Source organism: Haliotis rubra, unplaced genomic scaffold (assembly GCF_003918875.1).
Source record: "Haliotis rubra isolate DU_JTF1 unplaced genomic scaffold, ASM391887v1 Scf703, whole genome shotgun sequence".
Taxonomy (NCBI): Eukaryota; Metazoa; Mollusca; class Gastropoda; order Lepetellida; family Haliotidae; genus Haliotis; species Haliotis rubra.
In genome coordinates, this window is record NW_025767417.1 from 916 (window position 1) to 145,094 (window position 144,179).

The 144,179-nt window shown below is 40.4% G+C and overlaps 6 protein-coding genes and 1 long non-coding RNA gene across 11 annotated transcripts in view; 3 read left to right on the forward strand and 4 right to left on the reverse strand.

Moving 5' to 3' along the window:
- Positions 1-5,345: 5,345 nt before the first annotated feature.
- LOC124258944 (perlucin-like protein) lies at positions 5,346-25,210 on the reverse strand. Its single transcript, XM_046693005.1, has 4 exons — positions 25,137-25,210; positions 19,654-19,963; positions 7,422-7,604; positions 5,346-5,605 (listed from the first exon to the last, which is right to left on the reverse strand). Exons 2-4 carry the CDS (start codon positions 19,889-19,891, stop codon positions 5,391-5,393), a joined length of 636 nt encoding a protein of 211 aa, XP_046548961.1. The 5' UTR covers positions 19,892-19,963; positions 25,137-25,210; the 3' UTR covers positions 5,346-5,390.
- A 2,357-nt stretch (positions 25,211-27,567) lies between these two features.
- On the reverse strand, positions 27,568-32,419 carry LOC124258939 (C-type lectin domain family 4 member E-like). Its single transcript, XM_046692998.1, has 4 exons — positions 32,321-32,419; positions 31,914-32,211; positions 29,121-29,303; positions 27,568-29,012 (listed from the first exon to the last, which is right to left on the reverse strand). Exons 2-4 carry the CDS (start codon positions 32,149-32,151, stop codon positions 28,813-28,815), a joined length of 621 nt encoding a protein of 206 aa, XP_046548954.1. The 5' UTR covers positions 32,152-32,211; positions 32,321-32,419; the 3' UTR covers positions 27,568-28,812.
- A 21,469-nt stretch (positions 32,420-53,888) lies between these two features.
- Positions 53,889-71,751, reverse strand: LOC124258947 (cell division cycle 7-related protein kinase-like). Its single transcript, XM_046693016.1, is given in 13 exon segments — positions 53,889-54,679; positions 54,681-54,850; positions 55,241-55,390; positions 57,168-57,250; positions 57,777-58,075; positions 58,733-58,892; positions 64,005-64,147; positions 66,459-66,552; positions 67,450-67,585; positions 68,769-68,786; positions 68,789-68,854; positions 69,868-69,974; positions 71,668-71,751. Coding segments are annotated over 12 exon segments (1,515 nt in total). The 5' UTR covers position 69,974; positions 71,668-71,751; the 3' UTR covers positions 53,889-54,589.
- An 8-nt stretch (positions 71,752-71,759) lies between these two features.
- Positions 71,760-74,979, forward strand: LOC124258951. Its single transcript, XR_006893715.1, has 2 exons — positions 71,760-71,888; positions 74,873-74,979. It is a non-coding gene; the product is annotated as an uncharacterized LOC124258951 (long non-coding RNA).
- A 7,454-nt stretch (positions 74,980-82,433) lies between these two features.
- Positions 82,434-90,488, forward strand: LOC124258949 (WD repeat-containing protein 46-like). The gene is made up of 11 exons (XM_046693017.1): positions 82,434-82,520; positions 82,911-82,972; positions 83,478-83,582; positions 84,372-84,522; positions 84,883-85,018; positions 85,675-85,774; positions 86,402-86,555; positions 86,832-86,979; positions 88,387-88,481; positions 88,965-89,060; positions 90,208-90,488. Exons 3-11 carry the CDS (start codon positions 83,509-83,511, stop codon positions 90,427-90,429), a joined length of 1,176 nt encoding a protein of 391 aa, XP_046548973.1. The 5' UTR covers positions 82,434-82,520; positions 82,911-82,972; positions 83,478-83,508; the 3' UTR covers positions 90,430-90,488.
- A 1,826-nt stretch (positions 90,489-92,314) lies between these two features.
- On the reverse strand, positions 92,315-111,054 carry LOC124258950 (40S ribosomal protein S18). 2 transcript variants are annotated; one of them, XM_046693018.1, is made up of 5 exons: positions 110,952-111,054; positions 110,489-110,590; positions 109,140-109,226; positions 107,422-107,615; positions 92,315-92,438 (listed from the first exon to the last, which is right to left on the reverse strand). In XM_046693018.1, the coding sequence occupies exons 1-5, from the start codon at positions 110,955-110,957 to the stop codon at positions 92,360-92,362; spliced, it is 468 nt and encodes a 155-aa protein (XP_046548974.1). In that variant the 5' UTR covers positions 110,958-111,054; the 3' UTR covers positions 92,315-92,359. The 2 variants fall into 2 exon arrangements, with proteins under 2 accessions (XP_046548974.1, XP_046548975.1); XM_046693019.1 differs by lacking the exon at positions 92,315-92,438 and adding an exon at positions 95,544-95,665.
- Positions 110,996-144,179, forward strand: part of LOC124258945 (vacuolar protein sorting-associated protein 52 homolog) — a 37,833-nt gene continuing 4,649 nt past the window's right edge. Inside the window, exons 1-15 of one of the 4 annotated variants that reach the window (XM_046693007.1) lie at positions 110,996-111,100; positions 112,100-112,175; positions 114,370-114,422; positions 115,894-115,969; positions 116,799-116,866; positions 117,930-118,043; positions 120,229-120,290; positions 120,490-120,640; positions 121,094-121,194; positions 124,888-125,020; positions 126,902-126,916; positions 137,006-137,063; positions 140,696-140,832; positions 142,207-142,362; positions 143,411-143,529. In XM_046693007.1, the coding sequence (XP_046548963.1) occupies positions 111,035-111,100; positions 112,100-112,175; positions 114,370-114,422; positions 115,894-115,969; positions 116,799-116,866; positions 117,930-118,043; positions 120,229-120,290; positions 120,490-120,640; positions 121,094-121,194; positions 124,888-125,020; positions 126,902-126,916; positions 137,006-137,063; positions 140,696-140,832; positions 142,207-142,362; positions 143,411-143,529 (1,385 nt within the window). In that variant the 5' untranslated portion in view covers positions 110,996-111,034. The remainder of the gene's footprint in view (positions 111,101-112,099; positions 112,176-114,369; positions 114,423-115,893; positions 115,970-116,798; positions 116,867-117,929; positions 118,044-120,228; positions 120,291-120,489; positions 120,641-121,093; positions 121,195-124,887; positions 125,021-126,901; positions 126,917-137,005; positions 137,064-140,695; positions 140,833-142,206; positions 142,363-143,410; positions 143,530-144,179) is intronic. The other 3 variants (XM_046693008.1, XM_046693009.1, XM_046693010.1) reach the window with 3 other exon arrangements.

Sequence of the window (144,179 nt, forward strand, 5' to 3'; positions counted from 1 at the left end):
TGGTTGTATGCACAGATTGATACACTGCACATATACAAATGTAAATATTTCAGTAGCTGATAATGATTATGTCTCAAATGATGTCAAATATAACAATATTTCGAGGATATCTTTTACCAACATTCAAAGCAACGCCATTTCTGTAATGTCCGCTTGTCTGAAATGATCAGCTACCAGTGTATCCTTGATCACATTGATTATCTCCGATATCAATAGGACCAATCATAAGGGCATTGTCTTGATGTGCCATCAATGCTTGTTATCAGGTACAATTATTGACAAAAGACAATTACTGGACGTTCTAATGAACTGTTTGGCACGTATAGAGATGGGGTTATTAGATTTTCGAGGATGTGTCCTAGAATTCTGCATGTGATAAGTCTACCTTCAATTTACCTGTAACATATTCACCCATGTTTGAAATATTGTATGAGATTGTATTGTATAACTTGTATGAATCCAAAATATGTAGTCGGATGGCATTGTGTAATCATATGTAGTCGGATCCTAACAAAATGTTTGGTTATTAAGATCCTTAGTAAATAGAAGTTTTTTCAACTGTGAGCACATTACATGACTGCATGTTTGATGTATTGTGTGTTTACATTGTATATTACCTCACCTTACCTTGTACACAAGCGGACCGCCTCCGTGGTGTAGTGGTTAGAGCGTCCGCCCGGAGAGCGGAAGGTCGCGGGTTCGATTCCCGACCGCGTCAAACAAAAAGACATTAAAATATGGTACTTGTTGGTCCCTGCCTGGCGCTCGGCATTAATGGGTACAACAAGGACTGGTCGGCTCGGAGTCAGTATAATGTGTCTGAGTGGGGTAATCATGCTTCACTGCGGCATGGTATCTCAGTGGGCTAGCACTATAAAACCAGATTAAGTGTGGGCTAGTACAACCAGCCGCACATACACATACACACGCATGCACGTCTTCATATGAGCGAAATATTCTCAGAAGTACGACGTAAACCCAATTTCACCTCACCTCGTACACAAGCGCGCACGCACGCACTCACTCACTTGCAAATACACACAGGCTAAATGGTTGAGGAGTATGGATCTCACACCGCACTCAGCAATATTCCAGCTATATGGCGGCTGTCTGTAAATAATCGAATCTGGACCGATAATCCAGTGATCAACAGCATGAGCATCGATCCGCGCAAGTGGGATACGATGACATGTGTCAACCAAGTCAGCGAGCCTGACCATGCGATCCCGTTAGTCGCCTTTTACGACAAGCATGGGTTACTGAAGATCAGTATTCTAACCCGGATCTTCACGGGTATTGAGTGATACGAGGTTCGATACAACAGAATCTTTTTGACTAAATTAGAAAGACGCAGGCAGCAAGCTCTCACTTCAAGGCAACAGTACGGTCGACATATCAACTTGCGACACAATGGTGTTTGACTGTAAATGCATTCACTTAAACAACACAGGCGGCTATAGGTATATGAAGCAAGGTCTCCTTCTGGTTGGTGCATAAATATTTTTACTGATGAAAATTTGTAACGATGGATCCTGTAATGTATCGACCCGTAGGTCTCCTTTCTGTTCGATGCATAAATGTGTTTCTTTATGAAAATCTGTAACGATGAAGTGTCTCGAATCTTACCTTTACCCAATATCAGGTGTTCTATTGGATCGGGGGTGGCAACCAGTTGTGTCTGATTGAAGGCTTCCATGAGGTGACAAGACTTGGTGTCCTTGTTGTAGAACATGGTGGTGCAGTATGCACTGAGGAAACACAGAGAGACGCAGTCTGCCCGGGACATGGCTGGAGACCCTGGAGGTAGGGGACGGGGGCACCTGTCCAGTAGATAGCGAGGATACGGTCATTTCAGAACAGGCCATGTTGCCGATGAGGGCTTGTTTTCCGGGCGAAAATTCTCGCACAGTTGAGAAAAGCCTGAAATACAGAGTGACATTACTTCAAACATTACTTCAACGCACACATATGGCCCGGATGTTAGTCTGTGTCGGGTGTCACATATATCTGTAACAAGGTGGTGGACCTATAGATGTAGAACTGTGCAAAAATAAAATAAAAGAGAGAGATGAAAGCTGAGAAGAACCTGAATTACAGAGGGACATTACTTCAGTTACACAATCGAGACAACGTACGAATCACCAAATACAGCCCGGATGCGAGTCTGTGTCGGATTTCACGGATGTTTCTAAACAGGCTGACCCTTGAATGTAGAAATGTACAATGAGAAAAGAGAGGTTGACGATCATACTTGATTCAAGTGTCCAAGTGCTATCCCATTTAGGCACTGTGGCCTGTTCCTGAACTTATACCTCCCGTACTTTAACATATCAAAGATTTACTAAAACTCAAGGGTGGTGGGTTAATCTGATGGTTAAAGCGCCCGCTTGTCACGCTGAAGACCCGGGTTCGATTCCCCACATGGGCACAATAAGTGAAGCCCATTTCTGGTGTCCATCGCCGTGATATTGCTGGAATATTGCTAAAAGCGGCGTAAAATCATACTCACTCACGAAAACTCAACATTCCAAATTGCAGTTACTTGTGTGAGTCTGTGTCGGGTTTCACAGATAAGGTGGACCTGTTAATGTAGAACTTGTACAATAAGAAAAGTGAGTGAGTGAGTTAAGATTTTAAGTCACATCGGCAGTATTTCAGCCATATCGTAAATATATCAAGTTATATATTAATAATAATTATAGGTAAAGTATAAAAACCTGCCAACAAAGGACAGTGAAACAACTAGAATATCACATATATAAATCTAAAACTAGTAACATAGTCTAAAACATTGTAACTATACATGACAATACAATATAAAAACAGGCTATAGATTGCCACAACCGAAGGTAGATCACCATACTAGGGACCATGGGGACTTACATTACTTTTGCTACTTACATGGACCCCAGCTCGATTTACACCATCCCTTCAGCTGTCAGACACTTTTGACAATCTAGCCATAACATTAAAATAACATATATACTGCAATTAAAAACCATTGTAAGTTTAAATTTACACCATCCTTTCAGCTGTCAGCAATTTTTGACAATCTAGCCATAACATTAAAAAACATATATACTGCAATTAAAAACCATTGTAAGTTTAAATTTACTTGAATTCTTTCGGTACTTATGTATCCGCACAGGAGGACAATGATTTTACAGTACTTTAACCCCCTTTGGGGATACAGCCACTAACAATTTTGGTTGTATGCACAGATTGATACACTGCACATATACAAATGTAAATATTTCAGTAGCTGATAATGATTATGTCTCAAATGATGTCAAATATAACAATATTTCGAGGATATCTTTTACCAACATTCAAAGCAACGCCATTTCTGTAATGTCCGCTTGTCTGAAATGATCAGCTACCAGTGTATCCTTGATCACATTGATTATCTCCGATATCAATAGGACCAATCATAAGGGCATTGTCTTGATGTGCCATCAATGCTTGTTATCAGGTACAATTATTGACAAAAGACAATTACTGGACGTTCTAATGAACTGTTTGGCACGTATAGAGATGGGGTTATTAGATTTTCGAGGATGTGTCCTAGAATTCTGCATGTGATAAGTCTACCTTCAATTTACCTGTAACATATTCACCCATGTTTGAAATATTGTATGAGATTGTATTGTATAACTTGTATGAATCCAAAATATGTAGTCGGATGGCATTGTGTAATCATATGTAGTCGGATCCTAACAAAATGTTTGGTTATTAAGATCCTTAGTAAATAGAAGTTTTTTCAACTGTGAGCACATTACGTGACTGCATGTTTGATGTATTTGTGTGTTTACATTGTATATTACCTCACCTTACCTTGTACACAAGCGGACCGCCTCCGTGGTGTAGTGGTTAGAGCGTCCGCCCGGAGAGCGGAAGGTCGCGGGTTCGATTCCCGACCGCGTCAAACAAAAAAAGACATTAAAATATGGTACTTGTTGGTCCCTGCCTGGCGCTCGGCATTAATGGGTACAACAAGGACTGGTCGGCTCGGAGTCAGTATAATGTGTCTGAGTGGGGTAATCATGCTTCACTGCGGCATGGTATCTCAGTGGGCTAGCACTATAAAACCAGATTAAGTGTGGGCTAGTACAACCAGCCGCACATACACATACACACGCATGCACGTCTTCATATGAGCGAAATATTCTCAAGTACGACGTAAAACCCAATTTCACCTCACCTCGTACACAAGCGCGCACGCACGCACTCACTCACTCACTTGCAAATACACACAGGCTAAGTGGTTGAGTGAGTATGGATTCACACTGAGTTTAGCAATATTCAAGCACTGTCACGGCGAGCGCTCATGTAATGGACTTAAAGAATTGTAGCAATGTGGAGAATCGAACCTAGGCCTTTGGTGTTACAAACGAGCACTTTAACCAATAGGCTTCGCTAGCGCCTGTGTATGTTGTCCCTTTAGTACATATGGAGAGGAAAGCCTCCAGGTTTTCATTATCCTAATTTAGTTATTTTGTGATAAAGTCCTCCTGAAAGATCTGTTTCCTTCAACTGTGTGAGACGGATCGAGGTATGATTGATCAGTTCTATTGAAATACACTTCCTTGAAGAAGTAATGGAGATGGTTCTATTTGTCTATATCGTCCACTGAACATACAAGCCTTCGGCAAGGTTTCGATTAATCTATTACAGGATAATATACCTGTTGAGAGATATTATATATTATCCTGGCATCAGTCTACATGTTAAACACTGTCTTCAAGTCCTACTGGCATTAGTCTAATATTCTCCACCCGGCATCAGTCCACATGTTAAACACTGTCTTCAAGTCCTACTGGCACTCCTGAAGTGCGAGTGGGTGAAACACTAATAGCTCTGCTCTCGCTTGGACCCGTGGTTGAATGTGTCCCTGTGTCGGTGGAGGACGGGAGTCTGGTGGTTGAGGGCACTGGTTCCAAGAATAGCGTTCCTTTGGCCAATACACAACTTCGACCTCTGTTTTACTTATACGGATGGTAGAATGGTTCTATCAATCGGCTGATAACCCCAAGCCCTGTGCAGATGTATATTCCACCGGTTATTTTATGCTCTCTCTCTCTCTCTCTCTCTCTCTCTCTCTCTCTCTCTCTCTCTCTCTCTCTCTCTCTCTCTCTCTCTCTCTCTCTCTCTCTCTCTCTCTCTCTCTCTCTCTCTCTCTCTCTCTCTCTCTCTCTCTCTCTCTCTCTCTCTCTCTCTCTCTCTCTCTCTCTTTTTGTATGTCTTTCTAACGACGACAATCCTCCAATGCTGGTGTCCCCCACTGTGATATTGTTGGAATATTGCTTAAAGCGGAATAAAACTAAACTCACTCTCACTCCAGTACCACATCACGACAGTGTCCCTTTATTTATCAAAACAAAAGTGTATATCTACATCGATATTTCACAGACGTAGGTCATGGCATGAGTGTGACATTCACCGGCGTGCCAGCTGTTGGGGAGTTCCAGCTTCCAGAAGGTCAAACATGTATAGGTTGCAAGACCATTCGGTTCATTGGGAGCCCAGAATGTGGGTTCAGAAACTGAAGAGTTGTCTCCCCATCTCCAGGATGATCCTAGTATGTTCCCGCTCGTCCAAAACGGCCCTACAAAAGAAGAAATACATTAATGAACATTTACTTATGATGCCACTGATCATTTGCAAGTTTACTCATTTCGGTTATCAGTCCAAGAAAAGGTCCAAAGCTTCCTATTATAATAACTCCGATTCATTAAGTAAAGATCTTTTAGATACTGAATTCTCAAGGATACTTCTTGGAAATGAAAAAGCTGATATATTGCCAAAAGCTGCATTAAATTTTGATGTATCAGACCAGTATGAGACAATACTACCTTCTCCTGCTGATTTAAGAAGAGTCAGTAACATCCATGCTCTAACAAAATGGCAACTGAGATGGGCCTCATCCTTAAATGGACGCCATCTGTATGGCATTGAGACCTTTCTTTCTAAATTACACGTATCTCGAAACAATCGGAGAGCAGAGGTTCTTTTAACTAGACTTCGTCTTGGGCATTGTGGTCTTGGGGCATATCTCAGTATTATTAAAATCGATATTTCTACGAATTGTTCCGTGTGTAATCAGCAAGGTAATGTGACACATTCTTTACTGCATTGCCAAAAATATGTAAGTCAACGTAAGGCGATGATGTAATCTCAACATTGACATCTCATTGGCTGGACTAATGTGATCAAGGAATATCAAGGATTATATTAATGCGTGTGGTAGCTTTAATACTTTATAAACTGAGCAAACCTTCATGATGGGCAAGGTGTAAATGGCCCGAGTAGTCCGAACGCCTATCAAACTTTTAATGCTCAATCAGTCAATCCGATTCATCAAGACAATCAACGCCTGTACGCCTGTGCGCCTGTAGATGGACAGCCACACCTCTTGTTTTCAAACATGGGTTCAGGGCGTTGTTCCGGTTCAGGTAAGTCGCCTCTTACGACAAGCATAGTTTGCTAAAGACCAATTCTAACCCGTATCTTCACGGGTCAAACTACCACAATTAGGTATGTGATACAGGTAAGGTACAAGAAATATCAACAAGCCTGCCCGTCAACATATGTATACTTGTAATGCATGGCTTACATCCCCTGCTTCCGTTCTTTTCAGAGACAAAGTCCAAATTTATAAAATTTACAATAAATAAAACTTGTGGGGAATTATATATAGCATGAGACAATAGTTTAACACTAATTATCCATGAGCGAAGTTGGGTAAAGAAGGATTTACTGTTTTAAGATCTGCCATAGGAAGGAGATATTTCTAGTCTTGGTTCAACCTGTTGACAGGCAAACAATATATTCTTCAAAACTCCCAAACTAACAAAGTACTACTGGACCTATCCTTGTGCCAAGATGGGTAAAAATACTGTACTGTTTTCAAGGTCTGCTCCGGCAACAAACAGTGCCGTCATTTCTGGCCTACGAATATGTGTTCCCATGGAAATTCGGATAACAGTTCTTCAAAACTAACAAAGCACTAGTTACCCACTAGACCTATCCATGGACTAAGTTTGGTGAAGAAAAACTATGGAGTTTTCAAGAAATTCTCCAGAAACAAAACGTGACGGATGGACACCGATTCTATATCCCACGTCACTGTTGTTTCGCCGGTGATGATAATACCACTCGTTTTCTAGCATCAAACCAAAAATGACCTCATGATTGTTTCTCATAACTTACCAATCATCAGATGTTGTATTTCCCCAGGGATATGATTCTGAACTTGCAACAGACTTTGTAATCTTTAATTGACAAGATGGCAAATATATCCAATTATCTGAATCAATTTCACCCAATCTCTGAGATGAACGCACTGGATAACAACATGTCACATGACTCTCACCAGATCGAAAGATAATGAACCATCCAAATCATATTCTTCACAAACTTACCAATATCTGCAGCAATGTCGTACATGAACTGGTTCCGTTCAGCGCTGTTGATCATGACGAGGTAGCTGCCCACTGCTGAACACGCCGTCTTGGCTTCAGGCCACACTTTGAGGTCGGAGTGCTTCTTGTAACACATGTTCAGTCTCCGGTTGTACAAATATCCTGACTGGATTGGGCAAGCAGCTGGAACAAATAACGACCAGTGGCATGTTAGATGTAGCATCAGAAGAGGAAGTGATGGCGTCATCGTCTCAAAACGAAACCTTGAACCTTCGTTCTCACAAGTCATCTGAGATATACGTGAAATCCCTCCGCAAATCTCCTTTCTTTTCAAATATTACAACCTTCCCCAAATATTTTTCTTGCAAAAGTTCCTATCTACGAAAGCCTAATGCTGTCACTATTGTGGCATAAAATACCTTTTCAGCGACATTTCTCGTTGTTTCGATTATTTTGTCGGTGCTTAGGAGTATGTTCTCGTTATTTACACGTTCCTATGAGTATTTTCTCGTTACTTCAATTATTTTTGCGTTATATAGAACAAACTTTATGGATAACAACTTCTTTGTATTCGTGAGTGCGACGTTTCGATACAAATTCTTGTACCATTGTCAAGCATAATACTTGACAATGTTTGTTCTATATTGTACTTCCCAACTTCTAAAATGCCACTCAAAGAAGTTATTTTTTCATTGCTTCGATTAATTTCTCGTTGCTTTAAATATTTTCTCATTGCTTCAAGTTTCTTTAAAAAACTTGAAATTTCGAGTATTTTCTCGTTGCTCAAGTTTTTTTCTAAAACTGAAAAGTATTTTCTCGAAGCTCCGAGTATTTTCTCGTTACTTCAAGTGTTTTTAAAAGAAACTTGAAGCAAAAAAAAATAGTTGAAGCAACGAGAATTATTCGAAGCAACGAGAACTTTTGCTGAAAAAAACCCAGACAGTTATGCTACAAAAGTTGCAGCATTAGGCTGTCATACCTATCTGGCATGGCAGTATAGCTTATTTCTTATTCTTAACAATGTATCAGTTTTAATTCCCTACCGTAGTTTCCTGTAATATTTAGAAAATTATTACTTCTGGATTCAAACTATCATCAAACACTCTTTAGTCAACATGTCCCGGAACACTTCAGTTTGTCCCCTTCCCACAAAGACATCTCTTTACACGCGGCTTTCGAGAAAGCACTAATAGTCCTGTTTTAAGACGGGCTAGAGAGTTGAATTATCGTGTCTGATCAGTCAATAGTCACCAGCACAGCAGTGTGATGAGTTTTGTATACATAGGATACTAAATAGGGCTGGGATGGGTCCAAGTTTTCTACCCGGGTACCCCGCCCACTATAACCCTACACTACCCTGATACCCGTTATGTTAATTCCTGACATAAAATTTGTAAGAAATGTCAAGGCTAAAATTTCGAATTTGTTAATATCTTAACCATGTATTCCAAACAGGTGGCTGTAAATTATGTCTAAATCTTCAAAGACAATACATCCTTCTAAACCTGAAAGAATAACATATTACATTGTTTAAACTATTAGTCACATGAACATAACGGGTCAGGGTATTGAGACGGGTACCCGGGTCCAACTCATTACCCACCCGTGCCGGGTATCCGGGTATCCCTGTCCTCGCCCTAGTACAAATTGCCAGCAATGTGCTATTTCGGAAGGAACCTGTTCAACTAAATTACCAAGACTGACTAGCTAAATAACTTATGTCAGGAAATGTTACCGTAGAGTTAGGGTGGTGGTGGTGGAATTGGGTTTAACGTCGTGCTGGAGAATATTTCGCTCATATGACGACGTGCATGCGTGTGTATGTGTATGTGTGGCTGTTTGTACTAGCCCAGACCTAAGCTGGTTTTATAGTGCTAGCCCACTGAGATACCATGCCGCAGTGAAGCATGGATACCCCACTCAGACACATGAAACTGACTCCGAGCCGACCAGTCCTTGTTGTACCCATTAATGCCGAGCGCCAGGCAGGGACCAACAAGTACCATATTTTAACGTCTTTTTGGTTTGACGCGGTCGGGAATCGAACCCGCGACCTTCCTCTCTCCGGGCGGACGCTTTAACCACTACACCACGGAGGCGGTCCCGAAATGTAGGACTATTCGGAAACAGATGTGAATAGGAATACAATCGTTCGGCTAATGTAACAAGTAAATCACCAGGTCATATTGGAGGTATATTGTACGGGCAAACAATTGTCAACGAAAGACGACATGATACGGGCAAACAATGGTGAACTTTTAAAAAATGAACGCTTGCGATGATGACCTGATCAATAATACGTCAATACCCATACTGGTAAAACGGTTTATGGTGCAAATCAATCTCCTTTTGCCGGTTTTGAAAGTCTTGTCCTCTTCTCTTACCAGCGGCTGGACCTGTTCGGCTAGCATGGCGGGTGGCCTTGGACTTCTCCAGACACGTCCATGCTGATTCAGAAAGTTCAGAAAGAATCTGGAGACAGTTCGTCGTTCCCCGTGTTTCTATGGTCTGAACACCATTGGCGTGTGGCTAGAATGTGTGGACTTGCAACTTGTGGTACAACACATGATCGCTGAGCATCCAGCATAAACCAAACTCATTGACTCGTTCAGGGAATCTACCAAACAACGATGTGGCAATGATCTCTTCAAACATTCAAAATGTATAAACATCACCCGCCATTAAGTAAACTCTATACATAATCACGCGTTGAAACCAGTAGCGGATGAGTGGATAGAGTGACATGGCTTGATAATTAATACGATTTCAGCCCTAAGGAGGCGTATCAGATGAATATGGTCGTCTCGAGGGGAAACCTGAATTGTTGCAGGCTTTAGAGATTTGCCACTTTGCTTGTAAGCTTGTTTTTTGTAATCTGGTGTCTGTGTTTTAAGTGGGTGTAAATATTCTTCAGTGGGTACTAAACCGCCCGTTTTTAGAAATGTATGTGTTTTCTATATCATTAATTTAAGAATTATTCAACAAGCTAACTTTGACCAATCATGTGTATCAACGTTACAAAAATACGAAAGAAAAACATGATGAAATTGAATTTTTTTAATAAATTTTCCTGTAAACATATCAAATATGTGCTTACTTCCTGGACTATTTCAAAAATATTGTTTACAACGTTTATGTTATGTATGTAAATTGACATTAATGTTTTCTACAACCGTTCATTAGTTTCAGTTACCCATTTGGTTCTTAATGGTAAGTCTGGGTACGCAAGTGGATGACCAACCAATGCGTTTCTGCATATGCCTTTGCGTATTTGGGACGCTAAAAAAATATTTCAGTGCGTATTTTGAAAATGTCAATGCGTATTTCACGCTAATATGCAACTTATCTAGCTCTCTGCCACTTTGCTGAACATCCTGGAAACATAATCGGCTCGAACCGGGGTTCAAACTGCGTCACCACTGCTGATTAGGCCATATTTTGTTCCCCCACCCCACCCATTCACATAACACAACACCCACACCCATTTCTATGTGTAAAGTGTTATGCGGGTATATTAGTTATAAGGTAAAAATGACGTCACATGAACCTTATAAAACAAGAACTTTAAAATGATGGTTACCGCCACGATAGCGTTAACACTGACGTTGTTTTTGGAAAAATCAAGGGCGACAGAATCGCGCGTGATCTAAACCACAAAACAAATGGAACTTACAGAGTTGACGAGTAGTTAATATTGACAAGTAATCATTAGAGACAGTGAGTGTGGGAATAGCAATATTCCAGCAATATAACGGCGGGGGACACCAGAAATGGGCTTCACATATTGTACCCATTTGTGGGGAATCAAAACCCGGCCTTCGGCGTGACGAGCAAACGCTTTAACCACTAGCCTACCCCACCGCCCCTCGATAGAGAGATGACAGGAAATCAATACATAGAGGATGAATCAGTCAGGTAAATTCCAGTATTTTTCCAATCAAAACAACCATGGGTTCATGGTCTGAACATTTAACGAATCAGACTGATGTACCAGGAGATGAGACAAACAATGGCCAGACTCAAACAACTTTAAAGAGAAACTTCTAACACTTGCAGAGTAGTGCGGGTTTTCAAAACGAAAGATGCGAAACGTTGTCACTTAGTTTCCCTTCTCTGGGACGAGCCTATCCTGTCTTGTGTTGAAGTTGTATTTCAGAGAGTGAGTGAGTTTACTTTGACGCCGCACTCAGCACTTTTCCTGCTATATGGCGGCGGTCTGTAAATAATCGAGTATGGACCAGACAATTCAGTGATCAAAAGCATGAGCATCGATCTGCGCAATTGGAAACCTAAACATGTGTCAGCGCGCCTGACCACCCGATCCCGTTAGTCGCCTCTTACAAGCATTGGTAACTGAAGATCAGTTCTAACCGGATCTTCACGGGTAGTATTTGGAAGAGGTGGGCTGTGGTGGAGTAAACTTGTGTGAGTATAGAGCCTGATGTTAAGGTAGCCTACAAGTATCCACACCTGGATCTACTCAACGAAACGTAAACTGTCTGTACTAACAGACCGACATTTGCCCACGAGAGACAACGTGTTCTGTAAACGTCAGGGTTCAGCAGGCTGGACGGTATACCATTGTCTATTGATAATGAAATATGTGAAGCATATGTTGCATTCTGTGTCTGATTCTCAGCGGACTCCCTCTGTACGCAGTGAAAGCCTTGGTCCCAAGTGTAGGATAAATCCATAGGGGATACTTGAACATTAAATATACGATGTGGTTCCCGACGCCGTCGACCCCATTTTTTTCCTTTTCAAAACGGAAACATGACGTGATATATACTACTGGGTCCCCGTCCACAAAGCGTTCGTTGCGCTCCGACATTCGTAAGCCTATGATAAATCATAGAGATACGACCTGTCGTAACTTTACGAACACTTTGAGGATCGGGACCCTGGAATAAAGTAACGGTGCATTATTTGATGTTACACCATTTGTTAATGCAAAAAGATAATAACATGATTTGTGGTGTTTTCCTTAATCGCTGTTTAACCGTAGACAGGATTATATCGAAAGCTTTTTTGACACTATGCATCGAGACACGTCCCTGTAGAGATGTGGTGTCAAAAGTCAGTTCATAAGTCAGTTCGTGTGTGTCCACATTGGCGTTGATGCAGGCTTGACAACGATGATGCATAGATGACACTAAGCGATTGAAGAAAGCTTGGAAATGTTGTTCCATGTCTGAACTAACGCTTGTTCCAATTCAGCTAAGACAGACAGACAGTTTATTTGAGGCTCACCAAATATATACTCATGCCAATAATGGTTGTCACCCCCTTCAATTTTTTTTAATTGGAGAGGGGGTGTGGGATGGGAGTGTGATGTGTGTGGGGGTTGGGGTGGGGAGGGGTGACAACCATTATTGGCGTATATATACAGTAAACGTACATGTAGAATGGGTAAAATATAACAATATAAGGAATATATGAGTCACTCTATAAGAGTTACGAGAGACTTGTATACATATGTGAGAGCTTGCACACACTCATATATACTCATGCCAATAATTGTTGTCACCCCTCCCCACCCCAACCCCACACACACACCCTCTCCAATTAAAAAAATTGAAGGGGCTGACAACCATTATTGGCATGAGTATATATACAATAAAATGCATAAAAATATCATTTGAAAATAGATACATACAGAATTCTTAAAAGGTAAAACATAGGCATGCAAAATTAAAACAGTGTGAATTTATACGATAAAAAGTATACACGTTAAAAGGAGTTTTAATAATATGGAAGATTACGACAACGCTTCAGTATATTAAAACAGGCTTTGGCACATTTAACCATTAAGTGGTTATGACCTAAAATCACTGTGAACGCTAACGTCAATTGCTGATTCTGGGCTTGACGTAACCGTCGCTCCATTTCACCCCAAGCGTACTCGATAAAGGACAGGTCCGGAGAAACAGCTGGCCAGGGGAGTATTGGAATATTTTGCTGTCTCAGGAAATCTGTCACACCATGAGTGACATGTGGACGGGCATTATCTTGCTGAAGCCTGAAGTTACGTCTGTGTCCTTCAATGAACGGCTGCACTGTGGCTGCACATGATGCCCAATGATGTCATTCCTTTAACGCAGACCTGTCAGATTGCCATTGACAATGACTAGTTGTGTCCGACCATGAGATGTGACATTTCCCCATACCATAACGCCTCCGCCACCAAACTGTCGACCTTGAACAACACATGCGTTAGCATACCGTTCACCTCGCTGTCTGTACACCCTTGTCCTGTCATCTGAGTTGTCCACATGAAATCTCAACTCGTCAGTGAGCAAAACACCATCCCAATCTTGTCTCCTGCTTTGTAGATACTGTTAGCAGCAGGCAAGACGTGCCTGTCGGTGACGTTGGAGCAGAATTGGACATATTGCAGACCGTCGATGCCGGTTGTTGTACTCGCTCAGGCGGTTACGTACAGTCCTGGAACTGATTGGATGTAAACCAAGAATAGTCCGAGCAGTCAAACGAGCTGTCTGGAATCGATTCCTTTGATGGGTCAGTAGAATGTGGTTGTCGGGTTACCCTCCATAGGAACTACATGCCATAAGAACTACACCTCAAAAGAGATACATGAGAAGTGTTATGACAACAGTGTCACCCCAATTGTGGATAATTAGTAGGACCGGTGCCGGTGATATGTATACTCACTACTTCGACAATGTTAAATACAGAAATAATTAGGTCTTGCCAACGTGATATCACGCATGGACGACCGGTCCGAGGCAAATATCTCGTGTTCCCATTGTATTGAAAACGTCTTCAATGTGTACTTCATTTTGGGCCATTCCAGTCTCCAGCATACCCACGGTGCGCAGACGCTGAGTTTCTGTAAGCCGTGGCATGACGCACACGCAGCTGAAATTAATGTGTTTTCCTCAACATTCAGAGGCTAAAGAATAATCAACCGTTCTTCAATTTTCAATATCAGGTGTGTGAACTTCAGGTGTCAAATAGCATGCAAAACGTGAGCTCGTTCATTGTGCACAAAGTGCACTTGCCACGCCCGATACGTGATATCAAATGTCATGCAAAGTGCATTGCTACATTATTTAGGGTTATTTTTGTAACTTTTCAAATACCTTTTATTTTATGCAATTTTATTTTATGGGCAGTTACTTTTTTTCCATTACTGTAGAGCAAATGCTGTGTGACAGGATGCAGCAAGAAACGTGTGACAGTATGGGGCGCTAACAGTGAGTGAGTGAGTTGGGTTTTACGCCGCTTTTAGCAATATTCCAGCCATATCACGGCTGTGGACACCATTAATGGGCGTCACACATTGTACCCATGTGGGGAATCGAACCCGGGTCTTCGATGTGACGAGCGAACACTTTAACCACTGGGCTATCCCATTACCCCCATTGCCCCGAGAACAGTTCACTTTAATGGTACAAATAGGAACTTGAGAACCTTGTTTTCATGATTTGTTCACTAATTTGAGCAATGGTAAACTTGAGTAAGTAAGCAACGCTATGACGTCATCCATTTTCCCGCTTATTTATGTAAACTGTCTTTCACAAAAACGTGTTTTTGTTTTCTGTTTTTTAGATCGTCAACCGATCCTGATGTCGGTTTAAAAATAATAAACCCCAACTTGTAGTAGATACTTGTGACTACGAAGCTAAGCAACATTTTCCCTTTGACTACAAGCCGCCATGAGACGGCTTTGTTTGTAAAACAAACAGCGAATGTAAACATCAACAACATAACAGTGGAATCTACATTGTGATTCATTTGTTTCATCAATCATGATAAACAGAGAATCAGGGAAGCTCATAAAATATTATTCTGAGCGAAGAATACGACATAGCTTTTTTGTGTCACATGGATGAACGTTATTATCATGTTTACTCACATCAACAGTTAGTAATTGCATTAAAATGTACAAACATAACAGGTCACTACAGCAACCATCAATGAGGGAAATGGAGAAAAAGATTTGGAAACAACCAGAACTGGACACAGGTCAAGAACTGGACACTGATCAAGAACTGGACACGGGTCAAGAACTGGACACAGGTCAAGAACTGGACACGGGTCAAGAACTGGACACGGGTCAAGAACTGGACACAGGTCAAGAACTGGACACTGATCAAGAACTGGACACAGGTAAAAACTGGACACAGGCCTAGAACTGGACACAGGTCAAGAACTGGACACTGATCAAGAACTGGACACGGGTCAAGAACTGGACACTGATCAAGAACTGGACACAGGTCAAGAACTGGACACTGATCAAGAACTGGACACAGGTCAAGAACTGGACACTGATCAAGAACTGGACACAGGTCAAGAACTGGACAGGTCAAGAACTGGACACTGATCAAGAACTGGACACAGGTCAAGAACTGGACACAGGTCAAGAACTGGACACTGATCAAGAACTGGACAGATCAAGAACTGGACAGGTCAAGAACTGGACACAAGTCAAGAACTGGACACAGGTCAAGAACTGGACACAAGTCAAGAACTGGACACTGATCAAGAACTGGACACTGATCAAGAACTGGACACAGGTCAAGAACTGGACACTGATCAAGAACTGGACACAGGTCAAGAACTGGACACTGATCAAGAACTGGACACAGGTCAAGAACTGGACAGGTCAAGAACTGGACACTGATCAAGAACTGGACACTGATCAAGAACTGGACACAGGTCAAGAACTGGACACTGATCAAGAACTGGACACAGGTCAAGAACTGGACAGGTCAAGAACTGGACACTGATCAAGAACTGGACACAGGTCAAGAACTGGACACAGGTCAAGAACTGTACACTGATCAAGAACTGGATAGATCAAGAACTGGACACAGGTCAAGAACTGGACACAGGTCAAGAACTGGACACAAGTCAAGAACTGGAGACTGATCAAGAACTGGACACTGATCAAGAACTGGACACTGATCAAGAACTGGACACAGGTCAAGAACTGGACACTGATCAAGAACTGGACACAGGTCAAGAACTGGACACAGGTCAAGAACTGGACACTGATCAAGAACTGGACACAGGTCAAAACTGGACACTGGTCAAGAACTGGACACAGGTCAAGAACTGGACACTGATCAAGAACTGGACACAGGTCAAGAACTGGACAGGTCAAGAACTGGACACTGATCAAGAACTGGACACAGGTCAAGAACTGGACACTGATCAAGAACTGGACAGGTCAAGAACTGGACACAAGTCAAGAACTGGACACAGGTCAAGAACTGGACACTGATCAAGAACTGGACACAGGTCAAGAACTGGAGACTGATCAAGAACTGGACACGGGTCAAGAACTGGACACAGGTCAAGAACTGGACACAGGTCAAGAACTGGACACAGGTCAAGAACTGGACACAGGTCAAGAACTGGACACAGGTCAAGAACTGGACACAGGTCAAGAACTGGACACTGATCAAAAACTGGACACAGGTCAAGAACTGGAACTGGATGCAGTATTGCAGTACCGCCGACCCCATGAGACAACTCCCACCGACACAACTTCGACAAAAGAGCTCCAAACTATACGTTTTGTTACGGATCCTACACGAGCAATCTCACAGGAAATTACAAAAGTGGAAACATAACATATGTGATATTTGGGATACACTTTCTTAGCAAAGTACAGATTATTGTCTTTTTCTTGGAAAAGCCACCGCGACTTCTATGAAAATGGAAGTCGGACAACTGGTAGTCTAGACTGTGGACTTTCTGTACCCATCTGATAAGCGTTAATTGGCACGGCACCCACGGCCGAAAGCTATCATTACACAATGTCATTTCGTGAGTGAGTGAGGTTAGTTTTACGCCGCACTCAGCAATATTCCAGCTACTACTTAGTATATCGCGGCGGTCTGTAAATAATCGCGTCTGGACCTGATGAGCATCGATCTACGCAATTGGGAACCGATGACATGAGTCATCCAAGTCAGCGAGCCTGATCACCCGATCCCGTATGTCGCCTCTTACGACAAGCATGGGTTACTGAAGATCAATATTCTAACCCGGATCTTCACGGGTCAATGCTATTTAGAAAGTGGTCAAATGTAACATATGTTATATAATACTGAGTCAAAAAAGAAACTTCACATTCTTTATTCAGGGCACTATAAAAGAACAAGAGATGGTAAGATGGTTAAATTGTTATTATTTCATCGCTGAGATCTGTGTGATGTACTCGATACACTGACAGTGCCATAATCAGTTCCATTAGGCTACACCGCCGTTCCAAAACATGGGTATACAGAATGTCAAGTCACAAGAATAAAAATGCGAAATTTCTCAGTTCAATATCGTGTATGGCCGCCCCCGCGCATTCACCACTGCCAAACACCGTCTCCTCATCGACTGCCTGATGCTTGTGAACACGTGGTTGGGGATTCTGCGCCATTGCTCTTGCAAGGCAGCTTCAAGTTCCTGCAAATTCTGAGGTTGGTTCCGAAGACCACGAAGCCTTCTTCCAAGTGCATCCCAAACGTGCTCTATTGGATTAAGGTCAGGGGACCTCGATGGCCTGTCCATGACATTGATTCCAGCGTTTTGAAGGAAATTTCGTGTCAACATCGCGGTATGCGGCCGAGCATTATCATGCTGGAACTGTAGACCTGGGCCATGAGCCGCCATGAAAGGAACGAGGGGTGAGCACCTGGTCGCTGTAAGCAGCAGTTGTGAGGTTTCAACGGATGACCAGAAGTCGGGAACGGTTGTTCCCACAGAAAGCACGCCACACCATGCAACTTCCGCCCCCGAATCTGTCGACTTCCTGTACACAACATTGGGCATACCTTTCACGACATCGTCTCCAGTCTCTATGCCTGCCGTCTGCGAATCTGAGGGTAAACCTGGATTCATCGCTAAGGACGACTCGATTCCAGTCTCTCTGGGTCCATCGGAGGTGACGTTGGGCCCACAGCAGACGTTGACGTTGATGAAACGGCGTCAATATTGGCCCACGATATAGACGTCGAGAATGGAGATTGGCAGCCCGCAACCGATTTCGAATGGTCTGTGAGGAGAGTCGACCTCTAAACATCTCAGCCCTGGTTCGTGTAGCCGTTAGAAATCTGTCACGTAGGACAATTTGACGGTCTTCTGCTCGTGACGTCACATGTGGACGACCCGACCTTGGGCGATCAGAAGTGGTGCCAGTTTGTTGTAGACGACCTCGCAAGTCATACACAGTACGACGGCTGCATCCCATTGCTCTTGCGACGTCAATAACTGATCTTCCCGCTTGCAACATGCTAACGGCACGTTCACGTTGCACATTTGACAATCGTGGCATTTCAAGTACCGTTAGAACTGTGGTTTAAAAGTGTTTTTTTTCAATTCTTGAGGCCAATGCAAACACGGGCATATGAAGAAAACTTCGATGCGAAGATCACGTGATCGACTGCACGTGCAAAGCTCATTTGGCACTAAAGTCATTTGCACGACGAATGGATGGGTTTGAGTGGGTTTTACTAACGTTTTTCTAGAGTCGAAAGATAGGGATCCCATTTCGGATACATAGATGTATCATCAGAGAAAAATTATTCATTATTTTTCAAATTACATTTTGTGAAGTTTCTTTTTTGACTCAGTATATATTTGGGATTACACTTTCTAAGTAAAGTACAAGAGTATAACTACATTCTAAATAGCATTGAGTGAAAACAGTCTATTATTCAAAACAGTACTTACATATATATCTAAGATCTAAGATATATCTAACCTAAAACGGCATCCTTATAAATGCAGTTTGGTCTCTGAGACAGTGGGATCAAAGCTGTCTCTGTCAGGACAAATAAAGTTTAGGAAAAGACACAGGTTTCGAATTTAAGCAAAGCGAGGGCAAGATCCTGATGTCGATGGAATCGAACTTTTCTCTTTTAGAATTAATTAAATCCATTATAAAATGATTTATTGGTGTTCAATTATCAAAAAGATCTATTGTTTCTTCTTTGAGAACTGTGCACTTTACAGTAAATTGTTCTGATCAAATCGGTAGTCCACTTTACATCATATTCGTGCTTTCAGCACAAAATATCATCATATCAAGTTTCTTCAGGTCAAATTGATTAATTCTCTTATAATGGGATGACGTCGTATTAAACTCCTAATAATTGTTCAATGCTTGGCGATTTCTGTAGTTATTCTCAGAAATGTTGCTGCGGCCAAATTATTCGCTGAATATACGGATGTTCTTGTCAAATCTGGCACAAAATATACACCCTACCTTTGCCGAACACCAGGTGTTCAATATTCTCAGACGTGGCAACCAGCTGTGTCTGACTGAAACCTTCCATGAGGATACAAGACTTGGTGCCCTTGTTGTAGAACATGGTGGTACAGTATGCACTGAGGAAACACAGAGAGACACAGTCTATCCGGGACATAGCAGGAGACCCTTGAAGCAGGGACGGGGGCACCTGTCCAGTAGATAGCGGGGATACGGCCATTTCAGAACAGTCCATGGCGTTTACTGATATGTTGACGATGGTTGGATTTCAGGGCGAAAGTTACGTTCTCGTAAAGTTGAGAAGAGCCTGAAACACAGAGGGACATTACTTCAGTAAAACAATTGTGACAACGTACGAATCATCAAATATGTGAGTCTGATGGATGGTTAATACCAGGGAGCACTTTATTAACTCAATATGGAGAGAGTCACTGTCAAGCATGTCTGTGCTGCATTTTTCCTCGTAAGGGATAAATATTTCAGTGTAAAAACTGTTAAGGATCTTTTTACAAATGTTAATTTTCATTTAATTATTGGTTTTGTAAAAGACATTGATTAAATTGATGAATTCTGATTAATGTGTTTTGTAAATAGATATATTTTAAAGATTGGTAGTTTAGATTAGTAGCTTGGATTGTTAATGGCTGTATCCTCATAGGGGGTTAAAGTACTGTAAAATTATTGTCCTCCTGCGAGGATACGTAAGGCCCAAAACCTTCAAAGTACAGTTCAACTTACCAGAATTTTTAAACGTAGCATTTGTGTGATTTTAAATTATGGCTTAACTTTCCTACAATCGCGAGCGGCTGAGGGGATGGTATAAATCCAGCTAGGGTCCATGCAGGTAGCAAAGGTACTGTAAGGCTGGCCACCCGGACTGTCGACTATTGAAATTTTATAAATTCGATGTTTCGGGTATTACGTAAGGAGGTAATTAGGCGTTAACACTATGGCGGTCGACGCTCCGGGCATTAAGGAAAACAAAATACGTCATACAGTACATTCTTTATTGTGGCCACTTTGTTACAACGAAAAATGTACACTGCTCATAGACCCTTGATTCACATCATATACATTCCAAGTGAGCAAGTCTGATCAGCATAGTTCATTATGGTAATCTCTTGTCTCTGAAGCTGATCCTTGAGACGCTGAAGCCTTCTGTCAAGCTCGCGGTAGCAGCGCTTCCTTGCTGGTGCACATCTGTGGCCACACACTTGAGCAAGGCGGGCCTCCACAAAGGACTGCTCTCTCTTCAACACACGAACGTGCTCATAGATGTTGGGATGACATTTCCCACTGATATTGTTCAAACGATGATGCCAACCTTCCAGATTATTGTTCGTGCGACGGCGGCCATCATCATCAGTTTATGGATACATCTCCAAACACACTGAGGGGTAGTGACAGTAACATCCACGTAGTTGTGACGTGTGTACGGCCCTCTCAAAATCCATCTGAATGATGTCTGGAGATAAGTTGAAACTACGTTGTGCTGCTTTCAGTGGGCGGAATGCTCGGGCATATGTCTCCTCTGAAGGAAGTACACGAGAGGATAAATGTGGCCTTGAACCTCAGTATGGAACGAGTACAGCTGGTAAAACACATGTTGATAAGTTCTTCATCGAAGATCGCGTTGGTGGTTGTTGTCTCTGTCTGGGAGCGGTGAAAGAGTGTAGAGTTGCTGACGGACCTGTAGCCCGTTTTTATATTGTAGAGATAGATACTAGTTTTATTTCTTGTGTCTGTGATATTCTAGTTGGTTTTACTGTCCCTCGTTGACATGCTTTTAGTGATTTACATGTATTTATGATGAAGTTAAAAACTTGTTTTAGTCATGATGTGGCTGAAATATTGCCGATGTGACTTTAAATTTTAACTCACTCACTTACATGATACACTGTATTAGCAGAAGGAGAGAGCCAATGACCTGCTGTAACAGCGGCAGTGTTGGGTCACTCGGGATAAACGTTCGTCAATGTAGGTCAACTATGCACGTGACAGGTATGAAGAGATTAATCTGAGTCGTGAATAGGAGATGAGTGGGTGCCAACTGTTAACCATCATACGGGTTTGTTTCTCTGGAGTTGTTCAACATTAACACAAAACCCATTAGTAGAGAATTATTCTGTAGGTTAAAATCTTTAAATTTTTATTTTGTTTTATGCAGTACCTAAGTGGGAAATGCATTTAAGAACTACAGAGAACATATTTACACTAAATCATTTATCGGACCACCTATGGTGAACTCAACAACTGTTAAAGCCCCGTTCCCTCGGACACAAAGCACACTCAATCATGCCACTCATTGAAGAAAAGATAGAATGAAGACCGAGTGTTATGTTTTGATGTCGTTCACACATTCAAATTAAGCAATGAATTTCCTAATAGCTTTAAGCGTATAGATGGATTAATATTATATTTTCATGATAATTTTATGTGAAATAAGGTGTTTCATGTTACACTATAAGTCGTTGGAATTAGTCAGTGCTTAAAATCGTCGATTTACAATGTGATTAGATTTGTCTGACAAAACATCCCACTTGCAGTTTGAGATCGATTGGGTCATTGGATGAAGAGATATTTACACAAAAAAACAGGTCCACATGCATTTCATGCCAAACTATAGTCGAAAACACACTGTCAGTTTTTGTAGGAGAACATCTTCGGAAGACTATAACATTTTAACAGTTTGCATTGTACGTTTGTTTGTTCGTTTGCTGTTCATGCCCGCGCTAGACTACATTACAGCTAGGTGAAGGCTGTGTTTGACGCAATCTATTGACATCATCTGTATTTCAAACTTCGTAGTATTGATACAATAACATGCATCAACCAAGTCGGCCAGTCTGACCATCCGAACCCGTCCTTTGTTCCCGAATACCAGATTCCAGCGGACCATCCCGTGTGTTTTCACGTATGCTGAACTTTCAAAAACAATGCAATTACTTATAATACATTTGTAAAGCAGACTCCCCGCCGTGATATTGCTGGGATACTGCTAAAAGCGGCGTAAACTAAACTCACACTACAATGCACTGCCGCTATCTCTCCGTAAATCAGCACCTCGTTGTAATAATGCTAACCTGTCATACTTTTCTAATGACAGTTTTCTTCCAAAAGAGATATCCATAGGGCGTAGCTCCATGTATGTCAGTCCGCTTTAATGAAACTGTTAAAAATTATGTGAAAATTGACTATAAATCGTATAACCAATGTTTCGAGTGACCACGTAAGGAGGTAATTGAACATTGTTCTTATGCCGTTCGACGCTCCGGACATTAAGGAAAACAACATACGTTATACAGCACATTCTTTATTGTGGCAATTTTGTTACAACGAAAAATGTACACTGCTCATAGACCCATGATTCACATCATATTTGTTCCAAGGAAACAAGATAGCCAGTCTGGATCAACATAGTTCATTATAGTAATCTCTTGTCTCTGAAGCTGATTCTTGAGACGCTGAAGCCTTCTGTCAAGCTCTCGGTAGCAGCGCTTCCTTGTTGGTGCACGTCTGTGGCCAATAATAATTTGAGCAAGGCGGGCCTCCACAAAGGACTGCTCTCTTGAACACACGGTGAACGTGCTCATAGATGTTGGGATGACATTTCTCGCTGATATTGTTCAAACGATGATGCCAACATTCTAGATTATTGTTCGTGCGACGGCAACCATCATCATCAGTTTCTGGATACATCTCCTAAACACACGCGAGGGTAGTGAAAGTAGCATCCACGTATTTGTGACGTGTGGACGGCTCTCTCAAAATCCATCTGAATGATGTCTGGAGATAAGTGGAAACCACGCTATGCTGCTTTTAAAGGCGGAATGCTCGGGCATATGTCTCCTCTGAAGGAAGTACACTAGAGGATAAATGTGGCCTTGAACCTCAGTATGAACGAGCATGTTTCTGTAAAGCACATGTTGATAAGTTCTTCATCGAAGATCGCGTTGATGGTTGTTGTCTCTGTCTTGGTGCGGTGAATAAATGTAGAGTTACTGGCGATCTTTAGCCCGTTTTGTGTCTGTGATATGTAGTTAGTTTTACTGTCCCCTCGTTGACATGCTTTTAGAGGATTTAAATGTATTTCTGAAGAATTTAAAAACTTGTTTTAATCTTGATATGGCTGAGATATTGCCGATGTTGCCTTTTAAGCTTTAACTCACTCACTTACATGATACACGGTATTATAGTTTGGCATGGAAATGCACGTGGACCCAGTTTTGTTAATATCTCTTCATCCAATGACCCAATCGATCTCAAACTGTGCAAATTAGTGTTATGTTGAACAACCTAATCACATTGTAAATCACCGATTTTATGCATTTGTATTAAAGAATCTTTCTATGTAACTGTCAACAAAATAAACAGCAGAACGCAGACTGCTTTGCAGAGGGAGGGAACCAATGACCTGTAACAGCGGCAGTGTTGGGTCATAAAGATCAACGTTCGTCAATGGTGGTCAGCCATGCACGTGACAGGTATGAAGAGGTGTCACAGGTCGTGAAAATAGGGTAAGTGGGTGCCAACTGTTAACCATCATACGGAGTTTGTTTCTCTGAGTTGTTCAACACAACCACAAAACCCAGTAGGGAGAATTATTCTGTAGGTTAAAAATCTTTAATTTTTTTATTTTGTTTATGCGGCATCTAGTGGAAACGCATTTAAAGAACACAGAAAGTATATTTACACTAAATCATTAATCAGACCACCTATGGTGAGAACTCCAACAAATGCCAAAGCCCCCGTTCCCCGGACACAAGCACACACAATCATGCACACCCTATTGAAGATAGAATAGAATGAAGACAAAAAAGTGTTATGTTTTGATGTCGTTCACATTCCAAATTAAGCAATGAATTTCTAATAGCTTCAAGCCGCATAGATAGTTAATATTTATATTTTCATGATAATTTTATGTGAAAATGAGTGTTTCATGTCACACTATAAGTCGTTGGAATTAGTCAGTGCTTAAAATCGTCGATTTACAATGTGATTAGGTTGTCTGACAAAAACATCCACTTGCACAGTTTGAGATCGATTGGGTCATTGGATGAAGAGAGATATTTACAAAAAAAAAAAAAACGGGTCCACATGCATTTCATGCCAAAACTATAGTCGAGAAACACACTGTCAGTTTTGTAGAAGGAACATCTTCGGAAAGACTATAACATTTTAACAGTTTGCATTGTACGTTTGTTTGTTCGTTTGCTGTTTCATGCCGCGCTAGGACTACATTACAGCTAAGTGAAGGCTGTGTTTGACATAATCTATTGACATCATCTGTGACATAAACTTCGTAGTATTGATACAATAACATGCACCAACCAAGCCGGCCAGTCTGACCATCCGAACCCGTCCTTTTGTTCCCGAATACCAATTCCAACCCGGACCATCCCGTGTGTTCTTTAAAAGTTACGAAACAATTGAATCAATATGTAGCTGATGCCACAATGTGTGTCAGACAGCATACTTACAGCCACTGCAGGAAATGCTACACGAACATCTGTGGAACACTATCCTCTGCCTGTGTGATCACATTGCGTATTACAGGAACCTTGTATTGATTTGTTGCAATGTGACGTATTTCCTTATTCCCCTGACAAACGTCCTGTAGCCAACCATGTCAAATCAGTCAATATGTCAATAATATAGTACTCACGGAAATAGAAATAGTGTGGAGTTTATTTGTATATTACTTTATCAAAATAGGCAGTTTTAACAAATATAAAAATAACTACATGTATGTTTTTCCCAACTGGAATTTGATCCTTATAATTTGATCCTCTAATCAATAATACCATTTTACAGGTGTAAAAATAACACAAATTTGCATATTATCAAACAAATTTAGAAACATGTTGTAATTTACGTCACAATCAACAATGGGTGGTGACAACTACGTGTGTTTAGACGGGAAGATGCATTTGCACGTGCGTTGTCATAGCGGTTGTGCAATTGACAATAGTAAACTTTCAACATGAGTACAGGCATAACAACTGAACTGAGGAAATCACTAAATGAATTATTTTGTATATCAATTAGGATAAAATAAATTAAGGATGAATGGTATATTACATTTTCATAAAATATATTATGTATGCGAACATATAGCGAGTATATCTCATTTGCATACTATAACATCAGAAACGTACATTTTAACTGCGATGAAACAATGGGTAAAATGGCACGATTTGCTCTCCTGTAAACTCATCTACTTCGGATGGTTTTACAAAAAGTGTTAAAAACAAAAAGTTGAGAAAAACGATAGTCATAGAATATTTAACAATCAAACTTCAGTTCAAAACTACGAAATAAACGTCACATTGATGCTTTAAAAACCTCTAATACAGGTAAACCCTCCGGTGGAATTATTTTGTTGATAAACAAATCCTCACAATCATATGTGAAATCGTGTAGAACTACAGACAATGCTATATTTATATCATTAGACAAATCAGTATTCAATCTAGATAAAGATGTTTTATTATCTGTTGGATCACCCAGTTGGATCACCATGGTAATACTGTAAATCAGTTTCATGTGGATTGTCATCACTTTTTAAATCATTAGTGTCCTTATTGAGTGAGTTCAGTGACCCCTATGTTATTATTGGACTGACTGACTGACTGAGTTTGGTTTTACGCCGCTTTTAGCAATATTCCAGCAACATCACGGCGGGGGAACACCAGAAATGGGCTTCACACATTGTACCCATGTGGGGATTCGAACCCAGGTCTTCGGTGTGACGAGCCAACGCTTTAACCACTAGGCTACCCCACCGCCCCTGTTATTATTGGAGGTGACTTTAACGCGAGAACAGGCGAAGAACTAGATAGTGTCGACAACAGCATATCTAAAGCACTGGGGGATGAAGACTACAGTGTTCTGTTTGATACAGTGTCAATAACACGTCTCTCCTGTGATAAAACTCTTAATCAAACCGGTCGTAAATTATGAATGGTCGATGTGGACTCGACGCTGGCTTGGGTGACTTCACGTTCATAAGCCATTGTGGTAGAAGTGTTATTGACTACGTTATTGCTTCTCCCGCTATCTTCAATGTCTGTCAACATTTCAACATCTTCTCTCGATCCAGACCGCCCGTGGTGTTGTCGTTAGAGCGTCCGCCCGGAGAGCGGAAGGTCGCGGGTTCGATCCCCGACCGCGTCATACCAAAAGACGTTAAAATATGGTACTTATTGGTCCCTGCCAGACGCTCTGCATTTATGGGTACAACAAAGACTGGTCGGCTCGGAGTCAGTATAATGTGTCTGAGTGGGGTATTCATGCTTCACTGCGGCATGGTATCTCAGTGGGCTAGCACTATAAAACCAGCTTCAGTCTGGGCTAGTACACGCAGCCGCACATACACACGCATGCACGTCGTCATATGAGCGAAATATTCTCAAGCACGACGTAAAACCCAATTTCACCTCACCTCACTTACACTGTGGTATCTTTAATTCAGAACAATAACCCTGATATCATCAAGTCTGTTTCTATATACTTATATCATGTCAGATATATATTAACTCAAAGAAATTGGGTAAACGATCTTGCATAAGGAAATAAATCATCAAAAAGTTACAAAGCCTTTTATGACATGTTCCCACATTGGAACATTGGCATGAAAGGGGTTAAGAAGTGAAAATAGTGCGATACTTCATATGGGAACACAAAGATCCGTATGGACAGTACCCGTCTAATCGTAACCCCAGTTGGTAATGCTTTATGTATGTATGCATTGATGTATGCATATATGCACGTATGCATGTATGTATGTAAGTGAGTCAGTGTGCGTGCGTGCGATCGTGCGTGCCTGCGATCGTGCGTGCACAGCTTAAACGTTAACCAGAAATCAGTCCGTAAGAGGACTGTATGTGGAACAAACCAACAACAAAGAAATATGCTGTCATTAACAATTGTATTCTAAAAATGACAGTTTTCACAAATCAGTACAATTCAATACAAAGGTATCACTATGGTAGTACACAACTATGACAGCACAAAATCAGAGGTAACATAATACAAGAGCACTGATTATGGCAATAAAGACAAAGACGGTAATATTCTCCTGTCAGAAATAATAACCCACCTGCAACTAGGGCTTGTGGGGATATGATCATCGCATGTAATGCTGGTCTTGTGGCGAATTGAGATGAGCCAGCTAGCCTTTTATGCACCAGAACACAATGCTGGAAATTTCTTTACCACTAAGGAAGGCGATTCTGGAATAATCTTTCCAGATCATTCTGTAATATTCTCAGGGTCACTGAAGATGCTTTTGGTTGTAGCATTCATCTAAATAACACACAAGTCTAAATATAACCACATCCATGCTACTTACTGATTCTACAGGCACAATGTGTAACGTTTCTTCATAACATTATGGATGATCAACTTCTTTCTTGTACAAAAGCGGCGTTTCGGTATAGGATGCATATACCTTTTCAAGCATGCCTATTGCAAGTTATTCCTTTTGCTCACAACTTCCAGAATGCCTCTCAAACAGTTCTTCTTCATAACAGCGTATGTGACGTACGGTGACCCTATCACTGAACAAATACACAATACACAATACCAAAAGTTAGATTATGGAAATTGTTTATTGGTTTCTATTTTATGACCATTTTGTGCGATATGCGTAAGTAGCATGCTTAGAAGCTGTGTCATCTGTGACAACAGAGTCGATTTATGGTATACAACTTATATATTCTCACAAATCGCCATAGATACCCAATACCTACATCAAGTTGATGCTCAGCAAGTGCTGACTTGGTAGTACGGCTGTCATTACATTTGTCTATCTTAGGCAACAAAATCAACAAACGATAGCTCTCTACAGAAACAGGGACTTACGATCTTTTTTCCCTATGTACTTCAAGTTGTGCTATAAACTGTTGAATATGCCAGCATCTCGTTTGCCCAGAAAGTGCTATAACTTATTATTGTTAGATGCTAGCCATGGAAAAACAAACTGGGTATCAAAACTTAAGTTATTACTTTACAATATGGGATTTGGATATATATGGGAAAGACAGTATATCAGTAGCTTAAGACGTTTTAGAAATAACGGTATCGTTGGTGGTACTGGTATATTTAATGGCCGATCACCCCATGTCTGTTAATGGTAATCTACTCATTGGCATTTCACAGACATATGCCATGGGTGACTGCATTCCCGCAGTGCCAGCTGTTGGAGAGGTTCAAGTCATAGAAGGTGAGACATCTACTGGTTGGGCGATTCTCTTCCGGTTCCCCGGGGCTCCAAAATGTGGGCTCAGCAATTGATGAGTTGTCTCCCCATGTCCAGGATGATCCCAGTAAATGTCCGCTCGTCCAAAACTGACCTGCGTTAGAAATGTGCTGATGAATATCTACTCTGTCTTCATTATTGACAAAAATAATTTAACTCATGTTTCACACAATTGCTGGTTTGATTGTTCGACGTGACTTACCGATATCTGCAGCAATGTCGTACATGAACTGGTTCCGTTCAGCGCTGTTGATGATGACAAGGTAGCTGCCAACTGCTGAGCATGAGGTCTTGGCGTCGCTCCATACTTTAGGGTCGATGTGCTTCTTGTAACACATTTTCAGTCTCCGGTTGTACAAGTAGCCTGACTTGATCGGGCAAGCAGCTGTAACAAATAACAACAGCTGACAAGACTAATGTTGAACACCAACAAGACTCGGATGTTGAACACGAACGTGTAGTAGCAAAACACTCACGTTATTTAATTCAGAGGTCAACACAGGACACTCGCGCGACGTAAATACAAAATAAAGCCGGAATACAAATGTGTCGTACATACGAGTAGGCGCAGACCGCTGACATGACGTCAATACGACATAAAGCCAGAACACTAATGTGTCGTACATTCGAGTAGGCGCAGACCGCTGACATGACGTAAATACGACATAACGCCGGAATACAAATTAGTCGTACATACGAGTAGGCGCAGACCGCTGACATGACGTAAGTACGACATAAAGCCGGAATACAAATGTGTCGTACATACGAGTAGGCGCAGACCACTGACGTGACGTAAGTACGACATAAAGCCGGAATACTTATGTGTCGTACATACCAGTAGGCGCAGACCACTGACGTGACGTAAATACGGCATAAAGGCAGACAGCTAATATGACGGAAATACGAGGTAACCACAGACCACTGACGTAACGTAAATACGGCATGAACGCAGAACACTAATATGACGAACACACGAGGTAGGCTCAGATCATTTACGTACTGTCAACGCGTGGTATATGGTCGACTGGGGAATTAGCTCATGTTTAAGTGAGTGAGTGAGTGAGTTTAGTTTTACGTCGCTTTTAGCAATATTCCAGCAATATCACGGCAGGGGACACCAGAAATGGGCTTAACACATTGTACCCATGTGGGGAATCGAACCCGGGTCTTCGGCGTGACGAGCTAACGCTTTAACCACTAGGCTACCCCATCGCCCCCTCATGTTTAAGATGAAGGTGTATTACAATACGTTCACAAGACGAAGGAATACGTTGAGCTCAAACTTCTTTAGTTACATGACAAACAAATACACAAGACATAGATGAGGTGAGCGGAGTATCTGCTCAACCCCAGGGCGTTTCCTACAAGCGGCATTATCCTGCTCTTGGTCGTCCCAACACAGACAGTCGGAATACCGGACTCCAACTCTGTTTTTTCTTCCATGGACATGTGAGCATATATATACAGTTCTTGACAACAATGGACAGGCGACGACTCAACAATGGACAGACAGAAAAACAATAGCACTTCCTTGACCAGTTGATGTGATGGCAGACACGGCCAAGGGGGATGACCAATAAAGGTTATTTTTGTCATACACATATAACAGTAATTAATTGCCTGACAAGTCCATGTACAATGCGGAAGTGATAAGGATTACATAGAATACAGATCAGCATCATATAAATAATTACACTAAAGTCTCACATGTCTTGACGACATAGTTTTTTACTTTTTAAATATTTGGACAATGGCTGTCCTGAATTAGTCCCTATAAACAGTACCGTAAGTACTAGGTAGGCACAGACCACTGACGTGACGTAAATACGAGGTCAACAAAGAACACTATATTCCTAAACTATACTGAACCTCAAAAGAAACGCCACCTTACAAAGTCAAATGCAAAATTAAGTTCTTACCAGGTGGTGTTTCTATTATGATTGTACCGTTTTGTTTTTCAATCCAAATTGACAGTGTGTTTTCTGATGAAAAAGCATATCGGCCAAACGCACCTAAAAGGTTCCGTATGACATTCGTGAAAATTATAATGCACGTGCATAATATCGTGACTCTCCTGAAATAACTCATGTTTCCACACAATCGCCATGCCACGACTTTCGAGAGTTCAGTGGAACCAAGCCTTGGGACGATTGCAAGCTGGCTAGACAATGGAGAACTGTGGGTGTTTTTTAACGAAAGCCGGTATTGTGTTTCCACACCCGATTGCAGAGTGAGAGTATGGCGAAGATGTGGGGAACGGTTGTCCAATGAGTGTATTGTTGAAAGGAACTCGTGGGGTGGTCATGCTGTAGGTTGCAATCGTTCTGAACTACAGAGTTGACCCCATGGTCTTCCAGAATCTCCGTCCAGGACGAGGAAATGACGTGACAGCTGCTCGCTATGTTGACCAAGTCATAAGACCCCACGTTGTACCACATTTTGGACGTTACAGAAATCACATCTTCCTGAAAGACAACGCTCGTGCCCACGCTGCCAGGGTAACCTCGGACTTCCTAAGACAACATGGCATCCAAAACCTACAATGACCTGCACTCAGTCCGGATTTAACATTTTCGGGACGAGATTCAAAGTAGACTAAATGACCTCCAACTAAGGCCGACAGCTGCGGCTGGACTCGATATCAGGCATTTCCCAGAGTATGGACCCAAGTCAACCGGACAATTCATTCCATCATCGATGCCCATGGAGGCCACACACAATACTGACTTTGAAGTATCCTAATGATTCCATTTTTGGTAACTTTGTTTGTGTGAACTCTAAATGTGATTCCCGAATATCTGTTAGCCATTCTCAAGTCTGAACTCAATCCTCCGTTTTGAGTGTTAATTAAAGCGAATTAAAGTATGTGCTTTAAGAAACTTCTATCGGTGTGGCGTTCCTGTTGCGGTTTAGTATATAAAAGAGTTCAAAACTTTCCCTTGTGGTTTTACTTTCACGGTGAAAACCCGTAACAATGAAACATAAGTCATCTTACCTTTGCCCAATACGAGATGCTCTACTGGTTCGGACGTGACAACCAGTTGTGTCTGATTGAAGCCTTCCATGAGGTTACAAGACTTGGTGTCCTTGTTGTAGAACATGGTGGTACAGTATGCACTGATGAAACACAGAGAGACACAGTCTGCCCGGGACATGGCAGGAGACCCTGGAGGTAGGGACGGGGGCACCTGTCCAGTAGATAACATGGATACGGCCATTTCAGAACAGTTCATGTTGTTGATGAAGGCTTGTTTTCAGGGAGAAAATTGCGTTCTTGCAAAGCTGAGAAGATCCTGGAAAACAAAGGGACATTACTTCAGTTACACAATCGAGACAACGTACAAAGATGCCAGTCATGACATATCATGTGATAGTGACGTATAACATAACATAGCAAAATACCTTTACACTTGCTATTTTATACCTGCATTTACCCAACGCCGTGCCTCTAAGATCCACCTGTATAGAATGAGCAGCTACCCGTGTAAACCTTGGATAAATTGATTATCTCAACCACACACAGAGAAATGGGTGCAACACCACTATCGAACGCATAACGAAGACTTGTTACTAGGCACATTTATTGGCACTTATAAATAATTGAAAACAGTTCACATTGCTCTTACACAACTGGGTTTTCAGAAGGAGGTCTCAGGACTTGTCCCAACCTGCCTACAGGTTGTACGCCCAAGAGAATAAAAACTAGCTGGTATCTAGGAAATCCAGCCACGGCTTTTTGGCGCTATGATCAATCACTTTAACCACTAGTTTGTACTTCTGATTATGTATGTGTAAATGACCTTGAATCTGGAGAGGAAAGCATGCTGATGAGTGGTGAAAGCGGGATTCGAACCTAGGATCATAAGCTTCTCGAGTGCACAAGGGAAGCACCTTCGACGACAGGGCCACCCATGCCCCCAAATGATATTTTCCCATGACAATATTTTGTTGTTTGGTTAAAAGGTCTTTCTGGGATATATGTTGTTAACATCAAGTGTGAGACGAATCAATGGATTGTTGATTAATTCTGTTGATGAAATATGTTTCCCTTTCATTGAACATGTTTATGCACCATGTCTATACGCATGTCTTTCCTTTCAACATGTCATCGATTGTATTGATTAATGTATTGTGATAGTTGCTTTAAAGTAATAGACGCACAGAAAGTAGATTTTTTCAGGAGATCAGATCATTCTGTAAAAACAGTCATCGATTTACACTTGAAGGATGGAATAGCTAGATAAACACGTTTCTTGATACGTTTCCTCACACGGCAGCAGTAGGGCATTTTAAGTACAGCACACATGTAATTGAATAACTATTCTATACACAGCCTCAACACAAACCGTTCCAAATGGATTCTTTCTGCCATAGTTACATCCTAATTGCAAAAAATGCACCGTGCATGTGGCAGCAGAATTGTCATTTAAACTGATTAATGCTTGATTCTGTAAAATATTCAGAAGATTATGTAGGTTTTGGAATATCAACGCTGATAGTTTTAGTGAGTGAGTGAGTTTAGTTTTACGCCGCACTCAGCAATATTCCAACTATATGGCGGCGGTCTGTAAATAATAGTTTTAACATTTTCACTACATATTTTCAGGACGTTTAACAAGCATAGTGAATACATATATTGTGAATGCTTACAACTGTCTGTGAACAGTGTCGTTTATTTCTATATTATCATGAGCTAAAGGCGCAGTTTGTACCAAGGTTTCAGATATAGTTTGTTAATGGTTGGGCTGTTAACAATAGCCAACCATCGTGTCATCAAGTCATTTCAAAAATACTTTCGCATGGCAACAAAGAAATGCAACACTATGTGATAAAATATGTTAAAAGCCTATCCGATTTTAGGTCAAAACTTACCATACGTACCATTTTAAATCTGCATTTAGTCAGGGCATAATAAAACGAAATCCACAGAGGGGGCTGCTTTAGTTAGTGGTTAATCACAGTGTGGGCGGGTCTTCTGAGTGGTTCATCACAGAGTTGTCAGGTCTTCTGAGTCGTGATCACAGAGTTGTCGGGTCTCCAGATTAGTTGATCACAGAGTGGGCGGATCTTCAGTTGCTTTACGGTCCTGGGCCCCGTTCCTCAAAGCGATCGTAGCGCTTAAGTTGATCGTAACTCCCATTCTTTTAACATAGACCTACGACTGTCGTAGCGCTACGATCGCCTTGAGGAACGGGGCCCTGAACGATGCCGGTGATTCATATACTTTGCCACATTGTTAATGTATAAATAAACGGTTTGTGAAATCATTGAAGTTGGACTGTACAATAATGTACAAGAATTCCTTTCAATATTGTTTTGCTGTATGGAATATATCATTAACGTTTCCTACCCAGTGTACAGAGGTGAAAGCAGCATGCAAGCAGAAGTGAACCGTTCAGTTCATACGGCAAACCAAATTGGGTATGTAAGAATATTTATCACTAATTAGAATGGACTACTACCTCGTTGCTACTAAATATATACTGTCTATAATCTATCCATACTGACAGGTTTTGAACCGCCTCCGTGGTGTAGTGGTTAGAGCGTCCGCCCAGAGCGGAAGGTCGCGGGTCTGATCCCCGACCGCGTCATACCAAAGACATTAAAATATGGTACTTGTTGGTCCCTGCCTGGCGCTCGGCATTAATGGGTACAACAAGGACTGGTCGGCTCGGAGTCAGTATAATGTGTCTGAGCGGGGTATTCATGCTTCACTGCGGCGTGGTATCTCAGTGGGCTAGCACTATAAAACCAGCATAAGTCTGGGCTAGTACAAGCAGCCGCACACATACATACACACGCATGCACGTCGTCATATGAGCAGGAAATATTCTCAAGCACGACGATAAACCCAATTTCACCTCACCTACTGACAGGTTTTCACTTCATTAGCTGTGTGTGTCTTCAGCATTGGTTACAGCATGGGACTATTACAGAGAAGTGGTCAGAAGTATTGCATCTATATTAATTAGGCTATATTTACCATGTTTCCTCTCTGAAACGATCTCAGACAATACTCATAGTGAGTAGACAGATTTTGCAAATCGTAATAATATCAGCATTGTAATAGTGTTGGAGATAGTAAACTGAGATAAAAAAATTGAGATGAATTGGGATGGTTTACACGAGGGGCGTTCGAAAAGCAGTCAGCCTGAACATATTTGCGATGTCCAATGTTTGAAAAGCTTCCATTTTATTTTGAAGAAATAATTAGCAAATAATGGGTTACCTCCCAAAACCCCTACATCCCATAGCAGCCCGTACAGCTTATAATGGATAAAGTCTTTGTTTAGCTTTTCGTCTTTCCCTACACAGCCTGTTTAGTATAGAATTTCTTCTTCTTTTATCTGTTATATTGTATGAGGTTTTCACTGTCTCAGTTGTGTGTATTGGGAATCTTTCAACTGGATTATCTTCTAAGACCGACCTTTCTGAGATGATCGTGGAATGGTATTTTCAAAAGGCTGGAATGAATAATCTTGCCAGTGGTTCTATTGTTCTACTGTACATGTGGAATAAAGAGTAGTGGTAATGACACGCGGTTCATGGAGAACGTTATAGGTTTACTTTGAATTTGTAAGACCTTTTGTGTGGGCACTTCTCGTCTTCGGTAGTGGAATGGAATCGACAGGATTGCCAGTCGAGCATAGAAAATGTACATAATTGAAGAAATGGATTCTTTAAAAGTACTTTGAATAATTTAAACTGTAAGACCTACTTGTCAGTCACCCAGTCACTGTCTTTCTGCCATTCAAGCTAACAGGAAACTTGAATTCTAAGATCCTAGTCAAAAGATCCAAGTCATTGCGAATTTCAAATTACGTCATTTAGTATGAGAGATTTAAGCCTGTCTATTAAAACACAAGGCTAATCTTTAATTCGGCGTCTGAGAGAAGGTAATAGGCATCCTCGCGATGTATAATCCCAATGGGTTGTTTTCTCGTGGATTAATGCCATATTACGCATTCAAATTTCTGGTGTCCTCCCACTTCGACTAAATTTAACACATTAGGTACGGAAAATCTTTTTAAGCAATGTTGGTATGTTACGCCTGGATGATAACTAAGGAGTAGGTGAAGTGGGAATGGGAGAATCCACACTTAGTGATCAGAGGGGTGTTCAAAGAATGACAAAATGCAAGTGACCTTTTTATATATTTAATACTTTATACACATCATTAACACATGTCCCACTCAATCACAATAATAGATGAGTTATGCAACACAGTTTCAGTCATTAACACATGTCATACTCATGTCATACATTCAGTAACATTCACTCCCAATCACCAAGAAGAGGGCAAATAGTTTATCTTTTGCACGTCCAAATCGGTACTTCCTCTTCCTCTTTGGCTGACGTTGATGACCTTGTTGCTGGGCAAGTCTCACTCCTGTCCTAGACTGCTCCTTCTATATCAGTTTCACAAACGCATAAATGTTGGGATGGCAGGATGTCAAGGAAGTTTAGCTTGGAGTGCCAGCCTTCAAGGTTGTTATTTGTTCTGTGGCCGTCGTTGGCAAAGTGGTTCCATTCAAGCTTATCCCACAGGCCCTCATCTAACCAGATCAAAGTTATATAGTCTATAAACTTCGTACACGTCACATCCATGGGTGCTTCGGCAATAGCGTCTGTCCAAACATTGTCTACTACTTGATCGAGGGGTGCAAGTGGGAGGGTCTTTGCTCTAAGGGCCAGTTGCCTGAAGTCGGCATCCTCCTTGTAGCGTGATGTTAGTCCAAGAGTCTGAATCTTCCTCCATAATGCTTGGGCGTAGTGGAAGTAGCAGCCACAGATTTCCACTCTATCGAAGACAGCATGGGCAGCATTTGCGACGGCTTTCTCAAAGTCAATCTGCAGAATCTGTGGCTGGAGATGCAGATGAAGTCGCTCTGTCTCAGCCCTCAACAACTGGAATGCTGTGGTGTATGTTGCCTGGGACTTGTTGGGGAGTAGCATGTATACAGGAGGATACATGAACCCTTGTACTTCGGCGTGGATGGTGTACGTCTGCAGGAACAGTTTGTTGTTCTAAGAATTAATGGAGTGCTTGGAGAAGGGACACCCCACTTGGGAACTTAGCCTGTTCCAGTGAGACTCCACGGTTCAGTGATTATAGATATTAGGAGTTCTGATATGTCTGCTCATTAGGCGATGTCGGAAAAATTTAGCAGGAAATTTAGGCGAAGCGGGTATGCACCAAATTTCTTTGTGTCTTCACAGAAAGTTTAATTCATAAGAATGAAAATTAAATAAAACAACAAACGAGAAAACTCGCAATTTAAAAATAAATAAACAAAATGAAATAACAAATCTTCTCCATGGACAACATGCACACACGATTAATGGCTTCTTCGTGAATTCTTCAATTCTTATATTTACGCCTTTGCAAATGTTTCCTCCTTAAAACGCCATCTGAATTGAAGATGTTCCATGAAGTCACACACAGTGTTGGGGTTCACGTTGTGAGTGAGTGAGTGAGCGACTGACTGAGTTTGGTTTTACGCCGCTTTTAGCAATAGTCCAGCTAGATCACGGCGGGGGGGACACCAGAAATGGGCTTCACACATTGTACCAATGTGGGATTCGAACCAGGTCTTCAGCGTGACGAGCCAACGCTTTAACCACTAGGCTACCCCAACGCCCCAGTAATGATAGACAAATAATGAGCAGAATACATGATAGATGAATAATGAGCAGATTACATGATAGATAAATATTCAGCAGATTACATGAGAGATAAATAATGAGCAGAATACATGATAGATAAATAATGAGCAGATTAAAATGATGGATAAATAATGAGCAGATTACATGATGGATAAATAATGAGCAGATTACATGATAGATGAATTTACATGATAGATAAATAATGAGCAGATTATATGATAGATGAACAATGAGCAGATTACATGATAGAAAAAGAATGAGCAGATTACATGATAGATAAATAATCAGCAGATGACATGATAGATTAATTTACATGGTAGATGACTAATCAGCAGATTACATGATAAACAAATAATGTGCAGATTACATGATAGATGAATAATGAGCAGATTATATGCTAGATAAGTAATATGCAGACTACATGATAGATGAATAATTAGCAGATTACATGATAGATAAATAATGAGTAGATTACGTGATAGATGAATTACATGCTAGATAAATAATGAGCAGATTACATGCTAGATAAATAATGAGCAGATTATATGATAGATAAATAATGAGCAGATTACATGATAGATGAATTTACATGATAGATAAATAATATGCAGACTACATGATAGATGAATAATTAGCAGATTACATGATAGATAAATAATGAGTAGATTACATGATAGATGAATTACATGCTAGATAAATAATGAGCAGATTACATGCTAGATAAATAATGAGCAGATTACATGCTAGATAAATAATGAGCAGATTACATGATAGATGAATTTCCATGATAGATGAATAATGAGCAGATTATATGATAGATAAATAATGAGCAGAGTACATGATAGATAAATAATGAGCAGAATACATGATAGATAAATAATGAGCAGATTAAATGATAGATAAGTAATGAACAAATTACATGATAGATAAATAATAAGCAGATGAGTTGATACATAGATAATGAGCAGAATACATGACATATAAATAATGAGCACATTACATGATAGATAAATAATGTGCAGATTACATGATAGATAAATAATGAGCAGATTACATGATAGATAAATAATGAGCAGATTACATGATAGATAAATAATGTGCGAGATTGCATGATAGATGAATAATGAGCAGATTACATGATAGATAAATAATTAGCTTGAATTACATGATAGATAAATAATGAGCAGATTACATGATAGATGAATTTACATGATAGATGAATAATGAGCAGATTTTACATGATAGATAAATAATGAACAAATTACATAATAGATAAATAATAAGCAGATGAGTTGATACATAGATAATGAGCAGAATACATGACACATAAATAATGAGCAGATTACATGATAGATAAATAAATGCAGATTACATGATAGATAAATAATGAGCAGATTACATGATAGATAAATAATGAGCAGATTACATGATAGATAAATAATGTGCAGATTACATGATAGATGAATAATGAGCAGAATACATGATAGATGAATAATTAGCAGATTACATGATAGATGAATAATGTGCAGATTACATGATAGATGAATAATGAGCAGATTACATGATAGATGAATAATGTGCAGATTACATGATAGATAAATAATGAGCAGATTACATGATAGATGAATAATGAGCAGATTACATGTTAGATAAATAATCAGGAGATTACATGAAAGATCAATAATAAGCAGATTACATGTTAGATAAATGTTGAAATCGAAATAGCAGAGGCAAGATCCTAAAGAATATAGATCAAAACCGTTTTAGTAATGCTGCATCTAACTGGCCACAGAAACATGAAATGTCAACGAAAGGATTACCAGTCTGGATTACCTACAGAAACGGATTAAACTTGGCTTTTGGGCGAAAAAGCTGATACATTCTTGCTGAAATGGATTATTGTAATTCGTTATGACACCAGGTGTTCAAAGTATTTGAAGTTCACTTAGGTTTCAACTGACAGTATATTCTGTGTATGGGTCATTCGTACTTCGGAGCACCTTCAGAATTCAGCACCACAACTTCTGGTGAAAACGGTCTCTGTCTTAGGGCGCGTGTCACTAAGACAGGAAACCAGTTTTGTGAGAATCCGTATGACACTTATAAGCGAAAACCTACATAACAATGAAACATAATTCATCCTACATTTGGCCCAATACGAGATGCTCTACAGGTGGGGACGTGGCAACCAGTTGTGTCTGATTGAAGCCTTCCATGAGGTTACAAGACTTGGTGCCCTTGTTGTAGAACATGGTGGTACAGTATGCACTGAGGAAACACAGAGAGACACAGTCTGCCCGGGACATGGCAGGAGACCCTGGATGCAGGGATGGGGGCACCTGTCCAGTAGATAGCGGGGATACAGTCATGTCAGAACAGGCCATGTTGTTTACTGGTTATGCTTTCTGGGGGTTGGTATCTGGGAAGGTCTCAATGACCTCAACGTGGAGAGGCAAACATGAAAGCGCATGCTCATCAAGTCAGTAATAGAATTTAGAATGCTGACCAAACCACGAAACACCAAACAGAAACCTGTTCTTTATTCAAAGTCAGTGGATGGTTTTAATATCCCAGAAGTTCTTACTATCTTCCTTATTACACCTTGTGGGTCAATGAGAACCATCCGTCGCTGAAGACCAATTCTAACCCGGATCTTCACGGCACTCCACCACTATTCCAGCTATATGGCGGCTGTCTGTAAATAATCGTGTCTGGACCAGACAATCCAGTGATCAACAACATGAACATAGATCTACGCAACTGGGATACGATGACATGTGGTCAACTAACCAATTTAGCGAGCCTGACCACCCGATCACGTTAGTCGCCTCTTACGACAAGCATGGGTTACTGAAGATCAATTCTAACCCGGATCTTCACGGGTAAGCTTACATGTATGTAGATAGCAAACCTGTAAACGTATGGATAAAACATTAACCATGAGTTATAGATTTGTTCACAGATTCTTAATAAAGAAAACACGTTCAATCAACTCTGGCAATAAGAGTTAATTTTCAGAAGAAAGCTTGTTGTCAGTCATTAACTCACGTGTAACAATTTCATAACAATTGTAAAATGCTTCCACGGCTTTGCATTTTGTCAAAAGTGGAGCACAAAGGGTTTATAATCAATAAATCAGTCTTTGCAAAACGTTCTGCATTAGTTTCAGTTAGAGTAATCAGATTCACCCATACATTGTTTCTGCTGCACGACTGTGGACAGTTTTAAGAGGTGAAGACAGCTTATTAAGACAACTGTAGGTCCAACAGACTTTAGTAGACATGCCAAAATGACTGACAACCGGACGGTTTAACTTCATCGCTTGAAACATTTGGCCTCGTGATGTGATCGAAGCCAGCTATAATGCAAAGCTCTGACAAATAGGAATGTTATTAATGCATTTACGTGTATCTTTACCTGTATCAACCGCCTCCGTGGTGTAGTGGTTAGAGCGTCCGCCCGGAGAGCGGAAGGTCGCGAGTTCGATCCCCGACCGCGTCATACCAAAAGACATTAAGATATGGTACTTGTTGGTCCCTGCCTGGTGCTCTGCATTAATGGGTACAACAAGGACTGGTCAACACAGGTCAGTATAATGTGTCTGAGTGGGTATTCATGCTTGGTATCTCAGTGGGCTAGCACTCTAAAACCAGCTTAAGTCTGGGCTAGTACAAGCAGCCGCACATACACATACACACGCATTCACGTCGTCATATGAGCGAAATATTCTCAAGTACGACGTTAAACCCGATTTCACCTCACCTCACCTCACCTGTATCAAACTAGTAAATAATGTCAATTGCCTTTTCAGTTTTCAAGGGCCATTGATCTCTAATCATGAGCACTGCCAATACCATCCACTTTAGGTGGCAACAGACGGAGTGTTATCAATTTACTGCGTAGATAATGCTTCTTCATGATCTTGTGCAGTGCTTTTAAATGTACGGTAGAATTCTAACCTCAAGACTTTTGTAATTGACATCTCTGAACAAACTATGGAATCTGTTGGCTGTGAATACAAGGCCAATGATGAAATTATGCGTATTAGTAGAGTTCTTGGGGTTTTGACATCAGGAAACACAGCTATTAAGTGAGACATACGTCTAATAGTCCTACATGCTTACTCTTAATAAACGAAGCATTTGTTTCTCTGAATTCCTGTCGTCAATGTACTGAATGCATCCAAAGACCGAAGAGTGACGTAAATATTTAGTTTCTTTTCTGAAAACGCTGCCATTAAGTACTTCAACCTTGACAGCCCGTTCGCCTGCTCGTCACAAGCACCTTTTAATTAGTTAATAGATGCATTCAAAGACAGAAGATATAACGATCCAAATATGTTCAATTTATCTTTAGTGAAAGTTCACCCAAAAGTAAGATTTATACTTTCACCTTGTGGACCCCCGCTCACAGGCTAGTGACAAAATTACTACAAGGGTAGAATTGTAATATGTGACAATAAAGTATGATAAGTACCGATGGTTGGAGGGACACGAAAACAAGGAATCATTAGTTTCATGAAATGTCATGTGGCGTTATTTACTTTCAAGGAGTGACATGTGCAATCAGTTAGTTTCATATGTGCCATGTAGCGCCACTAACTTTTATGAAGTGCCAATAGCACATGTATTTTCACAATGTAGTTTCATAAAGCGCCTTTTTTAGTTTCATAAAGCGCCTTTTAGTTTCATGAAGCGTCATTTAGTTTCATAAGTGTCATTTAGTTTCATGAAGTGGCAAAGACCGTCATTTAGTTTCATAAGCGTTACATGGTTTCAGGAAGCGTCTTGTGGCGTCTTTTAGTTTCATGAGGCGTCATGTAAATGAATATACTTTTATTAATTGTCAGAAAGCATTATTTAGTATCATAAAGTATCATTATTTCCATGAAGTGCCATATAGAGTCGTTTAGTTTCATAATGCGTCAGGCATTCAAGCAGAGAAATTTGAGATGGTGAGATGAATGAGGGTTTTCACGTTGCGTTCCAGGCTATTTCTCTATTACAAAGCGACTTTAATGCGTGTCCCTGCTTGTACTAGTTCGGCTTATATTGGTTTTAATATTGTAAGCAACCTACTGCTCACTGGCTTTATCAGTATTATATCACCATGGATGCTATCACAGAACATGCTAAAATTCATTGGTGAAACAAGTATCAGAGGCAAGAATCACGGATCGGTCTCCGTATTAGGGAACTCGAATTGGCGACATGAGTCACCCCTCCCCCATCGGTCAAGAATCCGATGGGGAGACATAACCCTGGCGAAAGACACAAACTGACCACAGGGACCTACACCAAACATGGAATGGGGGAAAAGCCGGGTACGGGCCAGGTATGTCAGCTATGTTAATTAATGGAAAGTATAAATAATTGTGAACCAGCAGTGCTGGGCAATTCGGACTGAAACTCAGAGTTCAGAGCCACCCCTTGTAACTACCAGAATAAATCGTGTGTACCCCAAGACGGACTTGTGTGCTGATTAGAGAAATACCCCCAGAGCATCAACATACTGAGGGGATGCAAGTGTTGTACTTACGGTATAATACAATAAAATGTGTTATCAATAAAACATGCATAATTTTCTTGAGAGGCATTGAGAAGTTTGTGTTCAAGTAAAATGCAAATATTATGGATGACAACTTCTTCTTTATATATTGTCACAAAGTTTCTGGGCTATTCCTAGCCCCTTCTCAGCTGAAGTGATGCATATACAGTCAAGCATGAATACATGACACGTTTTATAGATAATTTCTTTTATTCTTTATACGTTTCAGAGATAATTCTCGTTCCTTCATCAGGTGAATGCTGAGAAGGCACGTAGAAGTTGGACAAGCATGAATACATGATGGAGTAAGAATTGGATATGAAACGTCGTATAAAGAATATAAAGAAGCTGTTATCAATAAAACGTGTCTTGTCTTCATTATAGAACAAATTTTATGGATAACAACTTCTTTTTATTCGTGAGTGCGACCTTGTACCGTTGTCAAGCATAATGGAACATGAAGAAGGGGAAGTGTATATATACTGGATGTAACAATGTAACAAAGAAAACAACATCATTAACATAATTGGCTAGGCAGAAAGCTGATGAAGCCAGAGAGTACACAAAGGACAGGCGTGGAAGCCATTGATGTACAAATAATAATGAGATGTGTATACAGCAGAGTTTATACAGTAGATTGGGCTTGGTGGGTGAGGGCATCATAAGTGGATGGAATGAAGTATCCTTTGTCTCGGTTGATGGTGGGCTTTTGGCGTTTGATGTGGATGGCTTCGGTGAGCTTGCGTTTATTGAAGTCTGTTTGTTTGTTAGAGAGGATGGTGATGTCAGACCACTCTATTTGATGATTGGGGCTTGCTTTGTTCGTCTTCATGTTCATGTTCGTCCGACTTCTGAACGCCTTTCAAGAACCATATCCAAACACGTAGCCAGTTTTGAAAGAAGTAGGAGTGTTGGCTGAAATAAACATCGGGATCCTGATCAGTTAAAAGTGTTAATTTTCAGTAAAACAATTTGGAAAGAGGCGAGGTGGTGGGTCCCCGACGAAGATACCACGCCGTAGTCTAACATGAATACCACGGTCACGTTATAAAGAATTCGATCCAGCCAGTCGCTGTTTTTATTATTTTTCTTTATAGGATATTTATATAGCGCACATATCCAGGCAACTAGTGCATGCTCAAGGCGCTGGTATTTTCCCTCGATCATTGGATGTCAATCTCAACGGTACATCGCATTATCAATCTCAAATCCCTGGGGAGTATACAAGCCTTGCAGCCACTATTCACAGCTGGGTGGACTGGGACACATAGTCACAGTACTTTGTGCATGTTCACTGCACGTTGCTGTACCCGCAACTAGGGTGTTTGCACGTATTCATGTGGCCACTAGCCTGGCGCCTTAGCCAGCTCGCCCCATGAATTGTCCCCTAAATTCCGACCCTATCAGGATATGGTCCGCATGGCGACCTTCCATCTCCCGACTCCCGCTCTTCTCTCTCAAGGACATCTGTCACAGCCTAATTTCATTTTTGGTATGAGTGTCAATCATATATCATGACATACGGAAAAGGGTTAACAATTTTACCATCGATTTCAAGACGTGAATTGGAACTGTTTCCAATCGAACATTCGCTCTGCATTATTACTGTACTTCATTGGTTAGTGCAAGCGTTAATGCATTCTGAGGAAGAAGAAAAGCTTGTAGCTTTTGTTTCTCTCTGGTTAACACTTTTGCTGGGAGTGGCATTTAGAAGCTGGTGTGATGAGCCACGAGGAGGAGTTCTATAGATATACAACTTCCTTATTCTTGTGACCCGTGAAGATCCGGGTTAGAATTGATCTACAGCAACCCGTGCTTGTCGTAATAGGCGACTAACGGGATCGGGTGGTCAGGCTCGCTGACTTGGTTGACACGTCATCGGTTCCCTATTGCGTAGATCGATGCTCATGTTGTTGATCACCGGATTGTCTGGTCCAGACTCGATCATTTACTGAATGCCGCCACTCCGCTTATTTTGTGAGCCACTGTATCTACTAACACCGTTATCAAGCAAGTGATGTAGGGAAGGCGTTTCCACAGGCCCCTAACTGCGGGTCAGAAAATCGATAAACTAGGCCCCGGTTTAATATCAACACCCCTACTATATAATATAGAAAGGTTCATCACAGAAATACGGTGACATGATCGAAAACCGGACAATTACGCACATGTCAATGAATATATCGTATTTTAAAGGTCTCACAAAGTATCAAAGGCTTTTGTCCATATCTCCGATGTATGTATAGAGGCATATACATGGGCTTAACGATGGGGATGCATTTGATGTTTTATTAAATCGCCAAAGACCGAGTTGCTGTGCCGGAAGTGTACAAACTAGGGTCGTAAAGCGCAATCAAATTGGTTAATAAAATGACAACAAATGCACGTGCGAAAATGAGAGGGAAACTCAAACGTCTATCATCCAAGATGTCACTATCTGATGTTTTATCTTGGTAAGAATAATTTCAAAACAAGTACAAATATTTTTAAAGAAACACATTCATTCAGTGTAATGTGTTAGCCAATCAGATCGCCGGAGGTAGTGAAGTCGAGCTAGTTTTGTATACGTATTAGATATACCCACACTTTCCGAGGTGTACACACCGAGGAAGTGTGGGTACATCTGACTTATACCTCACTTCTGGTCGAGTTACGAGTTTATTATAACACTTTATGTTCTAATTATGACAAAAAAATTATTTCTTTTCCATCTGTTTCATTTATTTTAGCCCACTGGTTAAGACCCTCAAATGTCCCGCGTCTATAGTCTGTTTGCAGTGAAACCTACCGATCAATTTCACTTTAAACAAAAAGTACTCAAATAAGTGAAATTAAGATTGCGAATCTCATAATTTGACCTTGCCAAAATGAACATCTCAGAATTATATTCAACTTAGAATAAAATTTGTTTAACAAATGATCATAGTTTCAAATCAATATTATTGGTTTGTATTACAATTTTAGGGGGGTAAGCGCAGTAGTTGGAACAGTGAAACAAATGCCCGTGCGGTACGTAACAAGCGTTAACTTCTACCAAACCTGCATGTTCTGGGTGTTTTCATTTTAATGCGCATACCCCATTGTAATACAAACCAATAACAACAACTTTTATCCTAAGCTGAATATAATTCTGAGATTTAAATGTTCAATAGGCAAGGTAAAATTATGGGGTTTTACAATCTTAGTTTCACATTTTATTTGATTTTACTTTTTAAAGTGATATTCATCGGTACGTTTTCACTGCAAACAGACTATAAGCAGTCGATTGCACGTGCATGCACGATTTCACACGATTTTAAACACCAGTTCGGGCGCGAGAATGACTTCAAGTAGCCCCAAATATGCGCAATATTACTGATAATTGACATTTGTATGGGCAGACCAATGCGCATGCGTTCTCTGACTCGCATGTGGCATAGAAAACATTTGGAGAAGATCACGTTCGTTCGCCATGGATGCTGAAGAGTGGACAGAGGATTTTCTTTCTCAAATTGACAGTTCGTTAGCGTCACATTTCGACCTGGATGATAAGGAAGATTTTGAAACAATCGAAATCTCAATGTGAGTCCATTGAAATAAAATTATATTTCGCCGTTTGTTGTGTCTTTATTGCTTCGGTATACCCTAGTGAAAAAGTGTAGGTGTACCGGTCAATACACCTACACTTTTTAACAAAGGAAACCATGGCAACGAGACCGGAAGTGGGGTATAATTCCGGCACAGCAACTCGGTCTTTGGCGATTTAATAAAACAATATGGACAAAAGCCTTTGATACTTGAGACATTTTAAAATACGATATATTCATTGACATGTGCGTAATTGTCCGGTTTTGATCATGTCACCGTATTTCTGTGATGAACCTTTCTATATTATATAGTAAAGGGGTGTTGATACTAAACCGGGGCCTAGTTTATCGATTTTCTGACCCGCAGTGGGGGCCTGTGGGAGTTTCCTATTCTCACGGTACTTACGGATATCGGCTGAAAATATAACACAAACAATTCTTATCGTATTCATGCTTGTTGTTTTTAAATGAAGGGCCTTCTCCTCTAACATCTACAGTCAGCTCTCGTTAATCCGACACTTGTGGTTGCAGAAATATGTCGGATTAACGGAAATGTCGGATTAATGAAAATGTCGGATTAATGTATTTGTGTGAAAATATCAATGTTTACTAAATGTCATGATCGTCATACTGTTGCATGCATATCAGAGAAATGGTACATCTAGTTATCTTCATCGTACGTAAAAATATTCACAGAAATAAAAACAGTACATCTATCAGCTGCCAGATCCATCAGGTGAATTACTACTCATGAGCCCGGTGATAAACAATGCCATCCGCCATTGAAAAACGAGGTTATCTTAACCGCCGGTTAACTCTAACGGACGGTTAAATCCTTAACCAACCGTTAGGTAACCAGAACGTTAAATATGCGTTGTTCAAAACATGGTTAGTCATGCCGTTAGCTAACGTCGCCGTCAAAGTTTAATAGTGTGGTTAACGTCCAAAAATGGAATCGCGAAATGTCGCCTGCACCCCAAGGAAAAGAGAAGTCGAAATTTCTCTGCTGACGATGAGAATGTAATCCAGTCAATGCTTGAGACCAACTCTATAGTTTATCATAGGCATGCGAATGTCGTAGTGCTACGAACGCTTGGAACACAAGGTTCCAGACGTTTGTATATATATTTCAGACATATGATCCCAGCTCTGTGTGGGACTTACTTCAATTCCGACAACAGAAAAGACATTTAAATGAGAAACTATAGCACAGCTATACATAAAATATGATGAATCCATGAAAATACATGTAATATTAATAGTAGAAGCATGTTTTCAGTGGATAGAATATTTACAAATATTACACACAGGAGTTACGCTTGGGCGGCTACAGTCTTCATGAATCTTTGAATTCCCACAAGACCTATCGCTCACTTTTCACTCCTTAAATTGTCATGACTGTATGGCCAAGTCATTAAGATGATATCAATATCATTTTATTAATTATTTGCCAAGTCTGTCAAAAAATTGTTATGTAAGAACACACATTGCCAAAATATTTTAACATCAAACAGTATAGATGTTGTGACAATAATACCATTAGCTTTTATATGAAATATGCATTCAATGCCAATAGAAACTTAATATGTTACTAGCACCACGTGCAAGTAATCAAACTGTCATTGTACTATAGGCCCCAGGGCCAACACTGCTGAATAATATCGATCTATTATTCGACTATACTGTTGACAGGAATCTCATGAATAAAACTGTGCAATATCGTCATTATCTGAACACCTTCACAGACGCATATTCCGGAAAGATGTCTTGAAAAACATGAAACTGCGTCTAATTTATAGATGAACATAATTTCCTCGATACTCATTAATCAGATGAACCTTCATTTAGTTCAATTCACAAGTGACTGCAGAAAATGCATAATTCTTTTTAATGACTTCACGGTCGGAAAACATGTATTATATTTCATAAGTGTATTATAGAACGCTGTAGTAGATAAACATAATTTCCTCGATAATCATTGATCAGATGAACCTCCATTTAGTTCAATTCACAAGTGACTATAGAAAATGCATTGATAGTTCTTTCAATATCTTCAAGGACGAGGGAAAACATGTATTATATTTCATAATTGTATTATAGAACGCTGCAACGATTCGGCAGGGAAATACTATTGTGCCATTGTATTCCTTATATAAAATACATCCGTGTATAACATTAGCATTCAGATATTGTTATAAAATAAGTTTAAAATTCAAACATTATCGTGTAAAATGACAAGAGATAGTGTTGTGTTCGCTGTGAAAAATATTTCGATATTCAAATATAACAATTAATCAAAGTGACTGTGAAGTAGGCCTGCATATCACTCACAACTCACAACGTTTCGCGAAGGCCGGTATTGAGACGCCAATTACATCACATATATTTCATATTCAGCGGCGACAAATGCATCACTGAATTCTAAGGCTGGGACGGGTACTACGGTACTCGAATCCGGGTCGGGTACAGCTGGAATCGAGTCCTATTTCTAGGAATCGGGTACCCGGAAAGGGAGAGAGCTCTATAATGACGAGGGCAGACAATAGCTTGTCTTTTTCGTTTTTGACGTAACACACATTTACATCATTGAGTGAGTGAGTTTAGTTTTACGCCGCACTCAGCAATATTCCAGCGGTCTGTAAATAATCAAGGCTGGACAGAGACAACCCAGTGATCAACAACATGAGCATCGATGTGTGCAATTAGGATACGATGACATGTGTCAACCAAGTCAGCGAGTCTGACCACCCGATCCCGTTAGTCGCCTCTTACGACAAGCATGGGTTATAACTGAAGATCAATATTCTAACCCGGAAATTCACGGGTTTTACATCATTGGTATTGTCCGATTAATGAAACATAGTTTTAATGACTGTAATTTATCTGTGCATGTGCAGTGAGTAGTTAAGTTATAGTAGCAGCAGGAACAGAAACGTTCGTTGTTATAACGAGGAGTGTAAGTAATGGTGTTACTCTCTATATTGGTTAAACAGACATTACATTCAATAGCTTGAGGTCAGTTTTCATGTCTTATTACCACTTTTCAAGTTTTTCTTTAATAGTCTCTGTCAAATCGTGATTGAATATTCAGAGAGGTTGACCCGAATGTATTTCTTACATTTCCGGGATTACTCGATTCCGATTCAGGTAAGTACATGCGGGTACTCGATTCCATTTTTTCCTACTCGTCCCAGCCCTACTGAATTCCTCATACATTTTAGAATCTAATTACAACTGGTCTTTCTCACCCAATACCAAGTGTCTAGATAAACTGAAACGAAAGATATTGGGGGTGGAAACAAATGCTGTGCTCGAAAGACAACACCTGTTTGAAATGTAAACAAAGAAAATTTCAGACTTAATGCTGTGTAGCATTTTCTCAATTTTTCAGACACCCATTTGCATGGGAAGAGCATAGTAGCAAGAAATAGGAAATTAAAAATAGATACAATACAGGAATGTGATATGTTTATACGAAACTGTCCAGAGTTTCTGTGCAGGGTGAAGTGAGCCATGGCTGACGCAAAATTACGAAAAACGACAACGGTAATAATCGGCATTTCTGGCCGCTCCTTCTCTTTCTTAAAATGAAAACGATAAAAACATGTAACAATACACAGATAGTCAGAATCATTCTGATTACTTACATCTCATATTTATGTACAAACGATCCCTGAATCAAGGGGCAGGGTCATGCAAAACCCATGTCAGCCACCATTATTTAGGAAATCTCAGCGGTAGTGATGTCATACGTCAACATTGTTGTACATATTTGGGCAATTTCTCTGAGGTGAAGGTCGGTAGAATAAGAGTATACACAATCACCATATCCTGCCGATTACACTTTCAGTATCATAATGTACTAGTATTCATTCGGATATTTTTTCATGAAACTAATTTAATTATCTACATTTAGTCTTGTTCAATATCATACAATACGTGGGTATAGGGTGTACGTGTTTGATTCTTTGAAAGTGTTTGTTTGAATAATATTTACAGAAGAAATTCACATTTAGTGTAGTAAAACATATATAAACCTTTACACAAGTGTTAAAAGATGAAACGTAGGCATCATGTTCTTGTACAACATGTATGTTAGTTCCTATGAAGTGCATATATAGTTACAGTTTCGTATGTAACTCTTCGTCCAGAATAATTTCCAGTAGCGAAGTCCAGTCCACGATACACCCTATCATTTCCTTGCTGAACTGGCCTCATAGAAGAAGCAGTGTTAGCCATGGACGCCATTTGCGAGTTAGCCACACTTACAAAGTTAGCGGCGGTCCTTAGGTGTGTTAACTTTAACGTCACGTTAACAACCTGTTTAAAGTTAACAGAGTTTTGAACAACAAGATAACCCTCTGTTATTGGTTAACGGTCGGTTAAATGTACTTAACGACTGGTTAAAAGATAACCGAGTTTTTGAACAACCGGGCCCTGAGCGCTAAAGTGACCGTAACTCCCATACCTTAACATAGACTTAAGGTAGTCTTGGCGCTAAGGTTGTTTTGTACAACACCACCCGAGGGTTTCCCTTTCACGAAGCAACCTTTACTAAGGTTAACCTGAACTCCCATTCTTTAACATTGCACTAAGGTTACCTTAGTGACTTACGCTCACCTAAGTGTTTGTGAAAGGAGGCCCTAGGGCTCCTTTCCGAAGCAAACTACTACTCTCATTCATTAACATTGCACTAAGGTTACCTTAGGTGACTTCCGATCACCTTAGTGCTTTGTGAAAGGAGTTAAGGTTAACCTTAGTAAAAGCTTGTTTTGTGAAAGGAGCCCTGGTCATTTTTACCTGGAGTAATGCTGAATGCAAGAAACCAGAAACACAATGAGCTGAAACATTTTTGAGGGCATTATGCAAATGAAATGCCACTCAAAATCTTTTTGTTGTTTATTCGAAACCAACTCAGAGATGTAAAAACAAACATCTGTTGTTGTTTGTTCATTCAGATGTCACACATGTTCATGTTCAAAGGCACATTCATTATCAAACACAAATGTAACTTACACAATTATGTTCATTTTTTAATAATATTAAATAATATTCCAAAATATTAACACTTCATATTTACAACTATATGCTAATCATATTTCACTGCATCTATTTCATTTTGTTTTGAAGCTGATAGTATGCATCAACCATGTTAACACAACTTTAATGCCTAAAGCGTAAACTTTCATATAAAAATAAAATCATCACTTAAATATACAATATAACACAAGCTCTCTTTAATACCAAATATTTTTAAATGTGGGAAAAGTTCTGTTGTCTGACAAGTGATACTTCACATACTATTACATGAAAATGGTGAGTGGTGAGTTTAATTTTACACCGTTCTCAGCTATGTTCCAGCTATATGGCGTCAGTCTGTAAATAATCAGTCTGGAACAGACAATCCAGTGATCAACAGCATAAGCATTGATCTACACAATTGGGATATGATGACATGTATCAACCAAGTTGCAAGTCTGATCAATTAAGCCTCTTCACGACAAGCATGGGTTACTGAAGATCAATTCTAACCCAGATCTTCATGAGTCTCAGGAAATTGGTATTTCTTGGAACAGGTAAAGTGCTCTATTTGTTACTTGTTGTTTATACCATTTCAAAATGCAATGAATAGAAAGGGAGACATCTAGACCATCCACAGAATAATCAATTGAGAGGTTAACACAGCAAATTTCATATCACATTATCAAAATGCTGACAGGGCTATAACTCCTATATTTCAGAAAAGCTTTACGACTGGTTTATGGAACAGGGAAATGTACAAATGTTTTTATCTCAATCATTCTTGAACATTAATTTAATTTAATGATCATCTCATGTACAATTACATGAAGAGATTATCTGTTGACTTTAGTAAACACTCTGGAAAAAATAATCATTTCTACAGCAACCTTAACACAAATCTTGAGGGATTAAGACTTATCTAACATCAAGTTTATTTTACAGCTTATGAAGTGAGTGAGTGAGTGAATTGGGTTATAGCTAATCTGCCATTTATTCTGTAATTTCTTTTGAGTAGCATACAGCTGAAATTGCACATATGTCATGACAGCTTCACATTGTCAAATTTAAAATTCACTTGTTCTTCTCTTCTTTTCGAGCATTAAATGATGAAAATTGACATACATCGCATGATGGATTAATAAATTGTGTTGTTCCAACCTTTTGTAAGTAGCATATCACAGCGTCAACTAACGTCAGGGACATTTGAAATTGTCATTTAATTTGTCTGGTTTAAGTAAAATCCACACCAAACACCAGCACTTAATTAAGTCCAATTTTGGCTCAGAACCTATGAATACTGGGCCCTAGTCATTTATAAGCGGTTCTGAAACTAAATGGCAGTGTTTCAGATGATTCAGACAAGTCTTTCCTACCACAAATATTGCACAAATCAAGCAAGACAAAAATCAGTTTGTAACCTAACCTTACTGCTGTCATTGTAGGATGACAGTTTAGAATACCTATCAATTAGGGGTGAAACGGTACGCTCAAACCACGGTACGGTACTTATTGTGGTACAAGGCCTTTGGTTTTGTCCGATTCAGTTTGGTGCATGAGATATGATCTTAATGCAGAAAATTGTGAACAAGAGCCAAACCTTACATTGTTAATAACATGGAAAACAAATAACCATAATGTTTGATATTTTGAATGAACAAGAGCACTATTTGTGTCTAGATAGAAATGACAGTACAAAAAACGAAAATAACGAATTTTGGATTGCATTATGATATACCGAACAGAAGACAAAGTACAGCGGTTCTACTTATACCGTTTCAACCCTACTATTAACTTGGTTTACAATGTTCTTTATGTACTCCTAGGCCAAATGTAGCGATAACATCATTATCAGGTAATATGATACACCAGGCCTTATCACCCATACTGCATATCCCTGATCATGTTGAACATCAGTGCTTGTCACCGTCCATTAAACTATCGCGGTAAATACTCATGCAGTTGGTCTATGAACATGTGGACACTGTTTCAACAGAGGGGTAATCCTTGTTTGTTTTCAGCAACCTGATACATTCTGTGTCTAGTTTCACATTGACAAGAATCTCTCTGAGGTGGGAGTTGTCATACCAATTAGTGGATAGCGCTTTTACTGCTGCTGAGAGATCCTAAAAAGATAGGGACTTTTCTAACATTTGGCCTAGGACTGGGTATATTTGTACAAATATCACTTTAATGTACATATGACAAAGATAGTCAATTGGGAACTTTCACTCCTTTGGTAAAGTATCAAAATATGTGAAGTAGTTCGTCAATATCTAGGCTGCTTTAAGTCACTCCATTTATCTCTTGTTTAATATATGACATAAAAATAGCCCCATGGCTACAACAGAGAGATATTTATAAGCCTGCTTCTGACAACTGACAAGACTCCTTTTGACAGTTGATCAGCCTCCCTTTGACAGTTGCAAGCCTCCCTTTGACAGTTGACAAGCCTCCCTTTGACAGTTGACAAGCCTCCTTTTGACAACTGTCTCTTTTGATGGTGAATTGTTCAAGGCATTTTTGGCTACTTGAAGAAATTCTTTTTGAGAGTTCAGGGTCTTGCCCTCTCTGTCCAAAGAGACCCTTTTCAGAGGTAGACAAGTCTGCTTTAAGGAGTTGAAGGATTTCTTTTGAGAGTTGAGAACCCTCCTTTTGGCAGTTGAGGAACTTTGTTTTGACCTGAGAGGACTCATTTCCCAGTTGAGAAACCACCGGTTGAAATTGGAGATGTCTCTTGAAAATTAAAAAAAACCTTTTTATCTGAAGAGGCATCCTTTGGCCAGTTAAGGATCTTTTTCATGATCAATGCATGGTCTGCATAATTTTACTGGCCAACTTCATCCATTCTCCAAGAGAAACAAACACTGCATCAGTCTACAAAGAACGGGTGTCTGAGGGCTTCTTCAGCAGTTATCCTCGTTGCAGGATTAAGATCAAGTAAATGTTTGAGCAAATCAAAACATAGAGTCAGAAACGTTTTCCCACAAATCTGAGGAATTTTCTTTGTTTGGAATGTGTGCGTTCTTCTGCGTCTGGTTCCCAGCCTTGAGACTGGGGGCGCTGCGTAGCTTCACACACAGTCGTTTAAGGTCCACAGCTGGGGTTACAGGGCTGCAGGTGAGGTGCTTACCTGGAAGTATGATTGGATGCTATTAGGTTTGTATCACTAGAAATCTACCACATGTGAGTGAGTATGGTTGAAGATGCTTTTAGCAATATTACAAAAATATCACGACAGGCGACGCCAGAAATGGGCTTCACACATTGTACCCATGTGGGGAACTGAACCCGGGTCTTCGGTGTGACGAGAGGATGTTTTAACCACTAGGTTACCCCACAGCCCCTACAGCAGAATGAAACACAGTTGACAAATTCAAGGACTTTTCCACCTGTACTTGTCACGGCATCTAATGCATTTAATTATCTTGAGGACTATGGTATATTTCACAATTGTATGTATTTGAAAGGTGATACAATGGCAAATATACCCTCATATTTAAATGCTGTAGTGTGATCTTACCAAAGGTCTTGGCAGCGACCTTGACCTCCTCACTACCCATGATGGAGATGATCTGTGCTAGAGCTGTGACGTCATCATTGGCTCGGAAGAACGGGTAGCGGCCACTGAGCAGGGATAAAAAGATGACCCCAGCAGACCAGATGTCCACAGCTGAAACACAATGTCATCATGAAGAACAGTTTCACATTGATGACCACTGTTGAAACACAATGTCATCATGACAGCTTCACATTGATGACCACCGGTGAAACACAATGTCATCATGACAGTTTCACATTGATGACTACTGTTGAAAGACAATGTCATCATGAAGAACAGTTTCACATTGATGACCACCAGTGAAACACAATGTCATCATGAAGAACAGTTTCACATTGATGACCACCGTTGAAACACAATGTCATCATGAAGAACAGTTTCACATTGATGACCACCGGTGAAACACAATGTCATCATGAAGAACAGTTTCACATTGATGACCGTTGAAACACAATGTCATCATGAAGAACAGTTTCACATTGATGACCACCGTTGAAACACAATGTCATCATGAAGAACAGTTTCACATTGATGACCACCGTTGAAACACAATGTCATCATGAAGAACAGTTTCACATTGATGACCACCGTTGAAACACAATGTCATCATGAAGAACAGTTTCACATTGATGACCACCGGTGAAACACAATGTCATCATGAAGAACAGTTTCACATTGATGACCACCAGTGAAACACAATGTCATCATGAAGAACAGTTTCACATTGATGACCACCAGTGAAACACAATGTCATCATGAAGAACAGTTTCACATTGATGACCACCGTTGAAACACAATGTCATCATGAAGAACAGTTTCACATTGATGACCACCGTTGAAGAACAGTTTCACATTGACCACCGTTGAAACACAATGTCATCATGACAGACAGTTTCACATTGATGACCACCGTTGAAACACAATGTCATCATGAAGAACAGTTTCACATTGATGACCACCGTTGAAACACAATGTCATCATGACAGACAGTTTCACATTGATGATCACCGTTGAAACACAATGTCATCATGAAGAACAGTTTCACATTGATGACCACTGTTGAAACACAATGTCATCATGACAGCTTCACATTGATGACCACCGGTGAAACACAATGTCATCATGACAGTTTCACATTGATGACCACCGGTGAAACACTATGTCATCATGTCAGTTTCACATTGATGACCACCTGTGAAACACAATGTCATCAGGACAGTTTCACATTGTCGACCATAACTGACACGCAATGTCATCATGACAGACAGTTTTACATTGATGACCACCGGTGAAACACAATGTCATCATTACAGTTTCACACTGATAACCACCTGTGAAACAATGTCATCATGATATACAGTTTCACATTGACGACCACTGGTGAAACAGAATGTCATCATGAAGAACAGTTTCACATTGATGACCACAGGTGAAACACAATGTCATCATGACAGTTTCACATTGATGACCACCGGTGAAACACAATGTCATCATGATAGACAGTTTCACACTGATGACGACCGGTGAAACAAAATGTCACCATGACTGTTTCACATTGATGACCACCAGTGAAACACAATGTCACCATGACAGTTTCACATTAATGACCACCGGTGAAACACAATGTCAGTTCCAGACAGTCTGATATCCACATACACAACATCATTATGACATGGGTTCACCTGATATCCACAGATAACGAAATGTCATCACAACCGTGTGACTTTATTACTGCTGCTCCTCTATAATAACATACATTTGATATTTTCTACACAGGGTCAGGAGAGGTATATTGTCAAAAGGTAAATCTGAAATGTTCTTAAATGTAACCTCCTCCTGACTGATTAGGATTTTCTATGTTGACTGATAACCCAGGTAAAGTACTCACCTGTTGATTGGTCAGGGCACTTCATGAGAACCTCAGGCGAGCGGAAACCAGGTGTACCGGCGCGTGGGGCAGTCTGATTGCTCCTGGAACATAAGAATTATCAAAGACTTATTGCATCTGAATTCAGCTTGATCAAAAGAATTCCCTATAATAGTGATGAGCAAATGCTTGATGGGTACAAGTGAACCAGTTGTGTTTTTGCCACTGTCCATATTCCACTGAATGCCATTCCAGAGACACCAGAAATTGGCTTCACACAGTATATCCATGTGGACAATATACTGAAGTGTCCCCTGCGTGATATTACTGGAATATTGCTTGAATATTGCTTGAATTGCTAAGAGGTGTAAAGAAAACCTCATTTACTTTATTAAGATATGAATACACAGTGCCTTTTAGAAAATGTAACATATGTTATGTTTGGGATTACACTTTCTCAGTAAAGTACACATTCTAGTACTTATGTTGGGTTGAGTCCCATCTGGGATTCTGAAGGTGTGGGTTCGAATCCTGGATGGGACTCAACCCAATAAACGTACAAGTATCTGTACTTCACTGAGAAAGTGTAATCCTAAATAAACATGTGTTTTACTACGATGCTTGCCTCACCTGGCAACACAGATGCTGCACACCATGGGCTGTCCGAAACACTGACACGTGTTCTGGCTCCCTGGACGTGATGACGAAGACGAAGAACGCTGCTTGCTGGAGACCTGCCCCTCCTTTATCATCAGAGCCCTCTTGGCAAGCAACATGCGACGAGGGGACTTAATTTTGTTGGATAAGTGGAGCATGTCAAGATTTGATGTTGGCGGTGTGTACTGTCGTCGGTGTGCTGCAAGTTTCCCACTGGTGCCTGGCTTCAGGTCAGACGGTTGCTCCCTTTTCAAGTCGGTGGATGCAGGAGACTAGAAGTTCAAATACATGTATTACTGCCAGGCTTGAGGACAGGGTTCATACAGATCATCAGCCATCAGATTTAAGGTGAGGTAAGGTGAGGTGAGGTGAGGTGAGGTGAAATGGGTTTAGGTCGTACTTAAGAATATTTTGGTCATATGACGACGTGCATGTGTATGTGTCTGCTTGTACTAGCCCAGACTTAAGCTGGTTTGATAGTGCTAGCTCACTGAGGTATCATGCCGCAGTGATGCATGAATACCTCAGTCAGACTCAGAGCCGACCAGTCCTTGTTGTACCCATTAATGCCGGGCGCCATGCAAGGACCAACAAGTACCATATTTATATCTTTTGGTATGACGCAGTCGGGGATCGAACCAGCGACCTTCCACTCTCGGGCAGGCAGCTCTAACCACTACACACCACAGAGGCAGTGTAAAATTTAAGGCCTTTTAGGGTCCCTTTAAGAACTTAACAAAGAAACATATAAGACATAAGCAGGTAATACACACAAGGTTGCTCAAATGTGGGATGTGAGGTAAAATCCCCCCTAGTGTGATAGTTATTATAAATTGTAAATATTCAGGTTTAACAATTTTCAAATTTGAGTCTGAGAAACATTTGAATAACAAACATATTGCTAGAATGTAAGTACATTCCTGTATTACCTTGACATTGTTGTCTTGAAGATATTTTTTGGATGGAGATAGTGGGACGGACTTGTGGTGTTTGTCGGAGAGTTTTACATCTACACTGGGAGATGTCTTGCATTTCTTCATCAGACACACTGGGGCTTGGTGGGCCAAACCAAAGTCTACCAGGGAGAACCTGCACAAAACCAATACATGTAAACTAGGGCTGCGCAACATAACCGGTTTACCGGTATTTACCGGTTCAGACATGAAAACGATACGTATTGCGATACGCTGATCAAAAACTGGTATTTTGACATGCATTCGGAAAACTTCGTAACACTCGGAAATCTTCGGATATTTCCTTTTTTCATTTGTGCCAAATATTATTCACATTTTTATTTTTAATCATGAATAAAAGCAAACGATCATAGATTCAAATCGTTATTATTGGTTTGTATTACAAGGGGGTATGCACAGTAGATGGAACAGTGAAACAAATGCTCATGCGGTACGTGATGAGTCTTAACTGAGACTAAGACTACTTGTTTCATTTAAAGTGCATACCCCCTTGTAATACATTTCTGATTTATTATTTCTTATAACTGGCACTGAAATTGTTAATAAACATAAGATTTATACACAGCAAACAAGTGTCCCATGTCACATAACAACTTCAGTCAAAGTCATTGTGAAATATAGTCGGACACTGGTGTCAGTGGGTTGTTGACTTTCATCTGACCATCGGCGAATCTGCCAGATTTGTCCAAGGCTCCGACGCTATTCGTGAACACTGATTTATATTGAATGCAAATATGATAATGGATCCCAAATGCATTGATTCAGTAAAGCACTAAAATTTCAAATGGTCCTTAATATGCCAGGAAGTTTGTGTTATTCGACCCTACTTTACGTACACTTGTATTATGTATAGTTTTCTAAGATGCCTAGCGGTTAGATCAATCGAGAAAAAAAATACATTATCAGACAATAAAGGTATAGTTTTTTGATGACGTAACAATTGAATGACGTTATCCCTTCACTGCGCCATTCTAGTATGCCGCCTTGTAATCGAACCATTTTACATTACGTCACAATGTAAGCGACGTCACGATGCATGTCAGTTGTCATCGCCTCGTACGGCCTCCTACAGTAAACTACTCCGTTGCATCCCGTTTCTTGGTTTGCAGTTGCTTCACGCAGCTAACATCACTGGTGGAAACATTACGTTTATGTTTTACGACGGTTAAAATGTTTCGACTCTTAAGTTTTTAGCGACACGGCAACGTTCGCAATGTTTACATTCCCACAATGCAATCATGGAATGTGGCTTGACTACTCAGCTTCATCTGGATGTGCTGATCTAAACTACGTTGGTAGTCGAAATCACGGCGTTCATATTGCCCCATATGGTTTACGTTAATGACAGATGTAATTAAAATAATTCAGAGAAGATATTTAATCCAAACGTAAACCGTCATCACACGGTTATCATTTGTTTTTTTCTGGTAACATTCGTCTTAACGTAGTGGGGCAGACACATCAATAGAACAGCACGCCAGTTAGCCCTGTGCCAGGATTCTTAATTTAGGTACCCGACACCGTCGTTTGTTTTCTGCCTTAAATTAATCGTAATTATCCTTAGAAAGTATTAAATTTGGCATCTTAGAAAAGAAATACAGTTAAACTCGACCACCATGTATAGTGTAATATAAAGCACACTTTAAGCCCTGAACTATTATAAGGTTTAAAAGCAATTTCGGACGCCAAAGCGTCCCTCGCACTACTAACTATAATAGTTCAGGGCGATAGTGTGTTTTATTACACTATACATGGTGGTCGAGCGAACTGTATTTCTTGAATAAAAAAAAAGAATCATGTGTGTAATGCAGGGATGGCACCAGGAAAATCTATTTTCAGCGGAAAACTTATACAAACCTGTAGAGGTTATGAATTCTTTGAAGAAAGTCCTCCTTGGGGTACATATAAGCATTTAAATGTCCATTTAAATTCCCACGACAGTCAAACCCCAGTACATCCCCAGTCAAACCCCACCCCCCGACCTAAGTTACGGAGGGTGTAAAACTCAAAAGGAACTTCGCCAAACCAAACTACTGTCCATAAGCGTCCATTCCCAGCTCACCAAGCGTGGCAAATGGAAAGTAAAAAGTAAGGCACCGATACACCAAGCGGATAAGCGGGACTAAAAATCACCACCAGATACCGTCACCGATAAAGGGAGATGATAGAAACCCAACACCAAGTGCAAAACAGGTAAGTATCTGGAAAGCTCAATCGCTTGAGAGGTGCTACTCTGTCCACTCTGAGGAGAACCGTCTGGCCAAACTGAGCACCCTCGCGTGAGTGTTTGTCCAGCTGATAATGACGGATCGAGCGGGCTCATTAGGCTCAAATAGCCGCTGAGCAGATCTCCTCAAAGGGCAGAGCAGCAGTGTAAGCCTTGGAGGTAGCTACTGCACGCACCGAATGAGCTTTCAACCCCTCAAGCCCTTGTGTATGTAAGACATACAGATGGCAGACACAATCCACCTTGACAAGGTTTGTGTATTCGCCGGATGATCAGCCTTGCCACCGCCGTAGCAGCAGAATAACTGTTTATCCTTACGGATGGACGCTGTTCACTTAATATACACTTTTAAGGTCTTGCGGACGTCTAACACATGAACCTTACGGTTAGTGTTACTAGACGACGCAGGCAGCGTGAAGGCGGGAAGATCTATAGGTGACGTAATATGAAACGCGTTATCGATGTTAGGGCGGTAAGAATCTGGTAACCGGATACTTACACGATCCTTTTGAAACACAGTAAGCTCCGGGTCCGATGACATAGCATGTATGTCACCGATCCGACTACCAGATGTAACCGCTACTAAAAATGTCGTCTTCCAACTTAGTAGCTGGAGAGACAATTTTGCCAAATCGTAAAAGAGAGGACTGGACATCCAATCTAAAACGAGAGACAAGTCTCATGTGGGACTGGACCGACCGACGACAAGACGCAGTCTGTCCACACTTGCTAGGAAGCGCTGCACCAGAGGGTGTTGCCCTAACAGGGCACCCTCGATGGGAATGTGGAAGGCTGAAATAGCGGTGGAGTAGCCTCGGATAGTAGATGCAGCTAAGCCGGACTCTAACCGAGACTGTAAAAACTCCAACACCTCGACTACAGTCGCAGAAAAGGGATCGAGAATCCCTCTTTTTGTACACCAGAGCGCATAACAAACAACACTTCCTCTCCCATCAAGCAGCGACGGTTGAGCTCATGGAGATCAAACCGTGACTGACTACCTGAAAGGAGAGGGTTGATTACTTCACTGATAAGCGAAGGTAATATGTGTAGCCGGGTATTGGCAACCCGACACGGAGTGAAGGCTTCACTTGGAAGCCGGAACTCCGAGGGGTCGGGGTCGTGCGAGGTGACAACCACCTGAGGCAATACAGCAGCGATGTGCCTGCGCACCTGCCTCAGGGACGAGCCAAAGCGAAGCTAGCTTCTCCCAGCTGATCCCTATCCATGGCTTCCTCCTCCCGCTCCTCCAGGCAAGAGCTCTCTGCATCGAGAGTCGGCTACGAAGGAACAGAAGAAGGGGCCACGGACAACAACAGAGGATCTAGAAGCGCCGAGAAGCCTGGGTGCCGAGATCCAAGGGAAGAGCCCGCCATGGTGGGATTCCCCAGAGAGCCGGAAGGTATCGAGGGAACTGGTGGTGCTGGTGCTCGAGAACCCACAGCATGGGTGCCGGGAGCCATCGGTGCAAGAACTGATGGCCGGCGCCGGTAAGCTGTACTGTACCGGAGCCGAAGCTCGAGCCCGACAAGGCTGAACCAGCAGGGAGGCCGTCACCGGAGCCGACCCTCGAGTTGAGCGCTCCCCTGGAGCCTAGGCCCAAGATAGGGGGGCCTCTGGCAGACGACCCCAGCCTGCCACTCAACCCCGAATGGACACCGATCTCCTGTTGGAGACTGGACATCGCATCCGTGATCAGTGAACATACTGAAGTCATCTGCTGCAAGAGAGAGAGGACACATCTGACAAAGTTAACGTTGCAGGAGTGGACTGTGCAGAAGTAGAAGGGGAAGTGGAAGAGGGTTTTTTATCCACCGACTTTGCCCGCTTACCGCCAACATTAACCACCCTGGAAGCACCCTTTTTGCCTGTAGATTTTTGGGAGGGCGGGTCCAACCAACTGTTGCCCAGTAAAATATCTAGATATATACGCATATCTGACACACAAAAATAGCAAAAAAGGAAACCGCACGGACGATAACAAATTTGCCCAAACGCTATAGCAATTTAAAACCAGCTTAACATGTATCGTGAACAAGCGGAGAAAAATGCAAGCTATGTGTGCTACCATACAACAGCGTAATATACCGCAGATACAGAAGTACATGCTAACTTACCAACATCGACTTACCGTATTTCACTGAAAGCGAAAAAAGGATAAGGCAGCCTAGCATATGGTAAACACATACACACAAACATCCAAACTGTGCAGGCACCAAGCCTCACACACGCTAGGGATGAATGTAAGCCACATGGTCCGCCATCTTGCCTGCCATAAGGCTGGAGATGGGAACCGACCGGCAAACTTACAATTTATGAATGAAAAAATAAGCCTATAAATTCCATCTAGAGCCCGTGCGCAAGAAAAGGAACCATACATACAGTATTTGACTCTTTTTCACTCATATTTCGAGGGGAAGAAGCACAAACTTCTATGGATCACACACAAGTGTTTCAAGATGAACGACAGCATGAAAAGTGAGGTGCGAGGTTGACGGCTAGAGTTACCTGCTCTTGGCTGTAGGGGGCCCCGAGGGGGCCCTATAGGGGTGGTCTCACAAGACAAAAACGAGTTTTTGTTTTGTAAATATTTTATTAAAAAATATAGTTACAACTGTCGTAGGAATTTAAATGGACATTTAAATGCTTATATGTACCCCAAGGAGGACTTCTTCTGAAAAAGAATTAATGTTGTGTCATCGGGTTTAGGGTTTCTCAATGAAATTTGAAATAAAATCCACGGAAATCTGTGGATCAGCAGAAAATTGCCATCCCTGGTAATGGTGTAATTCAAGGCCTTTTCAAATTATGTTGTTTGTTTTCAAGGCCAATTTAAGGGAAATGCTGACTTATGGCCTTTACAGGACAAACTGAAAATTCAAGAAATTGTCAAGCCTTGAGCACCCTGCTCCAACTATTACTAAAACATTATTTGAATCCTTTAAGACAACAGCCGACTACAGCTTGTTATCAATATCTCAGCAGGTAATTGTCACATACTGTTTGGTCTCTCGGTTGTAGAGGAAGTTGCTGGGCTTGACATCTCTGTGGATGATGTCAAACTTGTGCACACGTCGGAGAGCTATGAGAAGGTTGAGCATATAGTCTCGTACTTCTGTCAGTGACATCTCCAGCACGTAATCCTAGGGGCAGAGACACAGAGTTGCATAAAATATACAGCATATAGTTTCGTACTTCTGTCAGTGACATCTCCAGCACGTAATCCTAGGGGCAGAGACAGAGTTGCATAAAATATACAGCATATAGTTTCGTACTTCTGTCAGTGACATCTCCAGCACGTAATCCTAGGGGCAGAGACACAGAGTTGCATAAAATATGCATATAGTTTCACGTACTTCTGTCAGTGGCATCTCCAGCATCGTAATCCTAGGGCAGAGACACAGAGTTGCATAAAATATACAGCATATAGTTTCTGCAGCTTCTGTCAGTGACATCTCCAGCACGTAATCCTAGGGGCAGAGACAGAGTTGCATAAAATATACAGCATATAGTTTCGTACTTCTGTCAGTGGCATCTCCAGCACGTAATCCTAGGGGCAGAGACACAGAGTTGCATAAAATATACAGCATATAGTTTTTGTACTTCTGTCAGTGACATCTCCAGCCGCAGCGTAATCCTAAGGCAGAGACAGAGTTGCATAAAATATACAGCATATAGTTTCAGTACTTCTGTCAGTGGCATCTCCAGCCTACGTAATCCTAGGGGCAGAGACACAGAGTTGCATAAAATATACAGCATATAGTTTCAGGTACTTCTGTCAGTGGCATCTCCAGCACGTAATCCTAGGGGCAGAGACACAGAGTTGCATAAAATATACAGCATATAGTTTCAGTACTTCTGTCAGTGACATCTCCAGCACGTAATCCTAGGGGCAGAGACAGAGTTGCATAAAATATACAGCATATAGTTTAGGTACTTCTGTCAGTGGCATCTCCAGCACGTAATCCTAGGGGCAGAGACACAGAGTTGCATAAAATATACAGCATATAGTTTCAGTACTTCTGTCAGTGGCATCTCCAGCCGTAATCCTAGGGGCAGAGACACAGAGTTGCATAAAATATACAGCATATAGTTTAGGTACTTCTGTCAGTGACATCTCCAGCACGTAATCCTAGGGGCAGAGACAGAGTTGCATAAAATATACAGCATATAGTTTCGTACTTCTGTCAGTGGCATCTCCAGCACGTAATCCTAGGGGCAGAGACAGAGTTGCATAAAATATACAGCATATAGTTTCGTACTTCTGTCAGTGGCATCTCCAGCACGTAATCCTAGGGGCAGAGACAGAGTTGCATAAAATATACAGCATATAGTTTCGTACTTCTGTCAGTGGCATCTCCAGCACGTAATCCTAGGGGCAGAGACAGAGTTGCATAAAATATACAGCATATAGTTTCGTACTTCTGTCAGTGGCATCTCCAGCACGTAATCCTAGGGGCAGAGACAGAGTTGCATAAAATATACAGCATATAGTTTCGTACTTCTGTCAGTGGCATCTCCAGCACGTAATCCTAGGGGCAGAGACACAGAGTTTAAAAAAAACAATTAATATACAGTAGTAGTTCATACGGAAAACGTCATTAGTACTCAGTCCTACGAGCTTCAGACTTAGGTCAGCAGTTGATGTATTATCAATTATTTTCAATGACATCAACATAAGTTAGTTTGTTTAGTGTCACACACAGCAATATTCCAGCTATATGACGGCAGTGTGCAAATAATCGAGTCTGGACCAGACAATCCAGTTATCAAAAGCATGAGCATCGATCTACACAATTCATATTCTTTACTAGGGCTGCAATGAATACACTATGTGGCGAATATGATACGCTGTCATGAATATTGGGTAATGAATACGAATAATTATTCACGAATATTGTAGTTAAGTGATTGATGTACAATATGGAACGCCCATGTTGAGTTTTGATTTGTCACAGCAATAACAAGTGATCTCATGACACAAAAATTTGGTATGTAATAGTTTTAGTTGCCAGTACCATGTGCAGCCTTGCCAAACTAACATGACTTTCGCTACTGCAAGGCTAGTACATATTCAATTCTTGCATATCTCACTTTCCAAAAGTATGCAAGGGTTCAAGTAAAACATGCTGCCTTAAAAAAATCGTATATATTCGGTTCTGGAGACCACGAATAACGAACTGAATTCATGAAGGGCTACGGTTCAATTCACTGAATATGCGAGTGAATCGTTACAGCCTTATTCTTTACCCTATATTCATGATATGTATTGTACAAGCCTTACATTGTACTCATTGCATACAAAGCCAGTAAGAAAATACTTCACAGTCAAGAGACATGGTCTTGTTACATTGTTCACCACGTTCACTGAAGCCTTGCCAATTAAACATTTACACATTCTAATATCACTTACTGACAAGACAATCAGTGTACTAGACAGATGGGTTGACTCACTGGGAACTTGTCATGTGCGAAGTAGGGCATGACGATGACAACATGGTCCCTGTTTCTGATACATAGCTCCACACCTATCACGTTCTCGCATCCCCTGAAATAGAGACACATGATGATATTCAGAGATTAAGTTATATTTTCTCCTGCACATAGAACTGACCTGCTACAGAGATGCTATAGAAGAGGTTGCCACACATAACAGTATCATTCTTGTATTATCAAGAACAATGAAACCAGTGGTCCTTGAACACAAGCCTGACAATGGCACTTGCTGGTAACAGTATACTAATGTAAAATGTATGACACATAGTCAATATAAGGCAGTATTTATCAATTTAAAGTTCATTCTCTAAGTCTAAATACTTATATAATAGTATTAATGACAGTCCACAAGGAAACATCATAAATCCATCCTTAATTTCATAAGTTTCAGACTAGTATATTTTGGGCATACATTCAATATAAGAGATGATTTTGCTCTTTCTGAAACACTGCAGTCTTCTGGAACGTTCTCCTATTTAATCTCAAATCTACACCTTCAGTACCACGTTCAAGTCTAAACTGACTGCCCACTCGTTTTTTGACAGTGTGAAGTACTGCCAATTGACAAAGAAAGGACCTTATGAAAACAAGATGCATTAATCTCACTCCCAGTGGATTTATAGTGATCAAATTATAGGGCAGAGCTCTTCAGTTTGTACCACATAGCACATCTGCACAAACATTACGTCTCAGACTGTTTATAATATAGAAGAGAAACATACCCAATTTCCTGCAAGCACCGTATGCATTAATGGGTGAAATACTACAGACTGACAAAGAAAGGACCTTATGAAAACATGATGCATTAATCTCACTCCCAGTGTTCACATTCAAGCTGGATTTATGGTGATCAAATTATTGGGCGGAGCTCTTCATTTTGTACCACAGAGCACATCTGTCTCGCAAACGTTACATCTCGGACTGTTTATAATACGGAAGAGAAACATACCCAATTTCCTGCAAGCACCGTAGTTCTCCCTCAATCCGAGATGGATGACTGGTCGGAATGATGTGTTTCAGGGCAAACTGCTGCTTTACTTCCGGGTGATGTCTGAGACAAGCTTGGAACACAGAGCTGAATGTCCCTGTAATGGCAACAAGCACTACTCTTAGGTTCTGCCAAACCCGTGAAGGTCCAGGTTATATTGATCTTCAGTAACCCATCCTTGTCGTGGCAACTAACGGGATCGGGTGGTCAGACTCGCTGAGTTGGTTGACACATGTCATCGGCTCCCAATTGCGCAGATCAATGCTCATGCTGTTGATCACTGGATTGTCTGGTCCAGACTTGATTATTAACAGACTGATGCCATATAGCTGGAACATAGCTGTATCGCGGCGTAAAACTAAACTCACTCACTCACTTAGGTCCAGCCTTGATTTGGGCGTGGGGTAGCCAAATGGTTAAAGCATTGGCTCGTCCACGCCAAAAATCTGTGTTGAAACCCCACATGGGTACAATGTGAAGCCCATTTCTGGTGTCCAACAGCGTGATGTTGCTGGAATATTGCTAAAAGCGGTAAAACCAAACTCAATCAGTCTGCCTTGGTTTTACTGCTACAGCATTGGACCTATCATTAGACAAAATTGTGGGTCATTGAGGTATTTCTATAACTGGGGGTTCCTGCTGATTATTTCATACCATGTAAGTGGCTGTGCATACATATATATATGAGGAACTTTAAACAATTGTAACAAATCGTATTTGGGTGTGATATTAAAGGTAAACAAAAATCGCTTTCACCAATGTAATACTTGGTAGGAAGGCGTTTCCTATTCTCGCGGTACTACGGATATCGGCTGAAAAATAACATAAACAAATTCTTATCGTATGAATGCTTGTTGTTTTAAATGAAGGGCCTTCTCCTCTATCATCTACATCTATCAGCTGCCAGATCCATCAGGTGAATTACCACTCGTGAGCTCCGGTGATAAACAATGCCATCCGCCATTGATGAAATGAGGCTTTTCCTATTCTCGCGGTATTTACGAGGAATTAACGTTATTGAGTGTATGTAAGAGTCATCCTGCGGAAAAGGCGGAAAAAGTAATGATATGTCAAGTTGGTATAAACTCCCCAATATTCGTGGACACTGCAAGATTTTGATTATTCACCGACTTGGTCCACTTCCTAGTTACCAGTCGGTGATGTAAACAACCGCTAAGTGTCATCGCATCGGTGATTTCGGCAGAAGCGTATTTAGCGAGAATAGGAAACCCGAGAATAGGAGGCGGACCTATATATGAAATGTGTTAACAATGAATTACCTTCTCCTATCTTGTTGTGATTCTAAAGTGTTGAGCAACCTCAGGAACAAATTCATACAGGCACTCAATCTCCTCTTGTACATCAACTGAAAATACAAGATTGTGCACAATACCAGTAATAAACATGAAATTTCTTGTATAAGCATCTGAAAATTAGGTTATTTGCCAACTACAGTCCGTTTGGCTCAAGCGGACCGATGAATTGCAATCTAACTCGAAAACTAATAAACATAACATACTCAATGAAACGCTGATCATAATCAAAATATCATACCCACTCTGTGAGGTTTTTGCAGAATTTTTGTCCTAAAAATAATAAAGTTGTTTAACAAACTATCATTAAAATATTGACCCAGTTCACTGTTTATTCGAGGGAGGAGTGCAGAGAAAGGGACAGCCAGGTGTTGAGAAGCATGTTCACAGACAAAGTTATTTACTATTAACCTGTGCTGTGCCGTTTCCATCCATTCTCGAACACCTGGCTGTCCCTTTCTCTGCACTCCTCCCTCGTAACAAACAGTGAACTGGGTCAATATTTTAATGATAGTTTGTTAAACAACTTTTTTATTTTTAGGACAAAAATTCTGCAAAAACCTCACAGAGTGGGTATGATGTTTTGATTATGATCAGCGTTTCATTGAGTACTTTATGTTTATTAGTTTTCGAGTTAGATTGCAATTCATCGGTCTGCTTTTGAGCCAAACGGACTATAAGTGCTGGTGAATATTGAGAAACGAATGTTATTTTGTTTTAAATTGTGTTATTTTTCTTGAGTGTAATGTTACAATGCAATTTAAAAAACCCTGGAAATAAGAACTAAACAGAATCTCAGTTTTTTCCAAAATGTTTTAGCCAAATTACCAAAATACATTTGAAACTGAAATTAAACTGAGTTTTATTTCTACTGACCTTAAATTTCCGGCAAAAATCTGTAACAATCCCATGGACTTCTAGCCTTACCATCATATGAATAATATAAAGAACTGAAAAGCTTTCATTCCAATCTGGAAATATTTATAAACATTTGCTGCAGATTGGAAATAAGAATCGGCCACTGAATATGTCTAGATAAGCCCTAATAGTAATAGTTTCTACATACTTGGTAGTGACTCTGGCGTGGAAGGGGGGCAGAATTTCTTGGGTCCATCATTAATATCCGTGCTTTCTGCCATGCTCTGGTCAGTAAGGGTTTCAGTTTCACTCATTCTGAAATGGAAAGAAAATACTGGTTTGGGCTGTGATAGTGTGAGTATCTTAAAAAGAATTCACATATCTTATTTAGTCTTGAAGTTTTGTATGAAGTTAAAATTTAAAATATATAAACGAGTGTTCTTTTTTCTGGAATATATCAACTATGTACTTACACCTTTTTAACTCATTAATAAGAGCCAGGTGATGGTGGAGTAGCCTAGTGGTAATGCCCTTGCTTGTCACACTAAAGACTTGGGTTTGTGTCCCCACATGGGTACAAAATGTGGAGCCCATTTCTCGTGTCCCCATGTTGATATTGCTGTAATATTTGTCAAAGTGGGGTAAAACCCAACTCACGAACCTCGATCCTTGATAGTGTGTCGTATCACCATGATCATGAGAAGAATATCTATCACAATTTTGGCCTCCCTCTAGAGCATGGAGTGGGGTTGGGGTGGTTCAGAATGATGTGATAAACTCCCAAGACCAGTCTCACTCCCTATCCCATTCTAAGGATGAGGGCCAAGTTGTCAGTGCTACAGTCATAGGATCCAAGACTGTCTCCTCTAGGATTCCCGACAGCCAGTTCTGTTTTCACTGCCGAGGCCAAAGCGATCTTCTCAGCTTTGACCTACATTAAACAGCAGAATCATTCCAAAAACTGCATCGTTTTTACAGATTCATTATCTTGCCTTCAAGCACTTCAAAATGTTACTTCAAGTCACCCAATCATTCTGGACATTTTAGAACTTTACAACGACCTTTCTACTGGCCAATGTGACATCGTCCTCTGCTGGTTGCCGGGCCACGTCGGCATAGCAGGTAACACAAAAGCCGATGCTGCAGCTAAAGCAGCTCTTGACAAGCCCTGATCTCCACTGCTGATCCTGTACAGTGATTTCAAACCCACTATCAACAGCTATACTCGGGACCTCATGCAAAAGAGGTGGGACACTCAAGTAGGAAGAAATAAACTGTATGAACTGAAGCCAACAATTGGCTATACCTACAGTGCTGCTTGGGTTGTCAGTCAAGACATGATGAGGTAATTTTACGACGATGTCATATTGGCCACAGTTGGTTTACACATGACTATCTGCTGAAAACGGATTGGGGAAGGACCCCCATGTGTGTCTCTTGCGATGAGGTTTTCACCATCAAGCATATTTTGCTTGACTGTGTGGACTTATCGTCTGCAAGGGACTCACATTATGATGCAACAGATCTGAAAGATCTGTTCTCCTGCGTGAGTGCTCATCTGATAGTGAACTACCTGAGGGAAGTTGATCTGTATCATAAATTGTAACTGTGTAATGTGACTAACAAATTGCCTGCTTTAAATTTAGTGCTATGACTTTTTCTGTTTTTAAATGACAATGTCATGAATATATGTTTTTGAAATAAAACTTATTCTGACTCTGTACTTACAATGTTTAATAATGCAGACTTGTTCTCGTCACTATATGGCTGGAATAATGCCGATGTGACGTAAAGCCCAACTCAACCCTACCCCTTGTTAAAACAACCACTCCGTAAGGCGATGTTACTTGAAGGTTCCAAACTAAAATCGTGCAGACGATTTTTCTGTCGACAGATCATGAAAAGGCACAAAGTCTAAGAAAATCTCAATCTGAGTAACATTTCAGTGTACGTGCCGGTACAGTACTGTTAGTAACACCATTAAAACACATTTTCGCAATACCCCCACCTCAGTTTTCTTCAAACAGGCTGTCGCTTTTCTTCTCGAAATCTGGCGCCAAGTGTTGACGTTCTGTTTCCCGTTTACTTCCCGTTCAGCACAACTGCCATGCGCACACTACCGGAAGTTTACAGTGTAAAACAAGTGCACGTGGGAAAGCAGTATATTTTTGTGAAATGGAGTCAGACGAGGCTAGCAGGATACCTACTAAGACAGATGTGAAATCGAAAGTAAGATAGTTTATAAAATATTCATTGTCATATCCCTCTGTAATGAATTAATAAAATAAGGAATATTTGCAATGAAATACAGAATATTGTCAATATGATCAGCTGGTAGAAAGAGATGCCTGATCATACTGGTATTTCGAAGGGGATGACGGGGATGAAGTCAATCCTTTTTCAAAGTAATAACTGTAGGGATATACTTTACATACCTAGTTTACTTCGTTTAATCCCCATCTTTATATACAACAGGGGCAAATTAAACACAACAGATAAATATGATTTTCCTATTTTGTGCTATATGCACGGTTAAAAGACCATTAAACTGCTGTTGTGATTCTCAAGTGCAGGATTTAAGTCCCAACTGAAATCTTGCAACCTTGTCAAGAGACAATCTGAAATTTTCATAACAGAAAATAGCCAAAACGGAACCACAGCAGAATGGCAATCAAAATCGTTTGGCAAAAACGGCAACCGCATTGGCTTAAAACGCTACTGATTTCTGAGCTAAACGGCACCATATGTAAATAAAACACAGTATGATGTTGACTTTTATGTTTTAGTTCGCTTAATTATAACATTAGCAATCAATGACGTTGACTAATGGTCTTTATTTCATAACATTAGCAAGATTTCATAACACGATATAGCTGGAATATTGCTAAAAGTGCATGAAATCATAAATCCACTCCACTCACCCATAGCATTAAAATAACAAGATTATCCAGATGATAACAAAGTAATCACCAACATAACACATTTTCACATCGCCAAAAGTCTATATTTGGCCGATGCTTATACAGTGTATATCCCATGAAATTCAGTTTGGGCCATTTGAGTTGAGTAATGCATTAAAACATCAAACGGTTGTGATGTTTTCATGCTAAATTGGTATGCTTTTCTAATCACTGTAAGTACAGTATAAGTTTTCGGATCATCGAATATCTCTACAGTTTCCATTATCGCTATGGGATTTCACTTTACAATCACTGTCGCAGGCGGAGAATTCATTCATTATCTAAACATACTGGAATCCGGATTATCAGCCAACAAAACTTCTTCCAATCACTGTTGCGCAGAGTAGACGCATTCCAAAAATTCTGTATTCAGATTATCTAATGACAAATAAGATTTTCCCAATAATTAAGATTTTATTTGCCGCTCGCCATAAGATTTAGTGCGCCAAGCCAAGCTTGAGGTTCCATGGCGTCCAAATGGTGCTGCTTTTCGCCAGGTGCCGCTTTTGCTGTGGTGTGACGCTTTTAGCCTGATCCCCGTATATAATAAATAGGCCTGTTGGCAAACTCCTGATTGAGTATATTCAGTCAAACACTGTTATGTCAAAAAGTGAAGGCACCTATGGTATACCTGAGGTGTGGAGGTCCAACACAATCACAAAATGATGACTTACATAAAGATTATGCAGGGACCAATCTCATACTTCACGACATAACCATAAATTCTAAGTGTTTTTACTGTATATATATACTTTTGTCATATATACATTTAAATTTAGTTGCATATTGTTAACTTCTGTAAGTGAGTGAGTGGAGTGAGTTTAGCTTACGCCACACTTCCAGCAATATTCCAGCCATATGTATGGCGGTCTGTAAACAATCGAAGTCTGGGACCAGACAATCCAAGAAAGTGATCAACAGCATGAGCATCGATCTGGGCGCACTGTGGGAACCGATGACATGTGTCAACCATATCAAACTGGACTGACCATCTCGATCCCGCGTTAGTCGCATTTCACGACAAGATACGCTTTTTATGGCAAGCACATAGCTGTTGAAGACCCACTCTACCCCTCGGATCTTCACGGTCACTTCTGTAAGTGGCATTTAGAAGCTGGTATGATGAAGAGGAGCACTTTTATGGATAGACAGCTTCTTTATTGCAATAGAAAGGGCTTGGATGCAGCTTTTGAGAAAGGGGTACACTATTGAGAAAATTGGGGTGCATACAATACTCCATTTTCACCCGAAGGTTTCAATGGTCATTGAACAAACTTTCAGGACAAAAGGAGGGATGCACACCCTGCACCTCTGATCCGGGCTTCTATGAATAGATGCTTATCGCTTGTTACAAACATTCTTGACAATATCATATTCTGCTATGTTCATCATCATCATCTAATTAAATGTAAGGAAAACTCTCCTTCAGTCATACTTGTCAAAGTCCTGTAATATGTTTTGTGTAGTATCTCAATCAGATAACAGTAACAACATTCTGCTGTTGTAATTGGAAGTTTTCAGATCAAAGCCTCCCATCTGGGCGATGACTTGTATATGTCTGTTTCTGACTAATCCAGTTCGGCCCAGATGTTCGAGGTTCCACAACTCTCCATGCAGAGTTGCATCCCTTTGGACATGTCAGAAACTTATAATTGTGTATTTGTATCCAACTCTCGCTTTGAATATGCTCCCCAACCGCTTAGAAACGATGCTCCATGACATTGATCACTGGATTGTCTGGTCCAGACATTCGATTATTTACAGACCGCCGCCATATAGCTGAAATATTGCTGAATGCGGCGTAAACTAAACCCACTCACTCACTCATTGAATTTGCTCATGGGTTTTTTCTGCCATGCTTCCCTCCTCATCAAGATCCTGCATCAGGTCATTACTGGAATACTGTTGAAAGCAGCGTGAAACTCAACTCACTCACTCACCTGAACCAATGGGTATTCCCATTGCTCTTGTGAGGTAGCCTTGTGGTTAAAGTGTTCGCTCGTCTCGCTGAAGGCGGGGATTTGAATCCCCACATGGGTACAATGTATCAAGCCCATTTCTGGTGTCCCCCCGGGTGATGTTGCTGGAATATTGCTAAATGCGGCATAAAATTATACTTGGTCAGTACTCAGACATTGCTCTAAAACTTTGAGTATGCTATTAGATCATTACGTTAATATGGCAAGATTTTGAGATGATACTGTAATCAATATTAGATTTATTTACTGGTACTGATGTGAATCTTATTTTCAGGTAAAGAAACACAAGAAGAAGAGGAAGAAGAATCAGGAGAATAACAACCAGAATGAAAAAACAAAGACATTTGTGCCAGATTTAGATTAATTTAATAGATAGCAAAAGTAAAAACGCTTTAAGTGGAAATCCAAACACAAGCAGTTGTTTACTAAAGGTTAGGGAAAATCGCACATGAGGGAATATGGTATGAGTAAGTCATACAGGAAGCACAAACCAGACAAAGTTGTCAAATCCCCGCACAGGTATGTTTTCCCTTAACGAAGCTGAACAATACATCCACAGTCAGACAGCTGTTGGTGACAAAGAATATCCTAAACATGTTTTAAAGCCCTGTACAGTAACACAGGGAAATAAATAACTCTTCATTAAACATGGTTTAGTGAATGTGTAGCATGAATTTGGTTCCTTGTTGTAAATTGTGATTGTACCTGCTGTATTTCTTTGACAAGCAGCCGCGGGAACATGAGCTTGAGGTGAGGTGAGGTGAAATTGGGTTTAACGTCACGCTTCTGGAGAATATTTCGCTTCATATGGCGACGAATGCATATGCGCGGTGTATGTGTAGAGCAGCGCTGCTTGTACTAGCCCAGACTTAAGCTGGTTTTATAGTGCTAGCCCACTGAGATACCATGTCAAGAGTGAAGCATGAATACCCCACTCCAGACACATTATACTGACTCGAAGTCGAATTTCAGTCCTTGTTGTAACCATTAATGCCGAGCCAGCCAGGCAGGGGACCAACAAGTACCATATCTTAACGCCTTTTGGTATGACGCTGGTCGGGATCGAACTCTGCGATCTTCCACTCTCCGGGCAGACGCTTTAACCACTACACCACTGGAGGCGGTCCACATGAGCTTGAGCCCTGATTGAGCATATAATGGTTTTGCTGGCACCGTGATAATACACAATATACCTGCCATGCTGTCAGCTCAGACACTTCTCATGCAGTTACATTATCATGAGACCCCGCGGAAAATCTGGGTTAGAATTTATCTTCAGTACCCCATGATTGTCGCAAGAGGTGGCTAACAGGATCGGGTGGCCAGGCTCTCTGACTTGGTTGACAATTGTCGCCATATCCCAACTGCCTAGATTGATGCTCATGCTGTTGATCACTGGATCGTCTGGTCCACACTTGATCTTGATTATTTACAGTCCACTGCCCTATAGCTGTAATATTGCCGAAAGTGCGGCTGTTAAAACTAAACTCCCACTCGTGATATTATCAAGGATTATGGAAATAAAAGGATATTACACCTTTGCCTATGTCTGAATCATCTTTGTGCTATAATTCACTTGGTAGAGTTTTGTAGTTTAGTTGTGCCTTGATTTTAGTATAGTGGTTTGAATACCACATCCACCTCTATCATGTTTTCTAGGCATGCTCTGTTGCGGTTTCATGATAGTAGCTTAACATTTTAAACAGTGTCATTTTTTATTTTAATTCCAGCATCAAGTTGACATGCTGTGAACTGAATACTTCACAAACCATTAAACCCAGCTCCCTCACTCACTCTCTGTTCCAGGAAGACCTAATTTCTCACCCAGGGATGTCCCAGATGAGGAGATGAGAAGAAGCTGATCACGGTGTTTCGCACGAGAACCGGACCAATGTAAGTACTAGGGCATTGTCAAGGATTTATCTAGGGCTGTTCAGTAGTGCTGGTATTGGCATTACAACCGTGATAACCATACATCACGATAAGCAATTTTTGTCCTAATTTACATGTTACCAAAGTATTGTGCACTGAAGCCAAGCGACACCATACCTAATCCTGATACAAGTGTGGTGATGTGGATGCGATCACGATACTAAAACCTTTAATTGTAACACTCAACCATAAAAACACCTTTTAACATCAAAACAAAAACCATTTTAAAGTATTTCCCATCAAATTTCACCTCATTTTCAGTGTTCATCTCGAAATGAGATAATTCAAGCTTTATGCCACAGACTCTGTGATTGTTAACGAAGTGCGAAAGTGCTATGTTTGGACACTGTTCCTGATGTAAGAATTTCTGAGAAACTTATGAAGGGAAAATAAGTATGGATATATTTTAACTCATCAAAGAAAAGTAAGTCTCTTCCTTGATCTGGATATTCTGGATTCACACACATTCAAAGTAAAAACATTGATGTATCGTGGTTCATTTGAAGTGTCGTGATCGCGGATATAATACATCAACGTAAAAACTTTGTACATCGATTCACTGTAATCGGTAGCCCATGGATCGATGCATCGATGTGTAACGATGAATCGTCACAATTCCACTACTGTCTGTAGTCCCAAACCCACTGTAAATGTACTCATGAATTCATAATTTGAACCGGAATTCCACTTCATTAGATGTTAAAAATAAAGGAACTCTTTACACATTGCAAAGGACTCCAGAATCTAATTGATTTCTGTTGGTAGAGTGGAGATGCTATAAATGCCTTTAAACATAAACATGTTAGTGGCCTTAATGAATGCAATAACAGACTGCACCCAATTGTGAGTTAGTTTCTTCCAATGTGCAAACCAGTGCATTGATTTTAAGTCCAAGCACACTCCAGACAGAGAGCAACGGAATCCAGGCTGGACAGTCACAGGCTGAGGCAGGAGGAGCGAGAGTGGACTCCACAGGTCCCAGGCTGTCCCTGGCCGAGCCAAGCACACAGGAGGAGGAAACGACATCCCAGGGACCAGGAAACACCAAACAGAACACACAAGGAGGAAGAGGAAACACACGAAACGGAGGAAGGAAAGACACCCCAGGAAACACACCCCAGATGCATGGTGAACACACCCCAGGAAGGAACACATCCCTGTGGACACACCAGACAGGTGGAAACACACCCCTGTGGAGGGTGGAAACACATCCCAGGAAACACCCCAGGACACAGTGGAAACACACCCCTGTGATGCAGGGTGGACACCCCACGACCCTGGTGGACACACACCCTGTGAACAGCACGGAAGTGGAAACACCCCTGTGGAGCCCCAGGATGGAAACCACACTGTGGACAGAAGGTGGAAGACCCCTGTGAAGTGAAACACACCCTGTGGTAAGTGAAACTGACCACCCTGGATGTGGAAACACATCCAGGATGAAGGAAAACAACGCCCCAGGAAGGAAATAAGGAAACACATCCCCAGTGGTGAAACACCTGTGATGAACACGACCCCAGGATGGAACACTGACCCTGTGGATGTGGAAACACATCCCAGCAGGGAAACACCAAGATGGAAGGAAACGAGCCCCAGATGGAAGGAAACACATTCCTCTGTGATGACAGTGGTGGAACACACTGTGGATAAAGGAACACATTCTTAGAGTGAAGCATGGAACACGAAGGAAGGTGGAACACATCCTGTGATGCATGGTGGAAACAAAGCCATGGATGGAAGAAACATCCCAGGACACCCCAGCAGGAAGACCCCAGATGAAACACATCCCAGACACCCCAGGAAACGACGACCCAAGGAAGACCCCACAGATGTGAAACACACCCCAGACAGGAACACACCCCAGGATGTGGAAACGCCCCAGGACACAGGAAACACACCCTGGACAGTGGAAGGAAACACGACCCCAGACACACACCCCAAGGAAACACACCCTGTGAAGCAGTGGAAGACCCTGTGACACAAGGAAACACCCCAAGGTGGAAACACACCTGGATGACACACGCCCCAGGATGGTGGAAGACCCCAGGATGGAACACACCCCAGAGCAGGGGTGGAACACAGCCCTGTGGACACACCCCAGATGGCATGGAACACACTGTGGACACACATTCCCTGTGAAGGAAGGAAACACGACCAAGGAACACACAGGATGCAAGGAAACACAAACACGACTGGCATGTGGAAACACACCCTGTGGAAACACACCCTGTGGAAACACCCAGCAGGAAACAGAAGGTGGAAACACTCCCCTGTGAAGGAAGGACATCCCCAGACAAGGAACAAGACCCTGTGAAGGTGGAACACATCCTCCAGAAGGAAACGACCCTGTGACACAAGGAAACACGACCTCCAGGACAAGGAAACATCCCCAGATGTAGCTGCAGGTGGAACACACCTGTGATGAAACACATCCTCCAGATGCATGGACCAGAACAGTGGAAACACGACCAGGAAGGAACACACCAGGAAACAAGACCCCAGATGGACACACCCCAGATGTGAAGCAGTGGAATGACCTGTGAATGGAAGACAGAAAGAAACCTCCAGGATGAACACCTCCAGAAGGAAGATGACACACACCCCAGAAGGAAGGACCCCAGCACACACACACGGAACACGGAAGGAACACCGGATGGAAGCAGGATGGAAGGAACAAGGAACACACACCGGACAAGGAAACAGACCAGACACACATCCCTCCAGGATGTGAAGGAACCACGACCCCAGGATGGAAACACTGACTGAAGGAACGACCCCAGACCGCATGTGAAAGGAAACACAGATGAAGCAGGTGGAAACACACCTGTGAAGGTGGAACACACACTGGGTGGAAGGAAGACCCCAGGAAGGAAACACACCAGGAGCGTGGACAAGACCAGGGATGGAAGAAAACACACAAAAGGAAACAGATGGAATGGAACATTCAGGAAGATGTATGGAGACACACTTGTGGAAGAACACATCTCTGTGGATGGTATGGTGGAAACACACCAGAGTAGGGGTGAAACACATTCTCTGTGATGTAGTTGGGTAGGGGTGAAACACATTCTCTGTGATGGTGGTGGTGGGGGTGAAACACATTCTCTGTGATGTAGTTGGTAGGGGTGAAACACATTCTCTGTGATGTAGTTGGGTAGGGGGTGAAAACACATTCTCTGTGATGTAGTTGGGTGGGGGGTGAAACACATTCTGGTAACTTCCCAGGGTGATGTAGGTGGTGAGAGGGTGAAACACATTCTCTCTGATGGTATGGGGGGTGAAACACATTCTCTGTGATGGTAGTGGGGGGTGAAATTGACACATTCTCTGTGATGTGGTGGTAGGGGTGAAACACATTCTCTGTGATGTAGATTGGGGTAGGGGTGAAACACATCTCTGTGATGTAGAACACATTCTCTGTGGTAGGGTGAAACACATTCTCTGTGATGTAGTTGGGTAGGGGTGAAACACATTCTCTGTGATGTAGTTGGTGTGGGGTGAAACACATTCTCTGTGATGTAGTTGGGTGGGGTGAAACACATGAAACACTCTCTGTGATGTAATGGTGGTAGGGGGTGAAACACATTCTCTGTGATGTAGTGGTGTGATGTGATGTAGGGTGAAACACATTCTGGGGTGGGGTGGAAACACATCATTCTCTGTGATGTAGTTGGGAGTAGGGGTGAAACACATTCTCTGTGATGTAGGTGGGTAGGGTGAAACACATTCTCTGTGATGTGTGGTGGTGGAGGGGTGAAACACATTCTCTGTGATGTAGTTGGGTAGGGGTGAAACACATTCTCTGTGATGTAGTTGGGTAGGGGTGAAACACATTCTCTGTGATGTAGTTGGTGTGGGGTGAAACACATTCTCTGTGATGTGTATGGTAGGGGTGAAACACATTCTCTGTGATGTAGGTATGGTAGGGGTGAAACACATTCTCTGTGATGTAGGTGGTAGGGGTGAAACACATTCTCTGTGATGTAGTTGGGTAGGGGTGAAACACATTCTCTGTGATGTAGGCTGGCAGGGGTGAAACACATTCTCTGTGATGATGTAAGATGTGGTAGGGTGAAACACATTCTCTGTGATGTAGGTGGGTAGGGGTGAAACACATTCTCTGTGATGTAGGCTGGGGTAGGGGTGAAACACATTCTCTGTGATGTAGAAACACACATTCTGTGATGTGGTGGGTAGGGGTGAAACACATTCTCTGTGATGTAGTCTGGGTAGGGTGAAACACATTCTCTGTGATGTGGTTGGTAGGGGTGAAACACATTCTCTGTGATGTAGTTGGGTAGGGGTGAAACACATTCTCTGTGATGTAGCTGGATGTAGGGGTGAAACACATTCTCTGTGATGTAGTTGGTAGGGTGAAACACGTTCATGTCTCTGTGGGGGTGAAACACATTCTCTGTGATGTAGTTGGGTAGGGGTGAAACACATTCTCTCTGTGATGTAGTTGGGTGGGGTGAAACACATTCTCTGTGATGTAGTTGGTAGGGGTGAAACACATTCTCTGTGATGTAGGTAGGGGTGGGTAGGGGTGAAACACATTCTCTGTGATGTATGGTAGGGTGGGGTGAAACACATTCTCTGTGATGATGTAGGGTGAAACACATTCTCTGTGTGTATGGGGTGGTGGGGGTGAAACACATTCTCTGTGATGTATGTGGTGAGTAGGGTGAAACACATTCTCTGTGATGTAGGTGAGGGGTTGTGGTAGGGGTGAAACACATTCTCTGTGATGTAGTCTGGGTAGGGGTGAAACACATTCTCTGTGATGTAGGTGGGTAGTTGGGTGGGGGTGAAACACATTCTCTGTGATGTAGGTGGTGGGGGGTGAAACACATTCTCTGTGATGTAGGTGGGTAGGGGTGAAACACATTCTCTGTGATGTAGGCGGGTAGGGGTGAAACACATTCTCTGTGATGTAGTTGGTAGGGGGTGAAACACATTCTCTGTGATGTAGGCGGGTAGGGGTGAAACACATTCTCTGTGATGTTGGTGGGGGTGAAACACATTCTCTGTGATGTAGGATGGTGAAACGGTAGTTGGGTGGGGTGAAACACATTCTCTGTGATGTAGGCGGGTAGGGTGAAACACATTCTCTGTGATGGGTAGGGGTGAAACACATTCTCTGTGATGTAGGTGGGTAGGGGTGAAACACATTCTCTGTGATGTGGCGGGTAGGGGTGAAACACATTCTCTGTGGTAGGGTGAGGTGAAACACATTCTCTGTGATGTGGTATGGTGGGGGTGAAACACATTCTCTGTGATGTGCCGGGTAGGGGTATTCTGGGGGTGAAACACATTCTCTGTGATGTAGTTGGGTAGGGGTGAAACACATTCTCTGTGATGTAGTTGGGTAGGGGTGAAACACATTCTCTGTGATGATGTGGGTGTGGGGGTGAAACACATTCTCTGTGATGTAGTTGGGTAGGGGTGAAACACATTCTCTGTGATGTAGGCGGGTAGGGGTGAAACACATTCTCTGTGATGTAGTTGGTTAGGGGTGAAACACATTCTCTGTGATGTAGTTGGGTAGGGGGTGAAACAATTCTCTCTGATGTAGTTGGGTAGGGAGTGATCATCACCCATCATGACTTTCTTTACCATCACAAATACATTGGTGGCATTTTGGATTCACATCATTTCTTTCCTGCCAGATCCTTTTTCCAAATAATGCTTTCAGTGATGCGTAACATTTCTGCTGATGTGAAGTTTTTGTCAAGCATGGCCTAAATGAGGTTACAGTTATGAACCAAATCATGTAGTGAGGGTGTACTGAGGAAGTGTTTGTGAAATGGTCATGAGTATTTATCATAACAGAATGGATATGCAGTACGCTGGATAACATCGATTTTATAATTAATGTATTGCCTGTTGTATCGTGTTGCAGATTCTTGGAAGCAGAGGAAGGGGAGATAACTGCTGATATAACACAGCAGGATATTGTGGACTCTGTAGACATTCTCAGTGCACAGAAGGTGAGTTTATGGAAGACCATGTCACAGAACTTGTCGTAATGCACTTCTGGTATACTGCAATAGGCTTTTCAAATGATGCATGTTGTAATCTTTCTATGTTCTGGTTACCCAATTTCTTTATAGAAATTCTTTCACAAATGATGTATACCTTTGAAATTTATTGGCAAGCTGTCAGAAACATGGAAGGTATTCTTCTCTCAGATAGTTGTCTCCCTTGTATCAATGACTACAAAATCCCCATGATGCATATCTGTCTGTTATATGGTTATACATGGGTCTTGTGTGATGGTAACAAAGTTGTTGTTTTCACAAGCTGCTTTTGGTAGTCGGCATCTCAATATTGTACTTCTTTGTGATGTTTTTGATCTGAATCTATGCATTACATTTCAGTATTTTGAACTGACATTAAAAGACTTTGGTCCATACCAGTTAAACTACACACGAAATGGGAGGTATGTATGGACAATTATTTAGGGAAATACGGTCTTTGACATCTGATTTGATACTCACCTGAATATAGGGCTGTTCTGAGATGGTGTAAGTCACGTTGAGAAGAAATACAAGTGATAACCATGTATACTTGTGGAAAGACTTCTTAACAGAAAAGCATGTTGAGAATTGTTTTGTGTTCCAAGAAAACACCTGTGACATTCCTGGTTGGAATTGGTCTTCAGTGACCCTTGCTTGTAAGAGGCAACTACCAGGAGTGGGTGATCAGGCTTATCCCAGCTGACTTGGTTGACACCTGTCATCATATCCCATCTGCGTAGATCGATGCTCATGTTGTTGATCACTGGATTGTTTGGTCTAGACTTGATTATTTACAGACCATGATTTCAATCTTCATGATGTGAACAGAACAGAAAATATTTCTCTGAGAGGATAAATTTCTGCCAGGATTTTGTTGATGACAGGTTTGCTTCTTACTATGAACTGAATGACTGTAATTGTTTGCAGACATCTCTTGCTGGGAGGGGCCAAAGGTCACATGGCTGCCTTTGATTGGCAGACAAAGAAACTTATGTGCGAGTTCAATGTCATGGAAACGGTGAATGATGTCAAGTAGGTGTTAGTTCAGAAAAGTATTAGGAAACATACAAGGAATGGATAACAACTGCCTTTGTTTGCATTCAATTTTTGCCCATTTCTAGTGTCCCCTGCCATGATATTGCTGGAATATTGCTAAAAGCGTCGTAAAACTAAACTCACTCACTCACTCATTGGAGGCTGATAATTCTGAAGCAAAACTACAAATTGGAAAGGTCTCAAACTGGCGGAATAAACCATGTTTAACTCTGACACTACTGCAGTATGGTTTACACTAATCCTTGGCAGTACAAATGTCTGAAGCTGCAGATGCTAAAATTTTCCTTTATATACTAGTCTACTTTTGAAAGGGATACTGTTATCTTTCCATGATACACCAAAATGATTCCCATGATATGTCGAGTGTATATGTAACTAGAATGACGTGTTATCTCACATTAAGCAAGTGGGTTTGTTCAAAATTGCCTCTGTTCACCCAGCAGAAAATGGGTACCCGGTGGGATAAGTCCTGTGACTATAACCTTCTAGCGCCTAACAGGCCGCTCGGGTTATCCGGAGTAATAATGTGTTAGAGCCACCGTGAGCATGCTTACGGCGTGGATATGTGCGCATTATAAATATGCACTATTATCCTTCTCAATAGTTGAGTAGTATATGTTGAAAGTAATATCTAAATTGTTAGGTAATAGGGACTTCCTTCAAAATCACAATATAGTTACGAAATGATCTGTTTCCCATTTGCTGCACAAACCTATGTGAATCCTCGTCTCTGCAACTAGTACAGGTCCCACATTCTGTCCCTAGATGGCTCCACCAGGAGACCATGTTTGCTGTTGCCCAGCGACAGTGGACGTATATCTATGACAACCAGGGCATCGAGCTGCACTGCCTCAAGGCCATTGACACGGCTCTGAGGATGGAGTTCCTGCCGTATCACTTCCTCCTAGCCACTGCAGTGAGTAGATGTGTGAAGTTGCTTGGTGAGGAAGTACAATGTGATCTTAGCGTTAAGGGGGCAGTGGGTAGCCTAATGGTTAAAGCGGTTTGTCGTCACGCCGAAGACCCGGGTTTGATTCCCCATATGGGTACAATGTGTGAAGCCCATTTCTGGTGTCTCCATTGCTGGAATATTGTTAAAAGTGGCATAAAACCATACTCACTCACTCTTAGCGTTAAGGTGATCGTATCACTGATACCTAATATGGACTTACCACAATGGTAGATTTAAGGATACTACAGCACTGTGTTGAGTTGATGTAAATATTTATGGCGATAACACCTTATCCGAAGATCAGTTATGTTTCCTTTGTTCCAGAGTGCGAAGGGTTTCCTGACGTATGTGGACACGTCGGTAGGGAAGAAGGTGGCCGGAATCTACACCAACAGTGGTCGTCTAGACGTCATGTGTCAGAACCGCAGCAATGCTGTGGTTCATTTGGGTCACCCAGGAGGTGAGACCAAACAATAACAGTCAGTGTCAACAGAGTTATCCTCGGGATCAATCCATGAAGATACGGGTTAGAACTGGTCTTCAGCAACCCATGCTTGTCGTAACTGACTAACGGGATTGGGGGTCAGGCTCGCTGACTTGCAAGTTCGAAATTTCAATTTACCTGGCTGTTCTACCAGCAAGTGGCCCCCCCTCGTAAAAAAATAGCGAAAAGGGACAACGAAATGATGATCGTTTGTTCACAACTTTTTTTTTCCGGGTGTCCAAAATTATGAGACAAATCATCAGAGTTGGTCTGTCGATTTCATGTGACTGTGCAAAATTTGGTTTTGTTGCAGTTATTAGATTTTGTGTTAGTGAGCAATTCATCGGTTTCAAATGAAATCAAATGGGCTGTAGATGTGTAAGACTTGTATCACTTCAGTCGTTTCTCCCACATATAGCTGCATAGATCATGGCTCACTGGATTGACTAAATTATTTTAGGACTGCTGCCATATAGCTGAAATATTGCCCTGTGTGGTGTTACCCAACAAACAAACAAAGAAACAAACAGATATAACTGGAATACTGATCTAAGCATTGTATAACCCACTGACTGTATAAAGCTTCACTTATGATTTGTAAGTTGACAATGTTTAATGATTTGTGTGTGTAGGTACTGTAACTTTGTGGACTCCCAACCTGAAGAGCTATGCAGCCAAGTTGCTGTGTCACATTGGGAGTGTGAGATCCCTGGCTGTAGACAACTCAGGAAAGTAAGTGTTAGGGTGTAACATTTCATGAAAATTAATTGTCCTGTACTGCCTCTTGATTGTGTGGACAGAATTTCTTCAATTATTGGGCTAATGAAATGTCATATTACACATGATCTATTGAACATTATAATTCCCTTCATGGCCCTTAAGAAATCTCTCATCTGGCTCGGGATCCTTTTTGTTTGAAATTTCGGGTAGATTTACTTCTACCAGTACCACTAAATGTATTTTCTGCGCATGATCGTAAGGTTAGGGTTTGGGTTAGGGTTAGCAGGGTTAGGGTTAGACTCCTATATACAACAACCGGAAGTAGCTGAAACAATGCTACAGGTATAAGTAAAGTGGTGCGAAATTTCTATCAAGATTATTGATATTGGAAGGCTTAAATTGTTAGCATAATGTTACTTATCCAGTCCCTTGCCATACTCTCCCTCACCCTACCACTCACTCCTTCACTCGCCCTAGGGGCGGTGGGGTAGCCTAGTGGTTAAAGCGTTCGCTCATCATGCCGAAGACCCGGGTTCAATTCCCCACATGGGTACAATGTGTGAAACCCATTTTTGGTGTCCCTTGGAATATTGCTAAAAGTGACATAAAACCCAACTCACTCACTCACTCTATATTTAGGTACATGGCTTCCTCTGGGATTGATGGGAAACTGAAAATCTGGGATCTGAGGACATATAGGGCACTACAGTGTTACCAGCTGCAGACAGGGGCAGGTTCCCTTGCCTTCAGTCAGCAGGGCATGGTCGCTGCTGGCATGGGCAACGTCGTCCAGGTCAGGCACTTGAGTTCCACCATCAAATGTGTGATGTAATACATGGAATGTTACTGATTCAGTTAGCAGTTTGTGAAGCTGTTTTTGTTGACATACAATGAATATTTGTAAAAAATAACTTTCAATTTATCGATTTATACACATAAAAACCGGAATGCATTCTTGGTCTCTGTTTGTGATATTGCAGGAATTGTTGAAAGCAGTATAACACATTTCCAATCACAGCACCATCATCTGAGGTTATATTGTGACAGGTGTGTACATTGGCAATTTCAGGTGTTTAACGACTGCTGTCACCAGACAGTTACCTCCCCTTACATGCACCACCGCATCCCGTCGTCCATCAGGAGTGTACAGTTCTGTCCATATGAGGATGTCCTTGGTGTGAGCCACTCGACGGGATTTGCCAGTCTCCTTGTTCCAGGTGAGTCTGCAGTCTGATTTCCTTGACCAGGTCCTCCATGAGGAGAAGCAAGCAAGAGGCATGAGAAGCAACAAGACGTGAGGTCCCCCGAGGCCTGCATGTACTCCGATGGTATAGATTAGGGCGGTAACGATGCATTGAATTATTGATGCATTGCAATTGTTGAGTCTCCGATAGCAATTAGTTGATGGTAGAAACAAAAAGCTATCCATGCATTGATAGTATGTGTGACTATCAGTAATTGACTTCCGTTGATAAATGTGCAGAGCAAAATACAGGAAGTAACAGATTCGTTCACTTTGATTTAGAGTTATTCGCCCCAGTTACCTCTTAAACAAACTTGATCTGGGTTTCAAGTCAGTTATTAAGAGACAGAAACTACTTCAACTTGTTTTCATTTCATGTAAGCTATACATTCATTTGGGAAATGACTTCAATAAGACAATTCAAGGAGAAAAAACTATTGCACTAGTATTGCAGTATCGCTATTGCAATAGTATGTTGCAATAGACTGTCGCTATCGCAATAGTTGTTTCCCCCTCAATAGTCACCCCTAGTACAGGTAGCGCCTGTATCCAGTCCATGAAAGTCTGCTCAAAGGAGCTTTTGAGGAAATCCAGCTCTGACAAAGGGTATTCAGTTGTATGAAAAACTGAAGAAGTGCCTTTTCAAGCCAGACTTAAAGTCTGATAGTTCCTGAATGTGTCTGAGGTTGTCTGGGAGGGAATTCCAAAGTACTCGACCAGCTTTTTTGAATGTTCTGTCACCATAGGAAGTAGAGCGAGATTTCGGTTGCTGGATCATAATGATCGAGGTGGAACATGATCTTTAGGATAACGATAGATGGTGCCAGTCCGTGCTTTGCTTTAAAAATCAGTGTTGTGATCATTAGGTCTTGGTCTGTAAAATGTGATTGCTCAGAGTTGCCTCCAGTATCTGTGCAGGGATCTGTTGGTTGTGGGTCTGAATTCTGAATTCATCAAATTTCTTGTCTGTAGACTTTGTATGCATTCACAAATATCATAGACATCAAACCAAGATGTAATTGAATTACTGCTCTAAGTATTGCGAAACCCAACTAGCTCACTCCAAGATGGGTTTGTTGCATAATGCTAAATATTTTCACTCAACAGACATGGGTCCTCGCACTTCCATTGACTGACTGACTGAGTTTGGTTTTACGCCGCTTTTAGCAATATTCCAGCAACATCACGGCGGGGAACACCAGAAATGGGCTTCACACATTGTGCCCTTGTGGGGATTCGAACCCGGGTCTTCGGCGTGACGAGCCAACGCTTTACCCACTAGGCTACCCCACCGACCCCACTTCAATTGAAGCTGTTCTAGTCCTGTTCAGTGCTTGAAATGTCTACTGCATGAGTTTTATGTCTGATTGTATTTGTGCAGGGTCTGGAGAGGCCAACTTTGATGCTCTGGAGGTGAATCCATACCAGACAAAGAAACAGCGACGACAGGCCGAGGTCAAGATGCTGCTTGACAAGGTATTTCTCTTTTTGTTTTCGATCAGCATATTACCTTTTCATGTTTAGGGACTGTTCATAATTTATGGCAAAGGGGTGTGATGATGATTTTTATGCAGAAGCATGTACAATGTGAATAATTTTTTTATGTACAAAATTGCTGATCCCCCTAGTTCATGTGTAAAAAATTGATGACCCTCCTACCTCCCCAGAACAAAATGGGTGACCCCCCCTCTAAAATCACCATCTTTCTTTCTCTCCTCTCCCTCCCAGCCCCACCCCACCCCCAACCATAAGTTATAATGGGGCCCTTAGTGAAACATTTTTTGTTTTTCATAAACAGGTGCTGTATTATCAATATTTTTGAATGAAAAAGAAATAATGATATGTATTCTATGGTTAAGTGTGTGCCAGAAAAGGACATATATGAAATTGCGGGTGATATTTGGCCCCATGTGAGCATGAGAAAGCACTGTGTGAGACATGATTTGATTTCCTTTTCAGATTCCCATAGATATGATCACCCTGGACACAAAGAAAGTAGGTGAGATTGAGGCGAAGAGCTACGATGAGATGATCAAAGAGAAGAATAAACTGGAGGTAAGTCGAACATCAAGATAGATAAATCAGGAGCAGGTACAGAAAATGATGCACCCTGGGCAAGTGACTTTATGAAATACACAATGCCATTTAGAAAGTGGTCAAATGTAACATATGTTATATTTGGGATTACACTTTCTTAGTAAAGTACAGTACTCATACCAACAAAAGTACTAGAATCTGTACTTTACAAAGAAAGTGTAATCCCGAATATAACATATGTTACAAGTGACTTTGTTCAAATGTACTCTGTACAGCCAGCCACCCATGAAGATCAGGGTTAGAATTTGTATTCAGCAACCCGTGTTTGTCGTAAGAGGCGACTAACGGGATTGGGTGGTCATCCCATTTGTGTAGATCAATGCTCTTGCTGTTGATCACAGGATTGTCTGGTCTAGACTCAATTGTTTACTGACCGCTTTGATGTAGCTCTAATATTGTCGAGTGTGGCAGCGTTAAACATCAAACAAAAGACAGGAAAAATGTTCAGCATACAGGGAAAGAGTATCTGTTATGAGAGGTTGATGTAAAAACCGTTTTAAATGTCCCAGGCAATGTGGGTTGTCTACTCCCAAGATGATAATTTGGAAATAAACTGATCTGTTCATCGGGTAATAGTGAGTGAGTGATTGAGTTTAGTTTTACGCTGCTGTTAGCAGTATTCCATCAATATCACGGAGGGGGACACCAGAAATGGGTTTCACACATCATCGGGTAACAGTTATTCTGTATCTGGGCAGATACTATCTGGATAAGTGCATTATTTACTGTAAACGTACTTATTTTCGCGTGGTGCAATTTTCGCGGAATTGACAGTTTAGACTACATCGCGCGGTCAATTATTCCCGCAATCAGTAATTGCCGGAACTGCCAGCTGTCTCTTTGGCCGCCACTAATAGCAGAAAACAAACAGAGTGGCTTAACCTGTCAGGCGGCGTTTATTGCTTACTCACAGGAAATCCCTATCTGTGCGATATACTAGTACACAGTAATCCGCTAAAATGTTTTGCGCGAAAATAAAACCGCGCGAAATATAATACGTTTACAGTAAAAGTGTAGTTCTAAAACAAAATAAATACTGTCCAAAGCGGTATTAATTGCAGCTGACCGATTCACAAGCTCACTATTCTGTGTTTTGACTTTTCAGTTTCTAAAGGTGGAGAAGTCAGATTTTGCCCCACGGTACAAGATGAGAGGCAAGAGCAAGGCAGGGAAAGTTGAATACAGGAAACAAGAGGTCAAGGACTCCATGAGAAGAGAAGTAGCTCGGGAGTCAAACAAACTGAAACAGGAGAAGTCCCGTGACCAGACAAAGAATGAAGGTCACAGACTTAGTGTTCTCAGCAGATTCAGCAAGAAGAATGTCTAGCTGAAGCTGAATCAGTGTATGATGTGTAAATAAAATATGATTAAAATTGTATCCAACAACTTGCAAAAGCATTCGAGTGTAATTCAGCAGCTTGAAATGGACGGAGTCAGGCAGACCTGACATGGTCACAATTGATACAGCTAGGGCTGGCCATCGATATGGATAATAAGCGATTGATAATCCTTAACTAAATATTGATCAGTAATCAGTTGGAGAAGTACCTGAGCAAAACTGCAAAAAGAATCCAACCAAATAACATTTTTCACATAGCTGCCGAGTGGCGACAAATAACAAAGCAGCCCAAAAGTAAAGATGAAACTGTGTTTTGCACCAGTTCAAACTTGGTCATTTATATGGTTTATTTTATCAGCCACATGATGGTAGGGAAGAAATAAACATCTGGAAGCACATTATGTGTAGGCTGGGCTTTTTTATATAAAAGTTCAGCTGGTTTACAATAAAAGTGCCTAAATTCCATTGGAGGTTGTCAGAAGTTGATTTTAATCTTTCCTATTATCTTAACTAAGACTATCTATTGCAATGATGAAACTTAAGTTCTTAAAGATCACATATACCCATTTCCAACTGTTTCAATATCAATTCTAACAATGATAAACAATAAATGAAACCCCAGAGATTAAAACTACTCATTTCGACCTTTAATTGACTTAAATCGACCTTTTGACAACAAAAGTGCAGATTCTCATGCTGTTTTGAAAAGGTGTTTGTATTTCACTGACTGAATCACTGAGTTTGGTTCGCGCCGCTTCTCAATATTCAGCCATATGAGGAAAATGGCTTGTGAGTGCGATGCAGAATTCATCTACAGCCCCTGTTTTTAGGGAACTAAATTAACTTGAGTTACAGGGAAGGGATAGCTTTAGTAACTTTATGTTGTGATGAAGTGATGACGTGTTATTGTTTTGAGATTTGAAAGGATGCAGTCAAATGCTGGGCTCAAAGTCAACATGACCAATATTCCATTGTTCACGCCTACTGAACAATACATTTAGAAGATTCAGCAATATTCTAACTAGATGTTATCAATTAAACAAGTTTGCAAAAGACAATCCGGTGATTTGGTTTTGGTTGGTTGTTTAACACCGTGCTCAGCAATATTCCAGCCTATATGGTGGTGGTCTGTAACAATCGAAAGTCTGGACCAACAATCCAGTGATCAACAATCCAGTGAGCAACAGCATGTGCAGTTGGGATCGGACATGTGCAATAAGTCAGCAAGCCTGACCACCTGATCCCGTTAGTCACCTCTTATGACAAACATGGGTTGCTGAAGACCAATTTAAACCGGATCGTCACGGTGTGCTTCTCTTATGACAAGCATGGGTTGCTGAGAAGACCAATTCTAACCTGGATCATTCAGGGTGTAAGCCAATTACACAAGCATGGGTTACTGAAGACCAATTGATCTTAAGGTAGCCTCTTCAACAAGCATGGGTTATTTAACCTGGACCTTCAGGGGGTAGCCTCTTATGACAAGCATGGGTGGGCTGAAGACCAATTTAACCTGGGTTGACAAGACAGTGATTGATATTATGAGCACAATCTATTTTCAAGCTTGCGTTGCTCTAATGACCAGCATGGGTTTCTTGACAAATCCTCACAAATAGTATTCCGCGGAGTGAGTTTACATGCCACTCAGCAATATTCCAGCTATATGGCAGCGGTCTGTAAATAATCGGCGTCTGGACCGACAATCCAGTGATCAACAGCATCAGCATCGATCTGCACAAGTCGGAACCGAATGGCGTGTCAGCCAAATCAGCAAGCCTGACCACCCGATCATGTCGCCTCTTACAAGCATGTGTTACTGAAGATCAATATTCTAAGCGACCTTCACGGACAAATAGTATTCAAAATGGAGAATGAGTTTTTCTTGTTTATTTTGACATTTTACAGAGCTCTTGGAATTTTACTTCTTCTTTGCCACACCAACGGTTCTTCCACGACGTCCTGTGAGATCTTTTGTGTGCTGACCTCTTACTCTCAAACTGAAACAAACAAATGTATCATAATTACTGGAAGCGAAATACACATTGGAAATAGAAAACCTACACAAATATGTCCTGTAAGACTTTCAATCTGTGTTGCATTCAGAGGAAAACTTTAGCAAATTAGCAATAAGCTGCCATGGTTTTCACATGAAAACTAAATTACATAATGCACAAGAATACATCCCCCAGAGGGTAGGTTCATCATAGCAGCTTATGATACCACATATTCTCTTACATGAAATGAAAGTTAAATTTAAGTGTCGTGGTCATTCAAACAAAGTCAAAGTTGTCAAGTGAAACACATTCCAGCAAGGACTCACTTAGGTTATATAGTAATAAATGAGGAGGTCAGTTTCGCCCGCTTTTAGCAACATTCCAGCAATATCCACGTCAGAGGACAACAGAAATGGGCCTTACACATTAAACGCCGCTTTTAGCAACATTCCAGCAATATCACGTCAGGGGACAACAGAAATGGGCCTTACACATTAAGCGCTTTTAGCAACATTCCAGCAATATCCGTCCAGGGAACAACAGAAATGGGCTTTGCATACACATTATACGCTTTTAGCAACATTCCAGCAATATCAACGTCAGGGGACACCAGAAATGGGCCTTACACATTGTTCTCATGTGGGGGAATCAAAACCAAAGTGTTCAGTGTGATGAGTGGATACCACCCCGTGTTAATAATAATGTCCACTCCTATGACACTTAGACATGGAATGTTCAAGCATACCCATAAAAGCTGCCAAGGGCTTTAACATTATCGGCCAAGTATGAATGAGTTGGGAGCGGAATTGTCAAAGGTAGTGTTTATGTATGTAGATTTACTTATCTATACTGAATACACTCTGTCGTGTCGGTGTCTGCATAACGCAACGATCCTTCTTTCAAAGGATTAACCCGGCAATACATTGATTGATTGCCCATTATTGGCTAACTAAATTACTGTTTTTTAAAGAAAGGCGGACATTATGCAATTAGTTGCCAGGTGTGCTATCTTGGGTGACCAATGAGACTATACACCAATACCTGAAAAGATTTATCACTTTTCAGTATATTAAACTGTTAAAAGACACATCATTTGGAACAGTTTTGTGGATATTGATGGATACATTCCTCGAACGAGGTAATGGCCTGATATTGTTCCTATAACTTTAATCTGTTTTAATGTTAATATTTGCATTTTGTTTTTATTCATTTGTCGTAGCATTCAACAGAATCATTGTTTTCGCCGTGAAGTGTAATGAGACAGACAACATACACTAGGGTGTGTGTGCGAATTATGATTCACATTAGCAAACTAAAATGTCTAGATATTACAGTTCTGTTATAAATTCACTATAAGTATCAGCAGATCGTCTGCTTTTTATTTCGTTTCAAAATGTATACAAGTATGATAATAAACTAATTAGGATTATAAGACCAAATATAAAGACGCACATTGACTAGTATCTACATACTGGTGAGTGGACATTAACCATGTGAATGTAGCAAGAAATTAATCACAGCAGTATTGTGACTTGACCCCCACCTCGCTTCCGTGGAAGAAATCGTTATGTTATAAGTTGTGTCATGCAAAATCCGTTTGGTTATGATTCCAATACATATTTAACTTCACGAGTAGAAAGTAGTTTTGATTTTCTAACTTGATGAAAACAAACTATAATCTCATTAATTCTAACAGACTTCACGATTTTCAAAAATGGCGTAAGCCCTGTCGGGAACATCCGCCAGTGTGAGGATAAATGCTATTTAGGTTTGTTTTCACCGAGGTTACAAAATCAAAACTACTTTCTACTGGTAGTAAAATATGTATTTTATTGATGGCCAATAGGATTTTGCATGACATAGCGTATAACATAACAATTTCTCTGGCAGCCAGGTGGGTGTCAATATAATACTACTTACAATATTATTGTTAGCCGACTCAACCTCACTTCCGAGGAAGAAATCGTTATGTTACAAGTTGTGTCATAGAAAATCTTTATGGTCATCAATCATATACATATTTTACTACAACTAGTAAGTAGTTTTGATTCTTTAACTTCCGTGAAGCGATCTGAACACAAGTAAGATATCGTTTCAGGCTTCCACAACACTTCGCCGCTCACTCACAAACATAACCCATTTAGCACGAACTGCGCGGGTCCTGTGGAAATCTGTGCATGGTGACATTCACCATCGCCTGACCCCTAGGAGCAATTGGCGTCAAAGCAACGATCACGGCATGTCGCCGTTGATGTCGAGAAATCATCAAAATGATGAGCGTGCTACACACTTTCTATACAACTAACTGAAAATCGTTCCTCATATGACGTCACTGCAGTGCTCTGGCGACAGAGTTACGTAACCTGTCTGTGGTTTGGTTGGCGGGCGAGAGGGAAGCAGGCGACTTTTTGGCCACTCTTAATCACTCGGTATTAATTAACCACAAGTTTTTAAAGAACAAATTTGGTGTTCCGCATAAGACTAACCACAAATCTTTCATATGTAATGGTTAAAAGAGTAACAAAAAACAAAGTTTAGTGGTTCTTTAAACTCTGTCGCCTGTTATGACAAGCATGGATGGTTGAAGACCAATTCTAACCTGGATCTTCACGGGTGTCGCCTCTTACTACAAGCATGGGTTGCTGAAGACCAATTCTAACCTGGATCTTCAGGGTTCGACAAGACAGTGATTGATATCATGAGCACAGTCTATTTCATCAGGGTTCTTGCAATGTTCCTCGTCACCGAGTCTGATTCCTATCCATCAAGTTGCCTCTAATGACCAGCATGGGTTTCTTGGGAGCAAATCCTCACAAATAGTATTTGAGTGAGTGACTTTAGTTTTACGTCACTCAAATATTCCAGCTATATGGTGGCGGTCTGTAAATAATCGCGTCTGGACCCGACAATCCAGTCATCAACAGCATGATCATCGATCTGCACAAGTCGGAACCGATGACATGTGTCAACCAAGTCAGCGAGCCTGACCACCTGATCATGACAGTTGCCTCTTACGACAAGCATGTGTTACTGAAGATCAAAATTCTAACCCGGACCTTCACGGGTACAAATAGTATTCAAAATAGAGAATGTACAAAACCACAAGCATTGAGTTTTTCTTGTTTATTTTGACATTTACAGAGCTGCGGAGATTTTACTTCTTCTTTGCCACACCAACGGTTCTTCCACGACGTCCTGTGGTCTTTGTGTGCTGACCTCTCACTCTCAAACTGAAACAGACAAATGTATCACTTAATGACTGGAAACGAACATACACATTGAAATAGAAAACCTACACAAATGTCCTTGTAAGACTTTCAGGTACCAGTTGCATTCAGAGTGAGTGAGTGAGTGAGTGAGTTTAGTTTTACGCCGCTTTTAGCAATATTCCAGCAATATCACGGCGGGGGACACCAGAAATAGACTTAACACATTGTGCCCATGTGGGGAATCGAACCCGGGTTTTCGACATGACAAGCGAACGCCTTAACCACTAGGCTACCCCACCGGCCCTGTTGCATTCAGAGAAAAACTAAATTACATAAGCTGCTCAGTTCGGCGAGTGAAAGATTGAAATCACAGGACGTCATCCACCCAGAGGGTAGGTTCATCATAGCAGCTAATGATACCACATATTCTCTTACATGAAATAAAAGTTAAATTTAAGTGTCGTGTCATTCAAACAAAGTCAAAGTTGTCAGTGAAACACATTCCAGCAAGGACTCACTTAGGTTATAGTAATAAATGAGGTGGTCAGTTATACGCCACTTTTAGCAACATTCCAGCAATATCACGTCAGGGGACACCAGAAATGGGCGTTACACATTATACGCTGCTTTTAGCAACATTCCAGCAATATCACATCAGGGGACACCAGAAATGGGCTTTACACATTATACGCCGCTTTTAGCAACATTCCAGCAATATCACGTCAGGGGACACCAGAAATGGGCTTTACACATTATGCGCCGCTTTTAGCAACATTCCAGCAATATCACATCAGGGGACACCAGAAATGGGCTTTACACATTGTTCTCATGTGGGGGAATCAAAACCAAAGTGTTCAGTGTGATGAGCGGATCTTTAACCACTAGGCTACCCCACCACCCTGTGTTCATAATAATATCCACTCCTATGACACTTACAGATATGGAACGTTCAAGCAAACCCATAAAAGCCATCAAGGGCTTTAACATTATGACCAAGTACCAAAAATATGACATTCGAGATCCCTGATGTACATAAACCACACATGACAAAAAATTCCAATTGTTCATAAGACCATTTTAACCTTTCTATCCTGATACGATAGTTACAGAAATCTTTTTTACACAGAATCATCAACGGAGTAGGTTTAAATATGGCTTGTCCTTTAGAGAGATCTTGCCAATTATCACATTGAAACATGCATGAATGAATGAGTTGGGTTTTACACCGCTTTTAGCAATGTTCCAGCAATATCACAAGCAGGGGACACCTGAAATGGGCTTCACACATTGTACCCATGTGAGGACTTGAACCCGGGCCTTTGGCGTGATGAGTGAACACTTTAACCACTAGGCTACCCCATCGCCCCCTGGAATGAATGAATGGTGGTTCTCAAATAGTCATAGGCTACGAGGCAATAGCACTAAGTGCCACAGTGAAATTCACAGCTGATCAGATATAAACCAAAAGATCACAGCCTGAGGGATGCAATGCAGTGATTTGTGACACATTACACGACTGGGTCAACTGAGGCTAGTGTTGGATTTGGTCATAACAAACAGTACATAATGAAATCAAAGGTTAAAAATGCTGCTCAGTTCGGCGAGTGAAAGATTGAAATCACAGAATGTCATCCACCCAGAGGGTAGGTTCATCATGGCAGCATAATACTGTGTAAACTGGGCTAAATCCACCATCAATCCATTCATCTCACTTCAGGACATTATCAAATATCTAGACTACTGTGACTACACATACCCACAATATACAGGACAATAATCAATAATTTCTACATTGTGGTAAAAGATATCCTTGCATAGAGTTATGCACCCCTAGAGACGAGGCACGGAAAGAACAGTCAGGGAAAATATCAGGTAAATAATAATCTACACATCACCAGAATCTAAAACCATATCGAATATATCCATAAGGGATCAGTGAAGAGTTTCATGTGAAAATGATAGATATAGTGCTCCACAGAGCAAGGATTGGGACTTTTTCACATCCTAGGGGTACCCGACACAACAGCCATGACAAGTATACACTGTTCACGGCTGGTTCCTACATGCAGCTCCGACTCATGCATGTTTTGTGTTGTTGTCTGTGCGTCTTATCTTATCATTCTCCGGATTTGATATGTTGAACAGTGTGCGAGCTACAATGATTACACGATTTCTATCCAGAAACTGTTTGTTGTAAGAGATACTGATGCCACAATCAACATTATCCTAAACACAATAATGAAACTATCTCCCGAACAGTTATATATTTCGATGTGACATTCAGAAATACCCTTACTGCCCGACATGATTACTTTAAACAATGGCTCTTGTGCAAAGGAGTTTTTTTAATTCACCGATGGCTGCTCAGTTCGGCGAGTGAAAGATTGAAATCACAGAATGTCATCCACCCAGAGGGTAGGTTCATCACTGCAGCATAATACTGTGAAAGTTGTGAACTAAATCCACCATCAATCCATTGAACATTCACTTTGTCATTACACTATCCACAGATCTAGTCTACAGCTGACTTCACATACCAAAATATACAGGACAAGTATCAACATTTTGTACACTGTGTGAAAAGATAGACATACCACAATCAAACTTATCCAAAATTATACAATGAAAATATCTCCCAAATAGTTATATATTTCGATATGGAGCATTCAGAAATGACTTTCCGGCAAACACATGATTACTGTAAACAACAGTTTCAGTGGGGAGACTTTTCCAAATTTACATTAACAAGGCTGCTCAGTTCGGCGAGTGAAACATTGAAATCACAGAATGTCATCCACCCAGAGGGTAGGTTCATCATGGCAGCATAATACTGTGTAAACTGAGCTAAATCCACCATCAATCCATTCATCTCACTTCAGGACATTATCAAATATCTAGACTGACTTCACATACTCAAAATATACAGGACAATAATTTCTACATTGTATATCCTTGCATAGAGTTATGCGCCCCTAGAGACGAGTCACGGAAAAAGAGCAGTCAGGGAAAATATTGGGTAAATAATCTACACATCACCAGAATCTAAAACCATATCGAATATATTCATAAGGGATCAGTGAAGAGTTTCATGTGGAAAATGATAGATATAGTGCTCCACAGAGCAAGGATTGGGACTTTATCACATCTTAGGGGTACCCAACACAGCCATGAAAAGTATACACCATCCATGGCAGGTTCTGACATGCCGTTCTGACTCAACGCATGTTTTGTGTTCTTGTCCGTGCGTCTCATCTTATCACTCTCCCTGATTTGATATGTTGAACAGTGTGCGAGCTACAATGATTACCCAATTGAGTTTTGCCATCCAGAAACTGTTCGTGGTAAAAGATACTGATGCCACATTCAAAATTATCCTAAACACAATAATGAAATCATCTCCCAAACAGTTATACATTTCGATGTGACATTCAGAAATACCCTTACCGCCAGACATGATCACTTTAAACAATGGCTATTGTGCAAATGAGTTTCTTTAAATCACAGATAGCTGCTCAGTTCGGCGAGTGAAAGATTGAAATCACAGAATGTCATCCACCCAGAGGGTAGGTTCATCACTGCAGCGCAATACTGTGAACTATTTGTGAACTAAATCCACCATAAATCCATTGAACATTCACTTTATGTCCTTACACTAACCACAGATCTAGTCTACAGCTGACTTCACATACCAAAATATACAGGCAAAGGTTCAACATTTTGTACACTGTGTGAAAAGATAAACATACCACAATCAAACTTATCCAAAATAATACAATGAAAATATCTCAAAAATAGTTATATATTTCGATATGGAGCATTCAGAAATGACTTTCCAGCAAACACATGATTACTGTAAACAACAGTTTCAGTGGGGAGACTTTTCCAAATTTACATTAACAAGGCTGCTCAGTTCGGCGAGTGAAACATTGAAATCACAGAATGTCATCCACCCAGAGGGTAGGTTCATCATGGCAGCATAATCCTCTGTAAACTGAGCTAAATCCACCATCAATCCATTCATCTCACTTCATGAAATTATCAAAGATCTAGACTGTGACTTCATATCCTCAAAATATACAGGACAATAATCAATAATTTCTACATTGTATATCCTTGCATAGAGTTATGCACCCCTAGAGACGAGTCACGGAAAAAGAGCAGTCAGGGAAAATATCGTGTAAATAATCTACACATCACCAGAATCTAAAACCATATTGAATATATTCATAAGGGATCAGTGAAGAGTTTCATGTGAAAATGATAGATATAGTGCTCCACAGAGCAAGGATTGGGACTTTATCACATCTTAGGGGTACCCAACACAGCCATGAAAAGTATACACCATCCATGGCAGGTTCTGACATGCCGTTCTGACTCAACGCATGTTTTGTGTTCTTGTCCGTGCGTCTCATCTTATCACTCTCCCTGATTTGATATGTTGAACAGTGTGCGATCTGCAATGATTACCCAATTGAGTTTTGCCATCCAGAAACTGTTCGTGGTAAAAGATACTGATGCCACATTCAAAATTATCCTAAACACAATAATGAAATCATCTCCCAAACAGTTATACATTTCGATGTGACATTCAGAAATACCCTTACCGCCAGACATGATCACTTTAAACAATGGCTATTGTGCAAATGAGTTTCTTTAAATCACAGATAGCTGCTCAGTTCGGCGAGTGAAAGATTGAAATCACAGAATGTCATCCACCCAGAGGGTAGGTTCATCACTGCAGCGCAATACTGTGAACTATTTGTGAACTAAATCCACCATAAATCCATTGAACATTCACTTTATGTCCTTACACTAACCACAGATCTAGTCTACAGCTGACTTCACATACCAAAATATACAGTCAAAGGTTCAACATTTTGTACACTGTGTGAAAAGATAAACATACCACAATCAAACTTATCCAAAATAATACAATGAAAATATCTCCCAAATAGTTATATATTTCGATATGGAGCATTCAGAAATGACTTTCCAGCAAACACATGATTACTGTAAACAACAGTTTCAGTGGGGAGACTTTTCCAAATTTACATTAACAAGGCTGCTCAGTTCGGCGAGTGAAACATTGAAATCACAGAATGTCATCCACCCAGAGGGTAGGTTCATCATGGCAGCATAATACTCTGTAAACTGAGCTAAATCCACCATCAATCCATTCATCTCACTTCATGAAATTATCAAAGATCTAGACTGTGACTTCACATCCTCAAAATATACAGGACAATAATCAATAATTTCTACATTGTATATCCTTGCATAGAGTTATGCACCCCTAGAGACGAGTCACGGAAAAAGAGCAGTCAGGGAAAATATCGTGTAAATAATCTACACATCACCAGAATCTAAAACCATATTGAATATATTCATAAGGGATCAGTGAAGAGTTTCATGTGAAAATGATAGATATAGTGCTCCAGAGAGCAAGGATTGGGACTTTTTCACATCCTAGGGGTACCCAACACAGCCATGACAAGTATACACCATCCATGGCAGGTTCTGACATGCCGTTCTGACTCAACACGTTTCGTGTTCTTGTCTGTGCATCTCATCTGATCATTCTCCCTGATTCAATATGTTGAACAGTGTGCGAGCTACAATGATTACCCAATTGTGTTTTGCCATCCAGAAACTGTTCGTGGTAAAAGATACTGACGCCACAATCAAATTTTTTGTAAACACAATGTAATCATCTCCCAAACAGTTATACATTTCGATGTGACATTCAGAAATACCCTTACCACCACACATCAGGGCTCCAGATAAAGGCCGACGTATCGGCGTATGTACGGCTAAAAGATATGCACAATACGATAGGAAATAATTTAGGAAACGTAGCAGAAACGTACCACAGCAATGGTGTACGGTCTTAGAATCATTTACAGACGTATTTATCTGAAACAGTATTGTTTTATTGTTTATTGACCTGTTTACACAAGACTAGCAATGTTGTGGTGCATATATGAAATGAAACAAGCTTACTGATACGCCATTAAATTCTATTCAGTACTCAAAATGTACTCTTAAGTTTTTCCAGTACTCCTGTATTGAAAAAAATAAGGAGTACATACTCGTGATGTTGAAAAGTTATCTGGAGCCCCGAGACATGATTACTTTAAACAATGGCTATTGTGCAAAGGAGTTTTTTTTAATTCACAGATGGCTGCTCAGTTCGGCGAGTGAAAGATTGAAATCACAGAATGTCATCCACCCAGAGGGTAGGTTCATCACTGCAGCTCAATACTGTGAACTAGTTGTGAACTAAATCCACCATAAATCCATTGAACATTCACTTTATGTCATTACACTATCCACAGATCTAGTCTACAGCTGACTTCACATACCAAAATATACAGGACAAGTATCAACATTTTGTACACTGTGTGAAAAGATACATACCACAATCAAACTTATCCAAAATTATACAATGAAAAATCTCCCAAATAGTTATATATTTCTATATTCCTTTCCGGCTAACACATGATTACTGCAAACAGTTTCAGTGTGGGGACTTTTCCAAATTTACATTAACAAGGCTGCTCAGTTCGGCGAGTGAAAGATTGAAATCACAGAATGTCATCCACCCAGAGGGTAGGTTCATCATGGCAGCATAATACTGAGCTAAATCCACCATCAATCCATTGAACATTCACCTTATGTCGTTATCAAAAGTTTATCGCGCGACTTCACATATCCAAAATATACATGACGAGAATCAACAATTTTAACATGATGAAAGACAGTGATGGCACAATCAAAATTATCTCTAAACACAACCATCTCCCAAACAGTGTTAAATATATTTTTACAAGATATATTCAGAAATAAATATATTGTTGGCTATATGATTAGTTTAAACAGAAACAGTTCTAGTGTGAATGACTTTACAATAGCAAGGCTGCTCAGTTCGGCGAGTGAAAGATTGAAATCACAGAATGTCATCCACCCAGAGGGTAGGTTCATCATTACAGCCCAGTACTGTGTGAACTATTGCAAAACTCCATCCACAAAATGTACATGTTCCCCTCTTAAGTAAAAACGATCTTGTCATTTGCAAACTACTATGCCCTAGTTGATTAACTGAAATCAATGAATATAAAAAATTCCGAGTGAGTAGTTTTATGCCACACTCAGCAATATTCCAGCTATATGGCAGCGGTCTGTAAATAATAGAGTCTGGACCAGACATTCCAGTGATCAACATCATGAGCATCAATATGCGTAATTGGGAACCGATGACGTGCCAACCAAGTCAGCGTCTTTTTATTCAAGTTAAATGAGTGTTTAGTTTAACGCCGCACTCAGCAATATGCCAGCTATATGGCGGCGGTCTGTAAATAATCAAGTCTGGACCAGACCACCCACTGATCAACAACATGAACATCAATATGCGTAATTGGGAACCGATGACATGTGTCAACCAAGTCAGCGAGTCTGACTACCCGATCCAGTTAGTCGCTTCTTACGACAAGCATGGGTTACTGACGATCGATTCTAACCCGGACCTTCATGGGTTGAACATTTCTGAGACAATAGCAGGCACAAGTCCAATTTCCTTCAGGAATTAAAAAAAGCGAAAGTATCATTGAAAAATATAGACGTTTGTCACAGAAAACATTAAAGACAACCTGGTCAAAACTGCACTGGCTTGTTCTTACCACTTAACAGATTATGTGTTTGTTATTGTATTAAGATCAAATCACAAATCACCCCCTCAAGAGAATTTCCTCAATCCTGAAGTCCTATCATCAAATATGCAAAAGGTTGCAGTTCATGTGAATGCAGTAGGATCAGTTTTGAGTAAAATTCCAGATTAAAACAAGGACTAAACCTGAACATGCAAGTGTAAGTAACAAATTTTCTAATTATTTCTCAAACAGCTGCTCAGTTCGGCGAGTGAAAGATTGAAATCACAGGATGTCATCCACCCAGAGGGTAGGTTCATCATGGCAGCACAATACTGTGGAAACTATTTGAAAACTTAACAAGCAACTTATTAGCAGCAAAGTATTATCTGCTTGTTATAAACTGAAATAATGACCATTTCATGACAACGACGGCCTCAAGTTTCTTATGTTGCCCTCAAAAACACAGATCAACATTTTGTAGTAAGATGTGGGAGAAGAAACCCATCATAAATAACATTCTACTTGAAGATCTTAGACATCCACATACAAATTATACCAAACTTCAAAGACATTAACACTCAACATCGCTTGTAACACCAATCTCAAAGTAAAGTATCAAAACCTGATTCACATAACATTTGCAACAGGCAGCAGTTCAGACCATCCCTTATGTGTTTGCAGCACAAAACAGATCAGTTTGTGAGCGACATTTCTAAACAAATTTTTATCACTAAACCTGAATATGCAAGTATTACTAAGCAAAACATTTTCAAAATATTTCACAAACAGCTGCTCAGTTCGGCGAGTGAAAGATTGAAATCACAGGATGTCATCCACCCATAGGGTAGGTTCATCATGGCAGCATGGGAATAGCTATCTTAATGATATATAGACAAAGTCAGCCCAACATAGGGAAAGCCTGAAGATGGCGATAGATCAGTCTTATTCTTATGTGACTACAGAAAATTTACAATGTTACCTCATGTACAAGATCATTTTTCCTAAAATACCATCTGATTAATGAAAATATACATTTGTGAAAGTTGAGACTGCAAAAAAGATAAGGCCGTGGTACTGTGACATTTCCGGTATAGTAAACTGTTTAAAACCTTCATCCACCAAATGAACGATGAAGGGAATAACAAGACAATAAATATAAGAAAAACAACCAAATCAGCGGCCAAGTATTATCTCCTGGTTGATCAACTGTAGGTATGACCATTTCCATGGTGATCGGTTCCTTACATTAACCTCAAGGACACACTGATCAAGGTTTTATATAAAGATGTCAAAACAAATCGCAAATATGTTTGAACATCCATAATATCCACGCCCAAATTATCCCCAACTTCAAAGACAATAACAGGCAACATTGCTTGGAAGTCACATCAATCTCAACAAGCCAAAGTAACAAGTCCTAAATCACAAAACATGCAATAGGTAGTAGTTGAGACCTTCCCGCATGTGTAAGCTGCAGCATGCAAGTAACATTCCTGAACAAATTGACAACACTAACCCTGAATACGCAAGTATTACTCAGTAACAAGTTTTTTAATCAGCTGCTCAGTTCGGCAAGTGAAAGATTGAAATCACAGAATGTCATCCACCCAGAGGGTAGGTTCATCATGGCAGCCATAACATAAATCACGTAAAATGTGTTCGGAACAAATTCAATTCTGTACTAACAAGTCAGACTAGAGATTCATAACTGAACTACCTTTGATCTTAATAGCGGCCTGCTTATTTTACCCCTTTTTAGTCTTTGATCTATATTGAGTAACTCAATGTCTGATTTAAAACTCACCGTCGCTGTAGCTATGACATTTTCTATTCGGCAGTCCAACAGGAATGAAATATTAACGGTATCCAATTTCTGAGTTCAATTTTATTAAACTTAAACTAACAAATAACTTAAAGGATTACTTAATGCCTGTACGAAGTGATTCAATAAGGGGATATAGACATTTTTGTCAGTAAGATCTACAGGTAGAGAACTTTGCTAGTTTGTGTTGTCTGTTGACCTCTGCTCAGTTCGGCGAGTGAAAGATTGAAATCACAGAATGTCATCCACCCAGAGGGTATGTTCATCATGGCAGAGAAAAGCTAAACAATTGACATGTAAATTATTATCAGAAGACTAGTCCTATCAGAGCAATCATAAGGTCAATCCATGAACATTCTTAAATGGTGGCCACCTAAATCAGCGTCTTTTTATTCATGTTAGATGAGTGTGTTTAGTTTTACACCGCACTCAGCAATATTCCAGCTATACGGCGGTGGTCTGTAAATAACGAATCTGGACCAGACCACCCACTGATCAACAACATGAGCATCGATCTGCGCAATTGGGAACCGATGACATGTGTCAACCTAGTCAGCGAGCCTGACCACCCGATCCCGTTAGTCGCCTCTTATGACAAGCATGGGTTACTGAAGATTCTAACCCGGACCTTCACGGGTCTGTTCATGTTAAAAGTTTTCCTTCACAATACCTTGAATTTACAATAACGCTAATTGCAGGGATCCTTAGCCCTTACATCTACAGTAGATCTGATCTGAGGTGAGGTGAGGTGAGGTGAAATTGGGTTTAACATCGTGCTTGAGAATATTTCGCTCATATGACGACGTGCATGCGTGTGTATGTGCGGCTGCTTGTACTAGCCCAGACTTAAGCTGGTTTTATAGTGCTAGCTCACTGAGATACCATGCTGCAGTGAAGCATGAATACCCCACTCAGACACATTATGCTGACTCCGAGCAGACCAGTCCATGTTGTACCCATTAATGCCGAGCGCCAGGCAGGGACCAACAAGTATCATATTTTAACGTCTTTTGGTATGACGCGGTCGGGGATCGAACCCGCGACCTTCCGCTCTCCGGGCGGACGCTCTTACCACTACACCACGGAGGCGGTCCTGATCTGATCTAAAAGTAGCAGATCAGAACTGTCATTTCAGTGTTCTATTGTATGATCTTCATTTCACAAGTCACATTCACTCTTCACAGGTGTAATAAGATAACTTTCAACAACAGTCTTCAACTGTTCGACTTTTACAACACTCAGCACTATTCCACCTACCAATGCTGACAATATTCTGTAAATAATCAAGTCTTGACAAGGCAATACAGTGATCAACATAATGAGCATCAACACATAAATACAAGTACTACCACTGGTAAAAAGGTCATTGATTCAATAAGAGAAATACTAGCTCAAATTGATAACCCATACGTATATACCTGTAGATACAAATAAAATCACACCTTGAGGAAATACTTGCTATAATGTATCTCTGCTCAGTTCGGCGAGTGAAAGATTGAAATCACAGAATATCATCCACCCAGAGGGTATGTTCATCACTGCAGAGATACATTATATTAGGCTTATATACTACAACTCATTACAAAATTCAGAAAGCAGTACTGAAAACAATTACACGTCATTTCCAAATTTCAAATACGAACTTTGAAACTGATTCAGTCACCATGCCTACAAACACTGACTTACTGCAAAAATGTATTGTCAAGCAAAGATCAGTTTTCAGAAGATTTTAGTCAAAACATATAAAAAACTGACTGCAGGTGAACAGCAGCCCCTTGAAGCATGGGGATACTTAAAAGACCTCACCACAGAAACTAAACCAGTTTGGACATCCACACAAGGGGCTTAACCCCTGAATATTCACACAAAGTCAAATTGAGTCACTTCCTATGAAATGTCTGGGTGTATCTGGGACCAATTCTACACAAAATCCTCTGGAGGGAAATAACTATCTGAACATTTTCAAGTGAGTGAGTTGGGTTTAACGCCGCTTTTAGCAATATTCCAGCAATATCACGGCGGGGGACACCAGAAATGGGCTTCACACATTGTACCCATGTGGGGAATCGAACCCTGTCCTTCGGCGTGACGAGTGAATGCTTTAACCACTAGGCTACCCCACCGCCCTGAACATTTTTAAGAGACCTAGTGGGGACCACACGCCTGGGGTACAGGGGACCTATTCTGCCAGGAATCTTACAATGGAAATGACCACCTAACATTTTCAAGAAACTTATTTCAGTCTTCTCTTATGAAAAGCCTGTGGTATGGGGGCGTTATCTTGAACAGAGACAGGTCCAGCAACTCACCCCCAGTAGTGACGGAGTCCTCGGTGGTTCCTGATCTTCTTCAGCCTCTCCAAATCCTCACGGAGTTTGTTGTCAAGCATGTTGGCCAGCACCTGGTTGAACTTGCCATCCTTCACATCCTTCTGTCTGTTGAGAAACCAGTCTGGGATCTTGTACTGACGGGGGTTCGTCATCACTGTGATCACCCTGTCCACCTACAACAGCCACATGTTAAAGTCTACAAGTCATGAATGTGGAGGACTGCACAGGCTGTAAATAAATGAATTCAACACCAATAAATCAATTTCTAGCATGACCACGAGAAAGTATTTATGTTTACAAATTTCAGGATTATAAATGAAAGTAAATCAATAAAATAGTACCATTCATACGTGTAGGTACAAATAAAATCAGACTTTTAGGAAAGACTTGCTATAATGTATCTCTGCTCAGTTCGGCGAGTGAAAGATTGAAATCACAGAATATCATCCACCCAGAGGGTATGTTCATCACTGCAGAGATACATTATAATAGGCTTATATACTACGACTCATTACAAAATTCAGAATGAGTGAGTTTGATTTTAATAATAATAATGATAATAATAATAATAATAGTTCATTCATAAAGCGCATATTTCCATGCACAATGCATGCTCAAAGCGCTGATGTCAGGATGAAAAGGCTTTTTGGAAAAGGTGGGTCTTTAGCGATGTTCGAAAGGTTGAAAGTTCTGTCATTTTTCTCAAATGTTGTGGGAGTTGATTCCAGTTTTACGCCGCTTTTAGCAATATTCCAGCAATATCACGGCGGGGGGACACCAGAAATGGCCTTTACACATTGTACCCATGTGTGGAATCGAACATAGATCTTCAACATGACGAGCGAATGCTTTAACTGCTAGACTACCCCAACGCCCTCAATCTGGGACAAAACTTCCAGGGATCCTGGTCCAGCTAAGAGGGGCAACTCTGCAGAGCAATTATTGTCACCTAAGTCTACTTGGATACACTTGCCACAAATAAGTTCAATGGAGGTTGCCACCAGTGGTGGTCCGATTAACTGTAATAATCAAAGATTGGTTGAAGTGCCTAAACGATCAAGGAATCGATCATGTTTTCTCAATCCAACACAAACAATTTTGGAATACTTGTTTCCATTAACAATATTTTTCACATGGTTGATTTTGTGTTACATTTCACAAGTACTCCAAGCTCGTTCCAAGTCATGATTGAATTTATCCTAAAGACTCCAGGAAATTTATGTTCCTAACCTACAAGTCATCATTTAAAGATGTGAAAATTGCAAAAAAGAAAACCAAAAGAACCACCTGTTTTTTCTTTATTTTTTTGTGCATTAACAAACAAAACCAGGAAAATTTGATACATGACGCAAACAAATTATTTTTGTGATTGATCAGTTGTAATGAACCAATTATCAATTATGAGAATTTAACCAATTACCAATAATACTTACCGGGTACCACAAATAAGTTTAATGCAGATTTAATTTTAAAGATGAAATTAAGAGCTACTCAGTTCGGCGAGTGAAAGATTGAAATCACTGTTCTTCATCCACCCAAGAGGGTATATTCATCATTGTAGCTCTTCAATTTAACAGTTAATACAGGAGTATCACAAAACATTTGGTCCTGCTTGTTCCTCCACTCAACACAAGTGAAACTAGAGTGTCATGTTATTTATACTATTATCTAAACCATGAGAACTGGTGTGACCTTACCTCCTCATCTGAAAGCTCTCCTGCACGTTTAGTGAGGTCGATATTTGCCTTCTTCAACACAACGTTGGAGAATCTACGACCCATACCCTGGAATAAAATAATTTAATTTTTAAAAAACGTAGCCAAACATTGTCTCTGGATCAACAATGTTCAAGAAGGACGAGCAACAAGCATCTATCTCTAAATTTTGATTTCATCAGGACAATACAATATAACAGCAGGCTATATATCACCAGCAAGTGAAGGTAATGACCAAACTAGGGACCATCGGTACTTACAGTACTTTTGCTACCTGGGAAAGAGTTCCTTCCGTTCCCCCAACTCTAAACCTAACTTAAATTTTGGACATTTTGTCAGTTTGTGAGTTCTCTAGTAATTGTTGTGTTAAGTTTTGTTAATAATTTTAGTATATTTATAAATATTATTTGGGATGGGGGAATGGGAGGAACTCGTACCCATTAAAATAACACATTCTACTATTAAAATAACACATTCTACTATTAAAATAATGGTAAATATAATAACACTGTGACTGAAATGGAACTCTTGCTTATTGTGGCTTCTCATCCTAACGCAGGTACCCATTCTGGGAGACAATAATCTTACTGAAATGGTACAATAATCTTTTAAAAATACCTATTCACTGGTGGAAATAACTTTAAAATTGCTAGTGTACTCTGGTACAGTGGCACATGTAAAATCAATTTTTCTACTAGACTGGCCGTTTTCTTTTTGATTTTTTAAATAAACAACATAATTAACATTCGAATATCAACTGGACACTGGTACAGTGTGATATACAAATTTGCTTGCCCGACAGAAAAAAACACTGGACTCGGGCGTCGGGCAATACATTGCAAGTCAAAGCTACGCTGAAGGGGTCTTCAGCTACTACAGATATGTACCCCAAACAAGGTCAAAATACAGAAATGTGCCCAGTGCCCTAAGTAAACAGGGGATGAGTCCATACACCTGAACTCAAAACCGAAAATGTATGTAGTTGTTCCTGTTAAACTGATTGCGAGTGGTATTGTGCATCACGAAATATTTGTTAATGTTACTGTTTATGCTAGTTTCATTTTTAACTCTATCAAATGCCAGTATGACAGTTCTGAACAACAAAAGTACTCGTCTGGATTCTGGTTTTGACACGGGAAGTCCTGTAGTAACCCTGCCGAAAACGACCCCTACAGCCCAAGTTACTCCCAATTTATTCCCGACCTGATAAATACATAATCAACAACATGACATGTTACGACATTATTATGGCTACGACTGAATTAAATATTTTGTCCAGTAACAATGCATACATTCAAAAGATGATTTACACGGGAAATGAAATTACATACCTTAATTGCTGTAAGGGCGAACATAATTTTTGTTCGTCCATCAATGTTTGTGTTCATCACACGCAAGATGTGCTGGAACTTCTCGGGTATAACCAGTGACCCCTGGAAAGACAAGTCCGTTTCTTTTACATACCAAATGAAGTGCATTAATATAGCACATCATCTTGTAATGTGGCTCGATGTTGAAAGGGCAGTGGTTCATAAATACGGACAAACAGGACTGGTAACAACTTCCCAAATCATAAAGATCAAGCCTTGTGAAATAACAGACGAACAGAAATGCAACTACCCATCGAATAACATGTTAGAAATGTTATCGAAATAACTTTATATTGATTGAAATTGAGTCGAATATAACAAGACAACATGTCAATGTTTGCTTCTGGTGGGTTTAATGTGTCAGAAATATCACAGATTTCCCTGGATGAGTGGATTATGATCTGCAGTCGCTTCCACAACTCACCGACATGTTGGAGGTTTAGCGGAAAAGGAAGTACAAGGGGGATAACTGTGTAGGACGAGTGTGACAACTTCCGCCTTCTCAAAATGTCGGCAGTCGTAGCAGATGACACGAAGACCAGCGATGGTATTATTGGCATTGGAGAAGAAGTGGTAATCTCAGTTTTAATTAGTATACAACAACATTTGTTTAGACAAATCTAAAATAGTTCTTCTTATCTCATCGTTGCTTGCCCATAATAAAGTAAAGGCATTTTTCGGCGATAGTGGACACTTATATCTACATTACAAATATAAACAAGTTCACCCTATGCTACATGACTACATAGTGTATACAGTTGCGAGTTACCCAGCTACCTTAAAACACAACAACCAAAAATATAGGCCCAAACATACCGTTAGACTGTCTCAGACCACTCTATGGACGAATTAAGCAGCTGGTCAGTGGAACAAGTATACATAGACCCGGTTGTATCAAACTTTAATGAAGCATTAACGTGCCATTAAACGTTCATTAACTAATGTATCATTAAATTCTGTTGTACTTTCGTTTTAATGACATCGTGTTGTCATTAAACACATTTCAACGATAAGAATGAGCAAAATTGTGAAAATACATCATATAAGGACTTTATACAATTATAGCTTCAGAATACACGTAATAAATGTGTCATTTGACAACTTCGCAAGCAAGATAATGCACATTTAGTTCAGTCAATGCTAATTTGCTGTTAGTGTCACCTGCCTTTCATAAAAAAATGAACTGTTGGCATTTGGTTACGGTATATTATCATAAAATGATAAGCCTGGCAACAAAGATATTTAGTAAACATCAAGTCAAATTGGGCAACTTCTTACTCTTCATTTATCATATTGTTTACCTTAATGCCAAGTTTACAATATTATGTAAAAAGCTACAGTTATAACAATATGACAAGGAAGTAAACAATGCTGATGCATTTACGTTGGTACAAAGAATATTAAGTTGTTATCTATAAGACTTTCATGTCTTGGTATACATTTGTTTGGACTGACATGCTGCAATATGATAGTTGCTGCATCATCACATTTCTTTCATTATGTAGCACAGTGACTTGTTTCATGTCAAACTCACACAATGTTGCATCATTGTAATCATATCATGTGTTACAGGGCATTGAAGAAGTGCATCTCAATCTGGGAGAACTGGACTTGACATCAAATGAGTTTCTCCTGGATGAAGTTGATGGTGAGACAATTTGGGATTTTCTGATGTGGGGTTTCTCAAGTTGTTGAATACACTTTATAACTGAATTGAATCTGTCTGTTGGGTACAACAATCCTGATACATGTATAACCTGTACAAAGACCTGTGTTTGACACCACACCGATGACTACAAAAAATAAGTTTGACATTCACCTGGTCCAAGCAGTCTTCTACAACAAATGGACAATATAAAAGATGGACCTTCTGAGCTAAACCAGAAAATGTGCACTGTTAGAAGGCAGAGACACTACCTTGCTGTCAGAATACAGTATTGTATATTGTATAGCAGTTGGTATTATAAGACAAGGGAGGTAACTTCAGGCTCTGTATCAACATAAATTAACCCAAATAAGAATTACTGAAACCTGTTGTCATAGTGATTACGGCAGTGTGCAAAATAGTTTCCAAATTTTGCTAGCCAGCCGGGCTAGCTATGCCTGAAAGTTACTAGCCCACAAAATACTTCACTAGTCCGGGAAATTTGAATGTAGACACAGGTTTGATTATTTAGCTGCTAATATTTATATCAGGCCATAATCTTGCATGATTTAAAAGTGTGTTATAACTTAACAAGTGAGAGAGAGAGTGATATATTTACAAAATGACCCCATGGAAATTTACTAGCCAATCGGGCCAGTGACTGTGGAGATTTACTGGCCCGGATGGATTTCTACTAGCCACGGGCTAGTGGGCCAGTGGCTATTTCGCACGCTGGGTTATAGTTTGATGAACAACTACCAGGGTCACTAGGAAGCCCATAGTGCGAATGTGTAAAAGGGGAAGTGTACCCCCCAAAAATCACATTTTTTCACAGTGAAAAGAGACTGCTCTATTGAAATGTTATGCCATTATGAGGCCTTTGTTTTCCAAGCTAAACAAGTCAGAGTTACCCCCCTTAGATTATGAAGTTGTTGGTGCAAGTTGATTTAGACTTCTCTCATGTCAAGTCACAAAGCAAAACATGGCCATTGTGAAATTAATTGTGTGGAGAAATATGGAAACAAATATGAATGATGCATTATAAATGAAACTGTAAGCAGCAGGAAAATACACCATGTGTATTTTCATTCATAAACCTCACCTCAATGTAATACCAAATATGTAATACAATGGTGACGGTTGTATCACATTACTATCGGTAAGCGAATGTCACAAAATGGCATTGCCACTGACAGAATTATGCTGGATATTGATTCAGTGATCATATTTGCATAAATGTGGCATTTAGTAATAATCAAAACATGTTATATTCTATAACAAATGAGGAAGTGTATGCAATGATTTTAGAACATGATGTACTGTGTGAAATATTATCTGAACTTTGTTTTGTTTACGTTTCAAACAAATGCTTTTTGTTTTCATGCTTGATTTATTTCGCTTGACTTCACAGAGATGCTTGGCATTGGTGACGAAGACCATTTGTCAGTTTGTTAAATGTATGAGGATTTCAAGGATTCATGTAAGGAAGCTGATTTTGAATTATATGTGATGTAACTGGCGTAACGTAATCGACGTGCAGCATGATTTTTTTTACACTCTGTAATATGGCTGAAAGTTCTCTTCAGAGTTTTTGTATTTTCCAAAACTTTCTCCTCAGTGATTCAAGGGTCATCCATGATGTTTCTGAATGATCATCAATGATTTAATGAAAAAAAAAAAAATACGCATAATTACTACAATGCTTCTGTGAATTCAATTTTCCGAGTAAATTTTCGATCTTTAGATTTCAAAGTGTATAAGGTCTTATGACACATTCATTTATCAATTGTCACCAATGACAGCATATTGCAAGGAACATAAGCCATAAGTGTTTGTTTTGGAAGCAGAACTCTTGGTAAATGTGCCAAATATGAATCAATACAGTGCATAAGATAACTTAGTTACTTGTGATATCAGTACTCTTTTGGCTAGGACACTACAAAAAGAATATACATTTTATGTTGAAAAGTATGAGACAAAAAGGTTTATGTTTGTGTAAATTACACCTTTTAAGGAGGTGTATTAACATGGAGTCATTGTTTTACCTATTAAACGGTCTATTTTAATTTCATAGCAGAATCTTGATTGTAATATGTATATTGTTTTTAGCAATCACAGTATTGTTGCGATAGTTTCAACAGTTGCCTGCCATACTGACCCCCAGATCCCCAGTAATGTGGTGTTTGTTGTGTTTCAGTACACATCCAGCAGAACCTGGAGGACGACATTGTAAAAGAAGCCCTTAAGACTGTAAGTAATTATTGGAGAATAACCAACAAGCTGTGAGGTGTAGCAGACTTTATGACCCTGTGAATGAATAGTGTAAGCCTTAACCTCTTTGAAAGAAGGGGCGATGGGGTAGCCTTGTGGTTTTAAAGGTCACATGCAACGTGAAACACAACTTTGCAGATTCTGATACCTTCGCATGGACTTACCAAACAAAGCGCCAAAATGCAAATTCAACTTATAAAGTTGAAAAATAACGCCGATGAAAAAAAACGCCGCTAAATCGAGTTCAAACGCTTTCACTAATTTTCCCCAGACTTTTCTGGGGAATAATGGTTTCAACAGCTGGCTGCGCCATAGCACGGCGCAGTGAAATAGGTTCGCGAACTTGGAAGCGGGCTGTCTGGTGAATACCGTGAAGGCTTTGGTGTGAGCTATTTTCATAATGTTTTGTTGATATCTCACAGGCGCGAGCTTTTATATGTTATGACAGTAAATAAACTGTTTATATAATTTCATTTGTCTATTTCACCACACGCTCTTCTTACCGAGTCACTTTCTCAGTTCGATACTTAAAAGCAATGTCATTATTTAGCTGCTGACACAATTTCTAACTGTGATATAGATATGTCGCTGTCACAGACAAAACTCAATGTCTTGTTTTATTGACACCTGTGTGTCTGCCTGCCTGTCTGCTAATGACAATATTCAATACACAACTGCATCACTGACCACATGCAATTTGAACTTAACACCAATCAGGCTATACACCATAAACAAAACGCATTGATTTATGGCCCGAAGTTCGGGTCTCTGTCACATTATGTAATTACACAGACAGGCAGGTGTGATACTTGAACACATGACATGTTATGATGTCTGTTGATTGCAAAATGTTATACACAAAAAATGAGCATGTATTTACAAAACCCAACATCTCTATATATACACACACAATGAGCCGTGAAGGCGGCATCTGCTAATGAACCAGCCGCTACACTTGAGTGCACACCCACCCGCTTCTGACTGGGTTCGTATCCCGCTGCTTCGCTTCGAGGGAGGTAAAACCCAACAAAAACACAAAATATTGCACTTTTGATTTTGCGATTATAACGCTTATAATTTTGTTTATTTGTTTTTTCATAATCAGCAATGCATATTATATGTCATGAAGAAGTGATAATTGTGTTTTAATTATGTTTGATTTTTGGTTGCATGTGACCTTTAATTCTGGTGTCCTGCCGTGATATTGTTGGAATATTGCTCTTTGAAAGAAACTCTCATATGATTTAAATTTTGTAAATAAAGTTTTTAAAACATTGCAGCCGGGTTTAGCAAACAAGGTTAAAAAAGAATGGTTATGTGTTTGTCTGTTTGTCTGTAGCTCACTTTGTCTGTCTTGTCTGCTCTGAATTTTACAGCTTCTTGTCCTTTAATCAAAATTATAACCTTACTACATGATAAAGGAGGTTTCTTATCTGATGTTTTGTTTCAGGGTGTGGACCTTCGTCAGTATTCCAAGCAGATTGAGAAGGAGTTGCTGGATGTAGAGAATGCCTCCATACAAGACTGTATCCTTCTGACAGATCTCAGGCCACCTTTGTTCTAAGCATTTGTAATAGCCATGTCAATTATTTACTGCAATATTGAAGGCAAGCACCCATTCACCCACAGGCATGGGTTGTCTATACACATGTGAGTGGGTGAGTTTAGTTTTACGCCGCTTTTAGCAATATTCCAGCAATATCATGGCGGTGGATACCAGAATGAGCTTCACACATTGTACCCATGTGGGGAATCAAACCCGTGTCTTCAGCATAATGAGCAAACGCTTTAACCATGATGCTACCCCACCACCCGGTATACACATGTGAGAACAGGTGCCCTTGTAGGCAGGATCACATTCGCTTACAGACTTGATCATGGCGGTCTACAGACTTGATCATGGATCAGATTAACACCTAAGACAGGGCTCCAGATAACATGATGAGAGCTTGGATGAGTGACTGTGTTCAGATTAACACCACAACAGTTTCTTGGTCTTCAGTTCTGCGTTTGTAAATGACAACGTACACCACACATGTACCTGCTAGTTTTGTGGTTTCACCGTAGGCAAGTGAATTTGCCGGAAATTGCCTTTGTTCATCCAGCAGTGAATGGGTACCCAGTGGGATAAGATATATGACTATTAACATTCTAGCACCTCACAGGTGGCTTTGGTGAACCAAGGTACTATTGTTTGGGCTTTGTGCATAATAGTCCTTAGCACCACTGACCATCGTTGAGGTTGATGTGTTCTTTAAATGTATCATAAATAAATAAATAACATTGTCATGATGATAATGATGATGGTTGTAGAACTGTGTCATAGGTTCAGATGTTGTCCTTGACCTTGGTTAGATATCAAGGAGAGTCAGAATATTGCCAGCCTACACAAACAGATAGCAGCATGTGATACCATTCTGGAGGTGAGTTGGAGCGCCATTCCTGAACGTTGACTTGAATGCTGTTGCAGATAGTTTGTAGAATGACTGACAGAGTTACTTGCCCTTGAACAGTATTTCAGTGAGTAAACAAATGAATTCAACACCAATAAATCAAGTGCTAGCATGACCTTGAGAAAGTATTTTTTGTTTATAAATTATTTCAGGATTATAAATGAAACTAAATCAATAAAATAGTACCATTTATGCTGAAACATGCCTACATTTCCAGCAGTAGATGCACTCAGTATTCTGTTTACATTCGTTTACACTTCAGTGATTTTGCATCCAATAAATCCCTCTGGTAATGACACATACAAAATTTCAATGAGGTCCAGTCTGGGACAGTGAGTGTGTTTAGTTTTGTGCCGCTTTTAGCAATATTCCAGCAATACCACGGCAGAGGACACCAGAAATGGGCTTCACACACTGTACCCATGTGGGGAATCAAACCCGGGTCTTCGGCGTGACCAGCAAACACTTTAACCACTAGGCTACCCCGTCGCCCCTAACAGTATTTCAATTATAACACATTTTGTTAGCTTGATGTGGGAGGAAAGTCTGCAGTGATAAATGTCTTGGATGTTTTACACTTGGAGTTAGTGAGTGGATCACTTGGTCCTTGTGTAAGTGAGTGAGTGAGTGACAGAGCTTGTGAGTGAGTGAGTGAGTTAGTGGTTGTTTCAGTCAGTGATTGAATCACAAGGATGTTTGAGTGAGTGAGTGAGCCAGTGACAGAGCATGTGAGTGGGTGTTTCAGTCAGTGATTGAATCACAAGGATGTTTGAGTGAGTGAGTGAGTGAGTTATTGAGCCAGTGACAGAGCATGTGAGTGGGTGTTTCAGTCAGTGATTGAATCACAAGGATGTTTGAGTGAGTGAGTGAGTGTATGCTGCATTGACCAATACATCAAGTATATCCCTGCATGAACACATAGGACACAGTGTAGAGACATTAATGATTTTGGTACGACCAAGCATCACACACGTTGGTGAACCCTGAACTCTGGCAGACTCTGTGTTTGACTCTGTCACTGTTTGTGTTACAGAGGATGGAGATGATGCTGAATGGTTTCCAGGGCGACCTGAGCAGCATCAGCAATGAGATTCAGACTCTGCAGGACCAGTCCATTACCATGAATGTCAAACTGAAGAACAGACAGGTCAGTTTGTCATTATAAAGGTCAGGGACAATAGACATAAACACTGGCTGATGGTTAACAATTTTTTCAATGTACAGAAGAGCCTGGTTCTGGGAGGGCTCCACCCTCAACACTTGGCATCAGGAATGTCACTTAGTTTGTCTTGATGTTTGACATACCACTTAGATTTGTCTTGGAATCTGGCATACCACTTAGTTTGTCTTGGCATCTGGCATACCACTCAGTTTGTCTTGACATCTGGCATACTACTAAGTTTGTCTTGGCATCTGGCATACCACTTAGTTTGTCTTGACATCTGGCATACCACTTAGTTTGTCTTGACATCTGGCATACCACTCAGTTTGTCTTGGAATCTGGCATACTACTTAGTTTGTCTTGGCATCTGGCATACCACTTAGTTTGTCTTGACATTTGGCATACCACTTAGTTTGTCTTGGCATCTGCCATACCACTCAGTTTGTCTTGGCATCTGGCATACTACTTGGTTTGTCTTGACATCTGGCATACCACATAGTTTGTCTTGGAATCTGGCATACCACTTAGTTTGTCTTGGCATCTGGCATACCACTTGGTTTGTCTTGACATCTGGCATACCACTTAGTTTGTCTTGACATCTGGCATACCACTTAGTTTGTCTTGGAATCTGGCATACCACTTAGTTTGTCTTGGCATCTGGCATACAACTTGGTTTGTCTTGGCATCTGGCATACCGCTTGGTTTGTCTTGATCTGGCTTGATATCTTGCATACCACTTAGTTTGTCTTGGCATCTGGCATACCACTTAGTTTGTCTTGACATCTGGCATACCACATAGTTTGTCTTGACATCTGGCATACCACTTAGTTTGTCTTGACATCTGGCATACCACTCAGTTTGTCTTGACATCTGGCATACCACCAGTTTGTCTTGATTTCTGGCATACCACTTAGTTTGTCTTGGAATCTGGCATACTACTTAGTTTGTCTTGGCATCTGGCATACCACTTAGTTTGTCTTGACATCTGGCATACCACATAGTTTGTCTTGGCATCTGGCATACCACATAGTTTGCCTTGACATCTGGCATACCACTTAGTTTGTCTTGGAATCTGGCATACTACTTAGTTTGTCTTGGCATCTGGCATACCACTTGGTTTGTCTTGACATCTGGCATACCACTTAGTTTGTCTTGACATCTGGCATACCACTTAGTTTGCCTTGACATCTGGCATACCACTTAGTTTGTCTTGGAATCTGGCATACTACTTAGTTTGTCTTGACATCTGGCATACCACTTAGTTTGTCTTGACATCTGGCATTCCGCTTAGTTTGTCTTGACATCTGGCATACCACTTAGTTTGTCTTGGCATCTGGCATACCACCTTGGTTTGTCTTGGCATCTGGCATACCACTTAGTTTGTCTTGACATCTGGCATACCACTTAGTTTGTCTTGACATCTGGCATACCACTTGGTTTGTCTTGACATCTGGCATACCACATAGTTTGTCTTGACATCTGGCATACCACTTAGTTTGTCTTGACATCTGGCATACCGCTTGGTTTGTCTTGGCATCTGGCATACCACTTGGTTTGTCTTGACATCTGGCATACCACATAGTTTGTCTTGACATCTGGCATACCACTTAGTTTGTCTTGACATCTGGCATACCGCATAGTTTGTCTTGACATCTGGCATACCGCTTAGTTTGTCTTGGCATCTGGCATACCGCTTGGTTTGTCTTGACATCTGGCATACCACTTGGTTTGTCTTGACATGCATACCACTCTTGGCATCTGGCATACCACTTAGTTTGTCTTGGCATCTGGCATACCACTTGGTTTGTCTTGACATCTGGCATACCACATAGTTTGTCTTGACATCTGGCATACCACTTAGTTTGTCTTGACATCTGGCATACCACTTGGTTTGTCTTGACATCTGGCATACCACCTAGTTTGTCTTGGATTTCTGGCATACCACTTAGTTTGTCTTGACATCTGGCATACCACTTAATTTGGCATCCATACCAATTTTTGAGTTATATCAGTGTCCATAACCAGGATGAATATATTTCACATAGAATTCATGACCATGTGTGCACATGAATTTAAAATATTATGTTTCTTCTCTCTGCCAGATAATTATTTTTTGGACAAATTTCCTGACCTTTTCTTGTGTGAAAGATGGGAATGTCATCTGTTTCAGGCAATCCGAGGAGAACTGAGTCAGTTTGTGGATGAAATGGTGATCCCTGAAAGTATGATCACGTAAGTATTTCGACAATATTGACATACAGTAGATACTGTTAATCTTATGGTCTTTTGTTTAATTGCTCGGTTTACTGTTCTTGTTTTGTTTACTTCAAGAATGTCAATAGCTGGAATATTGCTGAGTGCTGTGATAAACAACAAGCAAACTTGTTTACATTTCCAGAAGTGCTGATGTGTCCATGTTTATGTTGTTCAGGCACATATTAGATACATCAGTAACAGAGCGGGAATTTTTAGAACAGCTCCATGAACTCAACCACAAGATCAACTTTGTCAAAGAACAGAGCTTCAGAGAGGCACGGTCCTGTCAGGATGTGAAAGATATACTGGAAAAACTTAAAATAAAGGTTAGTAGGTCCCAGCACCTCATGCTTGTCTTGCCCTGTGTGATATCAGGTCAGAATAGCTGACCAGTATCACATTCTTGTCATAGGTCACACTCACAAGCTGGCCTGGCTTTGATTCTCTCATTTACCATGATCTTCAAGTCACTATAGTATGTCGTGACGTGAGTGAGTGAGAGAGTGAGTTAGTTTAGTTTTATGCCGCAATCAGCAAAATTCCAGCTATATGGCGGCGGTCAGTAAATAATCGAGTCTGGACCAGACAATCCAGTGATCAACAGCTTGAGCATCGATCCATGCAAATGTCTTGTGTCTTATGTAGGATGTAGTTGTAGCTGACTAGTGTCAACAAAACCGTCTGATGCTTCTCATCAATACATGATACAGAATGATTGGCTATTGTTTTACTGACCTTGTTTTAACCAATAATATTTTTTAATTCTTCTTTTTCAACAGGCAATAGCAAAAATCAGAGAATTTCTCCTCCAAAAGATCTACTCCCTCCGAAAAGCGATGGCAAACTATCAGATCCCACAGAATACCATGTTAAAATTTAGGTAAGTTGAACCAGGATGCAGAGAAACGCTACAATGTGTGCTCAGCTTTCAAGCGTAACATGCTTTTAAGCTGCACTGGCTGAGTGGGTTAGATCGCTGACTTTGTGTGCTGGAAATTGGGTTCTTGGGTGTTGGTTCAAATCCTCTATGGGACTGAAGCTGAGAAAAGTACTAGAATCTGTACTTTACTGAGAAAGTGTAATCCCAAACATATATTACATTTGACCACTTTTAAAGGGCCACTGATCCAGAGCGATTAATGTTTCCAGTCAACAGTCTAATTAGGAAACCGAGCTGCAAACTGGCGAGCCCCTGCTCCCTCGACCGTGACGGACAGGGGGACTGGGCTACTGTCCACCTTGGCAGAATTTCTTCAACCTAAACAGTGGGACCGTGATTAGGAAGGGAGGATGCCCATTGGTCCATGCCCATCAGATGCCATTATTTGAAAATATCCCTGGTAGTTCTTGTCTGATTGCAGTAAAGCATCCTAGCAGTGTAGGCTTTTTCAGATTTTCAAATACTTTGATGGTATAGTGACTGATCCAATTTGATCCTATTGCTGTGTTTTTACCTCGATATTTAATCATGTAAAAATAACAACATTATGCCATCTTTTCAAGTTTTTCAACATAAACTGTTTGAATATTATATGTTAACAAAGTGTTCGTCAATAATTAGTTGTAATATCAATGCTTCCTACATGTTCTGGTCGTCATTCCATGATTTATTCTGCTAAAACTATTTGATTTTTCATCATGTATACTGGAATATCATTGTTATTTGTTTGTATAAAATGTTGAAAAATGCAACAAAATAAAAAACTAAAAAAAAACTATAAAAAAAAATATGATGTCTATTACCTATGCTAAGATATCAAAAATACACATTTGATGTATTTGAATCCGTAAACTAAACAACCCCACTTTGCCTTTGCTAAAAAAAATCTGAAATTTTAAGTAGGTACACAGGTATATACAGTTTTTAACTAAGTACACAGCAAATACTTACATGTATTTCCAAGGAGAATAGAAAATGCTGTAGATTATGCCTGGTATTTCTTATGCAACAATGAAGTTTCGTTCGTATCCTCAAAACAGAGTCAGCCCATAAGTTTTTTTCAGGCAATCAAACGTGCATGCAATACAGTGATTACTACTCTCTTGCTGTAACCCTTGTTTGGTGGTAAACCTACACATGTTATTTGTCATCATTCACTTGATGATCAGTTAATGAATTTATAACAGGTATAATTAGCGGTAACACCACTCAGATTACCCGACAAAGGTTCCCATTTGGCATTTCTTGTGTCTAGAGTAAATACTCATCATTATAAATTGACGTGTGATGTGGCAAATGTATTACATCTTATGTAATATGCGCATGGAAGTATAGCAAGAGGAATTATTAGCTGAGTTACAAAACAAACATCGATCAAAGGATTAACCAATAACACGCTGATTGATTAATTGCTTTTATCCTGCACAGCGGATTTGTCAAAGGGTAGTGTTTATGTATGTAGATTTACTAATCTATACTGAATACACCCTGTCGTAAAGTTTCTTTGTAAAATAACGCCCTTCCTCCAAAGGATTAACCACCAATACATTGATTGATTGCTCATTATTGGCTAACTAAATTTCCTTTTTTAATCAGTTAGTTGCCAGGTGGGTTATCTTGGGTGACCAATGGGACTATATACCAATGTGAAAAACCTGAAATGATAGACCACTTTTTTCGCATATTAAACTGTTAAAAGACACATGACATGGAACAGGATTCTTTGTCAGCTGCAGATGAATGGCATATCATTACTTTATGTGGATATTGATGGATACATTCCCCGAACAAGGTAATAACCTGATATTGCTGCTATAACTTTAGTCTGTTTTAATATAAATATTTGCATTTTGTTTTTATTCATTTGTTATAGCATTCAACAGAATCATTATTTCTGCGTGAAATGTAATGAGACAGACAACATACACTAGGTCGCACTTAGGGCGTGTGTGTGAATGATTTCATGCGTTGGCAATCAATCAAATATGATTCAGTCGTTATAAATCAATAAAATATCTAGATATTACAGTCATGTTATAAATTCACTAAGTATGTGAAATATGATTCACGTTAGCAATCAAATAAAATATCTAGATATTACAGTCATGTTATAAATAAATTCAGATCGTGTCCAGATATTACAGTCATGTTATAAATTAAGTTTCAAAATGCATACAAATATGATAATAAACTAATTAGGATCAAAAGATCTAGATATTACATTGACTTCATATATTTCAGTCCAAACCATGTTTTATACTTCAGAATGTGGCAATTTTCATTCGTTATCATAATAATGAAGATGGAAATGTTATCAAATATGATAAGTTAATTAGGATCATAAGAAAGATTTCTTCTTTGTTGATCAGTCTATACTTATACTATCAAGTTTCTTCTCTTGCATGAGGGTTATACTATCAAGCAGAGATAACAAACCAGTCAAGAATTCTGGGATATCATCTGGGTACTCACGGGAGAAAAACAATAACAAAAGCAACAACCAGTCCATGGAAATTGCTCTGGATCAGTGGCCCTTTAAATGGCATTGTGTATTCATAACATGCTTTGAGCAGTGTTCACGAATAGCGTCTGACCCTCTGACAAATCCGGTCCAATGGAAGTCTACAACCCGCTCGCCCCAGGCTGTTTATTAATCTTATGTTTTTAAATAATTTCAATGCCAATTTAAGAAATGTTAAATCTGAAATGTGTGTTTTATTTTATTCTGTGGATCCTATGAATGTTCAATGGGTCAGACAGACATTTGAAAGTTACAGAACCCAATGTCTTGTTACTTTGAAACACCATTCATGAACACTGTTTGAGCTCAAGGTTTTGTTAGCAATCAATGTGCAGTTACTTTACAAAGCCACACACTTGGAGTAGATGTTCCGAATGTAGGGCCAATGTTCTACTGGATTTACTGTACTGAAGTAGGAGGTGCACATCATTAGTTTATGAAATTAAATGCATTAAAGAATTATAGTTAACTGATTTAGTGGTGTGCCTGGGGATTAGCTGAGTGGATGAAGCAGTGGCTTGTCACGTCAGAGACACACGTTTGATATTCCACATGGGTAGATTTCTGGTATGGCTCACTGTGATATTGTTTGAATATTTGCTAAGGCCAGACCAATTTTATTTCTTGTTTTATGGCTTTTTGTCCTCAGAAAACCTAAAGGATGTAGGGGAAAATAAATAAAATAAAATCACCAGTCAAAGTTATATTCCTTCTAAATATTCAAAGTATTTTACTTTTGGCAATTTATGAAGTGTATATGGGGAAAAAAACAACCTAAAAAAATTTTCTTGTAAGTTTATATTTTTGGCCAATAAACACATTAGGATTATATTTTTTGAGCAGGGAAAGTTAATTTTTTTTTTTTTTCTTATTCTTATAAAAATACGACAGGCAGATCCATAAAACAAGAAATAAAATTGGTCTGGCCTAAAGGTGTAAAACTATATTCACTCACATGCTTATGACATGCTCAGGAATAACTGTAGAAAACATTCAACACACTGATCAGTGAGACTGAAGGCCCATATAATGGGCACAGTCAATTCCACACATGACTAACCAGTTTGAACATATTTTTCAATTGATGATATATTTATTGTTTTTATTGCCAGGTTCTTTAATGAGTTTTTAATGGCTAATGAGCGCCACATTGCCAAGGAAATACGTGACGAATACATTGACACAATGAGCAAAATATACTACTCCTACTTCAAAGGGTATTCCAGCAGACTGATGAAACTACAGGTAAGTAGTCTTGACGACAATAGCATCCCCGTCATGTTTCAGCTATGCTCAACTGCTTTATAATTCAAAAGTAAGCTCCAAGGCAAAAGGAAATTGTGATCATTTAAATGTATCTATCAGGGATTTATCTCGTGTTCCTTACAGTCCCCGGGCTGGTGGGGTAGCCTAGTGGTTAATGTGTTCGCTTGTCACACCGAAGACCCGGGTTTTCGATTCCCCACATGGGTACAATGTGTGAAGCCCATTTTCAGATGCTGGAATATTGCTAAAAGCGGCATAAAACTAAACTCACTCACTCACCCTTACAGTCCCACTAGAGAGCGTGTGTGTAACAAGTGTCATTTCCTTACAGTTTAATTCGTAGAACCTGATGGGGACCATTTTCTTCCATTCATCAATACACTTTACAGCTGTAATTGAATTGAAATTTGAGTTGAAATCAATCTATGACAACAAATAACATGCTCACAGTTACTTTAACCTGGAGTTTATTTTTTCTGATACGTCCTGTGCTTGTGGCTCCTTTAACACAATGCTTGTCGTAAACGGCGACTACTATCCGGGTCTGTAAGGCATTGTGTCGGAAGCATATGAATACTGGACTGGGGGCTAGTGTAGAAGCCTTTGACAATCACTGGTTTGTCTGGTTGTCTTGTTTTACAGGATGCTTTGATAGAGCTGCGATCATGCTGAATAAAGGCACTCACATTGTATTTTTACACACAAAAATTGAAGATTCCGACTATTGAATTGCATTTCCTTTCGTATCAGTAGACCGCATACATATGCTCCATGTTACATTTGATTTACATCAGTGCATTGCTTCAGATTGCTGGGGAAACAGATCATTGTCCTTTGAAATAACATATACATGACCTGCTGTTTAGCACTATATGTACTCCTGCAGTAATTTCTTTGTCTTGTCCACTTCAATCCCCTTCCTCACTTGTATAATATATCAATCTGAAGCTCTGTGATTGGTTGACAGTAGCGTATTCATCCCATCGATTGGGTGACATTAATGATGTGATTTCGTCTGTTGAAAGTGTACATCAAACTCTGTCTAATTTCTGTTTTGCATCCATGCTTCATTCCGTTCATCATCAATACTTCATAGACTTGTACACTATCGTCCTCCATCACTGAGAGGTGCAGAATGCTGCTTCCTGGTGTAGTGCTAGATTTAGTTACGGCTGTCAAGGGATGCTTGTGAATGTTCTGATCAATGAATGCTCTGATTGCATCAGCACCAGCTGTGTTCCTCTCTTGACAGTGTGTAGTATAGACCTCTGTCTTGCAAGCACCTGCTCTACACTCTGCTTCAGTGGTAGAGTACAGCTAGTTGTGTTTTGATTAATTCACACAGAAGGGTTCAATTGGCCACTTCCACAGCTACACAGACACGCTGACTGATGAAGACACTTTATGTATTTAGTAAAGGGATCTGACAGGTAGAAAAAAATCCACTTGAGTACCCATGTTTCAAAAACTCACCACACAAACAACATTTCCTTTTTTTCTCAGCATCCCTAAATACCTCTTTTAACACCAGCCAACTGGAAGCTTTTACTGCCATGTGACTGAGGTCACAGAGACTCTGGGATGATAATGAAACCTACGTTTTTCAAGGAAAATATCAGCTTGTGATACTGTTTCTTTTCCGAGGCAGCAAAATAGCCTAGAGAAGAGACCATTAGAGTTATCTCCCTTGGACCAGTAATTGAATTGTGACATAGTTCATCTGAACCTAATTTGCACCAAATACCCATCAGGGCCTTAAGGTGATGGGGGAAATTTATATATACAAGTCTATGAAGTATACATGATGTGTGCCCTTTCATCTGTGTACTAATGTCATCGCCCTCTCATTTCATCTTTCAGCCCATCCAATTAATGGTAAAGTTAAGCTTGGCATCGTCAGTGTTTTAACTCTGTGTGTTGTAGTCAGATGTAGATTGTGTTTGTATTTGTGGTCATCATAATTCATGACATATCTACAGTCAATTATGATTAATTATAGCCGTTCTCTTAAAATACTCACCCATTTAACGGTAAAGACTCTCACCTAATACATGTGTAATACAGTCCACGAAACAGACCTTAATGATGAGCCTCTGTGCTTCAGAGTGCAACAGTGAGTAGGTAAAACAGACCCGTTACCCCATTTGTAGACAATCTGAGTCTTGTGAACTGGACCCAGGTGCTTAGCCCAGCGTTCGATTTTATGCTTTAGTCACTGGTGTGCCTTGTCCAGGACTAGGCAAACCGTAAGAGGCTGCCAGCTTGACTCATGGGCCAGGTCTGCTGACGTGGTTGATATTGTGTCCATGTACCCCGTTGACATGGATCATTGTTCATAATGTCAACCACTGGTTTCCAGGTCCATGCCTGTCTTAATAGGCGACCAACTGGATCAGGAGATCAGGCCCACTGGCATCGTTGATAGCGTGACGTTGTTCCCTGTCGTCCAGGATCAATGTTCATAATATCGACCACTGGTTTCCAGGTCCATGCCTGTCTTAATAGGCGACCAACTGGATCAGGAGATCAGGCCCACTGGCATTGTTGATGGGGTGACGTTGTTCCCTGTTGGCAAGGATCATTGTCGATCACAGGATTGTCTGGTCCAGACTTGATTTATTATAGCCTGACACGTGTGGCTGGAATATTGCTGAGTGTGGAGGTAGATATTCACTCACTGTTACTGTAATGCTCGTGTTTAGTCTGTAGATGCATGTCCTTATCTGTACAGCGCACAGATTCCCAGGCTGTTAGAAGCTCTATGTTGTAAACATTTGCTTGCCACAGATATCTATGTAAAATGTAACTGTGTCTAGAAATAGATTATCAGTATTTGTATCCACAAAGTCATCATAGGCAGAGTTTTGTGGTCATTTTGGGTTTTGGAAGGGTTCTGGCAGGAGAACCACTTTGCTGACTTCCATGAAAATGTCCAATAAGGTGTCAAAATCTGAATTTAAACAACACCCAACACCCAACCCAAAACCCAAAACCCAACACCCGCACCCAACACCCACACCCAACACCCACACCCAACACCCAACACCACACCCAACACCTGCACACAACACCCGCACGCAACACCCAACACCCAACACCACACCCAACACCAGACACATAACACCCAACACCCACATCCCAACACCCAACACCCACACAGCACGCAACACCCTACACCCAACACCACACCCAACACCAGACACATAACACCTAACACCCACATCCCACATTCCACATTCCACATTCCACATTCCACATCCCAACACCCAACACCCAACACCCACACCAACCCCTAAAAACATGTCTGATGGAGATATTTTAGCTAACTAAATGTCTAAAACTTTTAGACAAGGGTTGTGATCCACTAAGCGACAGTAACATTACGACCTATGGTATTTCTATACTTCATCATTGGCTTACGATTGACATAGTGCTGAGAACGTTTTCTGGATTGGGACCCTGCAACTACATATTGAGGATTTGTTGCATAGTGATTCATTCTGACACCCTGAAGATTTAGAATGCTGGGTGCAGGACACTACCAAATTGTTTAACTCAAACTATTCAGTAAAGTAATAAAGCATACAACTTTATGGATTGTTTGACAAATGATGATCAAACAATTGTATAGTTAAGTACACCCCCACTCAAGTTTTAGTTCATTTAAAGGAGAGCTACTGTACCTCAGGTACTCTGTATCTTATCTTGTAACAGACCTGTCAAGATCTGGGTTAGAACTGATCTTCAGTAACCCATGCTTGTCGTAAGAGGCAACGGGATCAGGGTTGCAGTCATAAATTGTAGTGTATTATTGTAGTCCAGCTGCTGTAACTTTGAAAACAACAAATGTCTTAACACTACTATGTCTTGTGACAATATACGTAGAGTTATGGGCCCGTTTAACATAGCTCTCAAAGTGCTACGACTGTCGTAAGTCAATGTTACAGTATAGGAAGTGTGAATGCTATGGGAAAAGTTAGGAGATCTTAGGAATACGAGAGCTTTGTGAAATGGGGCCATGACTACGGCAAGTCCTGTAATGGTCAGTCATAGCTATGATGACTTTGTGGAACAGGGGTGATCAGTATAACAGTATGATCATCCGTAGTGCATATTGGCTTGTCATGTATGTCAACAGCTGCAATAGTCTGGGAATCGTAACGCTAAAATGGTTGTGTTCTGCACGTAACATATTTCTGTTACCATGGTTACACTGTTTCTATGGCCAATATTTTTAGGGATGTCTGCTGCTATGTTCTTGTGTTCATTGCTTCACTCTCGTCTGTTGTGTAGCAGGTCGACTTTACGTTTTATTAGTGCAGCTGAAAAGTCCATTCATGATAGGTCGTAGTTTGTTTAAGGATGTGAGTAGCGTGCAACCTTCATTTATTACTCACCTGTTGAAAATATCACTATTTAAGAAATCTACAATGTTATTACACATTGTGTAATAGCATCGTGTGCTGCCGGAAATATTTGCACTTGGTCACATGACCAAAGTAATGTGATCAAAACAAAATGTCGGCTGTCATTTAAAACACATCTCCAAGGCGCAATATTCAACTGTTCTTTGCTCGGTTGCATTTAAATAAAAAAATAGTCATTTCAAGTCATTTGGTCCCTTTTTCATACCCCCTTGTTTATTTAAAAAAAAATTATTTATTGGACTAATGTTTACAATCATAAATGTATTGTATTGTGCTCGTTCTGTAAGTTGTATTCTGAGATATTATTTTGCTAATGTTGGGTGAGTAATAAATAAAATATTAAACGATGTCCCGTGTAATATCAATACCGTTCACTTACTTCATGAGTGCTAACCGTGATTACTTTCCCAATGCAGTTAGGTTTGGCTTCGACCTTGTATATAGCTTTCAATTCTTTGTAAATGGGTGTGTAAGTTAGATTATATTCTTTGGATTGGATAAAGCTTAGTACAGACCAACAGACATCCTTAAGTTGAAGTTACCACTGAGCAGGTTGTAGGTAGAGCTAACATGTTGGTGTTGGTGTGATGGTTATTGCACTGATACACTTCTAATGTCTAACATCCTTGAGAGCACTGATGACACAGTCATTGCAGGTGAAACAATTTGCTGTGCAGAGTTGCCTCCCTTAGGCATGCCAGAGACCTATGATTCTGGGGTCAAATCCTGGTTTGCCAGCACCATGTCCATGTTTGTGTGTTTTGTCAAAATAGTAAATCATAGTTCGTGAAAAAGTCTTCTACAAAGGCCTGGAATCTTGATTGAAGTGTAACTTAAATACAAATCAGACAATTATTTTAGTTTCTTGTAAGAAGGAAGGGTCAAAGGGGAGGAACAAAATGTATCTTTTTCCAGACATTTTAGCAAATGTATAATATGAGACAAAAGTCACTGTTTTTGGCAAACCAGTGAAGCTAAGAATTGTAGTCCCAAGCTTTGAGTTGTTGGATCAGTACACAAAGTATTACCAAAACAACTCTTCATATACATGTATACAGTGATACGAGTCTTATGAACACAATGGGGGCGGTGGGTGGTAGGTAGCCTAGTGGTTAAAGCATTTGCTCGTCACGCCAAAGACCCGGGTTCGATTCCCCACATGGGTACAGTGAGTGAAGCCCATTTCTGGTGTCCCCCCCCCCGCCGTGATATTGCTGGAATATTGCTAAAACGGCGTAAAATCATAGTCGCTCATTCACTATGAACACAATAGCCTTGACCTTGTGTGTACAATATCACCAGCTTTATGAGTATAGTAACTCCAGTCTAATGTATACAGTAACGTAGATAATGTCAGCTATATTTGAAATCATTTCTTTTGGTTAAACGCTTTCGGAATTGTAGATTTGTCATATCCATGTATAAATTTGAGATTTGTCATATCCATGGGGCGGTGGGGTATAAGTGGTTAAATGTGATCATCGAAGACCGGGTTCGAGCCATGAGTACAATATGTGAAGCCCATTTCTGGTGTCCCCATTGATATAGCTGGAATATTGCTAAAAGCGGCATAAAACTAAACTCACTACACTCACTTCATGTCTGTTTACCATGTTCCTTGTTGGGGTAAAGTGTTTTTGTGGTGCAGTCGTCTCCCTTAAAGTACCTGCATACGCCAACATCTGATTCTGTAGTAATGTATGTAGCGCCGTGAGCAGGCAATGTGCCTGGATATGAGCGCCATATAAGTGGACTATTACTATTTTTACTATTAATTGTCTACAACTGTTAGAACTAAAAACAGTACTTTTCTGTTATCTTGGTATTAATTTTTCAGTACAATACATAGTTTCTTTGAACAGCATTTAGAAGTGATATACATAAAGGCAAACATTTATGGATGTAAACTTCTTTATTTTGATAAATACATATTGGTAATGGTTATTTTGTTGTGAGACCCAGTAAGTGTAAAGATCTGATAATCCTGTGTATGGACTGTTTGTGTCAGGTGAAATGGCTATCATTGTACGTGTTGGTTCAGGACTGCTGTGACAGCTCTGGCTTCAGGTCTGGGTTTGTTTCTAATGGTGTGGGGCTTGTGGACTTTGTTTTGGCTTGAATTGTCCTTTAACTTTCTCTTTTGATAAACATAAAGAATCACACCACTACTACATCTCAAGTGATGTAATTATAATGGGATCATGTTCTGATATTTTATGTCTTTGTTGTATAATGAAAATAAAGTATCAAGCTCAATGCCAGTTAATGGACTGTCCGAGGATGTGACGATAACTGATCCATAATGCTGCTGTAGGACTTTATCTGGCTCGTGAATATCCTGGTTATAAATTATCTTCAGCAACACATGCTTGTCATAAGTGGAGACTACGGAGATCTATTGGTTGTGTTTACAGATTTGGTTGATGAATCTCATTGTACCCTACCCGTGAAGGTCAGGGTTAGAATATTAATCTTCAGTAACCATACTTGTCGTAAAAGGCGACTAACGGGATCAGGTGGTCAGGACTCACTGACTTGGTTGACACATGTCATCGGTTCCCAATTGCGTAGATCGATGCTCATGCTGTTGATCACTGGATTGTCTGGTCCAGACTTGATTATTTACAGACCACCATATAGCTGGCATATTGCTGAGTGCGGCGTAAAACTAAACTCACTCACTCACTCATACCCTGGTTGAGTTGATTGGTTCTTATAATGTTAATCACTGGATTGTCTGGTCCAGATTATTTCATTTACATCTGCCATATAGCTGTAATATTAATGAGTGTGCCACCCCACAACAAACAACCAACCAAACAGTTACATAATAACATTGCGGCAACAAGACTTTTTCCGTGATCATTAATCTACACATACTGTTGTGACAATAATGTCCTAGTTTGTCAACACAGACAACCAGGATTAATCTACACATACTGTTGTGACAATAATGTCCTAGTTTGTCAAAACAGACAACCAGGATTAATTAAGACAGTTGTGACAATAATGTCACAGCTGATTCAAGACAGACAACCAGGATTAATTTCTGGCTCTGTATATGAAACAAATACACACAGTAATCTTAATCCCTGCATATAAGACAATGCCTAGCAAAAACAAATTAGAATTGAAAATGTAAATAATCTTGTCTAGTGATGTTTAACTGTAAATTTGACGTCTCACCTAACAAAGTCGTCTTCTCTTGTTCGTTCATGTGAAGCGATATAATGTCGTTTTCTTACCACCAGAAAAAAATCATCATCATCATCATCATCATCATCATCATCATCATCATCATCATGGGTACAATGTGTGAAGCCCATTTCTGGTGTCCTCCACCGTGGTGTTGCTGGAATATTGCTAAAAGCGATGTAAAACCAAACTCATTCAGTCATCATTATCTTCATCACAATCATCATCATCATCACTGCCATCATCACCACCACCACCATCATCACTGACAAATAAGAGGATGGTAGTCTATTTTTAATGAGGGATTCACTAAATGAAATAGTGGTCAGCTATGGAGGACTTGCGGGGTAGAAAGTTCTGTGCTGAGGAGAGGGAGACAGGCTTAAATGTAGTGCAGGAAAATGTTCCATCATCCCAATAAACAGGACATTCAGTCCGTTTGAGACAAAATGATACCGATGAATTGCAATCTAACACAAAAACAAATAGACATAAAAGAATCAAACCAACGCACTCTGGGAAAAAACAACAGACCAATCTAGGGTTCTTCTTCATAATTTGTTTGAGCTGCTGAGATGCGAGATGCACATGCGTTAACGGGTTCTCAACACATTTTTGAGCTGGCGAGATGACACGTACCCCAGCTGCACAGGCAGTGCGCTGTATGTACTTCATAATTGCATACTTGGGTCACCCCCTGTCATTTTCATCCGTGAAGAAATCACAGATTTTGTAAATTATAGACTTTCATTTTCTCTCACTTTGTCAGTAATCACATGTCTCTAACGTCACTAATTAGGGCTTCAACGAGTCCATTTTTTGGGACTCGAGTACTCGAGGGGTGAGACTCGACTCGGACCTGAGTACTCGAAATTCATACCTTTCAAGCAAACGATCAATTGTCAAGATAGTTACCTAATCATTTTAAGAAGTGAAATCTCAGTCGATGTATAATATTTACTCTCATCTGCAGACTTGTAACAACTAATACCATACAGCCACACCGTGTGAGGAGTACACTATTTAATCTAGGTGTTAATAAAAACATTATCAGATGGCTTAAAGAATTCAGGGTACATAGAACTCAGTATGTCAGTGTCAATGGCTATCAATCTTCTTTTCTCTCAACCTCTACTGGAGATCCACATGGCTGTGTTCCTTCATCCGTACTCTTCGTTTTGTATACCAATGACTGTTACTTGTCAATATATGACTTGTTTACTGTGAAATTTGCAGATGACGCCACTGTTAATGGCCTAATTTCTGATTCTGAACATTATTATCGTCAAGGTATTGACAAAACCGTAATGACAGTTTTTTATCAAACCTTTATTCAAAGTGTGTTGACCTACAATTTTCTATGTTGGTATGGGGATCTGTCTCATCTTAACAAAAACAGACTTTTCAAAATTGTTAATACTGCTTGCAAAATTTCTGGAGTGTATTTCAAGTATAGTCAAAAAGCAGCTAAAATTAGATTTGATAGTTGACATATTTGATCTCACCATTTTGAACTACTTCCTTCTGGACGCTGCTGTAGATTACCTTCCCTCAAAACAGAGCGCGACAGTCTTTCATACCATCAAGTATTCGTGAATGCAACAATATTTTGAATCATCATCATGTGATTAGAACTAGAATTATTCAGCCTCTTTACCTATGTGGTTAATTGTATTATATCATGTCAGTTTTATTTATAAATAGCATTCTTTTTGAGCATGTAATTATTGTGTATATTTTTGTGAACTGTGTATATATTTATTTTGAGACAGTTTGGATGTATGAGAATTTCCTCCGGGATAATAAAGTTATATCTTTTTCTTAATATTAGACGTTAACGGCCGCTCATGCTTAGCACATGGCAGACAGTCCGTCAACGTCAATAATTCGAGTTATCTCCCCTTTTAGAGTCCTCGAGTCCTTGAAAATGGACTCGAGTCCAGCTACACCCGACTCGTCCTCAGTACTCGAGTACCCGTGGAAGCCCTATCACTAATGCACGTGCATCTCGCTTTTCACGCTGTTCCTTTAGTTGCCCATGGGCCCTTGTAACAAACTTGGAAAACGCACAAATAAATGAAGACCGTTTCTTAAACAACTTTTTTATTTTGTGACACAAATTATGCATTTTTTTCCTAGAGTTGGGCTGTTGTTTTTATTGCAGTCCGCGTTGGTTTGATTCTTTTATGTGTATTTGTTTTTGTGTTAGATTGCAATTCATAGGTATCATTTTGTCTCAAACGGACTGTAGCAGCTGTGACATCTAATACCATTGGTTTGTCTTCCAATCTCTTTAAGTCAGATTATATACTAGGATTTCATACCTTGCCATCTCAACTAAAGTACACTCTTGCCGCCAGTGAGCGTTATCCTAAGATGTACTAAATTGTGGGTACAAGATTGTGAGCAAACATATACATGGCCACACTTGTATAACTTCTTTGAGTGTCATTTTTAGAAGTAGGAGAGTCAGGTAAGGACAAACTTTATGGATAAACAACTTTTATATCCCGGTGATGCAATAGTCTATATATATCCTGCACACCTGCTGTATATTTAAAGGGCAATGGTTAGCAGTATCACAGTTATCACACAATTTGAAATTCAAATAGCACAAGACAGCAAGGGACAGTTGAACTTGCTCAGTGGGAGTGCACTGAAATAGAACTGTTCTCAAACTCAGAAATCTCAGTCTTTCACACTTAACTAAATAATAATTCAGTAAATTACATTTTTTCAAAATCATGCATATTTTAATCTTGTTAGCAAAGTTTATGGAACTGACAAGTCAGTTTCAAATGATGAAATTCAGAAATTAGCATCTTATTTGTTTGATTCAAAAATAAAAAGTATTCTTTACCTATTCCCTGAATGTAGTGTGTATGTTTCACATTTCTTGTAACCATAGCAACATCCAATGGTGAACAACTAGGTAGTTAGCGGTGTACATGATATAGGGTGCTAATACATGCATCGTTAATTTTAATTTCATAACAAAGCACGAAAGAATGAACACATATTGTATCTCAATGCATGAATCATATTTGTAATATATTAGTTTACAATACCCATCAGTATGATAAATATTTAATTAACTTATACAAATCAGCCTTGAGTCTATTGTACTTATGTTATTCCTGTTGTATTCTATGACATTATGTATTGTGATCAAGCTCTGATGTTTGGGTATCAAGTCAAGCATACAGTGCACTGTAGTCTTGATCTGTAGTAATACTTCTTACCTTTATTGCTACCTGTGACCTCTTTTTGGAATGTTCTGTTTTTAGAATGTTATTTTCTTTTATGTAATGCACTTTTTAAATCAATATTGTCGTATTAGATTTGAGATAATCGTACCTGTTTTTTTTAAATTAGAAATTGTCTCATTGTAGTTTCGGTACTGATTTTCTCTAAAGTAAACATTATAATATTCAATATACCAAATTAAACACCCGCCATCAATTATATTGCAGTCTTTAGAGAAATCAAAAAGTTTTTAATCCAGAAACTGCCATTTTGATGATATCTTTATGTGGGAATGTCCACAAATTCTTACAAAAACGTCCCTCTGACACTTTTCCTGATCACTGCCCTTTTCCTTAAAAAATATTAAGTTTCACGTGCTTTCCATAAGGGGAAATAACTCCTCCAATAGTGCTTGGAGTACCACTACTGACTGTGTTCTGATTGGTCAACTGAAAAGGCTAACTGACGCACCTTCTACTAGGGTTTGTTAGACTCAGTATAGCAGTGTAACGAATAATACTGAGCCATAGTTTACTTAGACTGGACATTCATCAAAGGTCAACATTGTGAAGATCCAAGTTAGAAATGGTCTTCAACAACCGATCCTTGTTATAAAGGTGACTAACATGATGCAGACCTTGTCATTTGGTACATGTCGATGGTTATGTTGTCAATCATGTTGCTGAAATATTGCTAAGGGCAGCATTAAACAAAATACAAACTTTAAGGGTCTTAGGTTTCAATCCCAGATTCACTCTTTCTAGGGGCGGTGGGGTAGCCTAGTGGTTAAAGCGTTCGCTCATTACCCAGACCCAGGTTCGATTCCCCACATGGGTAAAATGTGTGAAGCCCATTTCTGGTGTGCCCTGCCGTGATATTGCTTGAATATTGCTAAAAGCGGCATAAAACCCAACTCACTCACTCTGATTAGGATGCAGGTTCCAGGTTAATGGGGGCATGTGTGGCATCAGTAAGTATCCTAGTATTGATGTGTCGTAGGCTTGAGGTAATGTTTAAATGGCTATAGGTATGGCAGACCTTGTAGGGAGTGTGCTTATCCGTGGTTGTATATATATTTTGACAAATTTCCTTGCAGTTTGAGGAGATGGCGACGCGGGAAGACCTGATGGGTGTTGAAGACACAGCTAAAAAAAGTATCCTTATGTTGACATACTGAAGCCTTGTCACTGATACCGTATGTAAAAGCAGGGCTCCAGATAAGGGCGACCGCCTCAGTGGTGTAGTGGTTAGAAGCGTCAGCCGAGAGGCGGAAGGTCAGCGGGGTTCGATCCCGACCCGCGTCATACCAAAGAGCGTTAAAATATAGTACTTGTTGGTCCCTGCCTGGCGTTCGGCATTAATGGGTACAACAAGGACTGGTCGGCTCGGAGTCAGTATAATGTGTCTGAGTGGGGTATTCATGCTTTACTGCGGCATGGCATCTCAGTGGGCTAGCACCTATAAAAACCAGCTTAAGTCTGGGCTAGTACAAGCAGGATACACGCATGAATCATATGAGTGAAATATTCTAGGAATTTCACCTCACCTCCAGATAGGGCCATTATCACCGTATGTAACGGATACAAAATATGTAGGAAATAATTTAGAAAATGTAGCAGATTCGCACCATAGCAGTGATGTATGGTCTTAAATTACTGTTGGAAATGGAAAAAACTCTTTTTGCTTTTATATCTACAATTTATGTAGTTAATATGTGAAAGTGTGAAATATCTGTTAAATAAAGTTCTACAGTCTCAGTGGTAGGGAGATAGGAAACGTAGAAAAAGGACTTTACTGAGGAGAGATTAGTGCAGAAATGAGCAATGTGGTTTAAGCAAAGTGACTTATTTGGAACAGACCATGGCTTTATTCAAATTAGTGTGAGATGATATTGTATTACAAAGGACACTTTTTAAATGCCCACTTTGAAATTAAGCATAGCTTCATTATGAACGATAGCTGACGTAAAAATAATAACTTTAATACTGAAACTATTAAGGATGTAGCTACCATGCAGTCTCACTGTCACTATAAAAGGAAACAGGCAGGAGGGGTCGTCTCAAAAACAAAATCAGGACGGGTGTCTCAGACGGTTGCTGGGGGATAAAGATATCAGCTAAAATAAGATAATCCTTTAGGGGAATTAAACTGGGGAAGCAAACGGCATGTCATAACAATTTACAAATACTGTCAAGTCCTGTCGATCTTCGGGTGGTCATGCCACCTATATGTTTTGAGACATATAATACAATGCCTGATTTATGCTTTTCTATGGGTATCATACTCTTTTACATATCTCAACATAAATTTCATGAAAGAAAGACATGTAAGATGTTAATCAAAAGATGAGACATATTCAACACACATGAAAACGCATAAAATATCTTTGAGATGACCCCTTGTGCCTGAAGGCAGCACATGCATTTCATGCCAGGTGAGTCAATGGTCTGTCGTCATACCTGGCTGAGCAACCTGTTATTGCCATAAATAGTCTGATCTATTGTTTTCAGCAGCTGTTCGTATTTTTTCTAAGTTTTGCCCGATTTTACAAGTAAACATGCTTTTCTGGATATCTTTTTACGCTTCTGGATATCCTATTACGCATCCCACTGAACGCCCAGTCAGGCCGATGTGGGTTATTTCGACAAATGCTATTTGTAATTGTGTAAATTTTAGGGATACAGCCTAAAATAACATTTTTTCTATTTCCGACAGTACTTTGAATCATTTACAGACATATTTATCTGAAAAAGTATTGTTTTATTGTTCATTGACCTGTTTACACAAGAGTAGCAATGTTGTGGTGCTTATATGAAACCAAACTCCAGATTACTGATACTCCATTAAATTCCATTCAGTAGTCTAAATGTACTCTTAAGGTTTTCCAGTACTCCTGTATTGGAAAAATAAGGTGTAAGTACTCCCGAGTACATGAGATTCACACTCTGCTTTAACACGTGAGGGTTGACTTTCAACTAGAATGACATCTTGTCTCTGAAATAATTTTTTTTACTGAAAACAAACTGAGAACTCGTCAAGCAAATTTGCCAAACTGAAACCCTGTCAATGAGAACTTATGTAAAAATCACGAGATTCACTCTTGGAATTAACTTTCAACTAGACTAAGATTTCATTTCTGAAATGAACACATTTTACAGAAGAAAGCAGCCTGATAGATGCACTCTGTATTTTTTGTGTGGATAGAAAATAATTTAAATCTAGTAAAATGCCCCCACCACCTATATTTTTAAAAAAAGAACAGTTTTATTGATTACAGAACAAAGCTGTGATTTACATGTTGGTCCAGCCCTTTAAGTTTGGACTGTCATCTCCCCACACCAGCCCTGACTGTGTCCTTGTTGCAGGTGGGGCAGTGGGGTAGTCCAGTGGTTAAGCATTCGCTCATCACACTGAAGGCTCGGGTTTGATTTTCTACATGGCCAAAATGTGTGAAGCTCATTTATGATGTCCCCCATTGTTTTATTGCTATTATATTGCTAAAAGAGCATAAAACTCACTCACTCACTGACTCAGTTGTCTGTTGAGGATCAGCTTGAACAACTTTCTTTCTATATAAACAGTGCCTCTTGCAAATGTGAAAGGCATTTACATCTGGAGGTGGATGTCGGTGTGCCTGTACCAGTGAAGATCCGTTTAGAATTGATCTTCAGTAACCCATGCTTGTTGTAAGAGGCGACTAACAGGATCGTGACATGGGTCTGAGGCTCGCAGACTTGGTTGACACATGTCATCGTATCCCATTTGCGCAGATCGATGCTCATACTGTTGATCACTGGATTGTCTGGTCCAGACTCGATTATTTACAGACCGCCGCCATATAGCTGGAATATTGCTGAGTGCGGCGTAAGATAAGACTCACTCATGTGCCTGTTAGTAGGACTATTAAGTTACTGTCCAGATGATATCAGTCTCATGAACAGTGGATGTTTCCGCCACCTGCAAACTTTGTTGACCTGCAGAGATGCCAACCTCTACGACTTTATCGTAGTCACTACGAATTATAGCCTCAAACTACGCCAATACACTTGCACTAGAAATTCTACGAAATATGAAGAAAATTCATTAAAATTTGGATATATAGACAAAAAACATATATTTTCATTTGTTGAATACATTTTTGCCAAAAAGTGACAAGAAGAAATGTAATGCTGATAATTTGGAAATCTGCTGTTGGAGGTATGTGAAATTAAAGCTTCCACTTGATTAGTGTGATATCATCTTTCTCAGAATCCATCATGATTTTAAGTATTTAGTTGACTACTAATTTTATGGCCAAACTACTAATTTTGATCCTTGAAACTACTATTTGCAACACTTTGGGGTTGGCATCTCTGGACGTGGATGAGATGCCTTGATCTCAATGCCTTAAAACGATCATCAACAGACTGGTTAGTTGAGTTGCTTAGGTGGAAGAACCACATCAGCCATGACAGGCATTCCCTTTGGTATTTCCTCCACTCGACCAGGACCTCAATACAGATGCATCTAGAGAGGGATGGGGCTCACATTGCATACTCAGACTCCTACACAGTTGGGGCGGTGGTGTAGCCTAGTGGTTAAAGCATTGGCTCGTCACACCGAAGACCCGGGTTCGAATCCCCACATGGGTACAGTGAGTGAAGCCCATTTCTGGTGTCCCCGCCGTGATATTGCTGGCACATTGTTAAAAGCGGCGTAAAACCAAACTCTCAGTCAGTCAGTCAGTCCTACACAATTATAACTATTGTTCCATATCCTCTACTTTTTCCATGTTCCTTAACTGTAGCAGGCTTCTTCTCATCACGTCCGTCATTGATGAACAGATCCACTGTCTTCACACTTGGACAGAGAGGGGATGTGTTGACATCGGAGTTAGAAGCTCCAGTCATTGTACCCCATGCTGCCCAGAAGTCAGATGCTAAGGTAGGTCTGACCAGGTGAACTGTCTCTACATTCCCACATCAAGGTGTTGACATCTGAGTTAGAAGCTCCAGTCATTGTACCCCATGCTGCCCAGAGAGAGTGAGATGCTAAGGTAGGTCTGACCAGGTGAACTGTCTCTACATTCCCACATCAAGGTGTTGACATCTGAGTTAGAAGCTCCAGTCATTGTACCCCATGCTGCCCAGAAGTCAGATGCTAAGGTAGGTCTGACCAGGTGAACTGTCTCTACATTCCCACATCAAGGTGTTGACATCTGAGTTAGAAGCTCCAGTCATTGTACCCCATGCTGCCCAGAGAGAGTCAGATGCTAAGGTAGGTCTGACCAGGTGAACTGTCTCTACATTCCCACATCAAGGTGTTGACATCTGAGTTAGAAGCTCCAGTCATTGTACCCCATGCTGCCCAGAGAGAGTCAGATGCTAAGGTAGGTCTGACCAGGTGAACTGTCTCTACATTCCCACATCAAGGTGTTGACATCTGAGTTAGAAGCTCCAGTCATTGTACCCCATGCTGCCCAGAGAGAGTGAGATGCTAAGGTAGGTCTGACCAGGTGAACTGTCTCTACATTCCCACATCAAGGTGTTGATATCTGAGTTAGAAGCTCCAGTCATTGTACCCCATGCTGCCCAGAGAGAGTCAGATGCTAAGGTAGGTCTGACCAGGTGAACTGTCTCTACATTCCCACATCAAGGTGTTGACATCTGAGTTAGAAGCTCCAGTCATTGTACCCCATGCTGCCCAGAGAGAGTCAGATGCTAAGGTAGGTCTGACCAGGTGAACTGTCTCTACATTCCCACATCAAGGTGTTGACATCTGAGTTAGAAGCTCCAGTCATTGTACCCCATGCTGCCCAGAGAGATCAGATGCTAAGGTAGGTCTGACCAGGTGAACTGTCTCTACATTCCCACATCAAGGTGTTGACATCTGAGTTATGAAGCTCCAGTCATTGTACCCCATGCTGCCCAGAGAGAGTCAGATGCTAAGGTAGGTCTGACCAGGTGAACTGTCTCTACATTCCCTCATCAAGGTGTTGACGTCTGAGTTAGAACTGCTTGATTGTGTCACTTGACCCTTCAGCTGAGTTCATTGTTGCTCATGCTATAATTCATTTGAACTATTTTGTCTACCAGAAAGGGCATATTATCCTTCAAGCTCTTCCAGACAGATACAATGGCTGTATGTGGCCCCTTCTTTACTGTAAAATATACCATATACATAGCCCAAACAAGTATTCCTGACTGATGTGAACCACATCTAGTACACACAGATGTACACAGATTTATGTTTATATAGATTTAGGCTACTGCTCACTTCATGATGTTTTATCCAATGTTCCACTGTTTGCTGTTCCAGTACACATTCGAGTGCCTGTTCCGCAGCCTTCACTTTGCGTTAATGGACAACTGCTGTCGGGAGTTCCTTTTCGTGGTGGACTTCTACATGGCTATAGGATCCGTGGCCCAGAATCTCTTTGATGCTATCATGGGGAAAACTCTCACTATGTTCCTGGTGAGTCAGGGTCCTTTAGTCAAATACAAACTAAACTCACTCACTCACTCGTTCACTCGCTCACTCACTCACTCACTCACTCACTCACTCACTCACTCACTCACTCACCACACTCACCCTTTTGTCAAACCAGTTGTGTAGTTGATAGAGTGTCTACACAGGGAGCGAAAAGGTCAGTGGTTTCATAACCTTGAGACGTTGAGAATTGATGTAACCCTGCATGGGTACTTTGCATTGAGGAAATCAGAGATGGACTGGTCGCCTCTGACCCTGAGTAATGTATAATGCCTCAGACTGGGAGTATCGCTGTTAAACTGCAACATGGTATTTTGGCAAAGGGTTTTGTGGCCATGGCATACTAACAGACGGTCGAAGATGGTACTTGTGGTGACACTCGGGAAGATCTGGGTAAGAATTGATCTTCAATAGCCCATGCTTGTCATAAGAGGTGACTAATGGGATCGGATGGTCAGGCTCACTGACGTGGTTGACATATCATTGTATCCAAATTGTGTAGATCAATGCTCATGCTTTTGATCACTGGATTGTGTGGTCCAGATTCGATTATTAACAGATCGTCAACATATGGCTGAAATATTACAGACCGTCAACATATAGCTTTTGAAATATTGCTGAGTGCAGACTCGATTATTTACAGACCATCAACATATAGCTCAAATATTGCTGAGTGTAGCGTAAAACTAAAGCTCACTTGTTGTGACCACCTTCTACCGACAAACATGAAAGGGTACAACCAGGACTGGTCAGCTCGGGGCATGAATGATGTATTACGTGTTTAGATGGCGTATCCTTGTTAGCATGGTATGATATGAGGCATGGTAAACACTAAAGTCTTGTTACCTGCATCAGTAAGAGTTTATCCAACATTAAGCCATGGTATAACTGAAATACTGCTCAAATTGATTCAACTCTCAAAGAGGGAAAACTTTTCAGTTTTAGTAAAGATAGTTTTACAATTCACTGTTTATGTTTGAATTTTGTATTTATTAGAAAATAAGTATAAAGTGTCTGGATGTCTTGTTTACAGAAACAAATGGAGGACTATGTGAATGACTGTTACGACTCCATCGCCATCTTTCTGTGTATACACATCATATACAGATATCGGACCATGATGCAGAAGAGAAGTGTACCAGGCTTAGACAGGTAGATCATCACATCTTCCTGTATAAACAAATATTCCCATATCTTTGTTTAACGTAGAATACATACTATACTTTACGCTGCTTTTAGCAATATTCCAGCAATATCACAGCGGGGACACTAGAAAATGGGCTTCACACATTCTACCCATGTGGGGAATCAAACCAGGCTCTTCAGCATGATGAGTGGACACTTTAACCATTAGGCTACCCCACCACCCCTCTGTACCTTATAATCCCTATGTAAAGTAGAATATGTCGGGGCCCTGAAATTCCGTCCAACAGCAAATTTCAAGGATTTCAGCAACACTCTTCAGTGATATACCTGGGTTCTTTATTATAGGGCTCCATGGAGTTAAAGCCTTTGATTGATTGATTGATTGACTGATTGATTGATTGATTTGACTGATTGATTGATTGACTCTGCAAACAGCAATATAGCCAGCTATATGGTGGCAGTCTGTAAATAATCGAATCTGGACCAGTAACAATCCAGTGATCAACAGGAGGAGCATTGATCTACGCAATTGGGATATGATGACATGTGGTCAACCAAGTCAGTGAGCCTGACCATCCGATTCATCCAGTAAAGTCCCCCACCACATATATTTTGGAGAAGTTACTCTGTCCTTGTTGCAGGTGAGGTGAGGTGAG

What these genes read in the sequence shown, in the direction of transcription:
- LOC124258949 (XM_046693017.1), top strand. Translation starts at nt 83,509, where the DNA reads ATGGCTGCCTTTGATTGGCAGACAAAGAAACTTATGTGCGAGTTCAAT. An exon ending in TCATTTGGGTCACCCAGGAG is followed by an intron (nt 85,019 to 85,674) that starts GTGAGACCAAAC and finishes TTGTGTGTGTAG; the next exon opens with GTACTGTAACTTTGTGGACT. An exon ending in TCAAGATGCTGCTTGACAAG is followed by an intron (nt 88,482 to 88,964) that starts GTATTTCTCTTT and finishes TTTCCTTTTCAG; the next exon opens with ATTCCCATAGATATGATCAC.
- LOC124258950 (XM_046693018.1), bottom strand. An exon ending in GAGAGCTTTCAGATGAGGAG is followed by an intron (nt 107,616 to 109,139) that starts GTAAGGTCACAC and finishes TGGCTGTTGTAG; the next exon opens with GTGGACAGGGTGATCACAGT. An exon ending in GGACTCCGTCACTACTGGGG is followed by an intron (nt 92,439 to 107,421) that starts GTGAGTTGCTGG and finishes TGTTTGTTTCAG; the next exon opens with TTTGAGAGTAAGAGGTCAGC.
- LOC124258944 (XM_046693005.1), bottom strand. Translation starts at nt 19,891, where the DNA reads ATGGACTGTTCTGAAATGGCCGTATCCCCGCTATCTACTGGACAGGTG. An exon ending in ACACCTGGTGTTCGGCAAAG is followed by an intron (nt 7,605 to 19,653) that starts GTAGGGTGTATA and finishes TATTTGTTCCAG; the next exon opens with CTGCTTGCCCAATCCAGTCA. An exon ending in CGACATTGCTGCAGATATTG is followed by an intron (nt 5,606 to 7,421) that starts GTAAGTTTGTGA and finishes CTTCTTTTGTAG; the next exon opens with GGCCGTTTTGGACGAGCGGG.
- LOC124258939 (XM_046692998.1), bottom strand. Translation starts at nt 32,151, where the DNA reads ATGAACTGTTCTGAAATGGCCGTATCCATGTTATCTACTGGACAGGTG. An exon ending in GCATCTCGTATTGGGCAAAG is followed by an intron (nt 29,304 to 31,913) that starts GTAAGATGACTT and finishes TATTTGTTACAG; the next exon opens with CTGCTTGCCCGATCAAGTCA. An exon ending in CGACATTGCTGCAGATATCG is followed by an intron (nt 29,013 to 29,120) that starts GTAAGTCACGTC and finishes TTTCTAACGCAG; the next exon opens with GTCAGTTTTGGACGAGCGGA.